Below are 144,179 nucleotides of genomic sequence, written 5' to 3' on the forward strand. Positions count from 1 at the left end.
TATACATTCTTGTCCACAGTGCTTTTTGGGAGCTGATTGAAGAGGCCTGTTCCCTGACAGTCCTGGGACATAGTCTTGGAGAAATCTGATTAGAAGTCCAGAACAGGGCCATGACTAAGACCTCCCTGATACTTTCATTTGTGAATACTCCAGGACAAGACACAGCTGACCATAAGCTGGAGTGAGATGTCAAGATTTGACAGAGTCTCTGGTCATGAGCAGAACTACAGACATCTACCTAATTTCACAGACATCTACCTAATTTCACAGGGTAGGTCTATGCAGATGCTTAAGAGCATATGGAGAGTTGTATTTCTTGGACACCCTCAGAATTCAAGCACTATTTTTCAGATTGTAGGACTTGTGAAGTTAGGAATCTGAGGCACTGCCAAAATTATCATATTATCTCCTTTAGTGCAACTTGGTATGTTTACCATGCAGTACATTCGTTTTTTTATTTAAAGATAAATAAGAGCTGACAAAGATCCACAAGTATCTGAACATTTGTGACATTTTCCCAAGTGACCTACTTATTGAAGGGATGCTGTACTTTGACTTTGAAATGTACTGAAAGAAAGTTGACACTGGCAGCCCACCAAATTAAACAACAAAAGCAAACCTTGATGTTGGCAATGCTTGAATGATAAGTCCCAGACATGCAGATCTATATGCAAATAAAGATATTTTATTTTCATTAAGTGACAGATAAAATATTTTACTTTACTGACATGATAATGATTCATGTTGGGAAAAATCCTGATGGCTTTCTCAAATGTTTCTGGTATTTTAAACGTGCTGATAATTTCTATTTGAAGTATGAACCACCACCAGCACTTTTGACAGCTGCAGTATCTTTTATAATCATATTTATTCTTCATCAAAGGTTAGGGAGAGTCAACACACCCCAAGCTTTTAACATTTTGTTACTAAACAGCTATGTTTTATGGATTCCAGTGGGGGCCATACAACATTTCTGTGTTACAGCTGTAGCAATCAAACTTCTGAGCAGCAGTTTTGGAGTTTGAAGCATATTTGTTGAACACAATGGGCCTTTTATGATCTGTGTTCTTAACTGGTGACATTGACAACATGCCTGCCATCTTCAGCCACACACCTCATGAACAACTACAGGCACCAGGGGATGCTGGGAGACACCCAGCTGGAAAGCAGCTTGGCAAGAGAGGAGCAGGGACCCTGGTGGACACCAGGCTGAATGGGAGACAGCAGGGAATTCTCAATGCAAAGGGGGCCGGTGGCATCCTAGGCTGTGCTGGGCAAAGTACTGACACCATGGTAAGGGGGGTGACCAGTCTTTCCCCTCTGCTCAGCACCAGTGTGGCCTCACCTGCAGTGCTGTGTTCAGTGCTGGGCTCCTCAGAGCAAAACAGCCTGGAGGGAGTCCAACCAAGGGCCACAAGAATGAAGGGAGTGGAGCATCTCTTCCATGAGAAAAGACTGAAAGAGCTGGGACTGTTTAGCTAGGAGAAGGCTCAGACAGATCCCATCAGTGTCTTCAAATAACTTAAGGAAAGTTGCAAAGAGGATGGAGCCAAGCACTCTTAAGTAACATTTAGTGCCAGGACCAGAGGCGATAGGCACAAACTGAAGCATAGCAGACTTTCTCTGCATATCAGGAAACACTTTTCTGATGTGAGGGTCACCAGGCACTGGCACAGGCTCTCCAGAGGCACTGCGGAGTCTCTTTTGTGAAAATATTTAAAAGCTGCCTGGATAGATACACGTGACCATGCTTTGCCAGGGTGGTGGGACCAAATAATTTTCAAAGATCCCTTCTAATCTCAGCCATCCTGTGATTCTAGGAAATACAATGGAAATCAACATCTGGACCTCCTTCCAAATTTTTTTCACAGCAAAGAAAGGCGAGCATTGTATGAAACTTCATATCAAGATATTACACAACAGTTTTGGTTTTTTTGTATTCAATATACATCAAACCAAGTCCTTCTAAAAGCTTAAGTCTTCTTCTATCAACTGCAATTTTTGAAAGGAGCATTAGGACACTGAGTTTTTAACCACAGTTTAAGATGTTCAGTGCTTAATTTTTGTACCAAGAGAAAGAAGGAAAAGAACAACCCTTGGGAATGGGATGTTACAGACCAGCATACGGATCATAAGGAACTACTGTGAAAGGAAGCTCACATGTGTAACTATGGAAATGAGAAGAGATAAAGAGATACATACATGTTTTCAGATTGCATAATCATAGACTCATAGAATGGTTTGGGTTGGAAGGGACCTCAAAGTTCCAACCTGGCATGAAGCTGTGTCAGGGGAGGTTAGGTTGGATATTAGGAAAGGGTTCTTCACCCAGATGATGGTTGGGCACTGAAACAGGTTCTCCAGGGAAGTGGTCACAGCAACAGCTGGACAGAATTCAAGGAGCATTTGGATAATGCTCTCAGGCACAGGGCGTGACTCTTGGGGTGTCCTCTGCAGAGCCAGGAGCTGGACTTGATGATCCTGACCGGTCCCTTCCATCACAGAATATTCTATGATTCTGTGAACTCCCCTGCCTGTGCAGGAAGTCATTCATTGGACCAGATTGCTCAAAAACCCCATCCCAACTCTCCCTGAATGCTACCAAGGATGGGGCATCCACAGTTTCTCTGGGCAGTCTGTTCCAGTGCCTTATCACCCTGCCAGTAAAGAATTTCTTCTGTATATCTAGCCTAAACATCCCTCTTTCAGTTTGATCCCACGATGTTCAGTGTAAATTAACAGGAGGTATTGTTTTTCGATACACAGGTGAGCAATTTGCTGTCCAGGATCTCATGCAATGTAGATTGCATATTGATATTCAAGGTGATTTTGAAATGTGCTCTTAGATATAAAGCAGTGATATAAATCTTAGAGGAATGTCAATCATTTGCCAATCAGATAGAATTATAGTCTACAGACAAATGGATGGCAACATAATTGAGGCCTACCAATGGCTCATTAAAATATCATGCAGAGTAATCACCTTGCAAGGTAGTACCTGAGAAAAAGTTAAAATACAAATTATTACAAAAAGCAGGAGTGAAAACCCCTCAGACGTAAACAGAAGGGTTTTAGTGGCTTTGTATGGCTGCAGGTCTGGTGTCCACAACTGCAGCTGAACATGGGAGATCCAGAACTCACAGAAGAAGGGAACAGAAATTAAGAAAAGATGACATGGAATGGCATCTCTATGAAGGGAGATTTAAATAAATTAGGACTCTTCAGCCTGGAAAAGAGACAGGAGAGAGTATGACAGTGATCTGTCAAGAATGACTTAGACAAGGTAAATGCAATAATTATTTTTATGTTGCAAGACTAGAGATTATCATGTAGCAGGCTCAAAAGGCACATTTTTGGTACCATGCATGAGCAAATTATGGGAATCACTGCCAATGGAGGGTCTGGAAGCCAAATATATAGCATCAAAAAGGAAGACTCCATGAAGAAACAGAAGTCCCTCAAGACGTGGGCAGTCCCAAAGCTAAAGCCAGCCGGCATCTGTGTAGATGGATTGTATATTGAAACAATATTTCTGTATATTTAATTAGTTCTTGTATTTTTTTCCCTAAAAATGTGTGGAAATTTAGCTAGAGTATAATTTGTGTTCAGATAGACCTAGCAGAGCATCTGTTCTAACAAGGGGGATTTAAGCAGACCAAAAAAAATTTACTGAAAATGGCCCTTAAAGATTTCAGGGTTAGCTATTAATTAAAAAAATTAAAAATGGAAGAAGCTGGGTACTGAACTCCATTTGGCCTTGCTCTGAACAAACAGAAATAACATGAGTTGAATTCATGATTTCTAAGAGAGATGCTGTAAATGCTATTCAGAAAAGGAAGCTTATGGTAAACAAGTGTTTGGTGTCTGCAATATTCTCATCATAAAGTAATTTTGCTTTGATGGATGGATGTCTAGAATTTAACCAGATGCACGCATCAAAGCAAATCCTTCTATTCTTACCAAAGAGAAACAAAATGCAGATTACAAAACCACTAATTTCTATCACATTACAGTATCTCCCATGTATTTTTGAATATTCATTGGTCACCACTGGTTACTCACATGCTAGATATAACTTTTGGAGCATATTAGAAAAATCTCTCTTAGCACATAACAAACCTATTCCCAGAAGAAAGAATTTTTATGCAAGTAGCAGCAAGTAGTAGAAACAAAGTTTTCCATTGGGTAGGTTGTGAAATAAAGATGTATAATGTCCTTAACATTTCTTCAATGTCTACACAGGATTTGGTGAGTCAAGTCCTGAGATGCAATGACAAGGTAGAAGGAATGAACACTCAACTCAATACAACTTTAAAGATCTGTTAATTATATATTTTCTTGAACAAAGTTTGGCATTGTTATAAACAAAGTAGAATATTGCATAAATGCTTGACACAAATATTGTAATTAGTGAGTCAGTTCCTTAAATCAATAACCTGCAGTCATGGATAGCCTACTGGGAACCCTTTTCTAAAATAAATTTGATGATAATAGCTCCTGCACATGGCTAATTTTTTTAATGAAACTTTGGAGGAGTATTTGGAATACACATACATTTGACAATTGAAAATGGATGCTTTCCTCATTGGAAATTTTTCATAGTAGATAAATTAATTAATGATGTATGTCTAAGATGACTGGAGTTTATGAGAAGTTTCAGAAGACTGCATTTCTCTTGTGTAGAAAAAAAATCAAATTACTTTATCCTCTATTCTCCATGAAAAAGAAAGAAGTTGTTGTAGGAAAGCAGCAGCTGGAAACGCTATTACTTAAGTCAAATCAGCCATAGATATAGGTAGTGAAGAAATACTGGCAGGAAAGAAGAAATACTGCAGAGCAACTAGCATAACAGGTAGGTTAAGGTGGGGAGGTTAGTGGTTAATCTCCAAGCGTTCCAGCCGTCCAGCTCGGCTGAACTCTTCACACTCATCCCTGTTTGTCGCCTTTGCCGATTAATTATGGCTCGAAGCTTGCAGTGCCCCATCCAAAGCCGGGCTCCCCAGCCCTGCCGAGGAGCACCGTTTTATGGGGCCAGCACGGCTGGGTCGCAGCAAACCCGAAGTGCATCCCTAAGGATGGCAATGATGTCACGGTTAGGGAGTGTCTGGACAGTGCTCCTAGTCACACGGCTTGGCTTTAGATGCTCCTACATGGAGCAGGGCGTTGAAGACCCTGATGGGTCCCTCCCAAGTTGAGATACTCCACGATTCTAGGGGCGGGTGCTGCCGCGGAGCAGCAGCCGGCGGACCGGCACCAGGAGCGGCACCGCCTCCCTCAGCCCGCGCAGGGCCCGCCTGCCCGCCCGCCGCCCTCGATGGGTCGCTCCCGCCGCGCGCATGCGCCGCGCCGGCCGGCTCCACATCGGCGGAAGGGCGAGCGGAGCCCGGTGGGGCGATGGCCGGCGCGGGCAGGGAGGAGCTGGGTGAGGCGACCCGAGCCGTGCTGCCCGGCGGCGGCGGGAGGGCGGCTGGCTGCGGGGCGGGGAGGAGGGGGCGTGAGCGCCGGGACCGGCCGGCCGGTCCCTACCCCCCTCCGCTTCGGGAGAGATGGTTCGGCCCACCGGGGATGCGCTGCGGCGCTCGGCGCACCGAGGCGGGCGGGATGAACCATCTCACCTGGAGTGGGGGTGGGCGCTGCGCTGCGGTGTCTCCGCCTCGCCGGGGCCGCGGAGGCGGCGGTGCGGGCTGAGTTGCCGGGGCCGGACCGGCGGGACCGGGACCAGGGCCGGGCGGGCTGAGGGCAGGGCAGCCCTCAGGGGCTCTGTGGGGCGGCGGGGGCCGCTCCCCGGGCGTCAGTCGCGCTTGACTGGTGCTCGGTTTCTTGGTGAAGTCACGGCCTCCGTAGAAGTTCATGGAAACACGTTCTCTTTGCATCGGTGATGCATTTATCTGCCCTGCAAGGCTGGGTTGGGGTTTCCCGGGGCATATGTGTGTTTATGTGTTAGCGGTATTGTACTTATTGTATTTACAGTATATTACTCTTACCACCTTTAAATCTAATTGATGGAGGACACCTAGATGTTAATCTCTCAGTTTTTTCTGCCCGTGGGTGGACAAGGTAGCTCGTAGTAGGTTTAGTTATAAAGTATAGCTGTGGCTAGGCTGGACACATGGAAGATCTCATCTCAGAGCTGTGTTTCCAGAATCACAGAATAGGTCAGGTTGGAAGGGACCATAGTGGGTTCATGTGATCTGACCTACCTGCTCAAGCAGGGCCATTCTACAGCTTATGGCACAGGATTGCATCCAAATGGTTTTTGAGTATTCCCAGAGAGGGACAATCCACAGCCTCTCTGGGTTACCTGTTCCAGTGCACGGTCACCCACGCTGTAAATAAGCTCTTCCTCGTGTTCAGGGGGATCTTCCTGTGCATCAGTTTCTGCCCATTGCCTCTGTCCTAGAGGTTGGCACCGCTGAGCAGAGCCTGGCTCCATCCTCCTGGCACCTTTCTTTAAATACTTTATATATATTGGTGAGGTCTCCTCTAAGCTGCTTCTTCTTGAGGCTGAACAAGCCCAGCTCCCTCAGCCTTTCTTCATAAGAGAGATGCTTCAGTCCCCCAGTCATCCTCGTTCCCCCTGCTGGGAATCTGAGGATTACAGTTCCACTGTAACCTGGAGATTTTGTCCTGTCCCGTGGCAATGATAGGACTTGGAAGACATGCTTCAAATTTTGTTGTCCCCAGGGCTGATCCGTCTTGCATTGAGAGATTGTCACTTTGGAGGAAAGGTGGCTGAAAGAAATTTTAGGGCTTTTTTCTTTTTTACCCCCAGAAGTTCACATATAGGACAGTTTTTCCTGTCAGAAGCACTAAAAACTGGATTTTCTATGTTATTAACTATTTTAAAATGCAGTTCCACACCTGATAAGAATTCCAAAATCTTTTGCATGGTTCAGTGCTATTGAATACTTAATAAAACTGAAGTCTTGCCAATGTGTTGTCACTTAAGAGCGTGTTAATTGTAGAAATGTGTGACTTGGTCTAGACAGGATAGTGGATTATTTAAGACTGGTGTCTGTCTGAATAAATGATCCATTGTGGGTTGGGGTAAAATTGCTCCTCGGTAAGTGTGCAATAGCTATGCTGACCTGTGTGCACTTTGGTTTAATAACTGCAAGTGTGCCCATTTTATGAGCCTTCTGGATCCAACAGTTATGATGCAAAAGCAAACACTTCCTCCTGCTTATTGTGAGGCGTTATTGACTTTCAGCATTTGCTTAGAAATAACCATTCTCAAGATTAATACAGTCTACCACAAAGCTGAATAAATCTACTTTATTAAGTTACAGTGTGTAATGGAGAGAAATAAATGATCCGAGATTTATTTTCCAAAGAGAAATAAAAGAGGTGCAAATAATTGCATGAGGCATAGCTTGGAGTTCTTGACAAACACAACAAAAGCTGATGCTCACTTTTACTATTTTGGAAAATGTAATTATTAGTATTTAATAGTAATTTTTAAACCAGATGAGATTTTCCTTTTCAGTTTTCAAACTGAATAATATATTTTATTTTGAGCATTTTGTTTGTTTGTTTTTATGTCTCTTATATACAGGAGTAGCTGTAGTGGAAAATAAAAAGGGAGCTGGCTTTTCTATGGTTTAATGGTGTTATCTGTTACTTCCCCCTCGAGCTAGGAAAATTTACAAAGGTTTATCCATGTGGGCCAGCATGCCTCTAGCAGTACCATTCATGTCACTTTGTCTTGCTCTGTAATTTCTTTGGAGGTGGTAGAGGCGTGTGACTTAGCTGATCATGTGTGCTTTGTGGACAAAGCTGTTACTGTGCAGTGAGATGTCTTCTGGAGAAGTGCTGGGAGGGTTATTTGTAGGCTAAAGTACCTAAATACCTAAACAGCTATTTCCTTCTGTGGTTGAGGGAGTAACTGAGCATTACTTTGAAAATAATTAGTCACAATGTTTTCTTTGTAATTAAATTTGTCTTGAGAGCCCTGGTTCTGAATGCTGAATTGAAAAGTCTCTCCGCAGGACAGAGGTAATACACGGATCAACTGGCAACTGAATGCACTTGCTGGGAACACTGAGCCTCTCCTGTTGTCACAGGTGTGGCTGCTGCCAGATATAAATGTTTATTCTCTGTTAACACTGCAGTGAAGACTCCTTGAATGTATCTGCTTGTTCATAATTCAGTCACTAACTTTGTCCCATAAGAGCAGCCAGCCCTGGTTGGTGACAGAAACTGGGTATGCCCCCAGGATCATGAATATGACTTTTCATAGCCTGTGGGAAAATATTAGCATAAACCTGCATTTTAGGCTAGTGTAAAGATGATGTGGTGCTGATTTTCTCTTTTATGGAGCATGCTGGCCCAGTCAAAATAGCTGCTTGCTAAATTGAATTTTATCTCAATTACAGAGACACTGGGTCACCCTCTATTTAATAAACACAGTTCACAGTTTGTGAATCTTGGGCAGTGTTTCTGGCCCTATGGGCATGTTCTTGTGTAGAAGCTGACTGAGCAGTGAAGTGTGTGCAGGACCTCCTTTGCCTACTGCTTTTTGCTGAGCACTTAATATACGTGTGAAGTGTTGCTCCAACAAGACCTGCATGTTTCCTCTCCCATAAATGAGTAAAACCAGCTGACACAAACAATGTTATGCTGCATCCTGTCCCCCAGATCTTTATATGCTTGTATGTCAAATCCAGTTCTGACACTGACTTCAAAAACCTGAAGGGACAAAAATCCCAAGCAAATGAAAACCAGACCATATTGCTAAATTGGATTTGGAAAAGGGGTTTTAGACATGAATTTGTCTGGGGCGTGACCTTCTCCAAAGGAACATTAGAGGATCAAACTTGGCTTTTATTTTTAATATCTCCTTTAGCTTGCTATGCCTGCCTGGCAAACCCCTTTATTCTTTTGTCACTGTTTCTTCCATAAAATGAAAATTATGGCGATGAGTTTCATCTCCTGTGGTGCTGAATGGTTCAGTTAAATTTGGAAGTGTTAATTGCTTGAGTAATATAGTAAAATTAACTAAAGTTCTTGGTGAAAATTAATTTCTTTGGTGAACTTTTGAACTAGAGGGTTTCTTCAGTGTGCTCGAAAATCTTGAGAATTAAGTAAATTTAGTGATAGTTCAAAGGTTTCTTTGGCAGTATGTCCATAAGTGTTGGCAAGATGCTGGCAAATTCTAGGGGATAGAAAAGTACGTATGAAGACACAAAATTGGGAGTAATAGTTATAACAGTTTTAACACTATGGATTTAATCTCTCTGTGTTACTGGGGGCTGATTAATGATTGAAATTTGGGTCTTTGAGGATACAGTGCTGACATTTATGCATGATTATAGTGTGATGTGCAGCTGTAATGAATCAGAGATTTATCTCTCCAGTGGCTTAAGGAATTAGTTTCAACATTGCTGAGTTGAACAGTGATAAGGCTGGCAGAAGATGAAATGCACTTTGTGTTGCCTTGGTTGATAGCAGTAGATGCAGAGCTTTTTGGCACCCTGCTTGCGTGGATGTTCACAGAAGAAAGCAGAAACATGTCAGTTTAATTAACTGTTAAAGACAATCAGAAGACAGCATTTGATCTGAAAAGATATTTGTGGTGGAACAAGGAGGAAAGAAATTCATATTGGGTGATGGAAGGACAGGGCTGAAAATTGTCTGGTTCTTCATCTAAGTGAAAACAAAAGGGTGTGCAGAAATGAATTTCCTTATTTTTAGTTGTGCTGAATGATGATAATGCAAAATTTTCAGTGGCTTCTGTGGCTGATCACTGGGTTGGATTATTCATAGTGTGTTTGGGTACGGCCAGGACAGTTTGGTGGAGCATGGATCTAATGTTGGCTGAGGTGTGCTCTGTACCATGTGCTCTGTGAGAACAGCAAGACAACTTCATCTCTGATTCAGGTATGACATGCATGTGCTGTTCTTGTGGTGCAGTTTGAGATTGTGTTTAAATTGCACATATTGGACCTTTGTAGGAAGGAATCAAAGTAAATGTGGGGGTATTCAGTGCCAGTTTTCTGGCAATGACTGTGGATGTTCCAGAATAATTCATTTCAGGCTAGGTCCAAGTATGGAAAGCTGAAGCTTTTTTGTCTCATGTGCTTTAGAGTACAAGTTTGGACCCATTCAGTGTGGATGTTACACAAACCTGGATGTCACTGTGGGTATGGACTGTGGGACACAACCACACTATTCCAACAGTAGAGATCTATTATCAAATGAAAACCCATGCTTAGAAAGTTGCATGATCCACACCTCCCATTTATGTCTCAGTACCATTATTGTTAACGAGTTTACATTTTTAGGCCAAAACCATAGAGCAGTCATGGGATGAAGGAGGAGTGCTGAGGAAAAGAAGCAACTCAAGAGCATTTTTATGGCTAGGATAGAGACCAGATAGCATTCTTGGAATGTTTTGTATAATGCAGTATTTCAGAGGAACCTGTACTAAGTCATAACCTGTATAGTTATGACAGTGTGAGTTGATGATGTTGCTGTAGCCTGTGTTTTAAAACTTCTAATGGAATATATTCTCAAATGCATTGTTACATTAGAATAGGAACAGCGAACTCCAAGCCTTAGTGTGCATATTGGAAATGGATATTCTCGGGTCTAATTTAAGCCATTTCTGAGAAGGTGGGTGAATGGGGTAGTGGGACAGTGATAACAATAACCCTGAGATGACTAGATGGCTTTAAGCATGGGAACATGACTTTTCAGAAGAAAAATAGCTTGTGTTAGGAAAAAATTAATTACTTGAAAGATGAGGGGAATGCTTGAATATATCTAAATCTATTCTTAAAGGACTACACAAAGGTGATCAGAAGATGGGTCAGGAAGTTGGGAGAAAGTAAAATGGGATGTCTAAATAAAGTTCAGAGTCTTCTATGTGTCATCTGGCTGCATGGTAAACAGTGTAGATGTATGTATATACCAAGCATTCCAGTCTCAGGTTGCAATGAAAGAAGAAAATTTTACTTTTCTCCCTTAACTGAGCAGTTGCTGGTACTCACTAAAGCTGTTGGTCCTGTGGGTCATGCTGGTCCTCTACTAGTGCTAAATAAGAGCCTTACTTGCTGTGTGTTGTCATTATTGTTAAGCATTATGAAGAGCATCCCACAAAATGTGATGAAGACAAAACTGGAAAATTAATTTAAGTATTATTTCTTTTTATATGTTGTCGAATTTCATGTGATCACAGACTTGCATGCTTGTAGTTTGGCTTGTTCCTTTAGATTGTTAGTTTAGAATCAATACTTTAAAGAATGAAAACAGCCTAATCAGTTGCTCACTGGGTGAAACTTCCTGCCCCTTCTGATCCCTGAGGAGGCAAACTTTTACTCCAGAACTAGAGTATGCAGGTCTTTGTGAGCGTCAAATGTGCCCAGCAGGGACTCAGAGCTGAGGGGGAAGGATGGTCATGGCATCCTCAAGAACTAGTCAGCACAATGCTGTGGGAGCAGAGGGAGGGAACTCTGGTGATCCTTCTTTTGATCCATTCATAGGCTATGTGCCATGTACAGAAATGTGGTGAACTCCACCCTGACTTGTATAATTGGAATATCTCTGAGTATAAATTTGCTTTACAGTGTATTTTCTTGTTGAGTCTCTGACCTCTGATTTTTGCTCTTGACTGGGCATCTTTGCTTCTGTCAAATGCTTTCATTACTGACTTTCAGCTTTTCAGACACGAAATTTTGACAACCCTTTGGTGTTTTCAGGAGAGTTTGAGCAATATGATTTAATGTTCATGACTTGGATAAGCTGCTTTCTGCTTTGTGGGGTTTTTACAGTTGTTCTACAGTTTTTCTTTAGAAGTTGTTAGCACTGGCTTCAGTGCTCTGCTAGTGGGTTAAATATCTCCAAGACTTCATATAAACCTTAATGATTTGTTTAATGGCTATGGTGGGTTGACCCTGGCTGGATTCTGGGTGTCCACGAAAGCTACTCTATCACTCCCCTCCTTAGCTGGAGAAAATACAGCAAAATGCTTGTGTGTGGGTTGAGAAAAGGACAGGGAGAGATCACTCGCCAATTACAGTCATGGGCAAAACAGACTCGACTTGGGTAAAATAGTTAAACTTCTTATCAGTCAAATCAGAGCAGGGTAATAATAAATAAGAATAAATCTTAAAAAACTTTCTACCCTGTTGCAGACATCTCTTTATGAAAAATCTTTTCTTTAGGATTTTTCCTTCTGAGAAGCTGTGGCCTCAGAAACAGAAGTAAACAATGGTTATCTGCTGCTGTGGAATGCAACAGGTCTGTCTGGATTGGGCCATCTTGGATATTTATAATTAATGGCCAATCCAGAACTGAGCTCGCTCGGACAGAATCCGAGAGAGCTGCCTTTGTTATCATTCTATTCTTGTCTATTCTTAGCTTAACCAGCTTCTGGAAACCTTCCTTTCTTTTTCCTTTTAGTATAGTTATAATGTAATATATATATATCATAAAATAATAAATCAAGCCTTCTGAACATGGAGTCAACATTCTCGTCTCTTCCCCAGTCCAAGAACCCTTGTGACCACTGTCACACTACCCATCTCTCCATTCTTCCCAGGTTCAACTTTGCTCAGAATTCCTCTACTTCCTCCCCTCCAGTGGTGCAGGGAGAGGGTGCATGGGGACTGTGGTCGGTTCACCACATTGTTTCTTCTGCTTCTTTCTCCTCAGTGGGAGGACTCCTCACACTTTTTCCATGTTCCAGTGTGGAACATGTTTCCATGTTCCTCTCCCATGGGAGAAAGTCTTCTGGAAAATGCTCCAGTGTGGGTCCCCATGGGGTCACAAACTGCCATGCCAGCAAACCCGCTCCAGACTTAAGACTCTTCTCTCCATGGAGCCACAGGTCCTCTGCCAGGAAGTCTGCTCCAGTGTGGGCTTCCCTTGAGGTCACAGCCTTCTTTGGACATCCACCTGCTCCACTGTGGGGTCCTCCAGGAGCTGCAGGTGGATCTCTTCTTCCCCATGGTCCTCCACGGGCTGCAGGGGCACAGCTGCCTCACCATGGGCTGCACCAGGGGCTGCAGGGGCATCTCAGCTCCGCTGCCTGAAGCACCTCCTGCCCCTCCTTCTGTGCTGACCTTGGTGTTTGCAGGACTGTTCCTCTCACATATCCTCAGTCCGCTCTCCAGCTGTAGCTACTTGGCAGTTTTTTTTTTCCTTTCTTAACTCTGTTATTGCAGAGGTGCTGCCACCATCACTGATGGGCTTGGACACGTCCCACAGCAGATCTGTCCTGGAAGCAGCTGGCATTGCCTCTGTTAACATGGGAGATGCTTCCTACAGCTTCTCACAGAAGCCACTCCTGTAGCCCCATTACCACCAAAACCCTGACACACAATGCCTGCTTTGTAACGTAAATGTAGTGTGGTTTGTTTGATTGGGTTTTTTTTTAATACAAAATGTCAACATTACAGGGAACTTGAGACTTAGTCAACATATTTTATGAACGGATACTGTGGTAGGCAAGTGTAGGGTAAATAATCTTTTTGCTCTTGGCAGGATTTGCTTTGCTTAACTATAGTAATTTAAAATGGTTATAATTTCCTCAACATTAAACTGGCATAAGATGTTAGTGCTGCCTGAAAGGCAATTTTGCTCACTACTGACTGCTTGCTATTACTTGGTGCTGTTACTTAGCTGGAATTTTATGCCACTTTAAAAGGTTCAGGAAACTGCAACTTTCAAAGCATGCAACCTGATTCCTATATTTTGGTTCTTTCTTCAGTGAATGGAGATACTTTCTGTGGTATCTGTCTTGCCTCTCTGAGTGCAAACTTAGTGTTTAATTCGGAAGTAGCTACCAGTGTTTAAGACAAATCTCACCCTTTTGTAATGATGGATGACTTTTCTGTTATGCTTTATGTTGCATTAGCTTGCAAAGTGATTTAAACCAGTGACATTTTCATGATAGAAATTTGCTTTTCTTAATGAAAAACTGTAGTCTTTGGCCATAATAGTAATAATAATAATAATAATGAGATGGTGTGCCACTTAAAGGGAGAGACTATCCTGTGCAAACTTGTGCTCTATATATCTGCTTAAATCTTCTTTGTATTTAGGCACATGTTAAAACCTCATTGTATGGGAAGTTTGAATCAGGTCTTACTTCTGAACTGTAAACTTGTTTCTAATGCTAATGTAGTGTTACCTCTGTTGTACAGGCATGGAAGTAATGAAGCCTTTAATTGATGAAGAAGACTCAGATGGTATCTCAGATGAAGAGCATGAAAATGCTTTCCTGCCAGTTAAGACGCACTACCAGGTTGATAATGAAGACGGCATTACGTATGTGTTAGTCTTAAGCTTGTTCAGATTTCTTGCCTCTGTCTTGTTTCTTATGAGCAGTTTTCTGAACTCTGAAAGGGTCTTCTTGGACCTGCAGAACAGTTTTGTGGTATGCTTAAGGACTTTGCATAATTCTCCCAAAAAACAGCCCATTTTGAGTAGGTTCTCACTTCTTTTGAAGCTAACAATGTACTGACTGTAAAATATTTCAAGGTTCCTAGTTGTAAAGTGATTAGAACTATGAAAAGAACTATGAAATGGCTGAGAAATTAACATCTCACAAGCTGGAGTAAAGAACTGAAGATCAGACTTGTGTGTTCTGTTTGAGGGTGCTCACATGTAAGGATGAATAACAACATTATTTGAATGTGTTGCACTTCCTTTTAAATTAGCTGGACCACTGTAAATTTTAAGTTGAAACTAGAAATTTATCACTTTATTATAGAGAAAGGGTGAGGTTTTGTTTTTGCCCTCTACCCCATCCATGTGTACCTCTAATGTGACATTTTATCCTCAGGTTTATACAAACACTGACTCACCTCCTCAAGGGAAACATTGGAACTGGACTTCTTGGTCTTCCGCTTGCAATAAAAAATGCTGGCATTGTGGTAAGAATTCTTTTTTCATAGACTAGAAAAATCATCTAGAAAGATTTTCAGATATATGTCCTGAAAAACTAAAATCTCAATGCTGCTTATTTGTCACTGCCATATTGATAGAGTTGTGTCATTTCTTCTCTATAATTTGGAGAAATCAATACTGAAGATTTAAGATTTTTTTGTTTTCTAGGAAGTTACTGCTTCACCCTGAAGACTTTGTTACATGAGTTGCATTTTTGCTTAGCCAAAGTATTTTTCTGGTCCAAACAAAAAGTTTGTCAGAAAAAAGAAGTATTTTGATTCACTCAAACTCCTGTGATGTCTCATGGGAATTGTTTCTATGGGGTTGTCTTATCTTTGTACAGACTTCTCTAGAGACGGATTGTATGTCTTAGGATGAAGTGTCAGTTTGTTAAATCAATCTAGTGTTTCTGCAAAAATGGGGTATAGCCAAGCTTCTTTATACCTGGTACCAAACAATGCATTTCCTAGGTCAGGGTAAATTTAATCAAATGAAATTTTCACTTTATGACTAAATAATCCTGTAATTCCATAGTACAGGTTGTTCAGTTTGAGAGTGAAAATTACATGGGTGTAAGGCAAGTTCCTTCTGTGAAAACTTATGGTCAAGCTTCTATTCTGAAGCAATTATTTAATTTCATAGTTGTCTGGAGCTTGTAACTTTTGCTGTCATTGCCATTCAAGTGGTTCAAACTACTGAATTGTGCAGTCTGTGCAGTCTTCTTTCTTGAAAAACTTTTTTGGCAAGTGAAACAGAGGAGTGAAGTACTCATTTGGTACTTATGGCTTGATGACCCCTGACTAACCTTCTCTTAAGTAGTGAACTGAAAATAAGGGATGACATGAAACATCAGCAGCAGCACCCTGCTGAGGGTGAAAAATTTTTAATTATTACTTTGTTTGCTACAATGTGAAATTTTTTCATGTAAAGATTTTTCCCCAGCATACTTCCATGAAAGTGTCTGTATTTCCTGTGTCATCCCTTTTTTTTTCCCCATACCAGGTTGGACCAATCAGCCTTGTGTTCATAGGAGTTATATCTGTTCACTGTATGCGCATCTTGGTACGTTGCAGCCACTCTCTATGTCAGAGGTAAATGTGGAGCTATTCATTCAGTTGCTGAGTTTGAAGTAATTTTTTTAATTCCTCTTTTCTTTTTGTGATTTTTGGTCTACAAAATACTCTGGTACTGTAGCAGTTTCTGCTGTCAGTTTAGAATCTTCTCAAATTCTTAGTGTGCACCTAGTAATGATAGCTATGCTTTGTGCAACACATTAAAAAAAACATATTTGTTTTCTGTTCAAACACAAAATGAGGTTGGTTTAACTTGTTTTTCCCAGTACCTTCTTCCCTGCTGGCAAATAATCAAGTTTTTCTCTTGACAGTTTTAATTGCTTATTTTAAGTCCTTCTTTATATTCATAGAGCTTCTGAGTCTTCATAGCTTTGAAAAATGTAAATAATCTATGAATACCCAGTTTATAAGTATTTTATAGGAGTAAAAGATAAAGTAAGAAATACTGGTAATGTCTTTCAAGATTATATGTGAGCTCTGTCTCTGAATTGTGGCAACTTGATTCTTTGAATATGTAGTGCTGAAGGAAAGTGTTAAAATGATACTATTGAGCAGATAAGTATTAAATATTCCTCCAAGTGACATGTGCAGTACTGTGGGCAAGCAGTTACTCAGGTTTGACTGACAGAGAATTTTGATTAATAGTGACTTTCATTAAATATTTTTATTGTACTGTCAAGTGTTAAAGAGAAGCAGTGGGAGGGTCTCATGTTTCAGAGTGCAGTGAACTTCTGAACTGAGTAGAATCACAAAACTATTAATGTCCCTGTAGCTGGAAAATCTATTTTACCAGATTTATATGATATTGTACTGTGAACAGACCCTGTCATTCCTGATTTTTTCCTGTGTAGTTTTGAATGGTCTTTAAAGTTGATGACTGAAATAAGATCATTGAATCAATTGTGATTAACTGCTTGTGCATCAAGAGTTGAATTCTGTTTAAGTTCTTTGTAGCTTTTAGATTTCAGATTAATTTCTTAAGGTCATATGACAAGAACATGATTTTGGAGTAGTTTATCAAAAAAAACCCTTGTTTTGTAAGAAACTCATTTAGTACTGTTGAACTGGGGGGAAGCAGCTCTGTGTTTCATATGCTTGCAGAGAGCTAAATAGCCCTTGCTGGGGTAAAGAAGCCCAAACCATACCTCTGAAATTCAGCAGCAGAGTGTTGTCACAGGTAACAACCTGGTATAGTCGTGGAAGACAACAGCATTTTCAAAGTAGGATTCTGGGTCGCCATAGTTTCTGGTAACTCTGTTTTTTCTACACTTTTTGATATCAGGATGAAGAAGTCCTCCCTGGGATATAGTGATACAGTCAGCTGTGCCATGGAAGTGGGGCCCCTGACTGCTCTTCAGAAACGAGCTTCTTGGGGCCGGTAAGCTCGAACTAGAATTTAATTGAGTAAATTTCATTTTTAAAAGTTAATGGCTACACTTGGAATGATTAGGAGATTTCTATTTTACTAAGATTTTACCTTCCTTAAAAATGCTCTTATACAGTGTTATTTCTTCCTGCCAGCTGGTAGTGGTGAAATGGGAAGATATCTGACTTTATTAGCTATATCAATTTTCAGTTCTACAAGAGCTCTGAAGAAAATGAATTCTGTTTAGTAATATAGGAAGAGATGTGTTGTAACCAGAAATGCATTCTGTGTTGTCTAATGCAATGAAGTAGTTTAAGTTTTCATTCTCTTTTCCCAACATTTCTCTGCATTGCAGGTTTACCCTGCAAATGTTAATTACTTTGATGTATGTATTCTGAGACAAAGCAAAACAATTCTTTGGTTCCTGTTTAAATACAACATACAAATAATGGAGAAATATTTACTGTTTTTGCAATAATGACACGAAGATATAAATGGCTTGTTGTGTCTGTTAAATATTGTATCTCTCTTTTACCAAAAAACCACATTATTTTTTCTTTGCCATCTGTTGCTGTTTGTAGAGTTTATGGTATGACTGCACAGTAGTGAAATTGAGAATCTGAAACAGACACATTGCTCAGTGTTAATTTAAAATGGTTTTTACCTCACTTGGGGAAGAATTTTTAAAATTCCTGTTACTTTCAAGGATGCAGCATCTTGCTAGTGAGCTAGTGTTTTAAGGTATGTTGTGATGACTTCATAGGGATGAAGTAGAACTCAATTAGAAGGAAAATTGGTTTGTTCTGATACATAATTCTGATGGATTTTTTAATATTCTGATACATAATTTTCTATTGCACCAAAGAGGTACAAGCCTCAAATGGGCACTGGGGTCTCCAGAGACCTGTGCTGCAGCAAATCCATTCTCTGGGACAGATCTCTGCTCTGTGCTTGACTCTAGCAGAGTTTCACTGCAGTCTGTCTTCAGGCCACCATTGTGCATCACTTTTTTCTAAAGCGGTCTGAGCCACAGTGTTCTTGCAATGATCACCACCCTGTTTTGACAGGGGAGGAACCTGCACTGCACTGCTTATGAGATTAATGTGGCATTTGAGTCTAGCATTTTGACTACTCTAAAAAGGAGCAGTAATTGCATATTAGGTAGCAATGGGATAATTGTTTGGATCTTAAGTATAATGTATGTTTGTTTTTTCTTCCTCAGGTATATTGTGGACTTTTTCCTAGTGATAACACAGCTGGGATTTTGTGGTGTTTATGTTGTGTTCTTGGCAGAAAATGTGAAACAAGTGAGTAATGCTGCCATATGAAAGCAGTTATGGGTTTAGATTCATTTTCCCTCACTTTTATTTGCTATAAAGCTTTTGGTTAAAAGGGGCGCAGTGGGCAAGGTGAACTAAATTCAGCTCTTGTGAAGGTGTATGTTTCCTTGTAACTTGTTTGTTGAGTTTAAAAATTAATTGTGGAAATGATGGAAGATAAGGCATAAAATGGTGTAGGAGCCAGTTGTCCCAGAAATATTTTTTTTGCTAGACTTTCTGCTGACTTCCTTTTTTCTCGCCAAACTCCTGGGCATATTTTATCCTTTTCACATAACTGGAATTTTTTTTAGGTTCTTGTTTAGTCCCTTCTATTCACAGAATCCACTGTATCTAAATGAATCCTGATTTTTGTTCCAAAAAATGCCTGACATTGACATTTCTACAGCTTCCTCAGTAGTCAGTTCCAATGCTTTCTTTATCTGTTAGACAGCTGCTTCTTTATAGAAGCCTCAGATTTCTTACTGATATTGTAAGTTCTTTTTTTTCATGTTCTAGCTATAAGTAATTTATTCTTTTCTATTTGTGGACATCTTTTATATTTTTGAATATTTTTGTGCTGTCTCCCCTCTATCTAATAGAGGGGAGACATGATATAATCTTAAAATTGTTCTTGCTCTTCTGTGAATACTTTGCATTTGGTCACATCTCTTTCTTTCAAGTTTTATGCCTGAAGTTGCTGAAGTTGACTAAACATTGCAAATGGATCCCCACAACCACAAACCCCTTTACACATTGCAAACAACCCCAAACCTTTCAATAAAACCCAGCTGCCCCTTTTCTTCCCTGCTGCCATCCATCACTGACAAAAGCAAACAAAACCATGCCTGGCACTTTTGTGACGCTGCTTCTGCTTTCATGTGCCTGCTTTGTCTCTTGCTCTCCAGTCCTTCCAAGCTCTTTCTCACAGTGGGATTCTGTTGATGGGATCCTGGTGGGTGTTAGTCCTTCCTCAGGGCACAGTTGGCAGTTGCAGTCAGCAGTTTGTGTGTCTGAGCACGTGGTCCATGGAGGGTCAGCCCGCACAGGATGGATGCTCAAACAGGCACGTTGAGCTTGTGGTGCCCTATCTTCTTTTCACAATTCCAGGACACTACCAATGTGCTCTGCTGTGTTTTCTGCTCAGGGGGCAGTGGTTAGTCAGTTGTCAGAAAGCTTGATGAGTCTGAATCTCATTGGGCCTGTATCCACACAAGCGCTGGTGAGGCAGCACCTCGAGTTCTGCGTCCAGGTCTGGGCCCCTCACTTCAAGAAAGACACTGAGATGCTGGAGTGAGTCCTGGCAAGGGCAGTGAAGCTGGGGAAGAGACTAGAGAGGAAGTGATATGAGGAGTGACTGAGGGAGCTGGGAGTGTTAAACATGGAGAAAAGGAGGCTCATGAATGACCTCATCACTCACTGCAACTGCCTGACAGGAGGCTGTAGCCAGGTGGGGGTTGTTGTTTTCTCTCAGTCAGCCAGTGACAGGATGAAAGGACATAGTCTGAACTTGTGCCAGGGAAGGTCCAGGTTGGACATCAGGAAGAATTTCTTCATGGGAAGGTTTGTTAAGCACTGGAACAGACTGTGTGGGGAGGTGGTGAAGTCCTGGAGGTGTTCAAGAAACAACTGGATGAGGCACACAGTGCAATGGTGTAGTTGACAAGGTGGTGATTGATCAAAGGTTGGACTTGGTGATCCTGAGGATCTTTTCCAACCCAAACATTTCTGTGACTCTTTGATTCTGTGTATGCTCCTGTGAGTAGTGAAGTGAGGAATAAGGTGTGGTACGTTGCTGAGCATTAATTATCCATATGGATTCTTACTCTCTCCATAAGGTGGGCAACAGGTGTCTTGGCATAGCTTACCTTAATTTAATTGGGAAGAAGAGTTCCCCCTTGGGCAGTTAGCACATAGAAGATACTTTGGGTTTTTCATCCCCTTGTGGATGAGTATTTATATAGTGTTTAAGAAGTGTTCCAATTTATGTGGATGAAGATCTGTCAGAATTAGGCAAATCTGTGTATTTGGAAGCTGGGTACTCTGTAATTTGTATGTTGTGAGGGGAAGAAAAAAAGCCTTTAAAACTGCACTCCTACCTTCAGAATCTGTCTCTGAAGCTAAAAATACCATCTGATGTCATTTTGCTGGCCTTCTGAAATGAGATCTTTAATGCATGCCTTGTAATGCAAGTTTAAATTAAAGCCTTTCTTATCAAGTGCTTATCTGATCAGCTGGTTATGTATATGCGGTGGCCTTAGGCAAAAGATGAGACTGAACATTTACTGACCTTGGCTTTTGTAGATTGGGGGGAAAAAAAACCCTAAAATGTTTTTCAGGAAACTTTTTGCTTTCTTGAGGAAACATTGAAAGCTCTTACAGGAAGGCAACTGCTGCAAAAGCAGTAGCTGCAGAGACCTACAACATAGACCCAGTGGATGGGTGGATTAAAGTCATTGACAATTCAGAAGTTCCACTTCCAAATGTACTTGATTTGGACTGCCCTGTGCTTGCTCTTCTCTGAGGGAGAACTCTGGTTTGTTTCATCCTGGCAACTTTTATTTGCAGAAATCAGTCCCGTAGAGGGCACCAAAGAACAAAAATTGGTACAGCCTAAATCTCTAATGAATTGGGGTAGTGAAAGGATGGGGAAGGTGGACAGAGGGAGTGGGGGGGCAGGAAGGGGAGAACTGAAATAAAGGAAAAGCACAGTAAAACTATTACTGATAGCACACCTTGAGTGATACATCTGCATTATAATCTGTACTTTGCTGATCATATTTGCGTGTTGGTGTGTGCAAATTAAACCTATTGAAACTGGTGGAAACTTATACTGAGATTTTTCTGCATTACATTACGGCTTCCCAGACACTGTGATGCAAGATCCCATCTTCAGTTATGTTGAATAGCAAGTCAAGCTTTTCCTAAGGAAAAATATTTTCCAGGAGCACCAAAGAAACTTAGACTGGTGACAAAAGTTCTGGTTAACTCTGTCAGGATGTAATACGAGACTTATGGGTGAAAGTCTTTCAGACTGGAGAAGACCAGTAAAGCTGGAACAAAAATCTTGAGGGGCGACTGCAGCAAGGCTAGGGAAGGAACGCACCGGGTTAGAAAAAAGAACCCTGTGCTCAAAAAAACATGGTTCCCTTTCATGCCATAGTTGCTTTGCATTCCCTGCTTGGACAGCAGAGGACCTGTCAAGAGTCCTGGCATTTCATAGAATCATGAAATTGTGAAGGTTGGTTTTGCAAAGATTTTTATCAAGATCAACCAATACTGCCATGTTCATCAATAAACCATGATCCCAATTGCCACATCCACACATTTCTTGAACACATAAAAGGGTGGTGATTCCAAGACTTTCCTGGACAACTTCTTCCAATGCCTGACCACCTTTTTTAGTGAGGGAAAATTTATCAGCTTTCTCATGAATATTTGCTGAGTTCTCTGCAAAAGTGTCCTCTTTCATTGTTTGCTGATAAAGCTGAGAAGTTCAGCTTTTTGAGAGCATTTTTTAAGATCTTTAGCACCCTGAAGATGACACATCAGTAACATACCATGTAGTGGAATTCTGATTTTTTTTTTTCAAATTTTTAGGGAAAAACCTCACAAAACTTTGGGAATTGTGCTTAGTCATAAAACTGGATGTGTTAAAAATGCTGCAAAGTACAGTATTAAGTTGCAGGGAAGTGCCAGAACTAAATGAGCTGTGAAACATTTATTTGGCCTCTTCATGCAAAATTACAGGGTTATAATATAGTCTTTATCTCTCTCTAATAACATACTGATTTCATCCCAGATCTGGCCTTGTGTGTTGAACTGGCTGTTGCTCTGAGCTAAGTAAGGAAGAAATTAGGAGGAACCAGTGAGTTCAAGGACTGCTGTTTTGAGGTCACTAAATGTTGAAAAGTCCATAAAATTGCATGACAGAAAGAGTGTGGTTTGGGATACAGGCAAGGAAACAGTGGACTCAGTTGAAGAGACTAAGGACATGGAATAATTTCTTGGTTCTGAGATAGTTCCTGTAAAAAGGAAGTGTTTCATTGGTTGAACTGAATTTTTTGCAGCCTAATTGTGCATTAGTTTTCTGAGTGAAGGAACTTGATAACTAGATTTGCACAATGTTTGATCTTCTTGTATTCAGCTGAATGCTATGCTTGGGTTGTGTAAATGAGTGAAAAACTTTTTCAGACATCACACTAGCATGGTAAATTAATGCTTGAGTAACTGAAGTAACTCCTGATGAAATCTTTTGTCTGGGGGCATCACTATGCTTAGGGACTTCAGGGACTTCAGTGTCTATGTGCTTCCTTTCTAAAACCATAATGATATTTCCTCATGTGTTTTGGGGAAATGTTTGACCCCAAATTATGTTGCTTTGTTCAGGACAAAGACAGTTACATGGAGTGTTGGCTGTTCTTGGCTCAGCATGACTGCCATATGCAGTAATTCACTAGCAGAGAGCAGCAGAGGATTGAAAGTGATTATTGTCCACAATAGAAATCTGAGGTAATATTAATTCTAGTATTTAGGAGACTAGATTAGATAGAATGTGCATCATAGTCCATCCTAAAACAGTCAGCAGTAGATTTGCACAGAACTAAACAGCGCATGAAAATGTTTAAAAATCCAAAATTCTTCCTGCTGTTTTGTATTTTGGTACTTTTGGAACAGTTTTAAGTATTCTCTGATCAATTTTTCAAGGAAAATATAGGAAAACACTTCCAAAGTCATGATGATGTTAGCCTAAAAAGTCATTATAATCTCATCTTCATTGGAGTTTTCCTTTGCTACTCTGCTGTCAGATCTCCCACAGCCATTGTTTCATTTTAAGAGAGAGAGTAGTGATCCTTACTTTCTATAATTTTTGCATTTTACTTTCAAACTCAGCTTTCTTCTACCTGTCAGTAAGTCGTGCCTGTTTGTTTAGTTCTCCCACAAGATTAACCCTTGCTGGATCTTATCTGATGTGCCTCTTCTGGGTTAATCTATAGGATCCCATTTTTGTCACATCTCAAAATCCATCTTTCCAGGATATTTTCTCTGGTCTTGCCTAAGCCTGTAAGTGGTACTGCTCTGACTGGTGGTGTTAAAGCTGCTCTCTTGATACAAAGTTGATTTAAAGGTGTATATATATCCACAAAAGAGAGTAAACAGTGTCCTCCTGTGCATTTTTATCAGTATAACTGTGTCCATAAGTCTGAATTTGTACATGATGAGAAAGCACTAGATGCCACTTTGAATTTAGGAAGTTTTTCCATGCTGTCACTGACAATAAATATCCTTGTATCCAACTAATGTTGTTATGGGATGGACAGATGGATGAATGGACAACTAGCTAAAGAGGGGGAGGTAAAGCTGTTTGTGTCATCAGATTCAGAGGGTAGTGGTCATGATCAAGAGCCAGCAATGTTCCCTGAAAACAGCAGCATCCTGGGTTGTATGAACAGAAGAATTGCTGGTAGATGGAGAGAAGTGATTGTCATCCTTACTACCCATTTGTTAGACCATATCTGCTGAGTTCTGATATCCTCAATACTGGAATGCCATTGACAGACTGAAGTGAGTTTAGGGGAGCCTGCTGAAATGATTGAGGCTGAGGCTCCTGTCCTTTGAGGGCTGCAGAAACTGGGCATTTTCAACTTGGAGAAGTGGCTTTTGGAGGACTTAAAAGCAGCCAGGACTCAAAGGGTTTAGAAAATAAGGTTTTGTACTTGGTGAGGTCAAATGGGAGGACAAGGTAAAGTTGTAAAAAAACATACAAGTAGGTACCATTCCTATCTCAGACTAAAGACAGCTGTGACTGCAAATCTGGTTAATGCAGAATAGTAATCTGAACGGAGCTGGTTAAGAATTTCATCATTTCATCATTATATTTTTTATTTTTTTCCCCTTCCAGCTAGAATATCTTTGATGCCCTGACTTCTTTCTTTAAGTGGGAGGGGGGGCTGCTACAGGCTCCTGCGAGCCATGAAGTTTTTGAGAATCTGGTTGGCCTCCATTTCTTTCTCCAGAGAATTCTGGAGCAGGGAACAGTGTAGGGAGAAGGGTTACCACACTTACTGTATTGTAAAGCAGGTTATAGTGTTGTGATTTATTGCAGGAATATAACTCATTCTGAAGGTGCAAATGGGAGGTGGGAAGGTGGGACCAGGGAGGCACTGTCTGAGAATTTTAGTCAGCTGTGTTTTGCTGATTGTACATCAGTATCCATTCACCTGATGAAGGTTGTGGAGAGTTTGTGTGTAGCTGTAGTATGTTCTTTCTCTGTGCTTCCCTTAGTACTCTTGTGAAAAAGTAAAAGGCAGATAATTATAAAGGCTATTTTGTATGACCACACTTACCTAACACAGTGTGGAGATGTGATCTTATCACACCCATCATCAGGGCAGTTGATCACAGTAGGCCAAAATTTGGGTATGATTTTATAGACTATTGTATACTGCATTTTCCAACTGTAGTAGCCAGTAAACTCCAGTTGAATGGAATTTGTAGTGGTAATAGGAAAAATATTTCTGACTTCAGGCATTTTCTAATGAGGTTTATGTGTACTAAGGGAATGCCTCTGTCTTTAAGAGAAGACTGAAGTGTTTGAATACTTGAAATTATTTGAGTAGAAGCTGCTTTATACTGTGGTATTGTAAAAATGTATTTTAGAACCTGAACTGTATCTTGCCTGCTAGTTTTTTGTTTGGTTTGGGTTTTTTAAGGAATGAATGTTTTATTTATTTTTTTCTAATAGCTCATTAGGCTACAGATATTTGTATAAATTGAAGACATGCTGGGCTAAATATTTATTGTAACAGAGAGTTTCCGTGCTCAAATTACTTTGTGATTCTTAGAAACTCTTTTACATGTCCTTGTGTGCAGAGCAGCTCTGGCTACCTGCAAGTGCATACAAGCAAGTAAACACACAAGACCTGTTAAAGTGAAAGGCCTAAAGTGCTTGTTCTGCATTTCTGTTTTAAGTGTAGTGGGAAAGCAAGAAGCTTCCGCAGAGAGCTTTACTTCATGTGGCATTAGGGAAGTTGTTTGCTTAAGTGTTTGACTTACAGCTTGGCAAAGTCAAGTTATTGTAGCTGTGTGAATTCAATTCTAAATGTAATTAGAGCTTCTTTGTAGCTTTCTAAAAGCAGTATCTTATAAAAACTACCAGATGTTAAATGTCCTGCAAGTGACGCTTTAGATTCTTGCAAGGTAGAAACCATCAGTGTTTCCATAATGACCAGTGATGTTTTCATATAAAGTGAGATTTCTGGAAAACATGCAATTGCAGAATTGTATCATGTAGCTTTTCCTTTTTTATTGTGGAAAAAAGAGTACAGTGCTTTTGGTTACAGAAAGAATAGTTTTAAGTTAATTCTCTATTTCTGAATTTGTGGATTGTTCGAAACAATGGAAGTCAAGCAAGTTATTTCAGTTATAAATCAGTTTAGCATTTTTGTTCGTCTCTGTGCTATAAGGATTTTTTTTTTTCACTGTCTAGGTATGTTTTTGTAGCCATCAAGCCAAAGGCTTTATGCAGCATGAGCAGATTAAGTACAGTCATAGGCTAATTTGTAAGATGCTGAATGCAATGGTAGAGACGAAAAGGATACCTAAGGGAAACAGCATGGGGAGATCTAAAACAAATAAAACTGTTCTTGTTTTGCAGCAAGCAGAATAACCACCAGCTCTGGATGTTTTGATTGTGGTGTGCACAGCACAGATGGCTGTGTAAATTTCCACAAAACAAATTTTTGGCAGTTGCAGCCACACTGACTTTTTCCCGAAAGAAGCAGTGAGAGTCATGAATAGTTCCAAACTGAATCTTCTGATTTGCACTACATGCAGCTATTGTAATGTTATGTACAAAAAAACCTCATGCACTTTCACTTGCACATACTTTTACCTAATGCACATTCACTGTGTACTACTTTCAATTTATAGGCATTAATTTGTATCAGTTTATTAGATACAGAACTCTCCATTCTGTCATGGTTTTTAAAGTTGTGTTAATGTTTATTAATAAAAAAGTGAAGAGTGAAAAAAATTCATTTGAATTAAATGAAAGACAGACATGTTCATATTCTAGCATTATTTTGTATGTATGCTGCTATGATGTGCATGGTGAAGGCATAAGGTTGTTAGGCACTCAACTCAAGTGCAATAGCATTTTATTATCTAACCCACTTACTCTCCCTAGGAAAATTCAAACTCCTAAGATTTAGGCCCAGGTCTGTCTGTCTTGCTTCCAGTTTACCAAACTCTCCCTTTCTGAAAGGACTCTGATCTAAACTGCATGTGTGAATTTCCTCTTTAGTCAGTGGTGGGATAATGATGCTTTCAAGCCCTGTTCTCATCATTTGGCTGAAGTATGAAACACTTGCTGGAAGTGCCTTGTCTTCCCCTCTGCGCTGAGTTCACGTACAGGGATCTCAAAATTCCTGTCCCTCACCAGGTGGAACGGAGAGACAAACTTCCCTGCAGGAAAACAGCAGTGTGACCACATATGTGACCACATACTCACTGCTACCACTGTTTAACATGTTGGTTTTGTTTGTTTGTTTTAATAAAGGTCCACGAAGGATTCTTGGAAAGTAAGATTGCTCCCATGAATGTTAGTGCCACTGGCAGCTCCTCTGAGAAAAGGAATACTGATTTACGAATATACATGCTGTGCTTCCTGCCATTCCTGGTCCTCCTGGTCTTCATTCGTGACCTTAAGAGCCTGTCCTTGCTTTCATTGCTTGCCAATCTGTCCATGGCTGTCAGCCTGGTGATTATTTACCAGTATATTGTTAGAGTGAGTATAAAAAAGTTTATTATCTGTTCTTTTCAGTGTGGCAAGTTACGTTTGTTGAATGTGGCAGTTTCTGGTAGATATATACAGACTGACAATTTCTGAAATTTATCTCATATTTGAGGCATCTTAATTTAAGATAATGAAAATATGTATTTTGATGTGTGGGAAGTGGAGCATGGGGAGAAAGGCAACGAGAGATATAGACTGGGCAAGGAGGCAGGAGAAATGATAAAAAAAAATGGGTAAGATAGTAATTAATCATTCTGCAGAACTTTGGCTTATATTAAAGAGATGTTCTTTAGTGTCCCTTATGGTTACGAAGAATATCTGTGCAGTATGAAAGCAGGTTAGAAAGAGCAGTAAACTAAGAAGTTTGCAGAAGATAAGACTTGAGATTGCACTTTCCCTTCTGTTTTAATTGATGCTCTCTGATGCACACAAATGTGAAACTTTAAATGTGAAAATTTCTAGTGACAGTGATGGAACCTAGAATAAATAGCTCTGCAAGTTTCTGTGTGGGAAGGTGACTATAAATGTGTATAGAGGACTAGGTTTGGGAGGAAAACCAGGGATTGTAAATAGCAACGTATACACCACTGTCAACGTGTACTGAGTTTTCTTTTGTATAACATAATGCATCAGTCAAAATTGTAGGGAGAGCTAATGCACTGTTTTACTTTGTTTTCTTCAGGATCTAGGTGATCCTCGAAAACTGCCACCTGTGGTTGGCTGGAGAAAAATACCCACTGTTTTTTGGGACTGCAGTATTTGCTTTTGAAGGAATTGGTGTGGTAAGTGCTTTTCTCTGACTCTTCAAAATCACTGGTTTTGTGCTGGGGATACAGGCAGTTTTACTCCTGTTGTTATTTTTTTTGGTTTTGTGAAGCACTAATCTCGTGTGTTGGTATGAAAGGGATTAATTTGTCTGGTCAAATAAGGTGAAAGTTGTGGACACAATATCCCCATGGCTTGGATGCTTAACTCTGTCCCAAACTGCAAAAATGCATTTAGTTCCAAATAGTTAGTGTCCGGAAAATCCACAAACACCTGATGTTTATGTCCAAAAAGGACACAGAGGAGTCCTGCAACTTTATTTAAACAAAGGCAGAGAGTCCTCTGGGGCCCACACCTGTGGGGTTTTCTCTCTTGAGGTTTCAGAGAGTGCAGCCTCCTTTTATCCCAAACTCCCTGCTACATGTTCCCCTCTTCCTTTCCCCATTGCTGAGGTGCTTGGGAGGTACAGCCTTCCTGAACTGCCTACCACATATTCCCCCCTTGAACCTAGTATTTTACCCCAAAGTTTAGAAGTTCAGGATTGTGCAGGCCCACTTGGCTGTTTCAGGAGTCAAACTGTTGGGGCTCTGTAAGGAACCTGCTGCCCAAAGCCAGTGGAGACATTAAGACTAATTTCAAAGATGTTAACACCCATACTTTCATCCATCAAATTATTTGCAAAGACATTAGCTTTCGTCTCATTAGTTAACCACTTTTGTTCCATGTGGTATATTTTAAAAGGTAGCTAAAGAGGCCTCTGGGAATGGTAGGTCATAAATTGTTGGGGAAATTAGTGTATATACTTTATTTGTTCTATATTTACATATTAAGCAAGTATTATGCTTAAAGTGTATGTTTAAAATTAAAAAACAGCCAACCAACCCCTCCTTCTGTCTCTACCCCATCCCCCCAAAAAATTCCGAACAAACCCAAACTAAAAGAACTCCAAAGCAGCATACAGTTAATCTGAAATGATTGTCTGTCACTCATATAACACAGAAGATTTTCAAGTCTGTTTTCTATTTTAGATTTGTCAATTCTGACTTAAACCAGATTATTTTACCTTGCTGCTGTGTTATCAGTGGCAGAAGAGCTGAATAGGAAAACCTTTTAACTTATGTTACAAAAGTATGTTTTCAAACTATTTTCCATTGTTTCTTACTTGTGAACCGATTGATCCAGAGGTTTAGCTACCATATATCTGAGTATATCTGAACTTCTTTCCTTTTGTCATCTGGAAATTTCATTATAGGAAATCAGCTGTTCGTCTGAGATTATTTGATACCTACAGGTCTTGAGCAAAAAAACCTCCCCAGGCTCAGAGAATCAGACTGGACTACACTAAGCTTTTTGGTTATATGGTCTGCCTGGGACAGACAACACTTGCTGTGTGTGTCATGCACGGTACATCTGATGCATGTCCCAGTTTTATCAAGTTTGCTCATGTACTGCATAGCACGCAGGTATTTGTAGCCAGGGAATCCCAAGTGAGAGCTCTCTAAGCCTTGGGAAGGTGGTGAAGGCTTATCATTTGGTAGCAGTAGTTTATTGAATTATAGGTAGGGAATTGGTTTATGGTAATTATTTTCTGGCACATTAGATCCCAAATTAGACAGCTCCTTAAATTTACATCAGTAGTGGCAGCATTGACTTCTGATGTAAACCTCTTAAAAGAACTGCCCAGAGCATTTGCTTGTTTGACTCACTGGGTGTTACTAAGGTCATTTTCAAGAATACCAAGTTTTTTTCTCTCTTTTATTCAAGAGCTTAATGATGTAGGGTTTATTCTGTGTGTACCTTTAAAATGTAAAAATGCTACTTTATATTATTAGATATTAGTGTTATGTATGTATTGAATGTATTTCTGCATAGGCTGTCTCTAATTTTTACTTGGTCGTAATTTACTCCCACTTCAAAGCAAATGGAAAGCATGGTTAAGTTTTCACCTTGTTATTAGTGTTTTCAAACTAATTAAATCTTTATGTTTATTATGGTTCAGTACACTTTGTGTATGTGCTTACATTACACAAAACCATTAATATAACATGGCTACCTTTATAAACTGAAATGAAAGTGAAAATCTACAGCTTAATGTCTCTTCATTATATGCAGCATGATATTAAGATGTCCCTGCCTCTCAGGGGTATTTTGGGCATGCAGCATGTTTGCTGTGCATGCTTATGCTGTATTTGCATTCACTATAGAGAAGATCTGAAGAAAAGATTATTTCATATATTTGAATAATCAGAACTAAACAAAGTTGTTGAAGCATGAAATAAAAAAAAGATAAGTAAAGCAAAGCAAAACAAGACATTTCCTCTTTACATAATTAGTATTTCATGTAATTCTTGGTGAATGATTTAATTGATAACTAGTTATTATAGCTCAGAAAGTTACCATCACAAACCTGTTGTGTAGCTTATGCGTGGTAACTTTGATACCCCCTGTCTTACTGTCGTTTGTCGTTCCTAGATCCTTGTGGTTGAGTTGTTCTGGTAAGGAAAAAAAAAGCTCCATTTAATTCAATTGACTCCTTAGTCTGCTCTTGTCTGACTGCAGGCACATAAAATGGATTTATGTAATCTTGGTCTTGTTTTTAGAGACTTGATTTTAGGTTCTGTTCTGGAATGTCTTGCAAATATCTAATATTACTGTGAAACTGTCTGAACATGGCATTATAAACAGACGCCTGAAGGTCTTAATTCTCTGAAAAGTTGATTTTGATTGCTTAATTTTATACAATAAGTTGGCATAACAGTTATGATATGTTATGACGTCTCATTTTTCCTTTTCCTTGAATCTGACTGTGTTATGCCAATTCTCATCTTGAGAGCTGCCAGATTACTGGTGTTATGAAAAGGGGCAATGAAATTCTGAGGTTTTGGGCTGGTGAAGTCATCTTAAGCAGAACCTGACAAGAGAGGAAAACTGCCCTCAGTATGTTTGCTTGGGTTTTTTCATCCCATTGTTCCAAAATACATATATCTTAGTTTTTTTTCTTTTGGTTTAACACTTGTCATCACTTAAGATATGACTATAGTTTATTAGTAACTAATAAAAATTAGTGACACTAATAAAACAGAGGACTTGTTCACTAAATGGAGCATGTTTCAGAGAGCTGCAGTGATTCAGCAGATTCCTACTAGAATTTTCCTCTTGATCTTGAGAGATCATGTTTGTCTTACAGATGATGAGTGTATGAACATGGGTTTTGGTTAAAATCTATTGTTAGCTTAGGACTGATTAGCTGTCATAGTATTGTAAGAAAATTAGCAGTATGGATTTTGGAATATTGTTGCTTTGGCTATAGTTGATCCCTAAATAAATATACTTGAAGGACTTCAATTTTACTGACTTGAGTCTATAATAACTAAAAGGTGGACTATTTATAATTGAAATATAGGATCTCAAAGAAGCCAAGGTAGTGCCTAGAAAGTAGCATTTGGGTGGTACTAAGAGCTAGTTTAAACATTTCATCAGCCAGTATTATAAAACTATTTTGAGATATATTTCATTAAAATAAAAACAATTAATATGATGAATTGATGATATTAATGTGATGAATTGAGCTGTTCATATTTGCCTGTGAGATCCATCTAGACTCTTACTAGATGGCAGGTTTGAGCAATTTTGGCAATTTTCTAAAGTCTAGGCAAGTTGTTTTCTTGTTGCTACAATTGCTGTATCAGGAATAAGGTTAGTGCTATTGAAGAGCTGATTAATGTTAATTCATGCTACACTCTGAGTGATGCTTGTAACAGGATTAAGAAGTGCTGCAGTCAGTTGCTTGTGGTGTTCATTTAGTTGCTGCCACTAAGAGATGTCTGTAAAAATGGGGTTACTCCAGATTGGTCTAAGGTTGCTGCTGCAAATGGTGGCTGTCTTGACAGCTGGGTGGGGATCATTACTGTGTGGGAACAGGAGAAGTTGGCAGCAGGAGCACCCAGTGACCCCGAGGTAGCAAACAGCAGCTGAGAGCTCAGTACTGTCAGTCTCAGGGTTACCATTTATAGTGTTGAGAGTTGCTTTGGGATTTCATCACTTGTGAGTTTAGACTTTTACATAGTTGGGGTGACTTTGTGAAAATCCTACTGACTGGTGACATCAGTTCAGTTTGTGGAACAGCAGTGGCAACAGAAATGCAGTACTCCTAAGTGGATGTGTTCAGAAACTTAATCCACAAACACTTGAGGTTTATGTCCAAAAAGGAGACAGAGGAGTCCTTTCTGGCTTTATTCGAATAAAGGGAGAGGCCATGGGGCATTCTGGGATCTCTCAAAGTTTTGGAGGACGCAGCCTCCTTTTTATCCTAATTTCCCAGCTGCATTTCCCTTCTCTCTTTCCCCATTGGCTGAGGTACTTGAGAGGTACAGACTCCCCAATACACCTGATACCAAAGATTTCCCTCTAATGTATAACCCTCCCTTTTAATTTTTAATTGATAGGGAATTTAGGGGTATTTCTTCCCCATTGTTTCTTTCATCTCTCAATGTCTAATTTCGTTTATCAGCAAACCTGAAGTTTATTTGTAAAAGTAAATATCTTTTTCCATTCATCAATCAGTGGAATCCTTCCCATTGTTTCTTTTATCTCCCAGTGCTAGTTTTATCTACCAGCAGACCCACAGCTTGTTTGTAAAGACAAATCCGCTATTCCTCTCAGATGCAACAAACCACATAAGATACTTGGTTTTGTTTAAGCCTTCAAGGGAAGATTTTGGTTCAGGGGGCAGAATGTTGATTTCAAAGTGGAGAAAATGTATCTTCAGCCCTCAGTGAACCTTTTTGGATACAGGACTGTGCTGGGGCTGGGAGATTCAGCAGCTGCTGCTTTCCCTCTGTAGTTTGGTTCTCTCTGGCTGTGGGTTCCCTGTGCCAGATGATGCTGCCTGGCAGATCACGGGGCTAGTGTTTGGGCCACAGAACAGAAGAGAGAACCAATGCTACTCCTTGAATACAGGAGCTGTGGGTGATGTAGAGTGAAGATGTCTTTCACAGAACATGGAACGTTACTTTGTAAGAACCATGTTGAGTGCCTCTTTCATATTCCAGAGGTGAGTAGGCCTGATTTTAAAATTAATGGGAGATTTTGTTGCTGAATTAAAAGTTACTTCAGACTAAGTTTGTCCAGAATGAAATAAAGAGTCTTGAATGCCCTTTTTAGAAGGGTGTAAACCAGCGCCTTCAGGCTTGGCTCTGTCTGCAGCATTGCCATGTGCAGGTAACAGCTTTGCATAATGTTGTTTATGTAATAGCAGTTACACTTAATATGAATATTTTGAGTCAAAAGTCTGCTTGGGTTTCTTGTTCTAGATTTAAAAAACCAAATCCAAATGTGAAAGTGATATTTTATAATAAGCTTCAGGAGGAAGAAGGATGCAATAGAATCATAATATTTAAACAAGAAATATAATTTTCCTTCTCTGTTACATATAAATTTGCTAAATTAACTGCAGTTTTTACAATTGAGTGTGATTTTTCCCTCCTGTTGAGTGCTGTAGACAGATTAGCTTAGTGAAGAGAAAAACATTACTTTCCAACATTAATTTCAGGTTTGGAAAATAAGACTTCTTATATTTTGGCCTATTACTTGAAGATGTCTATTCAAACTGCTTTTGAACTTGGATATCACAGCTTTGCAGCCGAAGCTAGGGTGGTATTTGTATACCAGAAGACAGGCTCTGGAATCACATTAGGCAGCGGCTAACCAATTCCAGAAGATTTAAAAAGAGAAAACTAAGTGGATTATAATTTTAAAATGTCATTATTTGGATTTGGAAAGTAATGCAGATGAGTTTGTTAGGCCTGTGGCTTTGAGATAAAAGCCTCTCATTGTCAAAAACTCTTTTGACAGATTAGTATTGTCCTGAAAAAAAAAAAAAAAAACCCAGTGGCATGCTTCCCTTGTCCTTAAGACCAGACTGTATTTATCAGAAGCAGACATTTAACAAGTAACCTGACATCATCTAAATCTACTTGAAGCATCAGCTCTTTGGACCAAGGTATATCAATTCCATTGGTATTTTTGATGATGCAAAGGCCTGTATCCTCAAAATGTGAAAGGCGAGAATTCTCTGAGGATGTTTTGTGTTCGGACAAGCATGTTTTTGTATTTGGACTGGGTTTGATGGCTGTGGACATGACCTACTATTAAATGTACATGGTAAATGTGGACTTCAGATGTTGTGTCAGCAACAGCAAGAAGTGTGTTGTAGCTACTGTGCAAAATGAGGAAACGATGAGCAAAGTGTGTTAGAAACAGAGAATGTTGTTAGGTGCAGCAGATAGAAAGATGTTGTATCAGGAACTGTTAAAGATATACATCTGCCCAATTCAGATGAATGTTGATATCACCTCTTTATCAAGTTAAATATTCCTTACCAGTAATCTGCACTTCCTGAGAATGGAGAAACTTGCTTTCACCCTGGAGAACCATTGTTTTTTACTTGCATTCACCCTGGAGAACCATTGTTTTTTACATATTGTACTTTTATTACTTCTTTTTTTAAAGACAATTCTTAATAACACAAAGAGAAAGTCCCTAAGATAACATTCTTTCAGGCAGCATCCCACACACATGCTTGCAGCATTCAAATGTTTATTTTTCTTTAGAAAACCCAAGATACACATGCATTTATGCAATCGTAGAACAAAGGCATTTTAAGTTTACTGCTTACTTGCCTGAAACTTTTCTTAATCATTATGTGGTTGGTGACTTTGAAGAAGGGGGCAAAGAACAAGTGACAGAGTGCCAAGTTGTCATGCTCTGCCTTGCCAGCTTATGGCAGGTGGGTTTTGGGGTCTGAGACACAGCTTCAGTGAGGTACAAAAGCTAATTTTCCTTTTAGAGTTGACCCTGTCTTAGATGGAAGACGTGTCTGCCTTAATTATACATGCAGTAGAGGCAGAGTGATGCACATACTACTTATGCTGATGTTATATATGATTAAGAAACATAGTTAAATAATTTCTGGCAGGAATATCCAAATTATTTTGCTTTTTTGGAGACAGATTTTTTGTTCCCCTGGCCCATCATTCTGTAAGTCCTCAAAACTGCAGCTTTTTTCAACTTAGTTGTGACGGTTGGAAAAGATTTCCTTCCTGTTATGTTCTGAGTGTATGGAATTCTCCAAGTTGTATTTAAATGTAAGTCTTCATGATGTGAGAAAGATCTTGAATATAACCCTGAAGATGCAGCAATGTTAATAACTTTTCCTGGAGAGAGCAGCTAGCTAGAACAAATACTTGCATCCTTGGTTTTACACTTTCATGTCTGTCATTTAATCAGCAGCATCTTAACTTTACCATCTATAATAGGCTCTGTGCAGGCTTTTCATTGATGAAAGTAGCATTGCAGTGTGTGCACATGCTCGTGTCTATATGTAACAATAAATAAAGTTTAAGTTCTAGTTTGCCTCTTAAATATTTTGACAACATGTTTATTTTTTAAGTTAAATCTATTGTAAATCATGAATCATTTACATTTATTGAATAAGGGATGATGGAGACAGCAGCTGGAAAAAAGTTATTATATGGCTGAAAATACTAGGTATTAATAAACCTATCATTTTGTCAAAGGAATTTTTAACTCAGTAATGTTCTTGAATGTTCACTGAAGAATACCTTTCCTAAACCTAAATTTTTTTATTAATACATGTTCTCCCAGAGTTGAGAGCCCTAGTAATGTACTGCTGAACACTTGTGCAGGCGTCAGTAATGTCTTCCTAATAAACATTGTGCTTGAAAAATTATACTGATTTCTCAGGAGCAGCAGAAGAAAGAATCCTAAAAGAAATGGGAGAGGTGGAAAGGGAAAATATTGTAATGGGGAAGATATTTGGAGTGAGGAGATTATTGGAGCAGGAAGTGATGTGGTGTATGTTCTTCAACTTGTCTTGTTGTATTCTTTGCCTTGTGCTTGAGCTGTGTGAGTGTTTCATAGGAAAGGTGATGAGTAGTGCAGCTGTCAAGGTGGTGTGCTCTCAGGGCAAGCTGAATTGCATGGAACTGTTCTAAGGAAAGTAAAATTGTCAGTGTCTTCTCTTCCTTCTGTTTGATTGGTTGGGGTTTCTTTTCAGAATTGGGTGGTTATTTCTTTCAATGATGGCCTTGGAAAATGTAAGATGTGACATGCAAAACACTTTCCGTGTTGGGGTCCTGTTGTTTTTTAACTGTTGATCCAGGAGTGTATATGTCTGTATTTTCAAGGCTCCTTATCCCAGGACAGAGAAATTTCTGTATTTAAAGTTATAAAATTTTGTAGGTCTCTAATCCCATTTATTTCCTGTCATACTCATTAATCCTCAGTGGAAACCACTGTAATTTATTTTTTCACTTCTGCAGTAATGAAATTTGCACAGCCCCATGCGGGACCTTGCAATATGTGTATACTTTGTTCTGTGTCCCCTTAGAAACAAAAGTGACGTATGTGTGGAGGAACATTTCAGGTAGAACATAAAAAACCTTTTGGGAAGACATTTTATTTTAAACCATTTGCGTTGAAACAGATTGAAGTTTGTAAATTTTTTGTCTCTTGCCTACAAAGAAACAGGTAGGGATAGGTGAGAACTTAGTAATCATTATAACTTATTTTGAGGGGACTTAAATTCAATGTGGGTTTGATCATTGGCTGGCATAAAAATTTAAGTGCCGTTGCAGCTTTGGGAAATTTTGTTTTTACCTCCTGAACCAGAAAGAGTCCAGAAATACACAATCATATACTACATCTTTATGTATTATTGCAGTAGATTGAAATATACCCTTCAGCAACACTTGCATTTCTAAGTAGTTTTTTCTTTTATCACTTACCTTGTGGAAATTTTGAGAGTAGCATAACTTATGCAGAACGTGTTAGACCATGGTACTGTATAGTCTGTAGGCTGCAGTCCAAGTGGCTGGGGGCTGGAACTGTCTGATAAATTAGAAACATAATTTTCTATTAGCATTTATCTTTTGCTGGATAAAACTACATACTATTGTAAAGGCCAGCAAAGCATATAACACTTCAGTGATTTTGACAGGACAGATATTTAAAAATATTTTAAGATATTGATGACTGAACTAAAATGCTGCTTTATAATTTTCAGTTTTCATTGGAGAGAAATTTTTTGGATTTGGTTTACAAAGTCACATAGGACATGATAATACACAAACTTGCAGAACTTCTGTTAAATTTCAGAGCAAGGTTAAGATTAAATAAATATAATAATAAAGTGATAAATAAACTCTTGAACATAATAAAAGAAAAAAAGAACCCCTGGAGTTTGGATGGCAAGCTAGGCAAGATTTACACAATTCCTTCAAGCATTGTTAAATCAAGGCCATCAGAATAGGGTGGTAGATTGGGTTTGGTTTTTTTGTGTAGGCGAGTAATTCTTTTTCCTGGTGAAACAAGTGGAAAGGGGCTTTACTGGAGTCTGAAGAGATTGGTTTTTGGAGTGATTGGAATTGCTCAGCAGGTTTCAGAAGGTAGCGTGTTCTGTAGTGAGAACTTGTCTTCTGGGTTTATTTATTTCATATAAAACTTTTACTATAAGAATTGATGTACAGTCACCATTTGGCTTGCATTTTTCCTTGGGTAATAGTAGCTGTCCTTTTGTTTGCAGTCATGAGGGATCTGTTAAGGAAAATTGGATTGTTTAATGTATGTGTTCTAAATAGTGATGTTCTGTAGCTTAGTAAAGAGAGTGAGCTTTAAAATTGTACCTAAAAGTGATGGAATAGAAGTCTGTTGCTCAAAATATTGCATGGCCTTTTTCTGTGCAGTGCAAGAGGAGATGCACTAGGACAGGAAAGCAAACATGGTAATATAATAATGATGTATGTTGTTACTATTATTTTATTTGAGGTAACTGTACTTTTTCTGCAGACAGCTAGCCCATGGACTGTGTGGTTGTAAATCTACCTTTCAGTGAGCAGATGAATTCATTGGTACCTTCTGCAGACAAGAAGGAATGGGCCAGGCTTGCGCTGCATTTGTCTGCTGAGGATTTAATATTTGTCTTTGGAGGTTAGGTAGTAGAATTTAGGTTTACATATCTTGAATACCTTTGATACCAGTTTTTTTTTTCCTTTGAACAGGGCTTTATTTTGCTGCTGTAGAGCATGATGAGAGAGATTTTTTTTCCCCTGAGTAAATGGATAAATATATTGGTTTTAATTTTCCAAAATTCTTGAGTTGTCTCTAGCTTAAGCCAGTCAAAACTTCTGTATAGCTGTCTACCTGATATACTTTAAACGTGCAGGGGATAAAGGATGGCCGTTTTAGTGGGATTTCCTGAGAAATGGAAAGGTGACTTTATGTATTTTAAATATTAAGCACATCTGCTCTTGAGCTATCCATTCCAAGATTAGCTTTCAGTGTCTATGAAAATTAAATAAAGGTTTTTCTGATTGTCTGCAGGTTGAATTCTCGTTTTTTTTTTTAGTGCAGTTATATGAAAAGTACAATAGAGAATTCTGATTAAAATTAGGCAATCTCCTGCAGCTTATTTGCAGGGAGACTGTGAGTGTAGCAGGATATTCAAGGCAAGGGATGAGGAGGCAATGGTATTACTGGGAATATTTATACCTACTTCAAGCAGCTTGAAATGAAGGGGGAAGCACTTTGCATAATGGATGATACCAGATTAGCCAGGTTATTTCAAATATTCAGTTATGATTCTTTGCCAGTTAATTATGGCTAGTTTTGAATTTATTTGGTGGATGAAAACAAGATGTACTGTGCTTGTTTTAAAATTTTAAGAAGCTAAACGTTGATTGTAACTAAAAGAACCTAGTATTAAGTTTCAAGGAGTATTATAGTAGTGATGTGTGCAAATGTCTCAAAAATTGTTGGAAAACTCTGTGAAGCAGCTGACAGAGAAAAATGATAAAGAGTTTACTCAGTGAGGAGGAAAAAAGGGATGGAAATTGAGAAATTATGAAAAGAGTAAGCTTAGTCTAAAATATCTGATTTGATAGGTGTTTAAGGCTATGACAAGGACTAGTGTGAAGTGAAGGGGAAAGAACTTGAAGGAAGCACAGCATGGAAATCAGAAGCACAGAAGAGAGTCATTAAATAAAAAGGTTAAAAAATGTATATTTGAAACTGAATCTTAACTCATCTCACTTCCTGGTTCCAGAAAGAAAGCAGTAAAACCAGAACTAAGAAGTATTTGTGAAAAGAGCCTTGTCTCTTGCATTCAGATGAAATGTTAGGTTTTCTGAAGTCATTGCAAGAGGAGCTGTGCAGGGACTGGAAAGAAATTTTACAGTGAAGATCTATCCAGTAGCTGCCCACCAGTGACTCAGTGTCAGAACAAGCACTGGCTCACATCATATCTCCTGGCAGCCTCTGTCTCCTTGTGGATGCTCCAATGATCTTTTGGATCCTAATGGGCTTCAACAGCTTAGGGAGCTGGGTGATTTTGTTAATAAACATGTAATTGGTTTTTACTCAGTGTCATGCTAATCCCATGAGTTACGGAACTTTTTACCTTGTCTGGAGTGGGTGATATTGGATACTCTATAAAACCTGGCTCAAGTTCTTTGCATGATTTCTTTGGGGATCAGTTTTACTGAGGGAAGCATCTCCTGCAGTGACAATTGTCTTGATATTGCTGTTGCTCAGAGAGAGTACTTGAACCTAGGAAGGCTCGTGCTGAGCTGGGCAGGGACACTCTCACCTGGATTGAGTGATGCACAAAAGGCTGCATTAGCATTCTCATCTGTTCTGCATGGAGGCGTATGTAGTCCTGATACTAACTCAAGGATAAGCTGGGAGGAATTAGCATTTTTAAATATAATTTCAAGGTCTACATATGTTAATGTGTCTCTCACCACCAGTCTTATTGTCCTGTATTGCTTTTAGTGTTTCATTTCCTTACACTCAGCAAAAATGAAAGTTGTAACATTAAAGAGGGGATGATGATATGAGAACATGAGTTTAAATGGGTATGTTTTATTCTGATTTACCCATAAGTATACAGGAAATTATATCATTATATCATTAATGAGTAAACTTGGTTTTGTGGATAGTTAAAAAGCAGAGTATGTATGCTTAAGAGCATTGTCCTATAATGGTTTTAAATTGCTTGTAATTTTTTTAAAGTTTTTGTTTTCTTGGAGAAACCTGGGTCTTCTAGTTTAAATGCTAAACTGGTTGGGTTTAAATGCTAAAGATAAAAAAAATTCTGTATAGTGAGAAATTAAAAAAGAAAATTTCAATGCTTCCTTTGGACTCAAGAACATTGAGCATAGTGTGTGCACTAGTCCTTTACTTCATTTATGAGCTAATTTTCAGATAGACAATTCTATGATAATCTAGTCTGCCTGTGAAAAGAACTATGTTAAAATATAAAAGTATTTAAAAGGCAGATATCCTGGTCAGAGTCTGTTACAGACCATGTCTCTTTTAGTATTCTTCCTGCTGCTCAACACTCATTTAAAAATTGATTTAATTTTTGAGGCAGATCAAGTTACAGTCCAAGTTCAGGTTCTTTTCTGGAGTAACAACATCAGCAGTGGAGGCTCTGAAATATATAAAGAAGTTAACAGGTATAATGCATTTTAATTGAATAGGAATAAAGATTACCTCTAAATGTGTACCTTTTTAGGGACGTTTCGGTTCCCAAGTGTAAAATTACTTTTTGGGATTTGAAATATAGGAGAAATAGGGCCATGTGGTATAGACTGGCAGTGGTGTTATGCTACTACAAGTAAGGAAGTAAATTTCAGTGGGTGACTAGGAGGAAAGGAGTAATTACCATATAGAAAATAATAAATTCAGATATATCAATTTCTTAGTTAATTAGTGGATGAAATCTGTTTTTTTCATAACTCATATTGCTTAAATGGTAAATATTCAGTCAATTAAAAAGCAATTTTGTATGATGAACACTAGCTTTTACAGGGCAACCTTATTGCACTGGGACTGTTTGTCTGTATTAGATACGACATAAGTGCTAACTAGGGATGACAAGCTTCTTTAATTAACTGTGCCATCATCAAATATAACCTGCATGTCTACTGAAAGATAAGCTGAACTGTGAACTTTATTCCACTGTCTGTATTGCCTAGATCTTCATTACCTAATTTCATCCTAGTGATGCCTTTTTGGGACTACCTAAAAACAAAGACCAGAAAAAATTAAGAGAATAAAAAGTGGTTATATTTATTAAAGGGCCTTCAGGTAAATTTAGGGCAGATGAAGCCCCCCACAGGGGCTGCATCCAAAAATGGATGATGGGGCCTGGATTTCCATACTTTTATAAGTTTGATCCATTTGCCAATTGGGGATTAATCTTCCAATTACAGCTTCAGGTAATGAAGTCATTTTACCCCAAGTTTGCTGCCCCCCAGATCACTTTTGTTTACATCTCTTGGGGCTGAGACAGTAAGATGTCCTTGATTCCCAGGCCTAGAGAGGAATTGTTTTGTCTGACCAAAATAGGAAAACAGTAGCTAACACTAGCTACTAGCTATGGAGTTTAGAGTTATACACTAAAGAATTGCAGGATTACAAATATATGAAAAATAGAAAAGCTAAAATCCTAAGGCATCAATAGAGCTTGGATGTTTCACTTAGATGTAGACATAGAGTATTATGTGTCTTAATCTTGGACTATATCCCATATTCAGTATTTGAGATGATTGTACAGTTCTCCTGAAAGAGGTGGGGAAAGTGTGTTTGTCTAGGAGTATCCATGTACCTTCAGCTGATGTTTTAATGATCTGTTTTGTTGACGAAATTGAAAGTGGGAAGAGCAATACGTGAGCTTGTCACTTGGTTTTACTGTCTTGCCTGGAAATTTTGTCTGGGTGTCTAAAAACTGAAATTGGAACGTACTGAGAGTATTTTTCTGAACACTGTAGAGTAAAAGTAAAAGGCAATTCCCAGCAAACTTCCTGCAGTAATGGTTGAAACGCCTGTGTTTTCACTACAAAGTGATGGCAGGCCCAGTGAGATGGCTTGACTGTGTGAGGCTCAAAGCACTATGGTTAGAAAAAGCAGGGCTTGGTGTGCCTGGCCCTGTTTCTGTCAGAGAGATGAAAAAGAGCACGGGACTGCATTCTGGCAGTCATGGACTCCAGGTTCCTTGCTGGGAGGTCTGAGGCTGTGTGCTGAGGCTGAGCTTGTGTGTCAGTAGGTTTGTCTGTGATGGAGGCTGACAGTGTAGGCGTACCTGACAGGAATAGGAGAAATATCCTTGAATTCTGAAAAATTTTGTTGCCAAAAAAAAATTCATGTTACTCTCATTGCTTATGTATTTTCATCTCCACACCATAAGTTTCTCTTGGCAATTTTTCTAACCTATAAATATTGCTTTATGATTCTACACTGATGTTTTTTTCCAACCAAAATATGTGCTTTTCAATAACCAAATTTTTCTGTTGGGTACAGGAAACATTGTGACCATCCAGGCAGTAAAACATTATTGTAGAATAATCTTACTTATTTATCAAATAACCTGAATTTTGTAAGTTGGCATTGAAAGAGGGGAGACAAGTAGTTTTACTCTGAGAACATCAGATGTGATTGTTTCTCCCTGTATTTCCAGGTGCTGCCGTTGGAAAACAGAATGAAGGACAGCACACGTTTCCCCCAGGCACTGAACATTGGGATGGCAATAGTCATGGCACTGTACATCTCACTGGCCACCCTGGGGTATATGCGCTTTGGGGATGAAGTCAAAGGCAGCATAACTTTAAACCTGCCACAGGATAAGTGGTAAGTGCCTCTGTGATTGAAAGGCAGTAACCTAGAAGGCAGAAATGTTAGAAAGGTTGTCCCATGCCTCAGTGCCACCTGGGTGCTCAGACTTTTAATGTATCCACAATAGAGCTGTGGTCCTAGCCAGTCATTTCTTCCATATTAAAAGGACTTGCATAGGGAGGGTGATTAATGATATTATAAATGCTGATCAATGATATTATAAATCATTCCATCTCTAGAAGGAGCTAGTTCCAGGACTGTTGAGGCAGGGAATACACAGTTTGCAAGAAGCTGTCATGCAGTTCTGAAATGAGCAACTTTTACCTTGGATATCCTGATAATGTAGTGCCCTTTTTTAGTGTAATCACTGAGTTTAGCAAGTGGGCAAATGGAATAGAAGACATCAAAGATGAATAGGTTTGTAGTTCAAGTGCAAGTCCATGGATAGTGTATATGATGACTTCCTATCAGGAGAATGAAACTTATGTTTGCTAGTGTCTCGAGGATACTACGATTTTTTATTTAGCTAATTTTTTTAATGTTATGAATGTCACATGCTGAAGATGCACTGAAGATGATTTCAACTGCTGTATAGTTAGTTTTGTATCTATCTGTGGATGGATATACTCTAACTATTCTCTAATATAATTTATTTTTTTAATACTTTTGTCTAATAGGCCTAAAATTAGGTATATCAGCAGTGCAAAAGTGGTAAAACTAAAAAGTATTTTAATGTTTTCATTCTGATCAAGTAATATTTTACAGGTTGTATACTTGCATCTACTTCAATTGTCTGTTGTAGTAGTTTATTAACGTAGCAAAATCTCAACTGGCAAAAAACCCTCTGCTTAGATGAAATGAATGCTGACTTTTTTTTTTTTAAGAGGAGAACACATGTAAAGAATGTTCTCAATTTTTAAGTGTTACTTTTTCACTTTCTTTTCTTCCTTTTCATTCTTTGCAGTCAATATGAACTATGCATTTTTAATATTCTTAAGAAGTTTTGTTTAATTGCCAGACTGATTCCAATGTTTAATACATGAGAGTATAAAAAATGTGTCTTGAAGGATGAATGATTTTTCATTGCTAGAACCTTCATCTATTTCTTACTGCTTGTTTACTTGCTTTGTTTTTATACTGCTGCTGTAACAACTGAGATTTTGGCCTTCCCTTCCCTTCCCTTCCCTTCCCTTCCCTTTCCCTTCCCTTCCCTTCCCTTCCCTTCCCTTCCCTTCCCTTCCCTTCCCTTCCCTTCCCTTCCCTTCCCTTCCCTTCCCTTCCCTTCCCTTCCCTTCCCTTCCCTTCCCTTCCCTTCCCATCCCATCCCCTTAAGTTAAAGGAAGGCAGGTTTCAATTACAAATAAGGAAAAAATTCTGTAGGGTAGTGAGGCACTGGAACAGGTTGCCCAGAGAGGTTGTGGACTCCCCATTCCTGGAAGTGTTAAAGACCAAGCTGAATGGGGTTTTGAGTAACCTGATCTAGTGAAAGGTACTACCCATGGCAGGAGAGTTGGAACTGGATGATCTTTGAGGTTCCTTTAAACCCAAACCATTCTGTGATTGTCTGACATAAAAAAAAAAAAAAACAAACCACAAAAAACCAGAAATCCGTAAATGTTTACTGTATCTTTTCTGTGTGATGCAGCTGAAAAGAAAAATACTTCTATTTCTAATAAACCATGGCAGTCCTTGTTGTTTATAAGATTAGTGAAAAGCTTGTTTTAAATGGTAGCTTTGGGTTTATTTGTGCCTTAAGAGAGGTGTTATTAAAAAACAGGGAGTGAGAGGAATGTGGAATAAGCTAAGGTTGCTACTCACTGTTGTTTTTTATTGTGCTCATGCAAGCAACAGAATGAACTTTATTCTGCATCCCTGCTGTCTAACAGATCTGTTCACATTGGAGTTTTCAAATAGCTCTTGGCTACAGTGCAGATGTGATGATGATGATATTTGTGCTGATGGCTTTGCAGGCCTAATGCAAGGAAACAGATAATAAAAGAGATGGAAACTGGTGCTCTATAGGGTTGGAAATTGGCATTGTAAGTGTAATAACCTCAAAGCTACTCAGGGCACATATCCACAGTTAACAAAGTCATCTGTTTTTGTCTTACCCTGGAGAGTACCCCAGAGCACCAAACAAAATTAGGAGAAGCAGCTCAGTGGTGCGCTCATGGATTGTGATGTACAATGCCAATGCTGTGCAGGACTGTGGGTCTGCCTGATACAGTACTGAGGGACAAATGGTTGCAATTAACTGGACTAGCAAAACAAATTTCCAGTGAACCGTAGGACACTATTTTGCTATTTGGTCCTCACATAAAAAGCCATTAAGTTGCCAGTTTGAACCAGAGAAATTGCAAGGAGCAGAGGAATTTTTTCATAAGAAGACAGAAAGGCGAAAGACCTGGAGTGTATCTAAGCAGTGAGACTTGGCTTATGTGTTTAATTCCAGCTGGACAACCTCTGTCTTAAAAATAAGCTTTTCCTGATAAAGAAAATTAAATTTAAATTCTGAGTTTTATTTGATGTTCTCACAGATGAATTGACTGGAAGGCATACACAGGCCCTAGACTATTTAAGTTCTTAAGTTTAAATTAAATAGAGGACTACTTGTATTAAAAATATCCTGCTAGATTGGTGCTTTTGGATAAATGGCTTGATGCTGTTCTATTTAGATGGTGTTTGGGAGTACATATTGTCATTCAGCGTAATATATTACTTAGAATATGTTGAAAATTGACTTAAAGAGTAGTTTTCAGTATTTGCAGATGTAAATTACAAAAAATTCTGCTTTAGTATTTGTTAGTGTCTTTGGTTTGGGTCTTGTTGATTCATAAAATGGTTTCAGTTGCAGAGGACCTTTAAAGATCATCTGTTCTGATCCCTGTGCCATGAGCATAAGACCAGGTTGCTCCAAATTACATCCAACCTGGCTGTGACCACTTCCAGGGATGGGGCATCCACAGCTTCACTATCCTCATTGTCAAAAATTTCTTCTTTGTTCTTGTTTGGGTTCTTGTCTTCTTGAGGCTGAATATGAAGATTCTTTTCACCACCTGTTCTTTGTTAAGATATAAGTGAGTCTTTGTGCAACAGTTCCCTTACTGTGGATCCCAAAAGTTAATGACCACACAAACATTGATGTATTGAAGTTCGACAAGACTTCACATGCAACTTAGTTCAAGTGAAAGCTTCACATAATTATTGCTCTGTTTGGTCTAGCTGTGTTGTTCTGCAAGTTTTGTTGCACTGCTTGCCAATGTTTCTACTCTTCAGATGGGTATAATGAAATCTAAAATGATGAATTGAAAAGCAGTTTAGCACATATGAATGATTTAGATTTTTATTAAAAGGTAGCCTAAGGAGTCTGATTGGAATATAATATTAAATTACTAGTAAAATCACCTCAGTAATATAAAAATTATTTTTTTAATTTGGAAAGTTTTAATCATCGTAGAACTGTAGAAAAAATAGTGTAATGGAGATGCTTAAAAATCCTGTTTTTGAATATATTTTAGAAATTACTTTTGTAAAGGCTTGGGGTACTCTGAAGCCTGAGGAGTAGAGGTGAATTCTTGGTATCTGGTCAGCTTAAATTTAACCAGCTAAAATCTATCTATATCTTAATCTAAAATCTAATCTATGTCTTCTGGAATAAGGACAGTCTTGCAGAACTCTTGTTCCCTCTAAATTTCTAAAAGCTACTCAGCAGTCAAAAAGATGTGTGTCACAAAAGCAGCAGCTTCTAAACTAGCTATACCATTATGTCAGCATGTAAATTGATACAATAACTTTTCTGTCCATTTGAATGTGCCTTTGGAGATTCCTTGACCCTGTGTACAGTGATGGCCAAACCTTTGATACAGATAATTTCAACCCTATTAGTCAAAATCTAATTTTAGTTGAAGCTATTTTTCTTTTCTTCCTCATATCATAGAATCATAGAAAGTATGGTGGAAAAGAGCTGAGGTGTACAGATAAAAGTTTTGCCATGCCATGCCATTTGGCCACAGGATAAAGGGCCAAAAGCAGTCCTGGCTGGATTTTATTTACTAATGCAGATACAGACTGTGATACTCAAAGAGAGAATGTTCAAGTGACTCCTGCCAGGCTTTGAGAGATACAGAGATCAAGGTCCTATTTGTTCTTTCCTTACTCTTGCTGGTGTTTTTTATTTTCTTACTTATGCATTCACAGAATCACTAGGCTGGAAGAGACCTTCAAGATCACCAAGTTTGACCCATGCCCTAACACCTCAACTAAACCATGGCACTCAGTGCCCCATCCAGTCTTAAACACATCCAGGGATGGTGACTCTACCACCTCCCCAGGCAAACCATTCCAGAACTTCATCACCCTTTCCATAAAAAACTTTTTCCTAATATCCAACCTCTATTTCCCTTGACACAGTTTGAGGCTGTGTCCTCTGGTTCTGTCAGTTGCTGCCTGGAGAAAGAGACCAGCCCCACCTGGCTACAGCCACCTTTCAGGGAGTTGTAGAGGGTGATAAGGTCACCCCTGAGTCTCCTTTTCTCCAGGCTGAGCACCCCCATCTCCCTCAGTCGTTCCTTACAGGGTTTGTGTTCCCAGCCCCTCACCAGCCTCATTGCCTCCTCTGGATGTGCTCGAGTGTCTCAAGGTCCTTCCCAAACTGAGGGGCCAGAGCTGGACACAGCACTCAAGGTGTGGCCTCACCAGTGCCGAGTACAGGGGAAGGGTGACCTCCCTGCTCCTGCTGGCCACACTGTTCCTGAACAGGCCAGGATGCCCTTGGCCCTCTTGGCCACCAGGGCACACTGCTGGCTCATGTTCAGCTGGCTGTCAACCAGCACCCCTAGATCCCTTTCTGCCTGGGCACTGTCCAGCCACACTGTCCCCAGCCTGTAGCACTGCAGGGGGTTATTGTGGCCAAAATGCAGGACTTGGCACTTGGACTTATTAAACTTCATCTTGTTAGACTCTGCGCATCCATCCAACCGTTCCAGGTCTGTCTGCAGAGCCCTCCTACCTTCCAACAGATCAACACATGCTCCCAGCTTAGTGTTGTCTGCAAATTTGCTAATGAAGGACCCAATCCCCCACCCATGTCATCAATAAGGATGTTGGCTTTGCTCAGATGAACATCTTTTTGAGGACTGAAGCAATGAACCAAGCCCTCACCCAAGATTTTTATAATGTCCATAAAAAGAAAATCATACAAAGACTCAATTTCTGTCAGTTCAGTGCAAGTAATGACAAATGCTTGTAATGAATGCAGCACAAATTAAAAATATATGTAAATTTAAACCTGTTGGAGGCATGGATAGCTCTTTGTCATTTGTTTACTCAGCTACAAGTAACAGTGGTAAGGATGTCTTCCCTTTCTTGGAAGATTTACTCTAGTTGGCTTATCTTCTGCAATTTCTTAGGCAGTTAAAATATATTCATGTTTACTGGGGGAAAAAAAAATCATATATACATATATATGTATCTCCTTATATACATATATATGTATCTCAAGCAAATTTTTTATGAAGAATTTGCAATTTACATACTTACATGACTGTAAATATTTTCAACAGGTTGTATCAGTCTGTAAAAATTCTGTACTCCTTTGGAATTTTTGTGACATACTCGATTCAGTTCTACGTGCCTGCAGAGATTCTGACTCCAGTTGTCACCTCCAGAGTGAGGCAGAAGTGGAAGTTACTCAGTGAGCTTGTGGTGAGAGCACTATTAGTCTGCTCAACCTGTAAGTATGTACAGAACATCCATTTAAAAACTTGCTATTACATTTTTGGGACCTGCTTATTTAAATATATGTTTTGTTGTTTATTTTTCTGGAGGCTAGCAAACCTGACATTTCGACTTTTACGAACAAATGAAACTAATGTTGGATTTGTATTTTAACCACATTTGTTTTAGTAGGTGTGACCAATTATTTGACAACAATATATTTTGGTGGCAATACCCTAAAGCTGCCAACTGGAAAATAAACCTTTCTCAAATAAAACTTTTTAAGTGAGATACACATTGGTGAGATTTGTCAGCATTTATCTATGTGATCTTCAGTACATGCTTGTCATGGAGAAATCGTTTCTGTTTTGTTGATCTAACGATTAAGCCTAAAGATATGCTGGGTCTATAGCCAAAAAGTGGCATTGGCAAACATGGATGCCTGGTCATGGAGTTCATGAAGTGCCACTTATTTTAGAATAATGCTCCAAAGTAGTTTTTGGAGGTAGCCATCTCTACCTTCACTGCCTGTTACTCCTGTTGTTTTTCTTGCTTGTCCCCTAATCTTCCCTCCTGCTGTGTCCCTGCTTTCTCACAGCTGCTTGAGATGTGCTAGTAGGAGTCAGCAGAGCTGACATTGAATGGTGGGTGTGGTCTCATCCAGGAATCAATACTCCTGAAGATAATGAACTGTGGGGGAAGTTCAGCTATGCCTTTACAGCTCCCAGCCAAAGTGCTCAAAAACATAGCAACCTTTTCTCAAAGACATTATTAAAAAATTGTTTCTAGTACAAAGCTGGCTTCTTGACTTGACCATTTGTATTGAAATAAGCTGTTAATATCTTAAAAGCAATCAAAACTGATAAATAAGCAAAAAAATGCTAAATCTTGTGTTTTAGGGGAAAGTATTGATGAAAGAGAAGATATTAAGTTTATTGTCTCCATTCTCTTGATGAATGCAGTAGCTAATGTACTGGATGACACCTAAGGATTGTTGTAAAAGAAAACTTTGACATCCAGTGAGACCTTCTTAAGGTCAAGCCTGTTGAGAAAAACAGTTTAATGCCAGTGCAATTTAATTACTACAGCAAACAAAGGGAAATACCATCAATCTAATAACTTGCAGCTCTGAAAATACATCTGCATGGTGAAACTAACAAAATAAAAAAAACAACCAAATTTTTCTTGAATGATGAAGTACTTGTCTCCTGAAGCATCATAAAGCCTGTGTTCTATTTCAGGTGATCAAGGCATTAAGATTTTAAGATTGAGGATAGATTAATAGCTCTTGTAATACTTGAGAGACATCTAGATCAAAAAGCTTCAAGGTTCAAAACACTTCTTAGTATCTCTCCAGGACACTAAAAGGTCACTAGTTAGATCTCCAGTCCTAACCACACCTTGCTGTCATGACACCCTTGACTTCTTCTCAATCTCTGTTGCCCTTTATGTGCTCCTTATCACCTGCCCTGGTAATGATATAACAATAGATTTGAAAAGCTAAAAATCTTGTATATCTAAACTGCTGATACAGCCAAAGGCTTCAAGGATTTATAGGTGAAAGATAGTTCAATGTCTGTGTCTGATAAGAAGACCCAGTGGTGAACAGTCTTAAAGGCACATTTCCCTAATTGACTTGGGAAAATTATAAATTACTTCATAATATTCAGCCATAGGTTTTTTCCTTAATTTTATCATTAACTTTTGTAATTTCTGGGTAGTCTGAAAAGGGAAAACTACGAAATAATGTCCAAGAAAAGAAAGTAACAAAAGAAAGGAGATTAGCTATATATATGTAAAGATACATAGATACAAAAGATATAGCTATATATATAAAGATGTAGCATTAGAATGCTCTGCCCTTATGTCTTTGAAAAAAATATGTATAGTAAAATTGTACCTAGTGTATACCATTGCAACTTACCTGTGATATGAATCTCTGAAATGGAGCTGCTGAAGTGTTATGGTGTTACTGGGATATTTGAGGATAATAATTGTTTGCTGCAAGGCATAAAAAAAGTAACATTAAAAGTTTGCTCTTAAAAGGCTTGATATTTGCCAAGCTGTTGTGTGATGTGTTGTGTTAACCTAATGGCATTTGAGGTTTTTCCCAAGTGGTTTCTACAACTTGCACGCATGCTGTAGCTGTAATACTTTTTCACCAACAATTGTGTAAGCTCCCATGCTTCCATTCATCTTCATTTTTCATTGAAGCACTGGTTTTAAACAGAATTAATTTAAATAGCGTCTCTTTTCAATTAGTTGCACTTTGTCTAACTGCCTGCAGAACATGGTTCCTAAAATTATTCAGAAAGTGCTTCTTTAATAGAAAGTAAAAATCCAAAACCTTTTAAATTGAATTTTAGAAATTAAATGGTTTTGATATCAGTGACAGAGTATGTTGTAATGTCTGGACCATTCAGAGGTCATACACTGATTAAAGGGAATCTGCTTGCTTGAAAGTAGCTCTTGAGAAGAGGAACTTCAGCTGTGGTGCTAGTAGCACATTAGCTTTTTAAGAGAAGACATGAAATATCACTTATTACTAATTCTTGGGGCTTTTGCAGTACTCAAAAATGATGTCATTGTTTCATTGTTGGAGTATATGAGAAACTTTTTTTGGAAGAAGCAGATCAGGAGTCTGGTTTTTTGTCATTTCTTTCTGGTCTGATAAGGTTTGTTTTAAGTAAGGATTTGGCAACTGACTGGGGATGTAACACACACCCCAGAGCCATCTGTGTTGCTTAGGGTTTTTCATTACTTACTTGCTCACTTTTGGACACTTAGCATTGCAGGAGAATGATCACAAGAATCTTCTGCATTTTTAGATTTCCCTGTTCTTCTTCAGCTTTTTTCTATTTTGTTTGCAAGAGACAAGCATCTCTTCATCTTTGCTTGGATTTCACTGTAGATGGTGTAGCAAGTTGGAAGATCCCACCATACTTCATAAATCCTGACATAAACCATTATTTTACAAACTAGGTGAGCACCTGGTGCACTGAGTGGAGGGGTGAGCTAAGCTTGTGCTAAAAGTCCAGCCTAGAGCTGGAGCCTGGGTTTGGTGGGTGCTGAAAGCAGGTGGGAGCTGGATGTCTAGCTAGCTAGGCAGAAATAGGATTGAAAGTTGGACTAAGCATCATTGTGGTGGCCTAAGTTAGAAATTAGGAACACAGGAAAATAGAAGGAATAGGACAAGAGTCCCCATGGGATTTGGAAAATGCTAGAAGAAATATGCAGGTGCAATTTTGTGTGGGTACAGCTTTGGTATTTGGGGTATTTGAATGTCAGATAACCTCAGTGCTTTGAAATATTTGTCAGGGTGGAATTTTTATAAAGTTGAAAGTACTTACCCTGATTTTGCATATTTAAAACACATGTCACAAATATAGTTAGGATCTGTGTTTGCAGCATCTACTTGGGTGAAGATTGGGCATCATGCCCAAGGTTCAGCTCTTAGCCAAGCCTGTTACATGATGGGATTGTATGTCCAGCACATTGGGATTACCTGTTAAAGTGTGCACCTTTCTTAGTTTGCTTCTGAAGGACCTGGACCACCCTGGATTAATTTTTAAAAGATAATTTAGTATTTTTATGTAGAAAACTGTAAGTTTTATCTTTCCAGAGGTCAGCTTGTCTCAGAGAGCAAGAAAAAGCCCCTTTTTACACAAATCAGTTCTGTTATGCCCATTGCTGGAAATAAACTGCTGTTACATCATGAGCAAGAGAGTTCTTTACTCTCTTTTGCTCACTTGTACTGAGATCATGGTGATTCTGGGAGGGGAAAATTTGGAGAGGTTTTGTTCAGCTTAAGCAATTAATTCCTCCTGTATTAAAAGCTTCAAAGTATGCTGAGAACTTGGAGGTTGAGAGACGATCTGCTAAGCTTTAGTCAGTGTTGATGCTAAATGGCATCAGACATATTCACTTCTGATGCCTCACAGTAGGAATTGTGGTAGAAAATTTAGGATGGGGCAAGACTGTAAGTTTCCTCCAGAATGAAAATGTAAATATCTCACTGTGTAGCAAAGCCTCCTCATGTCTTCTGACTGAAGGACACTGAAATTAATTCTGCTTGCTGGATGTGTTGGAAGAAGTGTGGGGGAAAAAAAGCAGTATTGAGAAAATATTTCATCTGAAAAGGTGGCAGCAAATCCATGAAGTAAGGGAATAAAATAGAAAGGAGCAATTCTAGCATTACTTTCATTTTTAAAGAATAAGTTATGTTTGATTTATTAAAGATAGTAGTGAAAGAATATTTTTTTGTGAATTGGTAGCTGCTGAAGAATATCAGCAAGTATAATGGAGAAAACTGGAGTTGAGCATTAATAGTATCTTTCATCCACACAAGAAGTTTAGAATATTATTCTTTTAATAGCTTAATTTAGGGCTGTCTTCCTGCAGCCACGGTTTTCCTGTTAAAAGGTAAATTAAGAAATACTGCATTTGCATGTGGATGTGGAGATATCACTTGAATTGTCAGCTGTTTTGATTATTACCTTGAAATGAAAGAAATTTAATTGAAGGGCTGATCCAGCTGAGCATGAACGGAGCTGTTACTGAGCTGCTTGCCATTAAGTCTGAGCTTAGTGTGTAATTTTACCAAGAGGAGAATAAATGCATTACTCAGTTGAGCTTATCAGTTACATTTTCTAAATATTTCCCTATTTGAACTGTACCTGATTTTAGGAAAGAACAGTTCTTCATGCTGAACAATTAGACACAAGATAAAATTATGTTTACCAGATGTCTTACACTGTTTATTGACATTATGCCAATAAAATACTTGCTTAGAGTAGCTGCAGGAGAGGTAACATGAAGGAGTTTTAAGGTCTAATAATGCAATACTCTTAGGATAAATTAATAATCATTTATATAGAAGAGGCTTATGTATCACTTAGTAGACACAGATTTTTTTAATCAGAGTTTGTTAATTTCAGAGAGTAATATTAATGACAGAAAAGTGGAATAGTTAAATTAATGATTTAGGAAAATTCCAGATGGGATATAAAATATTTGTGTGGACTGCTAACAGGTCCATCAGAGTGGGCTTTAACACAAAATAATTGTTTATGAATTGTCAAAGGAATAAAATCAAATATTTGATTAATTCAGGTAATTTTTCCCCTCTGTGTATTGGGGTTTTACCTGGGGCTTTTTTGGATATGAGGAGCTGTGAGCATAATTCTTGCTTCCAAGTAGAAGATCCTGTGCTGTGGTTTTAAGTTGAGAGATGATCATTGGGTGTTTCTTTGACGTGTGCTTGGGCATGAGAAATAGATATATGTAATCAGATTTTTTCAACCTTTTTGAGTATCTTTGCAAGAAGAATAAAGTTCTTAATTTCAAGGTTAATATATCCTGATTATGAGTCCTTTCTATTTGTGTGATGTTACAAATTGTCTTATGAGTTGCTGTTGGTGTAAGCATCAATTTATGGATGTACAGTAACTTAACGTTCTTTTTAACAGTGCAAACATTAAAATCTTTTTTACCCAGCTTTAATATATGGATACTATATATCTGTGGTTTATGACTAATGGTTAAATGTTATGGTTTATTTGAATAAACCACAGAAGTGTTTCTTACTGCTCGTTGTTCTAGAGACATTAATGTGTGAATACATTTTCCAAATAAAGCCGTAGAGACTAGCAGAATGGTCTAATGTTAGTATTCATCATTGCAAAATTTTGTGTTTTGAAAGCTGTATATAGAAAGTTCAGTTTGTAAAGTAAATTCCTGAAAAGCTAAAACAAGTCCTGCTTTATTTGTTTGGGGTTTTTTTAAATTACTTTGGTGTATGTTGGATTTCTTCTGTTCAGGTGTTAGTTAGGTTTCTGAATGAATTTTGATTTTGTGCTTCAGATTTTGGAGTACAGTTCTTTTCCGAAAATATTTTGTGGGAAAGAAAGAAAAGTATGAGTTTAAATATTGGGCAATCAATATATTCAAGAACTGTCTGGACACAATGCTGTGCCATGTGCTCTGGGGTGGCCCTGCTTGAGCAGGGAAGTTGGATCAGATGACCCACTGTGGTCCTTTCCAGCCTTATTCATTCTGGGACTCTGATTCTGTGATTTGTGATTGAGGTTAAAAATGGACAATTTTGAAAGATTTGTAATTAGAAAATTAAAAAGTAATTTAGGGCTTGTAATGAAATTTGTTTGATTTTTGTTCTGCAACATTTGTTCCATAATTTACAAAACAAATGAAGAACAAGTAGTTTTGCAATTCATTCATGTATTCTGAAGTACTTGATCATATTCTGGAGCAGTAATTATTTTAATTCCTAAGTTATTTGCATTAACTTTTTAATTATTAATAGTTTTAAAAACAATTTATGATTCCTTTTTGAAGACTCCTTTGTAAATTGTATTCACTTATGGTGAAGTGCAAGTAGAAGATTCCTAATACTATTTACAATGTAAACCGACCTGTCAGTCACTGCTCTGGAGATTTGAGGTCACACCTGGCATAAATTGCAAAGTGCTCTATGTTTTAAGACTTGTCCAATTTAGCATGGAGAACTCTGTTGTCTGCACCTCTACAGCTGCAGTGGTTATCATGGCTAGACTCTCTGGAAGCAAGAGAGAGGAACTGATGCTTGGAAGGGCACAATTTGCCTGATCTGGTTTACATATTTGCTTCTGGACAAGTTGAACTGGACCACAGAAGTGCTTATTCCCTTCCTTGGCGTGTTTGAAGGAATATAGGTGAGAAATATGTCCAGCATTTGGTATGATGAATTCTTCTCAGGAGGAGTGAGAAGTGATGCTGAATATCATGCTCAGTTGCCTGCAGTTAAATCCCATTTTCCCTTTCTAACAATAATTTTAAAACTAATCAAGCCTGCTTTTATTTTTTAGTTCCACTCTATTTTCCATCTGTGTGCTTACAAATATGCTGAAGTGGTGATGTGAAAATTCTTTGTCCAAATAGCAAAAAAAATTCTCTAGCTCATAGAAAGTGAACTTTATTTGTAATATTTCAATAATTCATGAATTTGTGTTTCTCCATTATTTTAGCCCATTATATTTCTATGCATGAACTGACTTAGAAGAGAAGGTCATTTATCAGGTTTCTTCTTAAATGTCATACACGAGCCAGTGATTTTCTGTCATGCTTATTGAGTGGAGCAGCTATTTTTGTATGTACCCCTTATGCATTTTACATCTATTCAGTGCTTCATAGACTTGAAATTTCCTTTAAGATCCAGAGGATCCTGAGGGGAAAGTAAAGGATTCAGCAGATGGAAAAACATCACTTTCTTAGTGCAGAGTTAAGAGGAACTAGATAACAGTGCTTGGCATTTTAAAAATCTTCCCATTTTTTTCCAGGACACTGGCATATGTCTTCCTTCCAACACAGAATTGAAAAGTATTTTGAGTTCATGGACATACCAAAAGTAATAGCATGTCGTGCTTTGCTTAGTTGGTTAATCTGAGTTGAGTAGTGTTGAATATTAATCTGTACGTTTTCACTTGGTAAGGTCCCTCAGTGTAGAAGTTGTGATTATAAGCAACATTAATTTACTGCTGCAGAAAGTCTAAGGAACCTGTGGCACAAATGACATCCCAGTCACTTTTTAATCCTTTTGTTTTCAACCTCATGTTCAAAGATTCAGTAGTTTGTTCCTTCCTGTTCTATCCTGCAAACCTTATTCTATCTAGATTTTTTTTTTTTAAACCTGGAAGTTTTCCTAGAGCAGACTTGCAATGTCAGGCACAAACAGAAAAGCTGTTTTCTAGAGTTTAGGGGATGGGGACAGAAAGACGAATACTTCTATGATATATTTTTATGATATGTGAGTCAAATTAACATCTTACTCCTTACAAATGTAGAATATCTTCTCTCTTGTCTTTGGTTTTCTTTATCCCACCACAGCACATAATTCCATATTCTTGATCATGCTAGCTCTAGCATTCAGTCAGAAGGCTTCACTGATCAGCACAACCCCCCTGTACTCTGTTCAACTATTTTGTGTATTTTTTCCTTCAGTCATAAATGAAACATACTGTGTTTTGACTTACAGTAATGATCACTGATAAAACTCTTCTATTGTCATAATAATGTTGTTTTGATGTCAAAATTTCTATGTCTTGTTCTTTGAGGTTGAATGATGTTCTTATTGCACATGTGGTGTTGTGGTAAGGTTATCTCAACTATAGTTCTTCCTTCAGTAAAAGATACCTTGGATCATGTTACTGTCCTACTAAACTGGTGTGAACCTCCATACTGAAGATTCCTTCATTCAAAGTCAGATCTCCAAAGGAATTATGTGTTTACAATTATTCAATCAACATCCCTCCCTACAGGTGTCTTCGTCTTTGCTGGAATAAGATCAGATGCCATATTTTTGTTCTTATTGTTTTTTTATTCCCCTCACTGGTACCTCACCATGATCTTGCTGGTTGCATCTTCTGTGACCTTTCAGATTTCAACCTCCCATTTCTGCTCTTCTTGTAAAGCCTCTCACTCTCGTGTTCTGTGTTTATTCACTACTTATTCAGTAACCATAAACTTTATATTTTATAACTTTGCTGCATTTATTTTTCCATTTTTATTTCTATGCCTTTCCCTTTATCTTTTAATTATTGGACATAATTAATCTGTGATATCAGACAAGAAGCCAGAGGATTGTTAGTATAAATGCATCAAAAGAGCCATTACTATTATGTGACAAGTAATCAACTTGAGACAATGTATTCCAGATCTAAAGTATAAGTGGTGAAGGAAGCTTTTATGTGGTTTATGCAGTTATGTGGTTTATGTTTACTTTAATTATCCCTATTTCATAGCTGCACACTATATTTCTTGCTGGAAGGCAAAATTATTGTGAATGCTTGCTGCAAAGTATACCACTGAGAATATGGCAGGAGTTTAATTTTAAGACCTGGTACTTAAGCATATGGACTAGGCTAGAAGAATTTACTGTTCAGTTAAATGTACATTCTAAGTGTATGTGGAGTGTGATTTAACATTTTGATCCTTTTTCAAGGTGGCCATTTAGAAGTTACTTACTTTGTGGAAGTGTCCAGTAGAATTAGCATGCAGCTCAGAGACATGAATAACTTTTGATTACAGAAGCATAGATTCTAGATTTATTACTTTTAGAAAAAATAGATAGTAATTTTGGACTTCACTGCATTAATTAAAGTCCTGTCTGTTCAGTTAGCTAATTTTTAACAAATTCAAGTCAAAATAATGTTTAATGAGCTAGAAAAAAATTGCAAGACAGCTAGCTGAGGTTAAGGAAAGGTTAAAGTATCATGAATGAAAACTAAAATTATTCATTTTTGTGGCTCTGTTGAGCTGGATATCTAAGATATAATTCCTATCCATCTTTGTGCCAAATGAAACTGTGGAGTAGTAATAAATTAACCTGCCTTTCGAGGATATGAGAGTCTGCTGTGGAATTAGGAGAAACTATGAATTATTTGGCAGTGTTAACATTTATTCCGTAGGAGAAAAGTAACCAGAGTCCTTTATGTTTTGGGTTATCCCAGGTACATTTCCATGTGTCACTGTTTTAGAAATGACTTTATATCTTTTTTTAATTGCTGAAAGGAACGACTGTCTCGTGTAGCTCTGGTGGTTCTACTTCAAAGCAGAGAAGAGTACCTGAAGTGTTGGGCATATCCTTCTTGATTGTAAAGATGAATCCAGCAAGTTACTATCCTTGCTCTTTTATCTGTGTATTTAAAATTTGCTTTTTTCTGTCTTGCATTTATCAAGCTGGAGCTTTTAGGTGCCATTCTTTTGTCTGTTAGTTTTAGGGATCCTTTCCTACACATATTTTATTCCGCCTGTTAGTACAAGCAGGCCATAATAAACTTGCAGTTGGTGTACTCTTTCATAAACTGGAAAGACTGATGTTAGGAGGCATTTTCCAATACTTCATGTTTAAGGTAATTTTTTTATACCTAGCATAAAAGAATGTTAGCATTCATATAATCTCTTTCACATCTGTTTAGGTTGGAAGGGACCTTAAGGATCATTCAGTTCCAACCTCCCTGCAATGAGCAGGGATACCTTACACTAGACCAGGTTTCTGAAAGCCATGTCTTGCCTGACCTCGACCACTTCCAGAGATGGGGCATTCACAACTTCTCTGGGCAACTTCTTCTAGTGCTTCTCTACACTCTTGAAGAAATTCTTCCTAATATCTAATCTAAATCTACCTTGTTTTAGTTGAAAACCATTGCCACTTGTTCTGTCACTCCAGACACTTGAGCAAAGTCCCTGTCCAGCTTTCTTGTAAGCCCCTTCTAGGTACTGGAAGGTGCTATGTCTCTCTTCTCTTATCCATCAAGGGGAAAGTACTTAAAATTGTGCTTACAATAGTGCTGGGCTTAGAAGTACACATTAAAATTTGGGAAGGTATCTTGGAGTCATTGTCCAGAGATTTCTGAAGCCATCAACTCAGTATCCACTGGCAACCAAAAGGACAGTGAAATTGTCAGAAAGCAAGGACATCATTCTGCTGCCATGTAAATCTTGGCTTTCTATGGTTTAAGTGTCAGTGCTGTTCTGGACTCTATTTTGACAAGGACATACTTGGGTGAGAGTACATGGAGAAAAAGAAGTGTTCTTTGACTTCAGCCCACATTCAGCTCTGGGGGAGTCAATTTCTTATTAACACATGCTGGTAAATATATATGTCTTTAAAAGCCATTCCTTGCCAAAAGAAAAAAATATATATCCAATAGTTCTGTGCAAAAATAAATAATACAGTAGCTATTTTCCCATGTTACTCTTACAATTTTCATTGGCAATTAGCAGAGGAGTAAGAAGATAACTTATTATTTTAATTTACTTTTTCATTCTATGCATAGTTGTTGTGTTGTGTTTTTTCATCTGTAGTTGGTTGAACCCCAAGGAAAAGAGCAGCTTAGTTACTAAATGGTGCATATGCATAATGTAGAGTGCTCTGCTCTTGCCATGAGGGAGCTGGAATGACAATAATCACAACAAAAATAAACACACATATTATTGTGAGCAATTGTTTTAGCTCAAATAACTGTCATTCTATATTACATTAAATTACAGGGGATAAGCATAATAGAAATAATGGCTATGATTAAATACAAAAAAAAGTGCTTGATAGCAAAATATAAGGCAAGAATATGGTATTACTGATTCGGTTACCAAAGTGCAGGGTAACATTTTAAATTCACCAGAGATAATCAGTCTTCAACTAGTTTGGAACAAAGGACTGTGTATAATAAAAACCATGAGAAGTTTTCTCAAAAGGATCTTGGATCCTGTGGTTCTTGATTTTCGAACTTAAATCTAAAAGCCATGAATGTAGAGCAAGTTCATGGAGCAAGTTCAAAATCAATTCTCAGTGCTGAATATTACCCCTCTCACTTGCCAGCACATGGGACATAATAACAAGTCCTTAGGCAGTCAAGATTTCATTTCTGCTTGTTATTGAAGGTTCTTTCTTCGATAAAAGGGAACAAAGAGAAGTTATGGCTAACTTGTTTTGTAACTTATTTATTCAGCTCTGTCACTTGGAAGAGCTACACTTTGCAAATGAAGATCCTAGAAAAACTGATATGGTTACTTTCAGAATAGTTCATCAAAAGCTGGTTTTCTGTGTGTTGTGTTTGCAAACACTAGACATGCTGAACGTCCTTTGAAGATTTAGAGAAGACTGGAGAAGGAGTTTTGATGTAGGATGTCATTAATATTTGCTCTTCTGTGTTTTGGAAAGGGTTAGCATTTCCATAAAGCTGCCTGCTGGTTTATGTACAGCTATAAAGTTATCCCACAAGTTGAGAATCAAAATAATTTTCTCTAATAATATCACAGAAAAAACATTGCAAAATGCATTATGCAACAAAATGGACTGTTATGTATATTTGGATATATGTCTGTGTTTTTCTTATGCAGACCACAAAACATTACAGAGAAAATTTATGAGGCAGACCCTGACCATTCTGGTATAAAGTCAGGTTCATTGAGTCTCTCACAGCAGTAGAGAGTAGGTAAGCATTCCTTATACTATAGGCTACAATGTATGGAGTAAGACTAGAAATTACCAAAATAATAGCTGGGATCAAAAAAACATGTATAATAGCTAAAATCCTAGTTAGCCTTTTTCCCTGAGTGGTGGTAAATCATACAGCAGCTTTTCAGGCACTAAAACACCCAGGCACTTTCTGCATTTCTCTTCCAGTAAATTGTTTCTAGTATTTCTCCTACCTGCACACTACTTTCCTCTGACCTGTGTAAAATATCTGTTGTATTTATGTTAATAACATTTCAAGAAAACCACTTGCTAGGTGCCTCTAATAATATTTTTATCTGACATTGGAGAATTTGGATGGTGTGTGTACTAGTATTATGTATGTATAAAAGAGAAAAATTTGAAGTTAGATAATAGGGAGTAAAGACATCAAACATATTTGAAATCATGAACAAAACCCCATGTAATTTCAGTTTTGTCACTGTCATCTGAAGGAATGACCCATAGCTTTTCTTTTTTCAACCAAAGGCAGTTCAGCATACTTCTCTCCTTCCACAAATTTCTTGTATTTGAAAATGGTACAGCATGAATGGATATTGGGCAGTGGGTACTGGACTGGATAGTATAAGTTAAAGAAAAAATTGTAAGTAGTAAAATACTGGCACAAATAAGTTAATACTGTACTTTACTAACTGAGGGGGTTATAGCTAAGTCAGTTCATTGAGAAATTCCTAGCTATTGGGCATGTAGATGATGCAGGAAATATTTTGGGGAAAATCAACTGAGAAGTTTATGTTCTGCTTCTTTAGTCTTCACAATTCGGAGTGCAGCTCTGCTGCAAGCCAGTGGCTAGTGACAGAGCTTCTGCAAAGGTGGTATATAAAGTTAAAGTGAAATTCTAAAATTGACTTTAAAAAATCTGCAAGTAACAGAGTCCTGATACTTATGCTTATGGAGAGAGTCCATAAAATACATCCCTTGCTGGTGTCAATTCCTTGGCCGAATCAGGAAAGTCATGATACCGTCTTTCTCACTGATGCACTTCGGGTAACTATGAAATTAGAGGAACTTGAAGAGACTTTATAGAAGCCAGTGGTTGACAGTATTACCAAAGAGGGATATGCATATTTTAGAGTTGGATAATGCGCAAGGTGTCAGTAATTGCTTCAAGAATCACTTAACTCTTCTTTGTGAAAGCATAAATCCTGCATGGGATACTGAACATTAGGAAAGTATTACCTGGGTTTTGATGCAATTCACTGGACCACAGGAAATGAAAAGATAAGATCTATCTATTGCTGAAAACACCTGCTCTTTTAGAAAAACTTTTATACTTCAGCTGTCCTCTATTTGGAACTCATACTGTGATCTTCAGTGTTGCCTGGTCTATTTAAAATTTCAGCTGGCTACTTGTAAGTGTTGAGAGGGCCTGAGAGAGATTGTGCTTGTATGTCCTTTCAAAGTCTCTTTTTATTACTAACTTCTCAGTTTCTTTTGCCATTTTCTCATCACGAAGTTCATTTGTTTGGAATCCCTACACTGTGCAGCAGTATTAAATATTTAATTTCTTTCATGTGCATAGAACCATGGAAAATTGGAGTTTCATAGAAATTAAATAGTTTCCTAAGGTAAAATTTCAGTTTCCTAATATAAAAAAATCAATGTTTTTGAAAATACTCTGTCATAAATACTTTTAAAATAAAGCATAGGAAAAAGTAATTTTGAAGGAGAAAGACTTTAATATTTATAAGGATTTCACTTGCAGTAATATTAACTGAATTATTGGTAATAATAATGCATTTTGAGAGCATAAGAATTTATAAAATCGGACATAATTTTCAGCTTCTTTCAGTTCTTCCAACTTTAGTACCAGTAGGTTTACAAAACAAAACTTAACTATTTTTTGCTTTTCTCCATTTTGGTAGAAGTTCTTCTGTGCTGATTTACTCCTGCATTGGATTACTTTTGAGCATGGTGTAGTGTTTAAATTTTCGAGCAAAGGAATTGAATAGAATGTTTAAGCTTTTATTTATAGATGAACGTGAACTTTTTGAAGTTGATAATTTCATTATCTAGTTAGTTTTTGAACCCCAAAGTTGCACTAGAATCTTGAGACTTGTTCAAAGACCAGTGAGTTATTTAAAATGTAATTTAGTTTGACCTTAAATTGATCTAGTATGTACAACAAAGTAATTTACTACAGCTCGTGATTTAGAATTGAGTTTCTTAAATGGCAGCTTTTTAAAATAACAGTATTGAATAATTGAGTATATGATTCCAGTTCCCTTAATTTCATAATTCCATAGCCTTTTCAGAAGGTTGCAATTTGATTTTCATCACAGCTTTTTTAATCAGTGTGGAACTGTGATGGTGCAAACTGTGATGCAAAGGAGCAAGATATTATTTGTTCTCCAGTGCTGGGTGCTGGTGTTGGCTGCAGCACCACTGCAGAGAGCTGCAGAGCTAACTCAGTGGGGAGGGATGATGGCAAAGCTTAAAACAATCCACTGGGGATATGGGAGGTGCTGGAGCTCATGCAGGGAAGGCATGTTTTGCAGGGAAAGGTTACACAAAGTAGGGCCAAACATCTGAATGGCAGGAGAAAGACGATACCATCATTTTTTCTGGGAGACCCACTGCCTCCAGGAATGAGAGTGCGCTGATGGTGCTGGAAATGTTTCTTTTTGATCCCAAGGAAGTTCCAATCAACAACATTTACACAGATGGAGAGACTAGAGCAGTTTGATATAGCTGTTAGTAGTTTATTTGCTAAGCTGGTCAATGCATGCACTGATTATCTCAGATGGATTTAGCTTCTTTCTTTACAGGTTCAAATCTTTTGTTTTTCTGAACAAAAATTGATTTTTGTGTGTGCTTCTACATTCCAAATTTTAATTGCATTGTCTCCTATGTTTATTTGGAAATTAAGAGACAAATTGCACAATCTGTTTCAATGTTGTACTTGTGCTTTTGGGAACAAACAAATTCAGACCTTTAATTTTACAACTGTATATCTCATTTAGAAGTGTAGCAGTCAGGATCTGAGATTTCCATAAGTAGGAAACAAATATTCTACAGCAGTGTAAATGGTGGATAAACTTCTGTGATCTTTTCCAATAACTTGTTTTACAGATACAGGCAATAGCTTCTCATCCTTCTAAGAGGCAGCAGAGAATTCAAAACCAAGCAAAACTTTTCCCTTTAACAGGAATTTGAAGTGATTTTTCAATTGTTCATGTTGGGAATGTGATTGGATTTCCTTTCCAAAGCATTGAAAGCAGAGGCTTTCTGCTACCAGAGCCATCAAGTCCCATCCATTCCAGGATTTTCATGGGGTATGTATGGTGGTTTTCAACCTGGATTTTGAAATGTCAGTCACTGCTGCAGTGTTGTACTAAAGACACTCCATGTATTTCTAGGGAATGACTCCCAGCTGTTATGGTCCTCCACAGTATTGTTTGCATCTCCATCTTCTTAGTGTGGGGATTTGCTTTCTCCTGAAGTTTGTCTGTAAGTGGTGGGGTACTCCTACAGTCCAGAACATGGGAGAATACTTTTTTAAATGATAAGGAGGTATTTTTTGGTAAAAAGTATATTTCCATATATAAAATGCAGAGTCCTGTTAAAGACAGTGCCTTCACAGCACAGAAAGAAGACAGAGACCCTAGTCAATACCAGGCTAACACTGCACATTGCTGAGAGTGGCAGACGTGCTGCAGCATCTCAATTAAGTCTAGTTTAATTACTCTGCTATATAACCAGGTAGTAATTATGTCTTATGGATCAAATTGCAATTATTTATCCATTTCCATTTTATTCCAGTGACCTTCATGTGAGAAAGCTGAAAACTATAATGTAATTGTAGGAATTTTTTTGTTCTATAAATGCTGATGCTTATCAGTCAATATGTAGTAAAGAGCCTCCTTAAATAACTGAAAATTTTAATTAGATGTTTAGTAAAAAAAAAATAATCTTCCTAGCTATTGACCTGATCTCAAGCCAGTGAACTGAGTGAAGTGTTTGGGACTGAGCATTCAAGTGTGTGGTTTTTATAGATCCTGAAGGATAAGATGTATGAACAAATCTGGGATCTGTAGCAGTTTCCTGAAAATGAATGGGAAAAGATGAATCCTTGCTTTAAAGAAGTGAAAGACATTCATGGTTGTGAAGGGAAAAGAGACTTAGTGTAGGTGAGATGGTGTGTCAAGAAGAAAAATGTTTAACAGCTACAAGAAAAGGTGTGGAAGTGGATTAGTGCAAAGGACAAAATGCTGTGGATGAGTATCAAGTAATCAGATGGTTTCTTCTGAAACGGGTAGTATGACAGTATTGTAACTTTGTTAAAGAAACAGGGTATTAAATATAAACAGTGTATTAAGACTGAAGTTCTATGTTCAACATCTTCTTTATTGTGATACAGGAATCGAGCACATAAGAATAGATATGTTTGGCTAAAATCTCAATTAGAACTTTTTCCTAAGTTTGTTGTTTGGGGTTTTTTTACACAGAATTTTGCTATGGGCAAGTCAGAACACAATACACAGATGCAAGGTTTTATTAGTAAAGCCTAATACTATGTGAGTATAATTCAAGTACAATGCAGTTGTTAGTAGTCCGGTTACAATGACACTAACACTTATAGCCCAAGTTAATTATGAGAGAAAAGCTATATGCAATGTGAATTTGCTGTACAAAATAGAAGGTTGCTCAGTGGGTACATGAATTTAATGCATTGTTAAGAGGTCCCTTAATCTCAGAACTAAGTCAGTTTGACTGTTTGAGGGCCAAAGAGTTGGTCTCACAGTTAAAACAAGCTAAAATCAGATCAGGATAATACAGGTCCGGACAAATCCAGAGACCCTGCCTGTGGACTTTTTCTGATTGCAGCAAAATAATACTTAATGGCTTATATGTTTAATTAAGTTGCATTTTAAAATATTGCTATGGATGCTGACAAATTGCATGCATAACTGATGGAAAAGTTTACTTGAAGCATATCAGATATTTTAAAGACTACATACTTTATTTACCATGCAATTCTGTACCAACTTTTTGTAGCAACAGAATCTTCCCTTTGCTTGGATAAGAAACCTTCATTCTGTCAGTTCCCAAGTTGTAAAATGTACTCCCATGTCCTCATATTACCATGCTCTTGGGAAATTATGTATTAATGGAAGAACTGAATATTACATTCTACTGTTAGAAACCGGATGTTAAATTTGAGGCTTCATCAGCGTTAAATCTCACTGTTTTTTTTTTTTCAATGTGGACAAAGAATTATTTCTGTTTTTCTTGATCTATGTCAACAGCATCTTTTCTGCCTGAAATAGCAATGCTAGTTTGTATGTTTTTGTCTTGTGGAGCTGTAAAACATGGTACTTATACTGTCTGCATTGTGCCTTATCTTCCCTGTAGAGGATGGCCACTGAGCTTGTGATGCATATACATACTAGGATAATTAGATGTTCCTTTGTTACCATCTTGTATTCTTGCCACCTACTTGCTTGTCCAAGTGCTCTCAAGAGATGTCCTAATCATTAGGTACTTTGGAGTTCTGGAGAATTGGTGCCATTTAGCACATGTGTGACTCATTGCAAATACTTTGGTTTTGTGTGGGGTTCTCAGAAGGCAGTTAATGACCTTGGAAGGTTCAGGCTCCAGGGAAAAAGAAACACTCTTGGGTCATTTACAAAGAATCTCAGTATCGAGATAATTAGTCACAGGGTATCTAGGACAGTATAAAATACAGACTTCTGTGCTGTAAAAAATGCTGATATTCACAGTGCCTGTCTTTGAGAATTGCACATAATTTTAAGTCATACAAGCTTGGAAAGTCTTCTAGTTCTTCTTGTGTGGTGTAAAATCCATTACATTAATGGATTAAGTTGTTTCACTCGGTTTATTTTATAAATATACAAAAATCAGATTAGTGAAAATATGCAGTCCCTTAAACCTTCATTAGCTATAATGTCACACTGAAAAAGGTAAATGCTTTTATTACCAAGTTCATGCAAGTACTTACTCAGTTTAGACTTTATGAAGTCAACCTTTATTCTGTCTTACTTTATGCTCAGTATTGCCATTTAAATTAGTCATGTTCTTGTAATCCGTGCGTGCAGCTCTATGTCCTTTATGTGGTCAAATGTTATTTATTTATACAGTTTATCAGCTTCAAATAAAAACACATAAAACATATTTGTGTTTTTATTTGGAGCTGATGTGGGTTTTTCTTACTTTTGAAAAATACTGAACTTTTGAATTGTTCATATATCTATTTGTGTGTACAGTATGTGTGTTACTTTATTCACCTTTCCAGGCATTACTTCCAATAACAACAAAAAAAAAAAGAAAAAAAACAACTGGAAAAAATTAGATAGATAGTACTTGTATATAAGCAATTCTATTATACAAATAAACAACAAAACAATCTTTTCATGAAGACATGAAAGCAAATCTAGAGTCATAGGACAGTAGAGGTAGGAAGGAGGGCACCCTGGAGGAGCTTGTGAGTCCTGTTGTCCTGCTCAGGTGGTTTTTGAGTGCCTCCAAGGATGGAGACTGCACAGCCCCTCTGGGTGACTAGCTCTGGTGTTGACTACTGTCACAGCGATGTTGTTTCTCATGTTCAGGAAGAAATTCTTGTATTTCAGTTTGTGCCTGCTGCCTCTTGTCCTCTGACTGGGCAGCACTGTGAAGATTCTGACTGTATTCTTTGCTTAGTCCCATGAGGCAAGTGTACACATTGACTAGGTCTTCCTGAGACATCTCTTCTCCAGGCTGAACTGTCCCTGCTCTCTCAGCTCTCTCATGAATAATACTCAATCCCTGAGTCATCTTTGTGGCTCTTAGTCAAACATGCACCAACCAGTATGTTTGTGAGCTATGCAGGTGTACATCCTTTGAGTCTAAAAATACAATTTTAAAATGCATTTAAGCATTTCTAGCAAACTTTCTTTAGATCTCAGTTCTCCTTGTTCTTAAAGCTAATGCAATACTTTAAAAAATCAGCCTAACTCTTGGAGACATTTGAAATAAAGAAGAGGATATGTTCAGAAGAGTAAATATGAGATTTAGTTGAAAAAGCAGTACATTTTAAAATCCCAGTATTTCCTGTATAAGATTATGAGTCACAATTCAGTGGAACATTTGATAGATAGAGCAACGTAGAAGCCCTTAAGACATCTTTATTAGTGAAAGAGCTGTAGGACACAAGATAGCCAGTTCCTTAAAACTCCTCATATAAACATAAAAGGTTTTTATATTTATGGCCAGTCAAATAGTAAGGTATATATGGTAGAATGTGACTAAATTATAAATTCTCCTTACTTATTTGTAAGGTTTGTAAGATGACAGCATTTTAAGGAATGAAAGCCTGCAATTGATGTAGCCTAGATCTAGACATTTATCTCATTTTCTGAAGTGCTGAGCCACACAACAAATGTAACTGAAGAAAAGTGGTGATTGCAAGTGGTGATTGACATTTCTGACATCCAGTAGATGTTTGAATATTGTTTTCACAGTTTAGTTCCTGATACCTGTCAGTGAGGAGCATTACCAGTGTGAGGTTATTCAGCAAATTTGGAGCACCCACCCATAGCTAACAAGATAGATTTGATCCTTCAGCTTTGCAGTAATTTGGAAATGTTTTCAAAATCAATACATGACTGAACAGCAGAGATAATAAAAGGATTTAGCTCTCACAGAGTGTTTGCAGGTGTTGGATCATGTCTATCATGCTTTACAAGTGCTTGTAGTTTCTGAGTGGTTCCTGCTAGTGAAGAGTGGTTACACACTGCTTGTATGTTCCTGTGCCATTAGATCTGGAGCTCCATAGCACTGGTCTGCTCTAGGCTGCTCTTGCTCTTTCTCCCAGCCTCTTAAAGAGGGTAGTGCTTTGCTTTTTCCACAGCATATTTTTCTTTTAACTCCTAGTTCCTGTTGCCTTGAGACCTCCATAGGCAAAAATGAGTTCTGGAGCTGAATCCATTAGTTGCTATTTATGTAGGCAGTAGAGATGCTGTTGCAAGAGTGAACTAGGAATATTTTGCTACCAGAAAATGTTACAGCTTCCTGATGAGTTGCTTGTTATCTCTCAGAAAAGACTCAAAATTGCATACATAAAAACTTTTAAAATTTGCTGTTTCGGTATATGTTAGAACTCCATAGCATTTTAGCTTAATTTTTTCTGAGTCACACAGATCTACCCTATCTAGCTCAAATCACAAGACCAGACTCATTCAGTTCAACACTAGGTACTTCCCTGTTATGCTAAAATTAGGAGCATCTCTGCCATCAGCATCCTTTGGAGGGGACAAATGCAATTTCAAATCTTCTTTGAGGGGTGTGACCTCTCACACAGGCAAAGCAGTGGTTACAGCAGAAAGTTGGAGAAACAAGATAATAAGTACCAAACTGAAATACATGACTGCAGATAGAAAAATACACAAACATTTCATTTTAAAAATACACCTAAAACATGCTCAAGGTTGTTTTGTTTACGTAAGCATATTTCATGAAATATCTGATGATGACGCAAATGGTATGTAGAGGTGCCTCTTGTGAGTGAATCAGTTTTCCAAATTCAGCCCACTTAAACTTGGTACAGGAATGTACTCTCAGGCATAGGAAAACTCCTTTCATTTTCTAGTGGTGTAACTAGATCTTAATGTGGTCTGCTTTTCATTGCATGAAGAGTCAATACTGCTATTTTTGCTTTTCTGGTAAAGTGTCCGGATTTTAGTTCTTTTGACAGTTACTGGGTTTTGTCAGATGGTCATGACAAACAACAAGAAGATAGTTTGTCTTGTTAAAATGGGGAGGGTTGAAGTGCCTCAGTCACAGATTACTGAGTTCTCTCTACTTTTGCAATACTGTGATGAAATTACATTACAATTGCAATTTTCCAAAGGCAATTCCAGTGCGGAAAATTGATACTTGTACTTCACATGCATTATGATTGTAGAGCACCTTGCAAACACAAATGAGATAACCATCACTTTTATAATAGATAAAAGATTTGTAAAATACTATTGGGTTTGCAAATTAGCCTGCTCTCAGAAATAGCAGCAACAAATCTCTTTAACCCAAAATAATTTACAGTACATTGTGTAGTAGTTAGGAGAACAAAATGTGATGCAAGAATCTAAGGATGGTGATGATTTACATCTGATTGCTCAATTTGTAGGAACACGAAGAGGTGAAGAAACCACAGAAGCGAGGTGTCCCATAGCTGAAGCAGAACTGTATTGTGAGTTTTAGGAGCAGAATGAATTATCAATAGAAGTTCTCTGGGGAGAGATTTTCAGCAATTCTGTGAAACTGTTCGTTTCAAACCCCTGTTCTCCAAATGGTTTTGTAGTATTTCATACTGTGATTTTTTTTAATGTTGTGAAAGTCTTCATTGGCATCACTTATGCCATAAACAAGTTAGAAAAGACATTATTAGAGATTATTTGTGAGATCTTTCATTTCACTCAAGTTAGGAATTATTATGCTGCAAGAAACAAACATACTATGTACTGACATCTATGGCATCATTACTGCATTTTTTAATTCAGCCTTTTTAAAACCAATAAATGAAACTGAAAATCTTCCCAGGGATTTCTTACTCATAATCAATCATGATTTCTAAGCATATCTTGTTTAGCTAATAAAGGACACCTTGGTCATTGAAATAATCATGGACAGATCTTTCCTGCACAAAAAGAAATTAAATATAATCAAAACAAAATAATTTTCCTACCTTATCCTATTCCAGAGAAGCTGAAAAACTGATTCTGTCAAGTTCTGTGTCTTGGTAGATGAAATAAGCAAATAAAGGGATGAGAGAGAAACAGGCGATATGTATCTACCCCAGTCCTTACTAACTATAATGCTTCTAAAAGCAGAGACGTTTCTTGAGTTGCTTTGGTAAAAAAAATTAGTAATAAACAGAAATAGATTTAGTATTTAGTATCCATCACATTCCTGTTGAGAGAAAGCCCCAGAACTGTGGCATCCTGAGGGAACAGGTATGTATCATTGCGTATTAATTATCACTGCATTGATTTAAATTGAGTTATTTGGGACGCTTCCATTTACATTGGTGGAACATGTGGTGGAACAGGTGGTGGAAACTTCATTCTTCTTATGCTCAGATGGGAAGGAAATCCATGATTGCCTGTAGCACTGGCTTTTTAAGGTACCTATGGAAGGCAGAAATTACTGCAAATACCTGTGGAGGACTAAACTTTCTAAGGTTGATAAGGAAGTTATTTAAAGCTAGTGTAAGAGTAGTGTGATGATTGGAGCTGTCAGTATTGATGCTTACTCAAGTTGGAAATGGGGCACTGGATTTTAGTGTTTTTTAATTGAAGGAAAGGGGAAGGAAAATGATAAATATGCTACACTTCAGTGTTTTACATTTTAATCAAATCCTGCAGCTAGAAAACGAGCATTTACCAAATCGCTCTCAAATAAAACTTAGGAATCATGATTTTTCTTAGTGTTTCTTCCAGCCTTTTATTCTTGTTGATTAAATGCATTTTTGTCAGTATGCTAGTGTGAATGCTGAAAAATTGCATGGATTTTGACCTGGAAAATTTGGTATTATTTGGAAACAGTCAAGCACATTCAAAATGCAGCATGCAGTTTTGTATTCAAGTCTGGTCTCATATTGTGTTATTTTGTATTCTGTAGTTTTGCTGTGAAGCTTTGACATGAAATAATGAAACCAAGATTGTCTGTACAGTCTTGATCCTTCCTGTTATCAAAAGAGCAAATGATATTCTGTATATACAAATATATACATTGCCTGCATACTCTTCTGGTTGTCAAAGATTTGTGAAAAGCACTTACATTAAAGATTTAGCATAAGAGCTCCCACTCTCACAAATAGACCACTAAGGCAGTGAAAAGCATGAGTTTGTCCATATCATGATTTCAAGACCAGGTCTTTTAACATTCATCTATACAATAAGGATGCATAATGCATTCCTTGCTTCATTTTGAACTTCTGCAGTTTCAAGTCCTTTTATCTGTCCCTGGTACAGCTAACATAGGAAGGGGGGGTTTGTCTTCCTATAAAAGTATTGCACATTTATTGAAATACCTTTCATGGAATGGGACTAATACCTTAACCCAAGTCAAAATCACAAAAGTCTATTGGAGTAAGAAGCAATATTCTTTCATTTTAAGCAAATGCTTATGAGCCAAAATAAATAGGCTTATCAAGCTTTATTTTTCATTTCCTGCCCAATTCTGTCAGGATTTTAGTCATTGAACTTTTGAAACATCATCCTTCAGAAAATCTAACTGTATTTCTACATTTTCTTTTCTCCCAGTGCAGACTAATCACTTTTCATAATGTTCTCATCACCTGTCTGATCTGCATGTTAATTAACTCCGTTGTTTAAATGTTCACTATCGCTACTTCAGCATTTCAAGTTTTGACTTCATTACTGCTGAATGAAATGTGTTCCAGTTCCTTCATTTGTCTACTCAGCCAACTCTCTAGAATTGGGAAAATATTCCTTTGAGTTTGATCTCCCTAAGTAGGCCAAATATAAAAATTTCAAATATTAAACATACAATTGAGAAAATTTAGATGTGTATGAGGCAGGGTTTTTTCCTAGTGCTTTTCTCTTGCTATCCTTGGATATTGCAGATCTTGGAGGATTTATTTTTGTTCTTCAAGTCACGCTGCTGTGTGTCTGACACTTATGTTAAATGCTGTCATTCAGACACTTGTCGTGAATTATCCTTGTGCTGATACATGTAAGTCATCTTTAATTTCAGTTTATCCATAGGAAGCACTTTAGGGTTTGATGAGGTGCCTAAGGAGTAGTATTTAGCTTTGACTGTATGAAAACATAGGGATGTTCAGATTTACACAGCCTGATACTTCGGTGCAGCATGCCAGTGAGGCTTATCTCATTAGTTTGTCCTATACAACTGCGGGTGGTCAGGCTGTGAGGAAAGAAGTCAGATTATTTAGATGCCATAACGCAATACTGGGGAGGTTTAATACTGACTATTTTTGAAGACCTGTGTTGGAAAAATTTGGCCACAGCAAATTGGTTGGATAAAATTATTTTGCACTGATTTCAGTCTTTCTGTAGTTGAGGATACATCTGGGCCAACTGTGAAGTAACTTTAATCCAATTTCTTTGGAAGTTCCTAGAATTTCAAATTTTTTTATTTAAATGATCTGTTAAAACAATTCTCAGTGCAACCTGCTGTGCTCGAAGGTCATACTATAATGCTTTTGATTTTGTCTCAACCTCTGGGGTTTTTTGTTAGCAAAACTGAGTAAGGTCAACCATAAATATTCCAATCTGTACAGTAATGTGGTAACATGAAACTAGGTAAGGTTCAGACTATTTAATATCCAGTACCATAAAGTATTTAGTTAATTACAGAACATCCATAGAGCATAATGAATAGACATGATTATTAAGTGCCATGGCCTCTAAGTTTATTTTAATTATTTTTATTTGTTTATTTGAAATAGGTGAAAGTATTTGATAAAAACAGCTACAAAGCTTTTATAACTTTTGAATATGAACCTGTTGAGAAAACAAATGAATTGTGTCTCTTAATATGCAGAAAGATTTCTCTGTTGGATGTGTGTGACAGCATTAGGGCTATTGGCAGTTGCGCTTCGGCAGACTTCTTTTAAGGTACAGACTAGATAGTTACTTGAGTTGAAATTTAGCGTGATCTATAAGGGAACAGAAAAAGCAGGATCAGTCTCATCCCTAAAGTAATTCTCAAGCTGATACCTAAACATTGAATTGGATTTTGGAAGAAAATTAAACAACCTAATTAAGCTTTACCTTTTTTTCTGTCTTTAACACGGTAAAAGCTTGAAAGATGACCAGAACTTCCAAGTTCTATTTGACTAGTTTTATAAAGAGTTACTGTGTCAACACTTAGGATGTAAGAAGTGTGTTTATTTGGAGAGTGTTTGACTGTGAGAGTTCTGCAGCTGCTACATCACACATTGCATAGTCAAGCCTCAACTAAGCAGTTCTAAAGTTGATTGCAGCTTGTCAAGCATTGCAGGCTGCTCCTCTGTACTTATTGAAGTAGATATTTTCTAAAAGTATGGGTTTCCAGCAACATCACTAGATTTCAGAAGTTTCTATTTTATACAGTTTTAAACTGTATTATTATACAGGAAAAGCCTTTCTTTAAATTGAATTTTGTTTTCTTGAATGGAGAAGTGAAATAATTTTGGATCCTTTTCAACATAATTTCTGAAAGGCCTCATTTTTAGTGTACAATTTTACAGGCAGTTGAACAGTAATGTATAGTAGGCTGCCTTTTTATTTCTGACACTATATTTTGTTAGACTTGTACTATAAAAACAGTTCATGTTGAAGTAGGCAGCCATTTTTGCCCTGATGTGCAACTACTGCCTCTTATATGGTGCTTTTTGTTTGATTATAAATTCTGCATGGCAGAGACTTCTAGATATAAAGGAACCTGTGCAAATAACACAATTCTGCATAAATTTTCTTACATGGTAGAATTAAAAATAAAATAATGTCCTCCTCACAGTATTTCCATATTTCTCTGTTGATACCTATTTACAACAAAATTATCTGAAGTCAAAAGTGAGATTTTTTTTTCACTGAAGACACGAGAAATTTTCTGTAAGGAAATAGACCTGTGTGAAATAAAATTGAAAGGTTTTTTTTTTTGCATTTATCACAGTGAACTCTTTCCACAGCTATAATATAGATGTCCAAATATTTATCATCACAGTATCTTACTTTATTACATTTATCATCACTCTGGCATTTTCCTTCCTTGAGAATCATTACTTTTCCTTTTGTTTCATCTCTTTCCATCTCCATTTCTTTTAGTGTAGCTAATTCAGGGTTTTCAGAAGAACATTAGTATGGCAACAACTGAATCAACTGATGTGCTGTTTTCAACTACTCATCCTGATGCAGCTTTGTAAATGCTTGACACTCATTGAATTGAAAGTGACAAGCCTGCCAGTAATAAAAGTGTTTGTTGAGATCGAAAAGTGAGCTATGTTTCTCTCAGGAAGCCATTTAAACTGCAGTAGGACTACATGATCCAGTGCTCTTGATGGCCTCCATCTGGGTACACACACTTGAATGGTTTAGGTTGGAAGGGACCTTAAAGACCATCTAGTTCCAATCCCCTACCATGGGCAGGGACGCTTTCCACTAGAACAGGTTGCTCAGAGCCCCATCCAGTCTGGCCTTGAATGCTTCAGGGGTGGAACCTGTGCCAGTCTCACCACCCTCACAATAAAGAATTTATTCTTAGTATCTAATGTAAGCCCACCCTCATTCCATTTAAAACCATTACTCCTTGTTCTTGTCCTTGTTCACTACATGCCGTTGTGAAAAGTCCCTCTCCAGCTCTTTTGTAAGCCCCTTTTAGATAGTGGAAGGTGCTAGAAGGTCTCCTCAGAGCCTTCTCTTCTCCAGGCTGAACAACCCCAACTCTCTCACCAGTGTCTCAGCTTTTCATCGTAGGAGAGGTGTTCCATCCTTCTGATCATCTCTGTGGCCTTTTCTTGGACTTGTTCAAATAGGCCCACATCCTTCTTGTGTTGGGGGTTCCAGAGCTGGACACAGCACTGCAGGTGGGGTCTCAGCAGAGCAGAGCAGAGGGGCAGAATCCCCTCCCTGGCCCTGCTGCCCACTCTGCTTTGGATGCAGCCCAGGACACGTGTGGCTTTCTGGGCTGGGAGTGCCCATGGCTGGGTCATGTCCACCCTCTCACCCACCAGCACACCCAAGTTCTTCTGGGCAGGGCTGCTCTGATCTGTTCATCCCCCAGCCTGTGTTGGTACCAGGGATTGCCCCAACCCAGGTGCAGCACCCTTAACAAGACCTCCTAAGGTTCCCATGGACCCATTTCTTGAGCTTTTCCAGATCCCTTGGGTGGCATCCCATCCTTCAGGAGCATCAGCTGTACCACTCAGCTTGGTGTCACCTGTAGACTTCCTGAGCATGTGTTCAATCTCTTTGTCAATGTCGTCATCAATTAAAGAAAACATCTTAAACATTGTAGCAAATATTAAAGCTATTCAGGGACAAAACCTTTTTTGTGGTGTTTAGCAGAGCTAAAGCACAAAGCTCAGAAATAAGTTGTGCTGAAGTGATTTTGGTATGGAAGTTAAAGATGAAAAAACTTCAGTTTTCTGATGGAGAGGTTTTGATGCAAATTGAACTAACATGTTTGAACTAGAATTAAGGATAAAATGACCATAACAACAGAGGTAAAACCTATGAAAGAATAAAAGAACTGTTTTCTAAAGATAAAGCTATCATATTTGTAGTATAATTTGCAAAGTGATCTTTTAGTGGTCTCTTACTGGAGCAGCCAGCTGAAATTATTGCTTCTATCATGGCCAAAGCCCTCCTGTAGGTTGGGTTTGGGTTTGCATTGTTACTAATTCTCAGTGTATTGGTATTCCATTGTCCTTTCAGTGGTAGGCTGCAGCTTGCACTTCAGAAAGTCTTTAAAAATCATTTACTCTTCCTGATCTCTTACTTTTCTAGCTTAATCCTAGCCTACGCAGCCCAGGATAAACTCTAATCAACAGTGAATTAGTAACATAAAAATGAAACTGAACTACTTTCAGGGCAGGGGTGAGTCAGCAAAGAGAAAACAAACTTCTGAAAGTGTTGTGCAGACAGCGTCTGATGGCCTAGGGAAATGAAGTCTCCCTAACATTTGAAAACCAGATTAGATGGCTTCTGTGAAGAGCAGGAAGTTGGGACTCGGTGATCCATATGGATCCTTTGCAACTTGACATATTTTGTGATTCTGTAACTCAAAACACATTTTCACAGAATGTGCCAGTCTTTTTGTGGAAGCCACTTTACAGCAAAAGAACAAATGGGTCCATTTCCCAGGGGATGACTTCTCTGGTTTGCAGCACTGAATAAATAAGCTTACTTATGTGAGCATTAAAGAAGACATACAGTTCTGAAGTTTATATTTATTTCTGTATCTTTCTCTGCACAGCATAAAATGAAGTCTGAAGCATTTACTCAATAAAATCTTGGGAATTTTAGGCATTAGAACTCTGTCTCAGGCTGTTGTATCTTGTAATCTTTACTCTGTCCCATGGTTGTGTTGCTGAATTGATCTTTATTTCTTACAAGTACAGGTTAAAGAAAGGCATTATATATAGGCAAGTTTTCATACAACTGCCTAATTTTATTGTTTAGCACAAATTGTTTTCCCTTTCTTATAAAACTCTATCTGTATCTTTAGTGGCATCAATCCACCCAGAGTGATGTGAGTGTTTGGTCAAGTGGTCTTCCCTGTGGCTGTGGCTTAAAAGAAGAATGGGATAGTCAGTTAATCCCTTTATTGATTTTGCTTTTTGCAGACAGGATATCTATGTTGTCAGTAAAGATAAGCAGGCTCATTAGTAAGTTGGGAGATGCTGAACACTGTCCTCTCCAGAGGAGCCAGCTCAGTAAATATTTTAGTTAGGGAGTGGTGCAGCTTTGAGGAAAAATAGATACAAAAATGTTGAGCAAAACCAGTTAAGCACTATTTACTCAATGATATTCCTCTGACTGATTGACAGTGAAGTCTGAGTACTTAATGGGGAGACTTAAAATCTTACTTAGAATACTTTTGAAAGTCATTTAGATACAATTCCAAGCCATTTTCAGATACACATTATAATTAAGACCTATCAAACATTCTACTGAGCAAGGGAGTGAATATGACTGGGGAGCTAGGTAATTCTATGAGAAAAGGAAGATGAAAGTTATTGTCAAATTCCCTTCAGGAACATATGTAAAATATGGAGCAAAATGCTAAGAGATGTTGTTACCAGTCAGGTTGTTACCAGTCTTTGCAACTTAGACGCAGAAGGTATTTCTCCCTTGGAGTATGACTTCCTAACTCAAACTAGAAAACAAGACAAGAAGAGAACCCTGGCTCAGCTGTGGCCTTTGGGATTTAATTTCTCTTTGGAAATGCTGTGCTCACAATAAGCTGGTAGAAGAAAATGGTCTAACTAGTTCAGCTAATTGATCAGGGACCTGTTTAAAGCAATGATGTGCACACTTTCATGTTTTAGCCACAAATGCAGGACACAGAAAGATTTGACTGCTGAGCAAGAAGGAAATAATTCATCTAAACATCTCCAGGTACGTTTTACATTTACACATTGCAGACATTTTGTTTTGATTTTCTTGTGGTAATTATTTTTAATGCCTCTAAGTAGACCAGCAACATACTGGCTCTAGTCACAAACTGTGGTCCAGCAAATTCCTTGCTAAGGACTCTGTCCGTGTGGAGAATTCACTGGAGAACTGACACGTACTTCTGTGTGCTGTGTTTGTGGCATTCTGGAGATCACTCAACTGACAGAGTGCATTTAGGTAGGATTTTATGTAAATTTAAGAGTGACAGGAAGTCTGATTATGTTTCTGTAGCAGCGCTTGTTGAAGAGCAACCTCTGCTTTCTCAGGGGAGGCAGGGGAAGTGCAGTCAACATCACACAAAAGGTATGAGCTCATGTAAAAGATGAGAAAACTGATCTGAGCCTTTTGCATTTCTAGGTTAGGATGAGAGAGTATTTAAAATTTGAATAGCTAAATACCATATTTAATGTTCACTGAGTGAAAAAGAAAATCAAAAATTGATCGTAAGTCTCTTAAAATGAGATCCAGCAGAACACTGCTGCAAAGTTGGGTTGCAACTTACTTTCAAAATACTTTCCTAATTTACTGATGAGGAAATGCATTTTTCCTCAAGCATAGATGGATTGCTGTGCAGAGAGCCAAATGTACCGAGTTTTTCAAGATACCACAAATGATAAGCAGGTTGCAAGTAAGCGTTTTGAAAATTGCAAAGTAGCAAAAGTATTCCTTGAAAATGTTTGAGAGGTTTCCACTGCATATTGAAAACAGAAATAAATCAAATACTCAGGGCCATCAAAGTATAACTTTTGTGCTGGCTTGTATACCTGCATCCTAGTGCCTCTTTTTCTTTTCAATAAGGGTGAAACATTGCTTTGCTTTCAATTGTCTCTTAAAAATTACTTCATAGCTGGAATTAGTCACTCCAGGCATTTTCTTTGCTAGTGCTTCAAATAAGCATAAAAGCTAGAATATTAATGATGCCTGAGTGTTACTCATGATTCGTGGCTTGATAAGCTGATCTCACAAAGGTTTTCAAATTTCTGCCTTGGTTTCTGAGTGGTAGCAGCTTGTTGTTCTTTCTGAGCTGCATTAAGTCAAAATTAGCAATTTTTAAATCTTTGTTTTGTTTCATCCACCCTTACCATGTGTAATAAGCAGCAAACTCTTTAGTCTTGAGAAACCAATGGAACTATATGAGAATTAAGTCCTCTGTGGATTGATTATAATGACTGCACCAGACTGCAGAGCTAGTACTTCAAAGATTGCTTGTCATAATAAAGGCAGCTTTAAAGTGTTAGAGCAAAAATAAGGAAAAATTTATAGCACATTTAAATTAATTAAATCCTTGTAGTGTTATGGTTTTGGCATTATTGCTTTATTTTGGTTTTTTATGTGTTTTTCCTTCCCCTGGCTTACTGAAATACTGCAACTCACTCCAAAGAGGAGGATGCTTAGAAATGGCTGTATGACCTGCTTGTAGGATATACTTGTAAACTCATGCCATGAAAAGGAGGGGTGGATAAAACCTTGTCATTTTCTCTTTCTTCTTGTGGAAGGACTTTCTTTTTTACGCTGTAATTATTGAGTGATTTGTGTCATCCAAAAAGAATCCCTTTTCTTGACAGTGTATGAAATACCTGGTGATGACAAAGGCAAGGGATAAATTCAGAATGTTCCTTAGCACAAAAACTGTATTTCATTTGTAATAGATCCTTCAAGGTCTTTGGGAAGGGATCTCATAGACCTGTTCCTAATCTGTCAACATTTGGTGCTGTTAAATACAGAATTTCTTCCTTTACCTTTTGGTTTTTCATACAGTATCTGAAGTATTACTTTTATAATGAACTGTAATCAATACTATGTAATGCATGCAAATTACATAGCCACATTTTATAAAATTAAACTGTTAAAAATTATTTTGCTAATTAAGTATAATTACCCAGTAACCATACTGAGTATTTCCATCCATGGGGTAAAACACTAAACTTGCATTAAAACAAATATAGAGCATTACCACCAAGGTATGGATATTTGTTCATGACACTGATAGCAGAATTTTGACCTGCTGTGTTGTCTGACCATGTTAACAGTTCTCCAAATTCTCCATGGTGTTCAGCTGTGCCTAACCTATAAAATAGAGTTGCTTTCTGTGACTTGATGTTTACATTCAGGACGATCCAGCCATCAGTTTTTGTTTATGCCCAGAAACCAACAGTCAATACTGATCTATCTTAACATAAGCCCCCTTTTACTTAAATGCAGATCTGATATACTTTTTCATCCTTTTATTTATGTTGGAAATCCTCCCAGTCCATTCTGATACCATTTGATGATACCATTCTCTTGTGAGTATTTTCATTGTTCCCTTTTCTTGTTTCTTTCATCACTTTTTTTTCCAGAGGGAAACTAATTAAATTCTTGCTCATCTGATTTATAAACAGCATTATTATCTCTTCTAATTGAAAAAACTCATGACAATTTTGTGTTTCACTTGTTTTCTAAATTGATTCTTACACTGAAAATGGGTAGATCAATATTCTAATTCCATGGTTATAATCACATCCTTAAATCAATATTTACAAAGCTCTTAACAATGAATAAAGTGGTTTAGGTTCAGGTCTGTTTAGGTTGAGAGTAAAATATTGCTCCAACATTCAGATCAGTGTTTTGGGAACACCAAAGTAATGTAAAATCTTGCCTATACTTAACCCTCAAGGTGAATTTTGTTTTACGAAATTACTCTAGATTAATATTACTTTATGAATAACAGTGTGGTCCAGAGCTAACAATGAAATCATTATAGGAATTTTTTGGACAGTAAAAAGTTAGGGGTTTGATGAATTTCAAACATACTGGAATTTATTTTTTTTCTTTGCTAGTTTACAAGTAATTTTTTTATACTGGTTTGCGACTAATTGCAGATAATTTTTTAGTAATATGAGGACCACAGACACCAAATATACATAATAATTTCCACAAGAATGTTCCAATAAATTTTAATTTTAATTAAGGCCAGTATTTGTATCAAAGTATGGAGGTAGTATTACATACTGTGATTGGTTTTTTTGGTTGGCTTTATTAGTTGATACAGTGGCTGTAATGTCTGCTAGTTAAAAAATTACATTATTACAAAGTAATATCTTATGCTTGATATTTAGTATTGCCTTTTATTCTGCAGGAGTTCATACTGCTTTATAAAGTATATTCACGTATATAATGCTCCACTTAAAAGCATTACCAAAGATAGAGTTGGTGTGGGAAAAAAAACACCCCTAAGACAGAATGCAAAGCATTTGAGGATAGCCAGAAAAAAAGTTGCTGCTCACACAAGACAAGCCCAGTTCCTTATTTAGAAAAAAACAATTGAATGGTAATTTTGTAGGTGAAAACCCAGTATTTGGAACTTGAGCCTCAGTCCTTCGAGGAGCATGTCCAACCTGAGTTCCCCTATTCCTGTGTAACTGCTGTAAGCACTAGGCCATTTTTTCTTTGCCATCAAGGTGAAAAGATGATAGTGACCTCTTTGAAAATTACAGATAAAGGATAATATGTGTTATGTTATCAGGCTTCTGATATGCAGTCACATATTTTTGTTGGGTATTGATTTACTTGGGTCACAAAAAACTAAGAAAGAATGCCTAGGAGGGTGCCTCTTCCTTTGGGCATGCCTAGCATGCAGTGAGTGTTCCCAGACATGTGGCAAAGTGTGATCCCTCCTTGGCTGATGGGATGCTGGGAGAGGACAGGAGCTGTGCCTGAATTTCCCTGTGCTGAGCCGGAGGTGATTTCACCCATGTGATGAAGCAAGCTGCTCTCTTTGAACTTCATTTTGTGAGGTGAAATACCAACAAATTAAGACTAAAAACATCTGCAGATGACTGCATTTTTTGATGGATTTGGACTGCAGGCCATAATTCAGTACTGTCAACACAGGGAGCTGAACCTCAACCACATGATCCTCCCAGGGAAGCCAAGGCTCTTGGCAGCTTCTTGTTTCTGTATCATCAATCACCACAGCAGGCTTTAACTAGCCCGTGCCTCTGACACCAGCTGTTGCAAAGCATTGTTTTGGAAATGCACTGGTCATCCCACGGCAGTCTGGTTGTTAGTGATTATCATCTTTCTAAGGGAATTATTTTTTAATTTACTTTTGATACGTTGCAGCAAGCTCACAAGTTATTTATTACTATGTCAGTAATAATAGAGTACATGCCATATGCTATAGCTACTAATCATACCCAATACCTCTGTTTTTCACAGCCCAAAATAAGTAGCCAATTCAGATACTTAAAAACAACATGAGAATCCATGTATTTGCTTTTTATTAAAAACTTTTAACATTGTGTGAAATCAGAGTGTGGCTTCTCATTTGAAAATGGCTAAAATTTCTCTGTGGAATAAACCATTTTGTGTAGTAAAGTACTTAGCACTGCTGTTACTTAAATAATGTGATGTGTAATCTGAAGTTATCAATAAGCAGGAATTAATATGTTTTTAAGCAATTTTTATAAAAGTACTGTGAAATATTACTGTTAAAATATCAAATTTGATCCAGTTTTGAATCAGGATTAAAAATCAGTGATGTAAAGTAATGTAAATTAATCGCTTAAATGTGATGTCAGCTCACTTTCAACACTGGTACTTTGTGATAGAGGGACATATTTACATATTAGTGATGTGGTGAGCGCATTATCATTTTCTAGATTTAAAGAACATAATTCATGTCATCTTAAGTGATCATTCAGTGTTTTTATAAGTTACAGGAAGCTTTTACTTTCCTTACTAGCAGGATTTCTACCAGTCTCCAGGTAAAGGATAACCCATTAACAGCTATTATTTGATCCATTAAGGTTCTTTGCTTCTCTGTTTTCCCTCCATTCAGACACAAGAATGTTGTGGCAGACAGTGTCAAAAGATCTTCCTCAAATTGAGGTAAATAACATCTACTGCTCTCCTCTCATCCATAAATCCAGACATTGAAGGCTATCAGGATGGTCAGACGTGATTTCTCCTACATAAATCCATTAATCTTCTGTTCCCAGATACCCTTTTCTCCTTCATGAGCCCTGCAATATGCTCCAAGATGACTTTGCTCCATGATTTTTCCAAGGACCAAAGTAAATATGACTTGCCTGTATTTCCCTCTGTTATTTTTTTGGCCTTTCTTGACAACATTTAATTTCCCTTGTCACCAGGGATTTCCCCCAAATTCTATGGCTTGTAAAAGACAATACAGAGTGATGTTAGAAGGACATTGGCCAGTTCTCTTCAACATTCTTGAATTCAACTCTTCATGTTCTGTATATTGTTACGGTTTGAGTTGTCTCAAATAATCTCTGATTCAATCTTCATCTCCCAAAGGAAATTCTTCTTATTGAGGTCTTGCACTGACACCAGGGACTGGGAGGCTGACTGAGGCCAAGGCAGCACTGGATACCTCAGCCTTTGCTGGGTGTGCTGTCCCTAAGTCCCACACTCCATCGAGGAGCAGGCTCACTTTCCTCCTTCCAGTCTTTTGTTGTCAGTGTGGTTGTAAAAGCTTTTCTTATTGCCTGTAGCATCCCTTAAATGTGTCTGTTTATAGAATTGTCTGAACATCCAGACTTCTCCATGTGATATTTCTAAATTTCTCTTTTATGGTATGTCCTCGCTTAAATCTCCTCTTTGTGGTTTTTCTTAGTACAGAGCTCTGTGATGAATCCTCTGATTAATCAAACTGGTCTGGTACACTTCCTTCTTTGGAAATTCTGCAAATTAATATGTTCCTGCTGGTGGAAGCTGTAGCACATACAAACAATCCCTGCTCCCCAAAAACATGGGTTAGAGACGTAGAAGTTTCTTAAAGGCTATTTAGAGCATAATCTCCTTGTTATGTTGATTTTTTTAATACTTGGTGAGAGAGAGAGGGCTAACTTACTCTATTACTTAATATATTGTTTAGTCCTTAGATGGTGATTAGAGAAGATAATTTACCTGACATGATTGTTACAATTTATGGCACCCTGATGGACTCTATTACTTCAAAAGGATTCCAAAATAACGGATGCTTCTTGTCATCTTAATCATCTGTTTCTTCAATTATCTTTATTAAAGAAATGTAAGATTTTATTATGAAACAGGAAAAGAAGCCTGAAGGATAAAGATAAGTAATTTTTACTATTCCTGAAGGTGTCTTTGGTGATGTTTCTCCTTCATATTTATGTGTTTATGGAGCAAAGTATATTAGCTTGAGATTAAAGCTAAGTATGTTCAATTTCATCTTCACCACATTATTTCTTGCTTTATGTAGTAATCAAAAGGCATATAATGAAAATTTTATTTTCAAGGGTAATGGCAAGACAAACTTTTTAATATAAAATTTTAATACAAAATTATTTGAATTTATTTTCGCTTTTGTTATGAAACTACAAAGTAGCAGCCATGTATCCCTGCTTACTTTCCTGTGGGATAACTTGATATAACTTGATAACAAGAGAAAGATTGGGGAGTATTGAGTGGTGATGGTGAATATTGGAAAATACCATTCTTTAGCATCATTGGAAGCAGTATGGCTGGCTCTTCAAGGCTTAGCCACTCCTCCTGACTCTTTTCTTCACCTCTACTCTCTGTAGCAAAAGCAGTCTTGTCCTTGGATAAGAAAACATTAAGTTTTGCTTGTGTGGTTCAAAACCTTTCTGTCGGAGACATCTTTTGTGAAAAATCTTCTTCTAGGATTTTTCCTGCTGAAGCTGAGAAGTTCAGCAACAAGATGTAAACAATAGGTTATCTGCCGCTGTGGAATGCAACAGGTCTGTCTGGATTGGCCCAGTTTGGATGTTTATGGGTGGTGGCCAATCCGGGGAAGGAACTCTCTCAGACAGAGTCGAAGAGAGTTGCCTAGTTATCATTCTTTACTATTCTATTCTTAGCTTAGCAAGCTTCTGAAAAGCTCTCCTGCTTTTTCTTTTGGTATAGTTTTAATAGATGTATATATCATAAAATAATAAATCAAGCCTTCTGATCATGGAGTCAAGGATCTCGTCCCTTCCTTCACCCAAAAACCCTTGTGACCACCATCACACCTTTCAGCTGTATCAGAGCCACAAATTATTTTGAGAGTGAGACAAAGAGGACAAAAGTTCAATTGTGGACTCATTTCTGGTGAGCCCGTAGAATCAGAAGGAGACTGCCAGTGGGAAGTGCCAGTACTTTTATGGTCTAGGATCATCCATTTGGCGCTTAGTATTACTGAGTTTTGCTGTATGCTTCGCATTCATTCCTTGAATCCAGAATTTCATGTTAACAGCTGGCTGCATTATTTCACTGGAGAATGTCTTAAAAATTTTTTAATGATGACGTATCAGCAGCAAAGCTCAAATAAATTTGCTGCAGAGACAAATGAATAAATAAATAAATGTTCAGATCTGACTGCCTGAACACAGGTGCCATTTCTGACCACATGGATTGTAGTTAACTAAATGGTCAAATACATTTACACCTAATCGGTGTGTGCAGTGCCAAGCACGTCTGCTTGCTGGTTTTGTGAAGACCACTTGGTAATGCAGCTCTGGACAAACTGCAGCGTGAGGACATTCCTTGGCCTCTCACAGCCTGGTTTTCTTGGTATGTTGCCATCTAAGGGGGGTGCTTAGTAAAAATACGTTAATTCTGAAGATCTGATGGGGACAGGCAGAACAAGATGAAGAGGCCAAGCTACCATTGACTACCACTTGGACATTTGGCTCAGAGAGAGAGTCTTCTCTGTCTGGATTGTCCCAAGGAGGAGAGTAGGGGGAACAGTTGCATTGTAGCTGTGTCACTGCTGCTTCATCCCTGTCCTGTAAAGCCACACCTGCTCACACAGCCTCCTCCTGCACTGGATTGTTGTGACATTGGATTTTGCTTAAAATGGGTGCAGGTTGTGGAAGCTGAAATCTGAACTAACTGCACTGCCTGAATTTTGGGGTTATCTAGAACACAGACAGCTTAAGGGGAGTGATTTTATTAGTGGAACAGGGGAATGCTGCATTGAAACAGGTGTCTCATAGCAGTGGTGTGTGCCAGTCCTTTGCCCTGGCTGTAGGTATTTTAAGTAGCTGGTAAGAAGACTGGACTCAATGCTGCTGTTAAATTGCTCTTTGGTCTGGTGTCATTCTTCATGTGTCTTTCTGCTTAAGGAATAAAAATAATAAAAACCCTTCTGATAACAGTTTTGACATCTTGGATGCAAAGTGGTGTAAAACCTGAATTTATTTACATGTTTGAGAAAAGTGGGAGGCTCTGGGGAAGGGATGGATCTGCCCATTCCCTTCTGTGTGTCAGGGCAGTGTCCTGTGTCACCTCTCCTTGTGAAAGATTAGGATATTGGAATCGTCTTCTCCTGTGTGAGTCTGGTCTTTCCTACTAGCACAGGACAAGGCAATCAAAAATGTGGTGGTGTAGTGTGAGGGCAAGTGATGTGAAGTACTTTATGTTTCTGTCTCTCATACTGTGTGTTGCAGGAAGATAATGATGAAGGAGTTTTTCATTCCAAAGGGAACAAAGCCAAACTAGATGATGTGTGTGGTTGTCCTGTGTGCAAGCTGTCCCTCTTTCTCTCCAATGTGCAAGTAGAATTTGTCACCTCATATATAACTGCAACATGTCTTCTGCTTTGTTCCTTTTCACATTTAGTTTTGGTTTTGAGATTGAGCAAATTTAAAAGTATACTTTTTAGAAAATTGGATTAAGAAAATTACTTTTTGTGAAGACAATCTAAATAGATTTTAAAAAAATTATCTTCTATATGTATCTTACAGTCTTAATGTCTCAATAGCTGAGACAAACACCACCTAAAACCCTATGTTAATTATCATTTTTAGCAAAAAATAAAGTAAAATTATACCAGAATCTTTAACTAAAATCCTTTTTTTAAACTGCAGGTATCAACATGTAAATTATTCACAAATGTTCTTAAGTTATTATTTGCATTGGTTTATCTGCAGATAGATAACAGTTTCTACTTGGTCTCATATTCCTTTGTACATATGTATCGAAATAGTTTGATGTCCACTGTGGAAGGCATTCTTTTTTATTAATTTACATGAGCAACTTCTCATGGAAACATTAGGTTTTGTTAGGTTTTGACATTTATTTTTAAAGGGTGAATAGTTTTAATTGTGAGGTAGGACTCAAGAAGATGATGTTATCTTGGCTTGCCAGTTGTCCAGCCTGCACGTGTATGCTCCTTACAGCCAAACTGGCTGAGCCTTCTGGGGCAGTCCATATCAGAGAAATGTTCCTCCATTCTCACAAGAAATAAAGGAAAAAAACCTTGGGCAGTGTGGAGGGAAGTGTTGCAGAAAAGGAGGAGGGAGTTGGAAGGAAATATGCAGATGCTGCATTAAGGAAGGGGATCCAGGAAACACTGCAGTAAAGGGGAGGGAAGAAAAGGATGCCAGATTGAGTGGCTGAGCACTGCTGCAGTAAAGAAAGATGGACAGAGAGGGCAGCCTGGGATATTAGATAGGAAAGAGCATTCAGGCTGAAATTTTGAATTGCTGTTTTACCTACAGGCAGAATTCTTGGCAGTTTTAACTCCTGGAAGGGATCCTTTCCTTACCATATCATAGACATCTGTATGCTAAGAACACAGTTTTGTTTTGTGCTTTTGGAAGGTCATATGGATGTCAGACACCCATCTTTAACACATCAATGTCGTAGTCTGCTCTCTGGTCCTGGAAAAGTGGTACAAATAGAAAGTTTGGTGTATGCTGTCTTCCTGCAGGACAGGGGCCTCCTCAGCACTGTCACTGCCTTTGAAGAGAACTGGTTGTATGTCACTTGAGACAATTACTTTGCTTTTCAATTGTGTGAAGTTACCACTCCCTAGTAATATCCAACACTTTTTGTACTTAAGAAGCACCCAATCTTTTTGACTATGCCTATTTATAAAACCTGCTGTTAGGACAATTTTTTTGGGCCATACTACTGATCTGGAAGTGTATGTATTAGTTCTTTTTTTTCAGATGCAACATTTGAATAGCACTGACCTGGTTTTCTTTGTCAGAATTATGTTTGAATACCTAGATAAAATCTAAAATCTGGTATTATCAGAAAAATAATTTCTTTTAATAGTTTTAGTGAAGAAGTATTAAATAGCTTTATTATAGAGGAAAAGGAAAATATAGCAGAAATTATTATTATTAGCATTTTAAATTTCAAAATTGGTTTCTGGCTTCCTAAAGATGCTTACAAATTAATTAAGTCCTACTAGAAGTATGGGAATAAAGGCTTTTAAAGTGAGTTCTGTGGTTAAAGTGTCCCGATGAAATCATAATATACTTTGCTTTTGAACTATCTATGGATAGGACCAACGTTATATTCAATCTTTATTTACATCCATGGATCCTGATTACAGCTGTGCCCATCCTGCTTAAGGATTTAGCATGGCATATGCATTACTTTCTGATATAAATAAGGTAGCTCAATATTTGATTACTGGAGGAAGTATTGGAATATGGTAATCACCTATTTGACTTCATCAGCAGGTATAATGCATTTAGGTTGGGTGGAAATGGCAAAACTTAGTTACTCCCCAGCAATCTCACTTGAATTGCCTCTCAAGAAGCAAGTCTGGCAACTAATGCGCTGATTCTGTAACAAAAAGTTATAAAACAAGCAGCACTACAAAATAAAGATAATAAAATTAAGAGTATCATCCCACTGGGGTGTTATGTCCCTTAAGAAAATCTAAACATTATACTATAGCATTCCTTCCCTCAAAAAGTCTCAGCTGACCCAGATGTGGAACTACATAGCTGAGAGAGGTAGAGAAACCATGAGTTGTAGTTTTTGAGGTTAGACTGCAGAGTTTAAGGTAGAAGCAATATGATTATACCACTTGTTATCTCTGCAGGATGTTTTGTTCATATGGCCCACACTCTTTTATTCTAGCCTAAAGACAATTTAACTGTTGACCAAAATAAAAGTGTCTTATTACCAACACAGAACTTACTTCTTCAGCTGAGCTTCCAAATCAGAAGATTTTGTGGCTGCTGATAAAGGATCAGAATGTCTTCTTTACATTGTATTTTTGAAACCTACAAATGGCTGGGAAAATTAGGGTTCCTACCTGTAGGAATGTCTCTTATTTGCTTCTGGAAAAAGGAGCCCTTTCTTAATTCTTGAATACATTCTTTGGTAGGTAATAAACATGCATTGTATTTCTCTTGGCTTGTTAGGGAATAAATAAGACACTAATTAAAACCTTGAAACACTTTTCCAAACCTCCTCCCACAGCAATATCCAGATTCATACAAATTTGTATGAGTCAGACAAACGTTTGATGAGATTTAAATCAACACAGTGCATTTTGTTTTTCTGTGACTTGAAGCAATTACAAACTAGAGTTGGATTTTTTCCCAATTAAAAAATATGAAACATAGTCTCATTATTTTAATAAGTGTTGGAATCAAAACTATGAACTATAAATTAATGAGTGTCTTCTAAACTCTGGACACATGTGGAACTGAAAGAGGTCTATTACAGAAGTTGAAAATCTATGTTTAATGAATACACCCACTACATCTATTGAATTGGCAAGATAATAAGTGTGCAGCCATCTCTTTTACTTTAGAACAACACATTCAACATAGTCATTAGCTGGGAGTTTTACCAGACACTGCAATACACTTCAGCTGAACTTTTCAGTTACTTTTGGACTCTGTATGGCTGTGTAAGTATCACACATAGCAATCCAGTCTTAATGCTCATCTTGTATTGTTTGTACATTAGTGGTGCATACTCTTGTGGCTTGAACATTTATGGCTGCAGAAGTTACAGTGGTGGCTATTTAGTGACTTTCATTAACTTTGGCATAATTCCTTTTGCACTTCATTCAGCTTTATCCTGGATAATGCATAAACATGTGACATTTCCAGTCTTCAAATGTCACATCATGTAACAGAAGAAACTGTTTGGCATTGAGTAGGTCCATCCTAACAGTGGGATAAAAAAACCTGTCTTACCTATTTTTGAGTGCCAGGATGTTTCTAAGGTTTCCACTTCTGTCACTGCCCAGTTTTTCTTTGGCCAAACAGTGCCTCTCATATCTCTGTAGAATTCCAAAGTGTTAATAAACTATAGTAATCTCAAGCAGGAACAAGTTAATCGATTTTTTTTTCTGGCAGATCTGTGCATGATATGTTATTTTCAAGTAGGATGAGCTAGTGAATCCACTCTCCCTCTGCAGTTTTATACATTTTAGTCTTAGTTCCTTTTATGTGAGAACTCTATAGTTACAAGTTTCATGAAGATGTGTAGCAAACAGTTGCCAGGCAGCAGTGGACAACTGTTGTGTTCCATAAGTGAATTTTGAGTGTATTTTCCAGTGCAGTTTTCCCAAAGTTATTCTCAATGGAGAACATCAACAGGAACATCATTTGAGTATGCTGCCTTTCATAATCACAGTGTGTCAGAATTGATGCAGCTGGTGCCATTCAGCCCACAGCAAAGACACTCTGCAAATAGAAAGCACAACTTCATAGTTATGCATTATAAAGCTAATACACACCTTTTGGTTTTCATCCTCACATATTTTGTGGAGATCTCCTTCCTGCTTGTTCCATTTGTTCATTACCATAAACACTGAATAACATATGGTCAGTGAAATTGCTCTAAAACCAAACAGGCTTTTATTTTGGCTTCAGAGTGAAGAAGGGAGTTAGGGAAAAACCAAAACATATTACATGGTATTTTTGTGTGTGCTGGTTGCATTTACACCTCTTTTCCCCTTCCCCTTTCTTTATGATTGCTCCTTTGTCTTGATGAGATGTGGTGGAAGGGTGCAAACAGTCTGATGCTGTTTACACTAATGTCTGATAGTTAAAAGGCAGTATATTCATGGAAGGGAAAAAAAGATTTCTACCACATACAGGGGTTGTATAGAGGTTTTTGAAAGCTGTTTTTTAATCCAGGACTGAAAACAGGACACAACTGATATATCTGAGTTAATGCTAGGGGACCTTACCAGTCAAAGCAGTTAAAACCAGAAGTGTTTCTGGTCCAACATGATGGATTCTCTTTCTGTAACTGTTGTAGTTTCAGGAGGTGACACTGGCCAAGCTTAAAGGCTTACTGGGCCTTGTGTTCGGACTCCTCTTGGCAGGGCCAAGTTCTCATTTAGTTAACCAGGCAACTATTACAGTGACATTTTACAGACTGAAAGCAGTTGTACAAACCAAGATTGTTCAAGTTTATAGGTAAAGGTCACTTAAATGACTGTGTGACTGCCAAGCCACACAGGTTTGTTCATCAACAGGTTTGTTAATTTTGAATAATTTTATGTGATTTTTAGATTATTAATTATACTAATTAATAGACAGTAATATATTTTTGCCCTCTGTCTCCTGAGCAGCATGCAGCAGCCCCTTCTACTTTTCCCCAGCTTTTACTCTTTCATCCTAAAAATCTACCAACAACCAAAAAAGTAAAACATTTCCTTGCAATTTCATATCATTCATTTCTCTGTGATTTGCTGGCCAAATCTCTTTACCCTGTAAGTACAAGAATACTTTAACTTGATGCTCTGCCAGCTCATGCAGAAATTCAGATTGGAAGCTGGGTCTCTCAGATGATCATGAAGATGTGGGTTACTGACAAGTACGTGCATTCATCTGTATAGTGCACACCACATGGAGCTGGAGAAGTACTGAATGATGGAGCTTTCTAAAAAGCCTCAACCACTCAATTATGTGTTGCAGTTTTGTTTCTCATGAGGATATTGAATCTGAAGCCACCATTTCTCCTGTTGTGCTTTAGGTGCTGTAGCAGTTCTGATCCCTCGCCTAGACCTGGTGATTTCTTTCGTTGGAGCCGTCAGCAGCAGCACTCTGGGACTGATTCTGCCACCTCTGGTTGAAATCCTCACTTTCTACAAGGAAAACCTAGGTTTATTGACAATATTTAAAGATGTTTTTATAGCTGTGGTTGGATTTGTTGGATTTTTAACAGGGACATACGTGACGGTTGAAGAAATCATTTATCCAGCATCCACAGTTCTTGCTAATGCAACAGGGAGCTTTCCTGCAGATGTTAATGCTACAGACTTGGTGGTTGGGTTAAAGTAATTAACCAGGCACTGTGAACTATTTCGTTCCTTAACAAGAAATTCTTGACTCAGGACCTGCTTTCAACTACTGGTACTGTGTAAAGAGGTACAGTTTGTAAAATGTAGGATATACATGTGAAAATACATTATTTTTTTAGAAAGTAATTATATATCTCTTCTGGACTTTGAATGAAAAGATTTTGTTTTACAAGATTTTGTTTTGTTTATCAAAGCAATATTACTTCCATGCAAAAACATTTAATATCACACATGATAAGCAGTTTATTTTTGTACATTTTGGTAACTGTTACCCTGACCCATTTTTTACATAATTTCTTTATCCTTGATTTCAACTATACAAAAGTATGAAATGCTGTATTTTTTATTGCCTGTGGCTTGAAGTCTGTAGACTACATATCTATATTTCTATTGGAACATATAATAATTATTTTTGCATTTTTATGTTTTGCCTTAAGTAGTATCTAACATGCTCTTTACGTATTTTTGCTTCTTTTGTCTTTTTTGGAAAAAAAATAGTAAGTTCATAAGTTGGTATCTGGGTAGAAATTAGTTTTGTTTAGTAAGCCTGCTGGCTGAGTTCCTATGAACAATCCTGATTTTCAGGGTCTCACACTTCATAGATGACTTTCACTCCAAATGTTGAAGCACTATTTTTGGTCTTGTTTTCTAAAAACCCTATGGTTTGTGCAATAACATAACTATTTATCATACTCATTCCCATTATGAAGAAACAAATTTTTCTACAGAATATTTTTAATCATAACATTCCCCCAAGAAATATGTTATGCCAAAACCTCTCCACTGTAGTCATACAAATTAAGATAGAAATATATGTAATATTTTGCTTGCCTTCAGTATATTCCTCAGAAATTTACCATTTGGTAATCTACCATTTGGCATTACAGTGCTAGAGTAATGTACTACTAAATATATCTATATTTGTATTTTCTCTTAAGAATATTTCTACTGTCATCTACCAGCTGGTGACTGTAATGTGCACTTTTTATCTCCATGTGGATGAGGGCATTTCTGATAGGGATTTGTTACAGCATGTAGTTTAAACTGCATGTATTTGTTCAAGCAATAGTTCTGAGTAATCCTCTAATTTTGATTTTAGCATGGACAAAATTAGATACTTGGCAGGCACTTGGAAGGGATAAGTCTGCCTGTGTAATGCCACAGACTAACCTTTCTTATGGAAGTGCCACAGTGGAGCAAAAGCAGGTAGTTTAGCAGAGAAGAAAAAAGTAACTTCAGCTTTTCCTCTTGAAGGATTTTTAGTCTTTAAGCTGTTTTAAAAGACATTAAATCTCAGTGTTTCCATCTGTTTCATAGTGAATATGTTACTTACCTAACCCATACACCTATAGAATATATTTCTGTGCAGCATATTTTGACGTGAAATACTTCTGCAAGAAACATCTTTAGTAGGACTGAGAGGATTTAAATGCAAATTATTTTTCCTCTTGGTTTTTCATCTTTCTACTTGTGTATTGGGAGAATAAAGGGCTTTGAAGTCCATTCATATCTGTACTGCTTCAGTTGTGTCCTGGTGAGCAGCTCTGAGAAGGTGCTTCTACCAGGGTGCAGAAGGACTGGTCCAGTTCAGAGTTTGGTGATTTTGTGAGGTGCAAGTGAATACTGCCACGCTTCTATCAATGAATATTTGCTGAGCTGGATACTTAGAGCCTACAGAGGTGGCCCTGGTACCCAGTGAATGTAACATATCCTTGTGAAAGTCAGATAACTTGTTCAGAAGCTTGATAGGTTTGAGGGTTCTGATCTTAGCCATCAAACCTTGGAAAGGCTGGCCCAAAGACAAAGCCATGCACATCTTCCTGCTCTGACTGCAGTGCAGCCTGTCAAGGCACAGGTTTCCAGAGCAGTGAATGGCCACTGACTGACCAGGTATGAAGTAGTGCTTTTATGCAGTTGGCCAGTGTAGCCAAGTCTAACAATGTTACATCTTTTGAATCTTTAAAATGTTTATTAATGTATTTTGCACAATGTCAATTTTCTCCTACAGTGTAGGATTTTTATAATTTTAACACTCATACGTTTGCATGGCCTGCTCTTTCAGACAGAAGGAGTCAGGAATCAGAATGTCCTGCTTTGGATAAGATTAAAATGTCATGTGGTAAAAAACTAAGTCTGACTAATGAGAGCATCCTGTAAAGCATTGCCAAAGATTTAAGAGAGAGGAAATTCTGACAGAAACCTCTTCTGAATAAGAGTGTTCATTCAGCTTTTAAAGTGCTGTAATATTAGTTGCAAGTTAAGAGGCGGGAAATGAAACTGAGAGATTTCATAGGTATGGTTTACATTAAGGTATATATTTAAGATGGAAATGTACTTTAGCACAAGCTAAATTAAACTGCAAAATGTGTGATTAGCTTATGTTCCTGACAAGGAGCAGAAAGCCTTTGTATCTATATATTGTATATGAACTTATATTTTACAATATAATATTGTTAACAGTTTTAATGTAATTTAATCATTAGCTGCACTACAGGTAACTGGATAATTTTCTTGTCTGTAACTGTTCATCCTCAAGTATTGGGCAAATAAGAGGATGGGTTTGCCTGATGTTCTGTAAAACTTTAATCTTCTGTATCAATAAAACAACAAATTACCCTGCAAAACTCAGTGTTATCCTGCCTGTCTCCACTACTGCATCACTAGAAGAAATAGCTGTCCTACTGCAGAATTTACCTTTGAAGTTGTCCAAGGAATGGTGACTGACATGAGACTCACATGCAAGCTCTAGAACTGATTTTTCATTGGCAACAAATCTCATTTTATAGTCACATAGGCAGTCATGAAAAATCCCACCCTCACTCCAAGGGCTTTTATGAGGGCACAGTTAAATTTAGGCTTCTGCATCTTTTTAGAGGTGCTGTAGGAAGTTAATTTTTAAATGTAAAAAGAGATGCAAGTGTTCCCACTGAAATTCCAGTTCCTGTTTAGAAAACCACAAAGAAAAATCCAGCAATTTTAAAATTGGACAAGCCTACATAGATTTGCTGTGGACTTGGCCTTATCTGTAAGGATGGAGTGCTGTCTCAACATGTTGACAGAGAAGGAAAAGTGTTAACTTGGAAAACTCTTGACTAGAAGTGAGGAATGAGATTAGTTGATGGACAGCCTAAGAGATTGCGCTCAGTTCATCTCAGGGAAAGTAAAAGGCAAGAGGGACATAATAGAAAAGTGATTATTTTATTAATTCTATATTAAAATGTTTCCTGATGAAGGACTAGAGGAGCTGTATACATCACTCACTACCATTCTATAATTGCTGGAATGTATTATGAGCCTTGTTAGACCTCCCATTCTTCTGCTTTAATTTATTTGGTTCTGTAAGGATTAATCAGTATTTCTGCTGCTGATTTATCAAGTGACAAAGTGTTGTGTAGTAGAAAACAAGCAATACAGCTAACACCAGTTGAAGTTCATTTTTCACATGCTGTCCATGGGAGAAACGACTGCAACATCTTGGTGGAGTTCCAGGAAGGGAGGAGAACCTTTTCCCTGGTTTTGTGTGTTATCTACAGATGTTTTGGTCATCCTGGACCTTCTTAACATGACATGAGAAGTCTGAATCTTGCTCACAGTTAGCTGAGTTATCCTCCAGACTCCCACATAGTTCTGATTAGTGTAATGTAGGTCTGTGAGCTGACTACATGCCTGGACGTACATACCGACACTGGTCTAAATACTAGTTTGTACTCAGTAGCTCAGTGGTTTCATCTCCAAGTTCTAGAATGCTTGGATGAGTAGCATCTGATTGCAGTAAATTTTTTTACTCTTGGTTTAATTTGTTTTTTCTTAAAATGCTTTTATTAACAAGTACGAATTGATCTCAATTTACAGTTCCATAGATTCACTCCAGGCAGGCAGTAGCCGGGGTGTAGAAAGCAGCATCTAAGCAGACATTCAGTTTGAGTTGAGCAAAAGTTTCTCTGCATCCAAAAGGAGGTGCCTCCTAAATTACAGAAAAAGAATCTGCAAGGTTATGCGGCAAAGCAGTCATGTCCACAAACACAAAGGAGCCCAGAGGCTCAACTGTGAGTAGAAGAACCCCACTTCAAATAAATTCACCTTGTTTCCTGTTCTTACAGAGTAAGGGTTAATTTCAAAGGAGCAAGTTTCACAGGTTGCACCAAATGATCAGGAACCTGTCTTGTAGCACAGCAAAGAACGGGAAGAGGGGCCGCTGATGTGCCTAAAGACCAATCTCTGTCAATGCACAGAAATGTAGGAACCAAAATAGCCTCATCAGGGAAATGGAGCCCTAACTTGGCTTCTTCTAGGGTTTTCACAGCACAGCAATCAGTCCATGGTCCAGGAGAGAAAATCACCAAAAAGGGTTGTCTGGGGAGCATCTCTCAGGATAACTCTATAAACTGAGAGTGTTACTGCTTAAAGGGGTGAGGAAACACCCTGTAGGACCTATGGGAAGTGTGTTTTGGGCATATACAGGACTTATAAGGGAAATTTGGAGTAGCAACCAAAAGTGGGAGAAGTGATGAATCAAAGTGTATTGGGAAAAACGGAATTATATGATTCTGTGAATGTAGAGATAAAAGGATCCAGTCAATTCCATGTGAACAGGGAATGGTCAATACAGATGTCAGTCTGTCCATGCCCTGTGTCTGACCAGTGCAGTCTCTCTTGCCTTCTCACTAAACTAGGACTGAATCCAGCTGTGCCTGGGCTCCTCTCTCTGAAAAGGAGTTTGGAAAGCAAGGGTGTCCTTTCTGCACTTTGTGACTCAATGGTAGGGCTTCTTTAGTAAACTTTTTCTGAATCTTCCGCTCCCACCCATGACAATGTCCCAATACCTCCCCTGGAGGGCAGTTTCCACCCCTGAGCCAGTTGTGTAAGGGAGAACATTGACATGGTAAAAAGCTTTATCCTGCCTTGCAGGTTCCATTTTTTGTTGGCCTCTTCCCTTACCTGGCTCAAACCCTGCTTGGGGTGTGTGTACACATGGTGCTTATCAGGAATATGTGCTCAGCGTCACTGTGTGCTGGACATGGAGCTGTGGGAACCTCACTTCCTTCCTGCTACCAGCTTTGGCAGCTCCAACACACCCCCCCTCATATTTCCTGGGAAAACTGGTTTCTCTGGGGCTCAGCAGCATTGCCTCGTACTGCTGAGCTTTGGGCTTTCTGTCATCTTACAGGTAAAAGGTACAAGTGCCCCCCCAGCACTCCTTTTCCTTAGGTAATAGTTTCTTTAGTGGTTTTTAAACAGCTCAATTGCTTCTTAGAATTTGTGGATGTGGCATTTTGTGAGGTGTTTTTCATGATGTCTCTGGACAACTTATGCTGTACAGTATTTGTCTCTTGACCTGATGGATTTATTTGACTTTGAATGAGTGAGCTCAAACTACTGAAGCCAGTGAAGACCTTTCAGTTTTGTTGTTACATGTGCACTCAGAAACAAAATTTTACTTTGGGAGCATTTCTATTTGTATCTTACTTAGGGAGAATTGATTGTTCTATATTTTTGTTTTCAGCAACTTTCCAAAATTTAAATAACCTTTAATGTATCCAACCCTCTAAATGTTGACATATAAATGCCATTGGAAGTTTTAGAGTTTATTGATTTTTTGGACCATCTTCATATCTAATATAATCTCTTTGTAGAACACAACATTTTTTTCTTGGTTTCAGTTGCCAGCCCAGAGACCAAAGTCCTGGGAAACCAAGCCCAGTGCTCTTTTTTCATACTTCCCCAAGGTTAATAAAATCATTGTGAGGATTTGTTAGTCTTTCAGCATAATTTGTGCTACAGCATCTCCTCCAAAGCCTATGACATTGTTACTGTTAATGGATTCATATTGAATAATAAATTATTGGAGCAATTCTTGCCCACAAGATAGAGAATCCATTTGTTCCTACTGCTGGGTAGGCTCCAGAGGGTGTCAGCCTAAGGCTCAGCAAACTTATTATTACTAAATATGACCCAACTATATACAGGAATAAGTCTGTCAATGAGAACTTAACTCTTTTACCTGGTCAGCCTTACAAGCTACCCTTCAAAGAGTACACAGCTTTTACAACACAGGTACTACTTTAATCTCCAAAACTTTGCTGAGACTATTTGCATGGATAGTTGAATCAGATTCATCTCCTTGCTTTCCCCTCACTTGGCAACTCATGCTGTTTCAACTCTGTCACTGGGGGATTCCTTACTTTTCTATTTTTTAGTGAATTTTCTGCCAGTTTAAGTTCTATATTTCTATTTTAATTGCTGAACTCGTGTCAACTTGGTTGAAAGGATCTTTTTATATATAAAAATAAATCCATTTCATATACATGTTTATTAAAATTACCCATTCTCTTCCTACCTAAGCCATTTTTGTGGAAGTCACTGCTATGCCTTGCATCCAATGATCTTTCCTGGCTCAGAATGCAAGGCTAGCCCTGTCCCTGGCTCTCAGTTTTAGACAAAGTCATGCTACTCATCATCGTGCTGTGAGCTGTTTATGCTCTGCCTTTTTCATTCAAAGCATCTGTATATCATAAATGCATATCTGAATTATATTTATATATTTATATATATATCTGAATCTCAAATTTCTGCTTGTTTTATTGAACCCAGGTGTCACAGCTGATTTTAAAAGGCGAGAATATGGGAAGTTCAAGAATTCAGTTGACAATGATTCTAATAAGCAAATTTGCCTGTGTCCAGTGGAGTTATCCAAGAAACAAATTGAGGTATATTCAATTCAATTCAACTCCATGAAAGAAGCCTCTCAGGCCTGCCCTTGATAAAATCTCCTTAAAATAGCCATGGTCTTGTGACTGCAGCACAGACCCTCAGGTAAGCTCCAGAGGTTGTTCACGGGGCACTCGGGCTGTATCTCAAATATCTGGAGGTGCCCTCCAGTCTCCAGCCCCTCAGTTCAAAGACCTGGCCAGACCATTTGGGCTGTGGTGGTGGGATGAGAGCAGCACTGGTGAGGACCATGTCCGAGCAGAAATGCAGCTGAAAAACTGAGATGAGGATCCAGGCTGGAAGCTGGGGCACCCTTCTGGATATAGTCCATGTGCATTGGGGACAACCTAGGGAGATGGTAGCTAACAAGACCTGATCCACTGTTGAGAAAACCACCAGCAGCAAGCAGTGGCCTCAGCTCTTTCCTCAGGCCTTTATAGGTGACTTCGGGACTCACCATCAGTCCTGCCTATCTTCTACAGCCTCAGACTACACACTGAAGGTGTGCTTTGTTCACAAAAGTCTGCTCCAGTCAAGCTTTGTTCTTCCAGATATTTCCTTCCCCCTCTATTCGTCAGACAGTTTCTGTTTCCATCAGATGCAGCCAGCTCAGCTGATCATCTCTCCTCTTTGCAATCACATTTCTGCCATGTTACATTTTATTTCAGTAACACGCCTCGCCTAGCACTGTCACATGCAGTGCCAGTTGTTATCACAGTTTCTGTGGTTTTGTCCTGTAAATGTTGGCATCTTCTTCTGGAGGAAAGCTAGGGTTCGTAAGAAGGTTGTCAAACATTTTATAAGAGAACTTTTTTCCTTTGTTAAATCATAAGTGCTACATTTCTTAATTAAAATGGAGCAGAGTGACCCTTCTCAATGTCCTAAAGTATAATGCTCTCTTTTTATATAGAACAGGGCTATGGATCTTGTGACTGCCAGAGGCCAGGTTGGCATCACAATTCTCCTACAACAGTCATGTTGTTCAATTCGATGACAGATGATCCCTTACAGACACTGCAATGCCAGCAAAATTTGCTGCAACAATGTTATTTTCCCAGTGTAGTTTGTTTCTTTTGGGGCTTAGGGGAAGAAATGTGCAGTTTGTCCTGCAGTGAGTTCTGCTACCCTGTGGCAGCAAACAAATCTCTGGCTTGCCTAGAGACTTCACTTTAAACTGTGTAACTTCTGGCTTTGCAGTGGTTGTTGACTGCCAGTGGTTGTTCAGCCCTTACTCTCACATCTCTGTATTTGTGAGAGAAATTGGGGGGGTTTAATTTTTTTTTTTGTTGGGACTGTATGGTTTATCTCTCCGTTTCCATGTTGTTTTAGAATTAGCTGAAGTGATATGGCAAGAGCAGTAGTGATGTTCAACAAAAAAAGTATGAATCAAAAGAGAGAAATGCATAAAGCATCACAGTATTCTGAAATCAAACAGAAAGTAAAGTTCTTACTAGCACTGAAGACAGGGTGCTGGGCTTGACAAGCAAAGATAGCAAATAAATCTGTTTCCCTCAAGAATGTACCTGCCATAAAGTCTGCAGTGTTCTCACTTTTGGACAGCTCTAGCTCACTGTGAATTGCCTCGGAAGCGTCTCTGTAAAATAATCTCCAGGGTGCTGTGCTTTGAGGAAACCAGTCAGATTTGTATCAGCATCAGCAAGGGTTTAGCTCACCATGGTAGTTAAGCAGGTGAGAATAACTGATACCTGTTTTCCTGTTTTCTTCCTTCCTTACCTTCTTCTTTGCTGCTGAAGGATGACACTTGATGAGCAATAATACAATGCATTCCTGTCAAAAGATCAAAACTGGAGGGGCAGTTGTCCAGAACTGTCTGCAATACATGTTATTTTTTTGCAATATCTCAAGTCAGGCATGCAGGTGAGATTCCCATGTCTGATAGCTACTTCAGAGAATCTTGGCTTATATAATTCATACTCAGAAAGGCACCATCCATCAGGGAGTTATGGCAGATGTTCAGTGCTCTGCACAGAACACAGATATGGATATGGGTGGCTCACTTTGGGAAATGTTTGCTGAAAGTTACAGGTATTTATTAGCTGCTGCCTTACCCATGTAACACATGCTCCCCTATAGAATAGTATATAAGAAGTTATGAGGGTGTTGTCATCTCATGTTCAATTACCTCCATCAAAGTTTGGCACAAAACAGGATTTTCTTTTTGATTGATCCATGTCATGAGCAAATGTCTTTTCTCTGCATTATGAAGCACCTCTCTCTAGCATTTATTTTTATCTTCCTCTTTAGTTGTTTGGGGATTTTGTTTGTTTATTTTGGTTTGGTTTTTGTTTTGGTTTCTTTGTTTATTTTGGTTTGGCTCTTTTATTAGAAAATTACAAAGTCATAGAAGCTTTTGTTAAGACTCTCCTAATTTTTTCCTAAACTCTGTTACTAATATGGGGTCACTCTGCCATTAGGAGTCTGGAAGATTTATAACTAGCAAAGAACAGTGTGCATCTCAAACCTCTCTGTCTTTTTCTATATCATCTCCAAGTGTAGTTTCACTCTTCCTTTGCTTAATTAATGAAGAATTCCTACTCCCTGCAGCCATGTGAGGAGCTCTGGGATTAACTGATTTGAGATTTCTAAGAATGCTTCAACTTGTGCAGCAAAACCAGTGCCATGCAACAAAAAGGGCTCCATGCACAGCCCTCAGCTCTGTTGGACAAACACCTACAGCTCTTGTCCTGTCATCTCCTCTTTCTTCCTTGCCAAAATAACATGGCAGGCACATATACATGCATTAGGAAATCAGTCTTTCTGCCAGAGCATCTCAAGGAGCCGTCACCTCATGCTTGCTTGTCTCAAACATCCCATTCCAATGGCTCTATTGCTTTTTATAACCCAGCTATGAGTCTCAGAGTTTTTGTTCTTGTTTTATTGCACTGAATGGAGATAATAGAAGAAGGCATCTATTTGTTTCTGGCTATGGGTAGATGGATATGTAGGTACCATCTTTATATGACACAGGCTTCAAAACAATTTAAAAGAATTTCTTCTTTCACACATTGCAGGACACTCCAGACTCTGATGTACTAGCCAAATGCTGAAACACTTTAAAATGCAGACTTTGTAATGTCTCATTTCTTGGTCTTTCTGTTCTGGAGAGATATGGGGATAAGACTCTGAAACTGAAAGGTGAGATCTAATGATAGAAAAGACTAAATTTCACAGTCAGTAGTAGTGTCTATTCAACACGCAAAGGAACAAATTATGACTTCTACCTGACTTTTTTCTATTTTCTTCCTCCTTTCTCATAAATATTTATGGTTTTCTTGGCTATTAATTTTGAGGAAGGTAAATTTATTACCTTGGGGTGAGTTTAATTTTCATTTATTTTGCAGTTATCTATGAGTAATACCTGTGTAAATGCACTCACCAGGTTCTCAAAGGCTGGCTTTCCATGAGGTTGCCCCTTTCAAGCCACAAACACCTTTACATTTTTCTCTACATCCTCAAGTGCCTCCAACAAGATCTTCACAGCTGTGCTCCTGAGGTACTGGATCCACAGCCTCTCTGGGCAGCCTGTGCCACCAGTGCCTCACCACCCTCATAGTGAACAGTGCCCTGTTTCTGGTTGAAGCCACCCCCCCTTGTTCTATCACTAGACACCCTGCTAAAAAAAGTTTGTCCCCATCCTATAAGTCCCTTTTAGGTACTGGAAGGTGCTATGAGGTCTCCCTGGAGCCTTCTCTTCTCCAGGCTTGGGAGCTGTTATCCAGTCCAGTACCTTTTTCTGCCAGCAGATCCTGATTAAGGGTGGTTAATTGTTCATTGGGAATGTATTTCTCTTTTGAGCTGAACTTTCTTTGCCCCTTCTTGTCTTGTGAATGTCCTGCAGCTTCACTGAACACTGCAGTTATCACGTGCCTTTTAAATGGTGTTTTAATTGGACTCTGATAAAGGTAAATGAGTTCCAACTTTCCTGTAATGACTGCATTGCCTAAAGCTCACAAATCTGAGAATTTAATTTTTTTTTCCTATTCAATCGATTTTTATTGGACCTATAATATATATAGGGACAAAATAAATATCTACAAGAAATCATGCCATTTGGGATAATGAGATGCTACTGAAAAGCCTCACAGGCAACAGAAGAAGAAACTAGCAGAATATATTTTGCAAAATGCTGTATAAATACGCAAAAAAATACTTCTACATTGTTGGTTTCACTTCAGACTTCACAGTGCTAAACTAGCATTTGGAAAAAAAATATGAAAACATGTATAGCCCAGGAGTATAAGGCTGGGACTTAAGCCTTCTTCAGCTTCCTCTCCTCTCCCAGCTGTTGGAACAGAAATGGATATGTATTAATAAAACATGGACTGATTCTAGTTAGGCTAGGCAAAAGATTTTATATTCCTTCTCAATTTGGCTAGAAACTGAAACAAAAAAAGGAACAGCTGTGGAAGTGCAAAGTCAATATTTACATATATTCATAGATTTTACAAATGAAAAAGAGCATCAGGAGATCACCAAACCTGAGTCAAATGCATTACAGACAGTTACTTTGCATCCAGAATCTCAGCCCTGACACAAAAAGTCATCAGGTCATTATGCAACATCAAGAGGCTGAAAATCCAACATTTTCTCTGGTGTTTTGCTCAGGAGTTTAGTCTCTCTTACTGCTGGAATTTTGTCTGTAGTTTCCAATTTAAATTTCCTTTTTGCTTCTAGACATCTTGTTAAATTTTTTGTTTTATTCCCCACCAGATTAGAGCCCCATTCAAGACATAGGACACTGTGTTTTCTCCCATAAAAGTATTCCAGCATTTGAATGACATAATTGGATACCTTTGAAAACTAATTCAACTCAATTCTCTCACTGAAAAATAATCTTTTGTCATCTTTTTCTAGTCTTTCCTGACAGCTCTCCAGTATGTGCTCACTGCCCAAGATAACCCTTATTTTACTGTTGATAAAATCCCTTGATGCATAAATATTGGATTTCTTTTCCCCAGGAATATGAATTTTCACTTATTTCGATGAAATACTTTCCTCAACACCAGCCAGCTCTTAATAATGTTTGTCTCTGGTACTGTTTTTCTCTCCACTCTTTTTTACATCATCAGCTCTACAAAACTTATGCAGTGATTTTATATTTACTCCTAGTTCATTGATGAAAACGTTAAACAGTGTCAGGTCTTGTATTTATTTCATTGGTCTCAGCTCCAACAGCTAAAACATTTTCAAGCTGACAAGGCAGTGAGCTCTGAAGGTCCAGGCCAGGAGATTTTTGGGGTGCATGTGAAGAGCATGCTGGTGGGAAACAGCCTGGGGCAGTGTTACCTGGCAATACTGCTACCAGAAAAGTATCTTTCTAACAGTACTTATTAGTGTTTCACAGCTTATTTAGGGACTTCACCTTCTCAGCACCTCATCTACTCTGATTGCTGCATCAGTTCCTGGCTTTAAGTTGCTCCTCACCTCTTAAAAACTGCATTTTGTTTCCAGTCTTATAGACCTGAATTTAGTCTACAATTTTTGTGCCTTTTTATGGCGTTTCTCTATTACAGAGGGAATCCTTTTCAGCCACTCCTCAAAGAGGTGTGAAACAATCATACCTGAATTATCACTTCATTTTCTCTTTGGTAGAAAAACATGTCAAGTTTCTGTTCTCTCCCTGCAAAGCAGATTGCATATGGATCTCACTGTTTTCTCCTTGGCAATATTTTGTTCTGGGAAATTTGAGATTTTTAGCCTGATATGCCAAGGCAGTGAATTATGTAGTTGCATATTAGGATCTTTGTCTGTCATATCACCTTTTAATGACTTTGACACATTCAGGGCTATTCACCAGTCTGGCAGAGGGCATAGATATCACCTTGAAAATGTTGTCAAAGATACTCTATAAAGTTTTCTCAAAACTGTGACTTGAGGAAATGCATTCAGATGAACCCTGTGGAGCTGTCAGCTCCTCTGATTATCACACTTGCTCATGGAGCTGCTGCTCCAGCAGCAGCACTCCCAACCCTTCTGAGAGGCCACAGCTTGCTCCAGCTTTTAGCCCTTCAGTTCCTGGGAGATGGATGGGGAGTTTTGCTACAGAAGGAAAGGAAACAAGAGGCTCTAAGCATCATTAAGTACAGATCTGTGTGATTCATTAGATTTATTCTTCATGGAGGAACGTGTTTACACAGGGGACACGCTGTATTTTATTTGATTTGAGTTTGGAAGACTTTGTAGTTTTGAAGTCTAAGAGCCATTCACAATTGAGGAGGAGGATTCAGAAGAACTGTGATGGCTGGTTAAAATGGAAGAAAAAGTACCAGATATGATATCAACTTCTGATCCCATTGAGTATAAACTAACAATCACAGCTATTACTGGGTACATTTTGCCCTTCTACATGACCTACATGGCACCAAAGTGTATTTCATGTTTTGGGTCAGGTTTGTATTGCAGAAACTTGATCTTCTCATGTTCCTTATTTCAGTGATTTCCCCTGGGACAACAACTCATCCTGAGTCTGTGAAGGACAAGGTACAGAAGGATAAAAAATGCTATTTTGTGTGTTAGACAAGTAATATAACCACAGCTGAAGTGTAGAACTTTTCAATAATGTAAGGAGAAGGAAGAAAAAATTAGTTCATGTCTATGGAGCTGTTTACCTGTATTTGCTTCAGTATTTGCTGTTTTCCTTATTTGCTCACAGTATCTGAGATCTTAAGTTACAGGGACATATTTTTCCTCATAATATGCCTGCAAGATAGAGAAACTATCTCTTGCATTTCATGGACAGTGGGAATGGAGAAATGTTAGTGGTTTTAAGTTTGCTGATACTTCTGGGTGTCTAACAAACAAAGGTGTCTGTGTGCTTTCAAATGAGATCCAAGAAGTCTCAAAATGAGCAGGCAGCTCCAAACCAAGAAAAAGTCTATATGATCTTTTTGAAAATTTTAGTTAAGGTCAGTATCCAGAACTCTTTGCCTCTAAAGAAGAGAAATAAACTCTGATAAAATGCCTAGTGTGAAGCTGGCATAATGTTATTTACTTTTATGGAGTTTTTCCAGCTTAGCAGAGAGATAGATAACCAGCCTACTGGTGAAAAGGATTTGGTCCTCAGAAGCATGAGGAAAAGAAATTACTATGTCTATACAGTCTTGCCAGATTTTTTTTCATAGAATAGCTAAGACAGTCACTGAAAGCAAAGCAGTTGATCTAGTTTATTATGCTTTTGGATTAGAACACATAATTTCCTTAAGCAGTGAGCAGGAACTGCAGTGGTTGAAAAACTCACACTCAGAAAGAATTCAGATGAGCCTGAATACAAGCTCTCCTGGGACTGCAAATGAAATTAAGAACATATAAGGTTAGCACTAAGGGTAATATTTTTGGCAGTGTGAGGTGGGAAACCAGGGATCTTCGTAATTACTGTTGTCAAGTATCTCCTTCAGTAATGCAAAAGAAAAAGAAGATTCTGTGTTAATGCAGTTGAATGCCCTACTCTGAGAGGAGTCAGGCAAAGACAGAGATGTGGGGGGTGGGAGTAGAGCAGAAGGAAAACTAGGGACATATTGTGGAGGAAGAGGAAAGGGAGAAAAAGTAACCCTGGAAATAAAACCCACTCAATGTTAAAGATCCAGTATGGGTCCCTGACATCCAAATCTAACTGCTAAAATATAAAGAAACATAAAAAATGGAACTAGAGAGACTAAAAGAGCAAATATTTGGCTTAAATTTGCTAGCTACAGAGGTCATCTGCCAGTCTGGAGAAGCTCTTGGTTATCCTTGAGGCATAAAGTAGCAAGTTTTGGTGTTTTGGGAAAATCCATTTGGAAAATAAGGATTTAGGAATACTGGATTAAATTATCTGGAATTTACAGGCAAGAAGTATCCAGTAGAAATCCAGGTATTAACAGGAGGTATCTCAAAAGGAGAACTCTAGTGAAGATATGTAATGATACAGTGTAAAACTTTAAAACTGGTGCTCATAATTCACAGATAATTTTATAGTAGGAACATAAAAAAAAAAATTAAGTCTCAAATCAAATTACAACTGAAGTATCTAGTAAATTTTGAATCTTTCCCATTTGCTCTCAATATTTGTGAGGTATTTTTTTAATAGATCTAAATAAAATTAATGTTTACATAAGGGAATTTTAAATATTTTAAATATGAGCTCTTATCTGCGTGAATTCTGATCTGTCATCTCTGAATGTGCCAGTGATCTGTGATCTGAATACAGGAAAAAAGAAACAGGGCGCCATGACGTGTACCAGTACTGTGAGATCCTGAAAAGGAATACAAAATATCCACTCCCAAAACTGCAGAGAGCCTTCTGGAGGGATAAAAGAGTGTGAGGAGTCCTGCCTGTGGGGAGGAAGGAGCAGCAAAGACAGTGTGTGACGAACTGACTGCAGCCACCATTCCCCATCCCCCTGTGCCACTGTGGGAGGTGAGGCAGAGAAATCACCAGAGAAGCAGAGCCCAAGAAGGGAGGAACATGTGTTTTTAGTTTTGTTCTTATTTCTCATTATCACACTCTGATTTGATTTGCAATAAATTAAACTATTTTCCCCAAGGCAAGCCTGTTTTGCCCACGATGATAACTGGTGAGTGATCTCTCTTTGCCTTTATCTCAACCCACGAGCCTTTTGCTATATTTTCTCTCCCCTGGCCAGCTGAGGGGAGTGATAGAGCAGCTTTGGTGGGCATCTGGCATGCAGTCAGGGCAAGGCCCTGATATATACATGCACAAGTTCCCCAGTCTGCCCTCTACCATTTTGCAAAAGAACAGAGTTCTCCTAAAAACCCACAAAGGCTGTTATAAGCATTCCCTCTTTCTTTTTCCTAATTTCTTTTTTTTCTCTTGTTTTTCTAGACCCTTAAAATTTGAAGTTTATCACTGACAGAATTTTCTCTCATAGTTTCAAGGCATCAAGTTCTTCAAGAGAAGGGCAATTGCTTAGAGAAAGGGCTCCTAATTTGCTTGTTTCGTGTGGACCTGATTCTTATACCACTTTCTGATGCAGGTGGGAAACTTGGTTACACTGCCTTTATGGAGTGAAATGCCCCTTGAAGTCTTTCAAAAATAACACAGATTTGGATCCTCCCATCCTACTGGGCATAAGTACAGCTCTTTAATAAATGTAGCTATACATAGATCTTGGAATAGTAGCTAGTTATTAAAAACAAAACAAAGCAAAACAAACAACAACAACAACATTTTAAAAAGCAGTAACAAAAATAATATCTTGCTACATTAGATACATAAAGCACCTTCCATGACCATTTCTGAATTTGGATTATTCTAAATCCAGTTCCAATGGTTTCACAGCAAAACCGCCCTTTTGCAGTGGTGTGCAAATGTTTGGTGCATTTCCTAGTCCTTTCTGACATCCTTTCTTGAAGAATTACTTTCAGTGGACTGCATTCTTGTTCAGATGCTGTAGAGGTGTAATTTCTCATTAGCTAAGAAAAAGTAATTCTTTATTACCTGGGGGCTTGTGGCCAAGTAATATTGTTTCTTTTAACTAAAATAATTAGTTATTTCCTGTCCCTCCTCTTTAGATACCTTCTAGCTGGAGTCTTTTGGTCTCACTCTCAAGTTTGATATTCACTGCAGCAGGGAGAAACGAGAAGCTGATCAGACCCACTCCTTCCAGTACTGCCTACACCTTTCTCCTCCCTGAAACCTTCTTGTCATTGCAAAGGTATTTGTGCATAAAATATCTTCAGTGTTATCCTGCATGAAATACTGCATACTTGGTATTGACACCTCAGCAAATCTCTCCAGACCTGTCAGAAGGCGTCGAGAAGTACAGTGAGGTGTGTGGGGCTTTCAAGGGGCAGTCAGCGGCAGAATCTGAGGAGTCACAATCTTGAGCCTAAATTGAGAACAACTTCCTCACAGGCAGCATGTGTTCCTGTGACAGAGCAAAGATTCCATCTGTGTCCCAAAGCACAGCCTGGGATGTGGTACTTTGATACAGCCCTAGAGGCAGTGGGAAAAGAGTAAGAGCAGAGAAAAATTCAAAAGAAATAGATGACTTGGCAGCAGGTCAGGGAGTTGGAGTGAGCTGGTCATACTGACCTCTGTAGTGTAAGTGAAGTGAATGAAGGGCACACGTTATCAGCTGGAGAGTGTAAAGGGTTTGTGAGTAATATTTCCCCCATTAAACTCCTCCCAATATTTGTGCAAAGGATTTGGATGTCCTTTGGGTTGCTGCAGTGAAATGGTGCAATGATCTGCTGTGGAATTACTGTGCTGAGCAGGAGGGGAATTCAGGAGGGGAAACAAGATGCGTGAACGTAGTTCTTGCCTTGTGATGGAGGCACCCAGGCTGGGGCTTCCCTCAGCACTGCTCTTGGAGATCCAGCCCGGTGCCAAGGGAAATGGGCCTGGGGTGCCCTAGCTGTTTTACATACCTGAATTGCAGCATAGGCATGGGTTATGTACCCCAAAGCTGCTTAACACTGAGAAAACAGGACAATTTCGGGATTTTTTCCCCCCTTAGATATGCCACATGCCTGTTTTGTGCCCCACAAATGGAAAAGAGATAGTGAAAGGTTTCATGGGATTATAAATTTTACAACATGCCACCTCATTTTGTATATGGACTCAGACTGGCTGCTAGGAAAGGTTTCAGCAAGGAATGGTGGAGGAGTTATTATGAAGAAGCTCTGAGGGTCCAGATCATTGCCCTCTCTGCTGGGAACAGCTCTTTGGATGCCAGGAAGTGTCAGAGATATTGGCAGCACAAAGGGGAAACAAACTGCACATGAAAACTACAGTGTACCTGTAAGTCATGTCACTTTTTGTGTCTGGGTTAAGCCTTTAATTTTGACTTCTGTGGCACAATATTAAATGTATTTTTTTGTCTGACTTTGACATGAGTATCTTTGTTTTCCAATCTCTGCTTATGGAATAAAAGGTCTCCCTAGGCAGAGGAAAAGGAAGATGTCATCCTGAAAAAAAGCAGAGTGACGCATGCAGTGTTTCTTGTTATAAACTTGCATAAAAATCCAATGTGACAGTCAAACCTGTGTAATATGCAGATTATAATGATTAGTTAGTTCTAATTTGACATGACATAACCTGTTATCCCTGAAGTAGACATTGTTTCACAGCATTCCTTAGTCCTGTTTCAAAGAGTAATCTTGATAATATGATGGTGGACATTGGAACAAAAGAAGAAACATGACTAAAATTAACTGCAATTTTAACAGATAAGCCATGTTTTCACTAAATGTTTGTCACCCTGTTCTCAAGAAAACCTGCAGTCTTTTTGTGTTCACTTATTTTCAGCCTTAGACAATCATGCTGTGCCCTGCTAATAATGAGAGTTTGGCTCCAGTTGTGCAACTGTGCACTAATTGCCTGCAAATCAGAATTAGATATGAAGATGCCAATGAGTTTCCTTCTAGAAAAAAAAAAAAGTAATGAGAGTCATTCTCTTTCCCCCAAAATTACTGTCATTCAATTTGACTGAAATAATCCCTCCTCCACCATGCATTATGCCCAACCAAGCAGGAGTTAATAGCATTCCACTGATATAGCAAATTACTTTTTACTGGAGATGACACAGCATGCTTAAAAAATTTTGCCCCCACTTTCATTTTTTTCCTATTCTTCCAACATGATTCACCCTCCTACACCTTTCTTTCCATTGCCTCATGAGTAATTTCTCTTTATCTGCATCAAGCAAATGTAATGCTGTATAAAAGCTGGAAACAGCTGCTTTTGTACTGTAGTTACTATTAATAAGTCTCTGGTGTTAACAGTTCTCTGATCAACGCATCCTGATTCTTCCTTTGTGAAATGTAACGTTCAATTTGTAAAAAAAATGGAAAAAAGATACACATCAGACCTTAATACTTGAGCAGGATCTCAGATATGTGATTTCCCTTAGTCCATCATTAGTAAAAGTAGGTTGCAAATGCCCACCCTTTTCAAGGCAAACATCATTCCTGCTCTTAAGTGACATTGCCCATGTAGTAGAAGCAGTGTGAGAAAACCTACCAGCTGACACAGAGTGTATATTGTCAGCTTTCTCCACAGTTCAGGACATGAAAGGGATGGTCCATGGAACAAGGAGGTGCAGAAGACTGGGATGATCACAAGGAAAAGACATTTGAGGTGTGTTCAATGAAGGCTGGCAATGGGGTAGCTGTGGCCAAGGAAAGGGAAGCCTCTCATGAGCTATTTTCACTTCATATAATGGCAGACATAGAAAAATAAATCAGTGATCTCCCTTTGTTGTCAGTGTTGTCAAAGTAAATAATGAAACCCATGGGTAAGACCAGCCGTGGAGCCACTTTTCTCCCTTCAGGGTGGACAACTGTGGGAATATGCACAAAGTTAGACAAAAGGAATTTCATTTTGCACTGTACTAAAGTGAGAAACATCTGTGGGAATTTCTAGACCACAGTCCTGACAGAGAGTAGATAGTTTATGTAAATGCTCTACCTTTGCTCGGCTAACTGGATGAATTTGTGTGCTTCAGGGAAACTTCTGAGGGGAGCACTGTCCCCCTGAAGTTTCCCTGGTAACCAATGCTGATGGGAGACAGGGAAATCTGGGAAGTATATGCAGCTCACACCACAAAGCTTTTTATGTGATAGGCAAATGCTTTGAGTGATACAGATGTACATGCCTTGGACTGAAGGCCTTCATGATGAGTTGGAAAGGAACATTTAATTACTCTCTATAAAAATGAATAATTAAGTGCATTTAAATTTGTGATTCCAAGACCTTTGTACTGAGATAACAATGTGGAAGGGCGGTCAAATCAGAAGAGCAAGTGAACAGTTTCCATTCCCTGTTATCACCATGCCCTTTACTAAGCTATTCCTCCAGAAGTCTTCTACCACTTGTTTATTTGGCAAGCAGGGGAGGTAAACAGGTGCTGCATGCATGTTTTAGGCTGTTTTCACTGACTTAAAGATGACTATCTTCAGAAACAGCTCAATGTTTCCTCTCTGGAATAGAGGACTAGTCCAGTGGGAGGCAGCAGTCTTTCAAAGTCAGCAATGACTTTGTGGAGCCACACCAGTCACACCAGCACCCAGGAACACACATTGCAGGCATGGGAGAGAAGAGTAGCTCCAGCATGCTTCAAATTCAGGTCCTTTGCAGCAGTTGGAAAATGGTTCTGATGCTCCTAGAAAAGCCTTGCAAGCAATTATGAAGTTGCAGAAGATTTCTACCTTGTTATTGAATATAAAAACAACCGGAGGATTGTAAATGTCATAAGATTGGGTTATTAGGAGGGATTAAACTTCTTTATGAGCCTTAGATTTTTTCTGATCCAGACTTAGCCGGCTTATTGAAGAAACTGCAGAAAGATCAAAGGTCCACCAAGTAACTCTGAAGATGTGGAAGGGCCATCTGCTGCTGGAAGTCCCAGATACTCCTTCCAAATTATAGCAGTGGGGATTGCAAGCAGAAACCCTTTTATTTATTGCTCTGGAAAGTTTTCAGAAGAAGCCAGGTTGTGGCTGCCAGACTCAGTAAGGGATGTATGAAATCACCTCTGTGCCACTATGCTACTTCTGCTACATATAAAATCATAAAATTGTTAGGGTTGGAAGGGACCTTAAAGATCATCTAGTTACAACCCCCTGCCATGGACAGGGACACTTTCCACAGGTTGCTACAAACCCTGTCCATCTTGGCCTTCAACACTTCCAGAGATGGAGCATTCACAGCTTCTCTGTTACAGGTTACAGGCTAACCTGTTCCTATGCCTCACTGCACTCCTGGTAAAGAATTTCTTCCTCACATCTAATCTAATCTAACCCTGTCCTCTTTCAGTTAAAAGCCATTCATCCTTGTACCATCACTACACACCCTTGTAAAAAGACCTCTCCAGCTTTGTTGTAGGACCCTTTAGGCACTAGAATGCTTCCCCAGAGCTTTCTCATCTCCAGGCTGAACAGCTCCAGCTCTCTCAGCCTGTCTTCACATTAGTGCAAAGGAAAGAGCCAGAGGGCTGGTTAGAGAGAGCTGAGCTGGCACTGAGTGAGCTCCTGTATCTTCATGGAAAAACCCAGTGTGCGCATTTCTCTCAGAAGCAGAAGAGTTCTGCTGACTTGTTCACACACTTTCCTGAAATTTGCTTAGGGGTCTTCTGCAGTGTAGGATGTGGAGAGCTCTCCAGCATCCTAATGTCCCAGTCCCTAGCTTTAGTTAGCCAGGAGCAATTTTGTCCTGCATTCTATACTGCATACAGAAACCTAAGCATTGCTTTTAACCCCGCTGGAGATGAAATATATTTCCAAATTTTACAGTCTTGCAGCTGGTTTGCAAGCATAGATAAGAGGTAAGCAACAATTAACATGCCAGATGGACTTGTATTGATTGTATTTAGGGCTGATATGAATGGTTCTGAAGATTGAAAAGCAATTTTTGATGCTGCTTCTTCAGCTGGATTCCTGTTCCTTTTGCAGGATAGAGACTAAACAAGGTGGGCGTGATTTCTAAGAGTTTTGAGTGACTGAGCTGAGCTGTATCACAAAAATAATTGAGGAAAGTGTGAACATGACTAAGGAAATAAAAGTTAAGTGATAGAAGTGATACAGGATAATAATTTATTATCCCATAAATGTGTGTAGTCTTTGGAAAGATTTTACATTTACACGAAAATAGTCTGAATGTAAATTTTTTTCTTTTGTTTTTACATTCATGTATTACACTATTTAGAAATACAACATGTATTAACACACTAAAGAGATGTTTTGCAGAAGCAGCAGAATGGAATTTATTTCCTCTTCACAAGTTTTTGGAAAGTATAAGTGTAAGAAGTGTATTGAAGAGATGATTTGTTGATAACAACCAATAAATAATGACATTATATAAAAGCAGTAAAAAGGAAAAGCAGAATACAGGATGGCAAGGAAGATAAGACTGAAAAATGTAGAGGAAAACAGAGAAAGATGATGAGGAGGTGAAGTGAAATGAGAAAAAACAAAAGAGAAGTGAAAGTTCAGGAAAAATATAACATGTAGAAACTAGCAGTGTATTTTATACTATTGTAGGGAGTATAACAAGGAGGAAATGTCTTCCTGTGGCCTGACTACAGGACACTGCTTGTTTCAAGGATGACACACTGTGATGCAATGTGTACTTTCAGGAGTGAATTTTCCAAAATTGTTTAACCTCACCAGAATGCATTGCTGACCTCTCAGCCAGAACCCACTGAGCCAATGCAAAGACTAAGAGTGGAACACATTGACCACATCTGGCTGGTCACAGGACAGTGCCTCTGTGTGCCACAGACAGGAATGGGTCCTGCCTGTTGGAGCCATGCATCTTGAGCTAGAGCAGATGACCAAAATAGGCTTGAGGAATCATGATATAAAAGACATCTGACTGGAAATCTAGATATATGTAAGGTGAACTTCATCACCCTGACTTCAGCAGACCCTGGCACAGTTTGAAGGAAAAGCTGTGTGTGACATTTTGTTAAAGCATTTCTAGTCACCACTGCCTTCTGCCAGGGCTAGTGTAAATGAGCTACTACTGCATATAATCAAACCACAATTAAGCCTTTGGGGAGCATGCATCTGTAAAGAAATGATGAATGGCTTACATTCTCTGTCTCTTTTCTTCTCATATGCCCAGTATAAGCATTGCAATCAATTTCTGTAATAGATTTTTTTGATGGAAATGCACTTGTTCAGTCAAAATGGCTTTTCCATTAAGTGCAAAGCTCAGTTTCACTGACTTGTCTTAAGAGGACCACTGGCACTTCATAGGAGATGTTGGGTAACATTCAGGAGAGACACAGTCCACATTGGCAAATGTTGGGGAAGAGGGAGTTTCTTTCCCCCATTTTTGCTTTTCTGTAATTCTTTAGTGAGATCAAGTTGTTGGCTTCTTTTCTTTGTTCTTTCTTGTAAATCTGGAGATAGATCTGCTGGAGGCAGATGGACCTCTGACAGGTTCAGAAGCTCCTTGGCCACTTCCAAAGAATGTCAGCAAGCCAGAGGCTGCAAGCAGACTCCCTCAGTTGATCCGTGCTGACTATGAAGCTGGTAGTGTGGGCAAGCCTGTGTTACTAAAACTCTGACTTATGAGGATGATAAATTGATGTGGGGATGAGAACAAGGGGTTACCAACTCCAGCACAGCACAGGGCTAACTCTGCTTTGCTCTGTGTTTTCGTGGTCCTGTGTGCCTGCTGACTTGCAACTTTCCTAGGTTAGCTATCCCTATCACTTTGCTTTTCAGACGGTGCACAAAACCCTTAGGCGTAACTTGAGGCAACCATCAAACTGTCCAGTCTCTGTCAAACCATGTTGGGTGGGCACTGCATTTTGCATCTGAAGTTACATTAATCATTTATTACCTGACTTCAAACAAAGAAAACACAGACAGGTGGTGAAGACTGTTGAAGACAAATGAAAATCTCTGGGTAAGGAGTACTGTCCTGTGAAAAAGCAATAGGTATTTCAGCTCGTCTTCAGCAGCTCATGTCTGTCAGCAGCTGCTGGCTGCTGGCAATGTGGCATCAGTGAGGAGACCTGCAGTGATCCAAGTTTCAGGAACAGGGGGCGATTAGCAAACCTTTTAAAAACACCTTCTCATGCAATCAGTACAGTTAATGGTCACTGATTTTTGAATAGCCAGCTGAAGGCATGCTGCTACTATTTGCAGCTTCCTCCTAAGACTTAATTTAAAATGTGTCTGATGCCAGAGTTGTGCCCCAGTAACCATTGCTAAATTCAACAGTAACTGATGAACCTGGATCATTCTGAGAGCCAGGCTGTGCCCAAGCACAGGTGGGAAGCCATGTTTTACCTAGAGAACAGAGAAGATTTAAAGCAAAATCAACATATACTACCCTAAAATGAAAGTAGTTTAGCCTATGCTCTCTTATGTTGAATAGCTCCCTACCCTGGTAGAAAAGTAACTTTGAAACCTCTATCAGAGTTTCAGAGACTGATCTGCAGTGTTTTCTAACCACTGAGCATTTCTGGCTCTGGGGTGAATTTACAGAGCTGAGGGACAGACAATGCAGAGAAGAAAAATGTGTTTGCAATCCCACTTACACCCCGAACATCAGGTTTCTTGAATGTATCAGTGTATTTCAGGGACACTGAATGTATCCTGTAATGTTTCTAGGTCTAAGCAACCACCAACCTTTTAATTATGCATAGTACACCATCTCCTCCCTTTCAGGAAGGTGAGGGCAGTATTTGCACTATCAACATTTTATGTAATATCTTAGTGAGTAAAACAAAACCAGACATGGGGTATTTTTACTTAATAACACCTGGTCCTGGCAAACCCCCATTTTATAATGGATAAACTATTCCCTGGAGGGTGGAAGAAGGAAAAAGAAATAGGAATGAAAATCATGTTGGCCTATCTCTGGTAATTTGAGCCAAATTACTGTTTTTTTATTAATCTGCTCATTAGAGTGTCACAGATTTTCAAACAACATAGGTTTTGTCCCAAAACTTATCTCACATTTATTTGCAAGTATCACATTAATGCATTAAGGCACTGTTTCATTTTGTGCTCGCATGGTGAAAAAATAACAGATTTGTAATTCCCTCTGCAGTCCTTTATAATGAGAAATACTTCAGGAATAGGCAATTTTAAAGAACTTTAATTGCTTCTCCCTCTAGCAAAAAACCTGCAATCACTGATGAAAGGGCCCTCCTTTACTGTTAATGAACAGTCAGCAGTGCAAGCTTCTCTAGCCATCCGGTGTAGAGGCCATTGACTCATGCCAATATTCTGGTACTCTTACCTACCTTTTGAGAGAGGAACAACCTCCAGAAACAGCCACTGTCTCCATTCCTGAAACTTTGAATTATTCCAAATCAGATTTCTCACATTGGTCCCTTGTAGTGGGTTTGCTTGGCAAGCTTTAGGTAGCAGGGGATCTACAGGGGTGGCTTCTCTGAGAAGCTGCTGGAAGCTTCCCCCACGTGCAACAGAGCCAATGTCAGTGGGGTCTCAGCCAAGGTCAAGGCCAAGCCCAAGGGAAACAGTGGTAGTGCTTCTGGGATATTGAATTCAAGAAGAGGGGAAAAATAAATTATGCAGAAGTGATTGTGGTCAGAGACAGAAAGAGCCAGAAACAGCCAAAGGAGAAGAGTGAGAACATGTGCCAAGGACAGCCCTGCAGACACCAAGAGCAGGGCAGAAGGAGGGGCAGGAGGTGCTCCAGGCACTGGAACTGAGATTCCCCTGCAGCCCCTGGTGCAGCCCATGGTGAGGCAGCTGTGCCCCTGCAGCCCGTGGTGTAGTCCATGGTCCAGCAGAGATCCACCTGCAGAGGATCCCACTCCAGAGCAAGGGGATGCCCAAAGGAAGGTGTGACTCCATGGAAAGCCCACACTGGAGCAACTTCCTGGCAGGTCCTGTGGGACTTGTGCAGAGGAGCTCATGCTGGGGCAGGTTTGCTGGCAGGACTTGTGACCCCATGGGGAATCCATGCTGGAGCAGCCTGTTCCTGAAGGACTGCAGCCCATGAAGGGACCCACACTGGAGCAGTTTGTGAAGAGCTGCAGCCCCTGGGAAAGACTCACGTTGGAGAAGTTTGTTGAAGACTGTTGCCAATGGGAGGGACCCACACTGGAGCAGGGGAAGGACTTTTCTCCATGAGGAGGAAGCAGTGGCAGAAACAAGGTGTGATGAACTGACCAGAGCCCCCATTTCCAGTCCCCTGCACCACTGTCAGGGAGGAGGTAGAGAATAGGGATACAAGTTAAGCATGGGAAGGAGGAAGAGATGGGGGAAAGGTGTTTTCAAGATTTGTTTTTGTCTGTCCTTATCTCAGCCCATGAACCTTTCACTGTATTTTCTCTCCCCTGTCCAGCTGAGGAGGGCAGTGACAGAGTGGCTTTGGTGGACACCTGGTGTACAGTCAGGGTCAACCCACCACACTCATCTTCACCAGGGGAAACTCCTTCTGCCAGAGGAGATGACATTGCAGTCTGTCAGCCAGATGCTGGGGCAAGTTTTAAATTTTATACATGGGAATGTGAAACAGGAGCGATCTTCCTGTTGGAGAGGAACAAGAATTACCAGCCTAAATACACTCTGCAACAAGGATGTGGTACCTCTGCTTTGATTTTATATTGCGTTACTTTATGTTGCTTCTTAAAGGGATAAGGGAAGGAAAAATTTATAGGAAATTATCACAGAAGGTTTTTTGCTCATTATAGCTGAGTCATACTGGGTACGGCACGAGACATGAATCAATCATCCCCTGAAAAGAGATGTCAAAAAATACATCCAAAGTCCTTCCCACCCTTCCTCATACAGCTCTTAGACCCATGCTGACAATATTTGCAAATAAGGATTTTTTAGAGGAAAAGTTATAAGAATTCATGTGTTTTCTTTACGAGAAAGAGGTGCTGGATCCTTAATTTTATTATCAACCTTTCTGAGCTACCAAGAATTCCCTGCATTATGTTTGCAGACTTTTTTCTTCAGCTATTTCAATTCTGTAGCCCAGTGGAATAGGCTGCCTCACTGTTATAAATTATCTTTCACTGTACTCCAACCTTTTTATGAAATTTACATCCCTCTGAGCAGTGTTCAGTTGCCAACCTGTTATCTCCTTTCTCTGGCCCAATTAATTTAGAGGCAATCAATTTAATCCTTGAATAGTTTGAACAGATGCTTGTCTCCCTCCAGCTCCTGTCCATCGTTCTCTGAAAGATTTTCTGTTGGTGATACATGCTGTGTGCCAGACCACGTTGCACATTCAGGGGCAGCATTTTGGAAGAATGGAAGTTCATGTACTGGAAGAAGAATTCGTGACAGCATCTCAGATAGCAAATAAGAGTTGTCTTCATTTATGCAAACTTAAGCCAGGGTTAAATTCAACCTGTCCCATAGGATTGACACAGGACTTGTACAAAACCAATGCAGTAGGATTCATTTTGCTTAAATAATTTTGTTTACAGAATGGCTTTTCACACATCTTGCTACGTGTTTGTGTGGCTGAATCATTGAGGAGAGAGGAAAGGAGCCAAGACAGTTTTTTTCCTTGAGTCATTAAAAAAAACCTATGAGGCATTCCATCAAGGGAAGATGTGAGTTCCTGTGCTCTGCAGCAATACTTCTGAAAATATGAACCTACTGTCAGTACTTAAATGAAGTGTTCTCAAGCTGAACCTTTCAAAAGGAATTTTAAAGAAGGAATTGGTCCAGAGCCAGAAGGAAAGCAGAAAAAAGGAAAAGAGCTACAGAGTAAAAAAGCAGCATGAGGCTCTGCAATGGGTAGTATTGTGGGTAGCACTGGAACTGGTGACATTTATACAGCAATTGCATTTAAAGGATGTAGTCAAAGGAAAGGGCACCTTACCCTGTCCTTGTGGGTGTGTGAGGAGCTGAGTGGCTGACAGGGGCTGATAGAGGAGTGCAGAGGGGTGCACATGGAGCAGGAAGGACATCAGTATCAGTATCAGCTGGACTATCTGGTCATAGCCCACCTCACCTTGGCCCTCCCATGATCAGAACACAGGTGTAAATTGTGAAACAAAGCATCAGCGCTCCCAAAGCAGTGACAGTCATAGCAGCTGGTTTAGTACTTGGCTGGTTACTACTGGTTACCATCCCTGTGTCCTATGATTGGATCCCATCTTCTAAAATCCTGTCCATTCATAGAATCACTGTTAAAGATATGGACAGGAAGATGACTCCTCCACTAGCATTGCATCCAAAATAGACTGGACATGGGAAAATTAGTTTAATTATTGCTAGTCAGTAAAAGAGAAGGATAATGGGAAAAAAGAGGTTTAAAAACCTTCCCTCTATCTCTCCATTCTTCCCAGGGTCAACTTCACTCCTGATTTCTCTACTTCCTCCCCCAGAGTGGCACAGGGAGATGGGGAATGGGGGCTGCAGCCAGTTCATCACACTCTTCTTCATCATCATGTCTCTGCCATTCCTTTCTCTTCAGGGACAGGATTCCTCACACCTTTCTCCTGCTCGGGTGTGGAGTCCCTCTCATGGGAGGCAGTCCTCCACAAACTTTTCCAACTTGAGTCTTTCCCATGAGACACAGTTCTTCATGAACTGCTCCAGTGTGGGTCCCTGCTTCAGCATGAACTTCCCATGGAGTCAGAGCCTCCTTCAGGCATCTCCCTGCTCAGGCATGGGATCCTCCAGTGGCTGCAGGTGGATCTCTGCTCCCCCATGGACCTCCATGGGCTGCAGGGGCACAGCTGCCTCACCATGGGCTGCACCAGGGGCTGCAGAGGGATCTCAGCTCTGGTGCATGGAGCACCTCCTGCCCCTCCTTCTGCACTGACCTTGGTGTCTGTGGGGCTGTTCCTGGCCCATATTCTCACTCCTCTCCTCTGGCTGCTGTTCAGCATTTATTCATTTTGCTTTGGCATTTTATCCCCACCATTGCTCAGCTTGCTCAGTGGCAGGTCACTCTGGGAGCCAGCTGGCATTGGCTCTGTCTGACATGGGGGAAGGTTCTGGCAGATTCTCACAAAAACCACCTCTGTAGATCCTCTGCTACCAAAAGCTTGCCATGCAAACCCAGTACATCCACAGAGACACAGATATGTGCATGCCTCTTTGATTAGTGTCTGGGAAAGTTCCTTGGACTGTCTTTGTTCTCACCTCTGATTTTGCTTCAGGACTCTCTTTTGGGTAATTGCATCTTCATTTTTAGTAGTTACACTCACTCACTTGTACACTTACCCTAAGTATGTGACAGGTGCTGTGTTCACTGGCCTCTACAAATTTCAATACAAAAAATGCAATTATTTTCTATTCGTGTTGCTTTTAGGCCTAATAGCACAAAGCCTGGGTCTGATAAAGTCAGGTGCTGGAAAAATGTTTAATACTGTTCTTGCATCCTAATAAGGTCCAATACCAAAAAACTCCAAACTATAATTTGAAGAGATGAACCACTTAAAGTGTGGGAATCAAAAGAGTTGAGAAAGATACAGCAGTAGAGGGCAGAGAGATTAATGGCTAAATTTTCCAAGATTGTAAATCCTCTCTTTGGGACCTAAAGGAAGTGGCAGGGCTATTTAAACCTATTGAGAACCAACTGGCTTAAAAATTAGGTTTTAAGTGACAGACTAACATCTATCCAGAAATCAATAATCTACTGAGGAGCTGAATCCAGATTCCCTGACTCCTAGATAAATACCAAACCATAAATCCTCTGGCCAGAATCTAAGCCCCAGTCAAAATTCCTATTATCTTCAATGGGAAAGTTTCCATCCTCAATTTTTCCTCATATCTCACACAATACACCACAAATATCCCAGGTATAATGTATACAAGATAGGAAAGAAAATCTTTCTTGGAAGTCATCCTGTGCCTTAGAGTGCAAAATCCCTCACAGTGAGAGCACTGTTCTGGTGAACCACTCCCATTCATATTAACACAATATGAACTTTAAAGGTGTTTTCTTGCCTCCTTGCCTGTGTTTCTGTGCATCCATCAGGAAGCCACAGAAAGCATACAGGTGACATCCTCAACAAAAGCAAGATACCAAATTATTTAATCTTACAGCTTTGGCTTACCTCTGTGGGGGAATATGGTTTGTCCTGGATAGTGCACAATAGTTTTGTTGTTTGTCAAAAAGCTGAGAAATTTCTTTAGATAAAGAATCACTGGCAAAAAGCAGCTTTACTTCTTCAGCCCAGAAAACTTCAAAATGTCATATTTTGCTGAGAGAAGAACATGACAAAGAGGAAAACGGAATAAAAAACAAATATAGGACATCTTTGTCATGAAGATTAGAAAGAAGAAGAACTTTCCTCAAAGGAAAAGCAGGAAGACAAGAAAGAACCTTCACCTTTCTTCCCCAAATGCATCTAACATTTCGGAATGTGCTGAGCACAGGTTGGATAAAACAGTTTCTTGATAGTTTTTAATAGACTTTTAAAACATATTTTTCTGGTGTGGGGAATATTCTTATCATCCAATGCTCGCAGTCAAGACTTTGCTGGTCTTGTCCAGCCTCCCATTACCTTAAAACAAAATGTTGCACACCCTCCCATCCCAGGTTAGGCATTGCACATGCTCCAAAACAACCTCTCAGCACCTTTGGACTTTACCCTTTTCTTTGCCTCAAATTACCACTGCTGCCAAAATTTGTTTTGATTTCATCTAAAGACACCAGCTAAATGATGAAGACTGATGGGATTGAGTGAACTGAGTGTACTAATTTAAACTCATGGTCCATAAAATTTTAGCTGTCCTTGTGGACAGCTTTCTTCCTGATGAAGGCATTCTGCACTGGCCAGCACAGCCTCATCATCATCATCATCATCATCATCATCATCCCAGTCAGTAATAAGAAAAGTTTGAACATCATTATTTTATTGACCTCTAGTATCTTATGTTTTATTTTGAGGAGTTTATTGATGTCTTCAAGTTGCAGTCATTTCTCCTAGGTAATTCCAGCTTTCAAATTAAATGGTACTATATTCATAGCAAAGCGATAATCACAGTATTTTTAGTCATCATTGGATAGGAAATCTTACGCTGTTATGATAATCTTATGTTAAGTCAAATAAATATTCCTCTGATAAATTATTCTTAAATTTCAAATAAATTAATGCATAATAAGAATGAATTTAACTGCACCTAAAATTGAAAAGAAGGATATAATATAGAGGGAGTAATAATAATTTTTTAAAAAGCAGCGGCTATCCATTTAACTGTATTGGTTTTATATCTCATTGGTGATGATATGATCTTCACTCTTTCTTGAAACATCTCAGATCTGACTTGCACATTCTCAGAGATTTTTCTCTTATGAAGTAAGTAACTGGAGAAATTGCCAGCGGGGAGATTCAAGTACTGTCTGTATGGAATTCTGTTCAAATGAGCTGCACCTTTGTGTTTCCACTGTGATTATTTGAGGTGATGTCCCAGAGGATCTGCACCACCTTGGGCATCCTTAGGCTGTCCTTGGGGCAGGGACCAAGCTCACTTGAGGAGGACAAACACAAATGGACATGAGACATTGTTCCGTACTGTGAATTGGGAGTTGCAAGAAGTGGTTGTTTGAGTTTCTACCCACTCTTTGAGCCTCGAGCTCCTTTTTGTAGGATACCTGACACTGTAGGTTTTGCCCATGGAAGAACCAGGGCTGTAGCTGCCACTCCAGCATGACCTGGCAACTGGAGGTGCTGGAACACTCCAGTTTCAGTGGGTGGGACACACTGCTGTGCTGTCTGGGACACACTGCTGTGCTGTTTGGTGCCAGTGCACATAATGCTGACTACTCTGTTCTTTCACCAGCATCCTGCCTTTGCTGTGCGTTTTCTCCACTTTGCTGCTTCCTTTTTTGCTCTGTCCCTCTTTTTGCAGCAGGGCTCCAATTCAGCTACCACTGCAGAAGTTGTCAAGAGACACTTAAGCTCATGAAAGCTCAAGAGTCTCCAGTAAATTCTTGTTGCCTTTCATAGCATGCACATAATTATCCATGATGATATACATAATGATTTATTTACACCTTATCAAATCAATTTGCCACATAAACCTGAACTCTTAAATAGGAAAAATATTTTAAAGGGGATTCCAGGACAAATAAACAAAATAAAGATCCCCAACCACACAGAAGGGTGCAATGTATGTCACTGATTTTCTCTTATGGGCAGAGCAGATATCTATACTTAAGCTGTCACCTTAGACATGATTATTTATTGATGTTGTTTTGAACCATGCTAAGTAGATTCATGACTCCCCATAATACACAGAGAAAATGTGTGTATCATTACAGAAGAGACAAAGTTAGTGGCTAATTCACTGATGATTTCTTTCTAGAAATCTGGGTTCAAATACTACATTTTCATAGAGGAGGCAAAGGATGTATATTATGAAACCCATGTGTCTGCTTAGCATGGTGACAAATGCCTGGCATGTGTTTAAAGAGGAGATAGGGAAGATGATTCAGTGGTCAGAAAAGTGAACTGCAATGAGATTTAACAGTTCTATACTGAGAATTCCTAAGGGATGTTTTAAACCTAAATGCCATCTCCATATCTGCAGTGAAGGGGACATCCCTGAAAACTGGGCATTAATCATTTGATTCCACTACGGTTACTGGGCAGCCATAAGTGTTGCCATGAAAGTGAAAAATGGATAAGCAAATAAATTTAACTTTTAATTGCATTTTCTCAAGGCACTTACATTTACTTCACTATTATTAATAACATTGCTGAAAATGTGTATGTCCTGCAATATCTTTTCATGTGAGGATGGTGAACCTAATGTATGCTTCTCCTCTCTAAATTCTCCCCTGCACTGCAATCAACAGCAGGGGTTATATTTACATTTTTCATTTTCAAATCTTGCTCACTTAGCAACTTAGTCAATTAGTGCATGTCATTGTACACCAAGGCCAAGGAGATGCTTTTTCAAAATGGAACATAGAAAATCATTAACCTCCTTTCTTTCTTGTTACAGTTTAAAATTTCACATATTTTCATTCCACATTCAATTAGACAACAGTAAATTTCTCAAGGAAAAGTTTAGCTATGGCACATTGCCAAGCTAATTGTTTGGCCAAATACAGGAACAAGATGAACAAGCCAAGTAATCATCCTAGAACACAGTGGTCCCAAAGAAAGCTCTGTGTTTACAGGGACCTGCATCTTCCAAAGGTAATTTGGAAAGGTTTCCTACTGAGTATTTCAATAGAAAACAAAATGCAGTTTCTAATTTACTTTCCCTGAATAAGAGTTTTAAAATGTTGACAAGTGCTGTAAATGTCATCTGCTTGGGATGTGTCCTGTATACAGCAATAACCTGGGAAATTTATTGCAGAAAATTAAAAAAAAAAACTTAAACATTAGTCCAAAATCAATGGAGTTCCCTCTGCAGAACTGGGTGGTTTGAGGTTTTTTTTCTCCACCCAAAATATGCTATTGTGTAAACTTTTTTGCTAATTAAACAATACTGGAAAGAAGACAAGTAGCAAGAAGATTGGCACACACCTGAGTGTGAGCAGAGCAGGGATTCCATTTACTACCCTCCCCATCACACTTAGGGCTTAGCAAATAACTCATTGTTTCCTAACAAGTTTACATTTTTTATTTTATGGAGATCTCAGCTGTGGAAAATCTGCATGAAAATTCAATAACATTATATTGCTAAGCATCTGGAAAATAGAGAATTCTTCTACACCAATTTCTCTTACAGATAAGGCTGGGCTCATAGCTTGGTACACCGAATGATGCGCCAAACTTGGCAGCCTCCTTAAATATGTCTGACTCTTCCTATTCTTTTAAAACTTCTTCACTCATAAAACCAAAAATCTTCTTGCAACCATCTTCCCTCCCTGACAAGCACTCCAAAACCCTGGTGCACACACCTCTGTTTTCTGTGGTGATTTTGCTGTGTTTCTCTTTGTCACTGTGCTTATTCCACATATTTATAGCATTCTGCTTCCAGCTTCAGGTAGCTTTCATTCTGCAGAATATAGATTTATATATCTACATAAATGTAGATATATAAAGTATATTTTCCTCCATTATCTCTAATTATGTCCTTTTTAGACACAAAAAAATGGGTCACAGCTTCAGGGTTATGACATTTACTTGAAACTGGGCCAAGCACTGTTCTAGACAGACAGAGCTCAACTTTTGTCACTGGTAGGCTTCTTTTGCTTTTTCTTAAAGATTTTGCAGGTGTAAAAGAGGTCTCAATTTTAATAGTAATCCTGAAGAGATTTGGGTTAAAATGTGATGGGTTCAGATATGAGGGCAGAACTTGGTCTGCTGTCTTCAGTGGCCTTAAGGAAAGAAAGAATTTGGTGCCTACTGCTCAGATTGGCACTTAACAGAGTAAGAAACACTGCCAATGAGACATTTGGCCTGAGGACATAACAGTTCTTCGGAAACACGGATAATTAGTCTCATGGTACTCTTCCGTGTATTTGGTGCAAGCTTTTTTTATGCTTATTTTACAAAATACAGTGAAATGCAGAGGGTTAACCTGTCACTCCAAGAGCCTTCAAATCAGAAGGCAGAAATGGAAATGGTGTTGCCCTGACCCTTCCCTAATGTCAGGGCCCATTGCAGGAAGGAAATTTTGAGATTTTGAGTGATTCAGAGTATGAGTGTGGCAGTGTCATCATTCTAAAGGTCCTGCTGAAAACAAAGGGAACACCAAGAATGGACTGTCTACAGGTGTCTCGCCAAAATCAGCAAGGAACCAGTCTAATGCCATCTGATTCTTTTTCCCTGAGAAGCCCATGTTCTGTTTCCTGTGAAGCCTGAGCAAGATTTTTTAAAAAAACATTCAGTGCAGGTCAGCACTGTATTATTTATTAATGTTCTCACCATATGAAAGGATGAAGTCAAAGCAGTAAGAGTATTCTCTAGGTTTGACCCAGAAATTCCCCTTTCAAAAAACCAAACCAAAACAAAAAAAGCATCCCCAAAATAAATTAAAAGAACATAAAGCAAGAGCAGTAAGGTACTCTAGGGAAAGTTTTATAAGTCCATTACTATACACGCTTCAAGGCCTTAAGGGGAAAAAGGCCTTGTTGATGTGCTTGGAATAGCTATGGAAAATATGCCCACTTGTGCTTTACTGAGTAATTAAATGCTCTATAAATTACTGATGTACCATGATGGCACAAGAGAGAATACAAAAAAAAGAGTATTACATGGAACAATTGCTTCAAACCAGTTGTCTCCTTCCTCAGATTAGCTTATGTTTTCACCTCCTGAAAGGAAGCTAAATGATGTATGAATGAGGGAAGGAACAGACAGCCAAAAGCATTACAGTTAGGATTTTGCTGCCGTGTTTTTTAAAGCATAAAATTGCCATGGATAGTGCAGCTTGGGGGGAAAAGTTTATTGTCTAAACTCAGTCTCAGTGAGAGGATATTTTGAAGTTTAAGATGTCACAGTCTTATCCTGAATTTTATTTTTTTGCTTCTCTCCTTCTTCTGGAAATCATTTGACTTCTGAAAAGTACAGGGATGGACAAGAAAGTGTCGCAGGCATTTGTGCTCAGAAAACTTTCATCATAAAGGATTTGCTAGAACATATCTTGCTGACTTCCACAGGATACAATCCTGTCCACTTGTTATCCATGGCCTCTGATATAAATAGTCAAGAGATTCAGATCACCATGTTATTTATTTTCCTGAAGTTTGTAATAAAAAAACTTAAATTTTTATATAATTTTTTTTCAAAAGGAAATAAAAATAAATTTCTTTTCAGATTGCTTTTAGCTAAAATGTCCTTCTAATGGCTAAAAATAGTCGTATTGTTTTCTGGAGCATTGACTTTTGAATCAGAGGCAATGGATTGCATTTCTCTGTAGCACATTTCCTCTGGGTATCTCTGTTACCAGGGATCTGTTTTGTTTACTTCTGCATATGGGTCCCTGGAGACTCACAGATAATGTGTTGATTATTGTCTCTCTATGAGGTTTTTCAAGGACACTGGGGATATTTTGACAGTAGTCCAGAGAATCTGGTCAGGCAAGGCAATGAAGACAGATGAACTGCTTATGCATTGCAATAGCTAAAAGAACAGTGTTATTAAAATTGGAAAGACTTATAACAATCATTCTATCAATGATTTACCTGTGCCCTATGAAACAAACAAATACGTACGTGCCAATGCTGTGAATTTCATAATTTTTTATTTTGATGATGCACCTCCAAATAAAAAGTCAACATTTCCAAATGCATTCAGTGAGAAACAAAAAAACCCTAACACTCTCACACACAAACACACAAAAAAAAAACTGATGAAAAAAGAGAGGGTAACTTTGTCTTGTTTCTATAAACCACATGTGGAAATGACAGAATTTCCCTAAACTGTTCAGATCTTTCTGTGTTTTACTCCTCTCTGTAACAGATGCTGACTGTACACATCGCAGGGGACAGGCACTTGGCTTTCAGCACTGAATGCATGGGGACCTATCCTGGTCTCACAAACACTTTTGAATACTCACCATGCTTGCTGTGGCCATCTGTCAGTGATACCCACAGTATTCTTTCTGTTCAGGCATTTTTAAAAATCTCATCCTTTTCTGAAAATAAATAATCATCTGCATTTGTTTTTGGACAAAAACTAAATGGACAAAATATATTGCATAGTGAAAAATGGAGGGTCCTTCTAGATGACAGCCTGTAAGAATTTCATTTCAGGGACAGAAAGGAAAATTGAAATTACAAATTAAAAAAAAAGCCCAACATTTACTTATTGTAATCGTAACATCCCCCCCTTTGTTATTTTAACAGTGATTTGGGAGAAAGAGGGGTGATTCATGTTCTTCAGGTAAGTTGGCAATAAGATCACTGCAGTACCAAATGTTCAAAGCCCAAGGAGAGGAGGGAGTGAGGACTGCAGCAGTGCTGAGCAGCCAGAGGGTTTCATGGATCAGTGGTTCATTCAGCACAAAGGAGCACGAAGAAGATAAGCAGAGATGAAACTGAGATAATAGCGGTTTTTCACATGTATGTCACAAGGAAAATGAATTATCCTGGAGACATTTTGGTGGATGGGGGGACAAAGCAGTGGAGATAACATCCTGACTGGAGTTTGATCTCATGAGTGCAGAGCTGAAAGAGGGCAGAGCCTTAGTTTCTGAATTCAGGAGGCTGCAGGCAGCAAAACTGAGATGAACTTTCAGTAATACCCATGCAGGCTTTGAATTGTCCGAAGCTAAAACAGTGACCTGCTCTTGATTAGGAGAGCTGAGGAATTTTACAGCATCAAGTCATACACAACCTCATGGAAGAAATGGATGGGCTTTTCCTTGCGTTAATTCATAGTAAATATTTCGGTAGTATTTTAAACATTCTTATTCTGTGTAAAGGAGTCATCACATCATTTCATGCCATGAGTAGTAAAAACATCCTTTGGATATGACAAAATCCATTTGAGGGCAATTTCTTGTGCACAATTTTTCCCAACTTCATAGTTTGCAAAGGAAGGTTGTTGTGAATTGATTCACCAATAGTTTCACAATGTCATTGTCTTCCACAATGTCATTGGCAGGACAACCAGGTGTGGGTCAAGAATTATAAAGTGGTGTTGAGTTCGTGTAGTTTCATTAGTAGTAAGCTGAAAGTAAGTCCAAAAGAGTAGATCAACAGTTTCTGGAATGTCAACTCTGCCAAAAACTTTACTGGATGCTTAAATGGATGAAAATACAAGTTTAGGTGATGTCTTGCCAATAGAAAGTCTGAAGATTAGTAACTAACTTAAAACTCAGCAAACAGCAAATTATTTATTATAGCAAGAGTTATTTTTCCCCATCTCTTTGCTGATTCTTGCCTTTGGCTGCCTAGTAGGGTTTTCTGGGTAAGAGATGAAAACTAAGTGAAATAACTCACTCCTAATGAGCTACAGGTAATTGCAGAAATAAGTCACTACAATGAGATCACTTCTACTGGAGAAGTACAGAATTTTGTCCGTCTCAACAGGTTAGAAGACTGAAGTCAATCCAAAATAGCTTTCAGATGCCTAAACTTTCACTGACTTCACTCTAAGTATGTGTGGGAGAGCTGAAATTAGATGACAAACACTTATTCAGTTCCTGAATTAACAGTTTAAAGGAATTATTTCACTTCTTGTTTGGAGAAGGTGATTTTATAGAGACCTCTCTATTATGGCCTTCACCACACTGTCAGAAGCAGGTCCCATATAAGAAGGTACTTGTTCCTAAAACAAAGAGGCAAAGCCCAGATTAAACCTAGGAATTTTGTGTAAAGGAGTGATATGCCAAACCATGTCTCCTTGTCATAGAAAACCCTCATGCCCAGAGCTGTTCAGGTGATCTTGGATATGTTCCACAGTCCTGACAGTTTTAGGGTGTCTTGTATTCTCTGTACAGCTGCTCCTGACCACAAGATGAGTTTAATCCCTTGCCTGCTCTGTGCCTGCATCCTTATCGGCTCCCAGGGTGGATGCTCTGGAAAAATTGCCAGAATAACTCACCTTTGGCAGAGCCATGGTGAAAAAAACAGCAGACATAGTGATAAGGGGAGATGAATTGCCTTGATGGGCTCAGGTATTCCCAGGATGTGGCAGGATGCTGTTTTTAAAGCATACATATGAAGAGCAGTTTGGATTTTCTTTTTTCTAGGGCCATGGATAATTTTGCTATGAGATTGAGCTGGGGTCAGATGAAGAATTTGCACTAATCCAGCACACCCTCTGTCTTGAGCAGTACTTGGGTTGCTCAGAACCATAAAGTGCTGGTGAGCCATAGAAAACACAACTAACACTGAGAGACAGAAACAAAACACATTTATAAAAACATATGACTTTGACAAATGATTACTTGCTCTGGTTCTGAAAATCCAACACCTACCCTTAAAAAATGCTTTAAATGCCCAATTCCTAAACTTTGCCAATATAGAAGTTATTAAAAAGGAAAGAGAAGACAAAATTGGGGTTGAGGGTTTAGGATTGTATTTTTTCCAGAAAATGTAATCCCAGACTGAGGATGAAAATGTTCTAAATATTACAGAAGGAAGAAATTAATGCCTTAAGCTGTAGGAAATTTGGACATAAATATCTTGGCTTGTGTGTAGCATTCATCTGCATTGGATCCAGGTTTCTGTAGCCTCAACTGGAAATGGAACACTACAGAGATGTGAAGCTTCAGCATGACCGTATGCTTTGGGATAATCACTGGCATCATGTGCAAGGCTGCAGCCTTCGTTAGTCCAGAATAAACCAAAAGCTCAGGATAAGACTGATTTAGAGCATAAAGAGCTATAAAATGTTTGCTTGTCCTGTGGTGACTGTGGTTATAAGACTTTAATTGATTAAGACCTCTTTAATTGCTGAATAAGCAAAGAACAAAAATATTATCTCTTCCCAGAGGAGTGCACAGCTGTTGCCTGCATACCTTTAATTCTTTACTTATTGTGAGGTAGATGTTTTTAAAAATTACTCTGCACAGGTATTTCAGACGTCTCTTAAATTTTCTGCTTAAATGATTAATCTATTGCAAATCATCTCATACATTAGTTTATCTTGGTAGATTTCCTACACCCTTCAGCTTTCCTTTCTGGGAACATGCATCAAGAAAAATAGTACTGAATATCTGAATATTTGGGCTAGAATTAGCTTGTATGATATACTGCAGAAATATGCTTTAAATAAGGGAAAAATATTTAAGAATTAATTCTGTGTTTCTGTATATGTGGTACTTACTCTCCATCCTGCCCTAAGCACTGAGGTATGAAAACTCAAAGAATGGTAATTTTTAAGAAAGTCTACATTGAAAATACAATTTTCATTTCAATCACTGTCCTGCTGCAGATATAATCAGCTTTAAAATTCTTGTTTCCTGGAATGTGCCTGGTTTTATAGTTAAAATAATCAGGAAAATTCATATATATAATAACAAGGAATAAATAAGAGTAGGGAAAAACCGCTGCTGCTGTACTGCTGTCAGGACATAGCCATAAAAATTTCACAGGTAGTTATTATTGCATTTTACATTCTGTTGGAATGAGATAGTTTTGAAATTATAATGACGCTCAGATAGTAAAACTGTGCATAGCTCCAGCTTTTTTAAAGCAGGTAGTAATCTTCCCTTCACTCTGATGGAGTTTGCAAAGCTGATCAACCCTCCCAGAACAAATCACTGGAAAAAAACCTGTCTTTCACATTGGTTCATTTTCAGTGTGGCCACTACTCTGGATGGTGCAATGGGAGGAGCAAAGGATAAAGAAGGGAGAGGGAGTGCGTAGGACAGAGGAAATTTATATAAAACAAGAATTTATTGCTGGTGTGATTGAAATATTAAGAGTCTAATCCAAGAAGCCAATAATAGCTCAGACCAAATAATTACATAAGAAAGAAAATGCTTCAATGCAGAAAAACTTCAATAATAATAATGATAACTATACAATTACAATTATTAGTCTCACCCTGTTTAGTTTCTAGACCCCTTCTGCCTCACTCTTTCCCTGCTCCTCTGAGTCCTCAGGTTGATGGTTTTGTTTTGGTGGTTGGTGGTGAAGGGGGAGCTTTAGTCCACTACCAGCATCTGGAAGTGCAGGATTTTCATGGTGGTGTTTTCCTCTCCCCCATTTCAAGACACACATGGGGCCACATTTATGTATTTGCTAACGTATATCTGCACCCTACTCTTTTTTTGATTGCTCTGCAGCTCCACATTACATGTGAATATGCAATATATGATGCATTTTACATGTCTCCATTACCCCTAAAGCCAGATTTGGCTGGCTTCTGCTTGTCTACCTTGTGCAGGTTGTACAGGTCAAGGGAAGCTTGTCTAGGGCAAGCCCTTCCTCTGAGGCTTAAAGAGCTCAGTTCAAAGCTTTGGCTTTCTTAGTGACAATGGCAATACTGTATTACAGGTTTGCTTGGTAATAACCTGTCCATTTTCTACAGTCCATTTCCCTTGTGCAGCATTCAGTTGTTGAATTAGGGATGTTTGAAGGCACATCCTGCCCACCCTTTTTGTATCTTCCTGTGGGTCTGTTGTGAATTTCCTTTGTAAGAAACCTTTATATCAGACATAATTCTAGGGAAGAAAAAAGGTCATTCAGAGAAAGTGGACTTAAACCAGTGTTTATCTTTGTTCTTTAAATCTCCCAAATTAACTGTGTGCTCTGTCTCTTAAGGACCAACTGGAAAAAAAGGAAGAAAGGGAATTCACTGTGCATGTCACATATGACAAAATCCATAGAAAGGACAATCTTCTTAAATGTCTGTAGGAGACCAAGCAAATGAAGGTGCTCGTGTAGTTGGAACCTTATCCAAACTAGTTGGCAGGGGAACACTCATAAATCAGATTAGACAGGTAAGCCTACTGTTCCTGTCATTTTAAATTAAATTAGCTTTCTTTCTGTCTGTTGAAGATATTTCAAGGTGTCCAGTGGTGAGTCACTTTATCTCAACCACCCACCCAAAGAAGAGGAAAGACAAAATGCAGATGAAAGGGATCACAACTCACAAAGGACCTACGAGTATTGAGCAGGGTTTATGTGATAAACCCTCATAAACATAACTTTATTGCAGAATGTTTCTCATAGAATAGTTTAGTTTGGAAAAAAATAATTATCAAGTTTAACTGTAAAATTATGCTGAGTTTTATTATTTCATTATGCCTGTGGTCCTCTGTCAGGCAAGCCTATGCCAATTCCAGCCCTGGAATCTTGCTCCTGCACTACCAGCAGAGCTGGGCTTCTCCTGGCAGCATGAGCTCTGGGGCTGGCCCTGCACACACACACACACATGGGGCAGGGGGCATTGCCCACCCACTCACTGCCCCTGTGCTCCCATCACTTCCCCACCTGGATGTTGGGAGCCAGCCAGGCATTCCTCTGGTGTCCTGCAACAGCTCAGTACTACCAGTTTTACCTAAATAACTTGTGTCCCAACTTTTCCTGAGTGCTTTCTTAAAGATGATTTAAAAAAACAGCACAGGGTTGTCCATAGGAAGAAAGGGATCCAAATCCAAAGGGATCCAAATCCGAAGGGAAGTATCTAGTAGTAGTGACACTTCCTCTCCAAAATGTCTTTTTCTTGTACACCGGTGGAAGGAAAGTGTTATGAGACTGTGACCTGGCCCTGAGGAGGTTTGTAATCTCCCTCTCTGCCAGCTTCTGTGAGCTTTTCTTCTTGGGACTGTTTCTGGCTGAAAGGCAATTGCAGTATTTATCCCAGCAGCAATGTTAGGGTGCTAATGTTCTTTAAGCTTCAAACCATGGAGGTAAGCAAGGGCACGATGGAAGTTCCTTCATAAACAGAAGTTGTTGGAGGAGACAAGATGTAGTTAGCAGCTAAAGAGTTGCCTAAAGGAGTATGCAACAGGCTGTGTCCTGAGAGCAGGCATCTCCCAATGGCTGTGCATTTCAGGGAGGCCTGGAATAGAGGGATCCCAGCCTGCACAGTTATTATGATCAGATAATTCAAAAGCCTGAGAAGAAATGTGAATAAAGAGGGCAGATAAAAACACCAAAGGGTTAACACACAAGAACCGATAACACTATTGGTATGCAAGTGATGAAAAACACTATACAGCCATTTTAGTTTTGTCTACAATGAAGAAAAAATATCAAAGCTGATATGGTGCTGTCTTTACAAGCTTGGTACTCTGTGGATGGTCCCAGTAGAACTTTGGGTACAAATTTCAGATGAAAATGCATTTATGGAATGAGGTGAAAAAGGATTATGAGGGATAAAAGGGCAAAAAATCATAGAATTGATTACTTCTGATGCTCTGAGAATAATAAGTAAATTCTCTGAGCAAAAGTGTAGAGTAATTCCAATACACAGAACTAATCTGTTCATCAAGAAGGATGAAATCTAACAATCACTAAGAGATTCAGGTGATGACTGAGAGCAAACCCTGCTGCTTTCTTTCAGCTAGACCAGTGAATGGTGGCTGGCAAACATTGGTGATGGGATGCATTGTTAGAATCAGGGAACCTTACACACAGCAGGTTTGTGAGAGCAGGGTTTTTTTCGCCACATGCTAAATATGAAAGCTCCTATGTTCTTACACAGTACCCAGTGACTATGCTGGAGGTCTGATAGCAGTATCCTGTTACTTGCACAGCTAAATGATTTCAAGTCATGGTAATGAGCAGTGTGCCAACAGTCAGGTAGAATAGCCTGTGCCACTTCAGGTGTCTATTTCCCTGCAAGAAACCAATTACTTGCAGCAGAGAACCACCATGTGACTCACAGAAATCATGAGGAGGCATTACAAATTAATTGAGGTTTTCACTCATTATTTCAGTTAGCCTGCTTAATTCTGAATGCTGGGTGGACAGTGTGCTGGGATAGAATCAAACACAACATCTGCAAAGGCTGTGTGAGTGAAATGCAAGATTGAATGAATGGAATTGCCTCCAGTCTGGATAATTATTGCAGCAGTGTCAATGGCATTCAGTGAAACAAGGTTATATTTGGGTGGCACTTTGGCTCTGGCAGGGTATCTCTAGGGAACACAGAATAACAGCCATTGCAGTGGGGGGGTGGGCTGGGGTATTTCTCTATACTGCTTGCTGATACAATCACCAAGAGTAATTCTATCACATCCACCAGAACAACTTCTACTGGTGTAACTGGTTACACCATGCAAGGGTTAATCCATGCAAGGAAAAGACTCTGTGGTCTTGCTCTTCAAGTTTTTGAGAAGCTAGCATCCAAAGTCCATGCCCTCTTTTGAGGCTCAAAAAAATACTTCACTGTTAAGGCTCTGACTTTTATCTAGGTGGTCAAAATCTGGCTCCTGATTATTTGTGAATGTAAATTGTTCATTGATGGTAAGTTTCTAGGGGATTCTTTTATGAACAGCTAGTGGCCTAACTCATTCCTGTCCCTCAATGGAGGCCCTTGCATTTGGCTGTGGTGAATTTTTACCATATAATTTGAAAATCAGGCATAAATGGTTTAGAAAAAGCAGTGAGACATATTTTCCCTACTAACAGGATTTACCAGTTAGGTATTAAAGCAATCAAGACTTTAATCTTTCATTTATATTATTATAATCGTTACAATTACCTTTTAGGTGGAAAAAAAAGAAAAGAAAACAGTGTATATGTTGGGTATTAGCATTCCCCTAAAGAGTTATTTTCTGTCCTTGCAGTTTTCTTCCACCTGCCATCCACTGTTTTTTCTAATAGATAGAAGAGGAAATGCAAAATCATTCCATAAAATGTCTTTTTCTTCAGGAAATAATTTGTTTTCTCTTTGTGCATATGTAGTGAACAGTCCCCCTCCTGCTCATGATAGAGGGGTCAGAGTTTTTGCCTCTGAAGTGTATTTTAATGCCAGGAGAATAGGTGGATTTTAAAAAAAGCAGGGAATTTTGGGTGTTGAATTCCCTTGAAAATCGGACTTTAGTGTTTTTATAAAAGTGTTTATGGCCTCAGTTGAGACTCAGCTTATTTTTTGAGTTCTTGCCAACTGCTAGAATGGAGTAATTGAAAATTCATTTTCTAAATTACCCCTTTTAAAGACTGCCCAAACCACCGGGAATTTTGTCTCAGTTATTGATTTATTCAAAATGAACTTAATGAGTCTAACTCTGGTGTTCAAAGGTAGTCATTAATTAGCTAATGCTTTAACATAAAATGATCAATGGATTGAAGAGGATAGAAATACATTTTAACTATTGATCCCTGGGATTAGGAGATGGTAAACCATGGGAGACTTCCTGCCTGCCTCCTGCTCAAAAGCCTGCCCTTGGCTTAGAGGAAGCTTGAACAGATTATTTCCAGAAGGCTGTCTGCCAAGGGGAAAACACAGTCTCCTGGGAACCAGCACTATGTCAGTTCTGTTATTTATTTTTTTTTCATCTGGGCTAACATCCTTCATTATTATAGCTCATACTTCTTCATGATCTATAATGAGTGTATATGACCACTTCTTCTCTCTCAAGAAGAGGCGGTCTCAGGCTGACTGAAACGCTGTGATTCCGACACTACAGGCCGTGCTATCCCAGCTCCCGCCTTCCCCGCCGAGCCGGCCGTGCCCGGGGCGGGCGTGTCCCGTGTGTGACGCCGGGGCGCGTTCCACGGTCGCTGTCCCCGCCGGCCGCTGTCCAGGCCCCAGTGCCGGCTCCCAGGGTCTCTGTCCCTGCCGGGCTCTGTCCAGGCCCCAGTGCCGGCTCCCAGGGTCTCTGTCCCTGCCAGGCTCTGTCCAGGCCCCAGTGCCGGCTCCCAGGGTCTCTGTCCCCGCCGGGCTCTGTCCAGGCCCCAGTGCCGGCTCCCAGGGTCTCTGCCCCTGCCAGGCTCTGTCCAGCTCCCAGTGCCGGCTCCCAGGGTCTCTGTCCCCGCCGGGCTCTGTCCAGGCCCCAGTGCCGGCTCCCAGGGTCTCTGTCCCCGCCGGGCTCTGTCCAGCTCCCAGTGCCGGCTCCCAGGGTCTCTGCCCCTGCCAGGCTCTGTCCAGCTCCCAGTGCCGGCTCCCAGGGTCTCTGCCCCTGCCAGGCTCTGTCCAGCTCCCAGTGCCGGCTCCCAGGGTCTCTGTCCCCGCCGGGCTCTGTCCAGCTCCCAGTGCCGGCTCCCAGGGTCTCTGTCCCCGCCGGGCTCTGTCCAGCTCCCAGTGCCGGCTCCGTGCCGGCGGCACGGGCAGCGCCGGGGCTGCCAGCCGCCGCTCCGACGTCGCCTTTCGGATCCGCGATTCCCGTCCCCACGGCCGCTTCCCCTCCCGGCCCGGGGCTCGGCAGAGGCGACCGGGCCCCCGCTGCGTGTGCTGAGCCCAGCCCGGGCCCCCGAGCCCCGAGCCATGCTGCTGGTGGACCTGCACAGCGCGGCCGCCAGCGCCGACCTGGCCCGGCTGCGGCAGCACTGGTGGCTGAACAAGCGCCGCATCAATGGCTACAACCAGGCCAAGCAGTAAGGATGAGCAGCAGGCCTTCTGCCTGTTCAAAATGCGAAATTTGTCAAAATTATGAGTCGGGGTGGGTTTTTCTATGGATGTATTTTGCTTGCTTTCTAGCCTAAGCAGCAAGAAAGGAGACAATCAGGGGAACAGCAGCAGCTAGCATCCCTTAGCCAAGGACATCCTAAAACTTACAAGCGTTGAGGATGTAGTAAATCAAGATATTGTTGTTTCAATAGAACAGACAGCAGAAGCATCCCTTAGTGAAGGACATCTGTAAAGGTTGTTATAAATCAAGATGTTGATGTATTTCTATGTATATACATTGCCAGTTTGGCAAAAGACTCAAGGTCCATGTATAGTCTAGCTGTATTTTCTTCATTATAATACTGAAAATCACACCTGCAGATTAAAAAGACCCCTGCCCAGGTGAAGACCCCGCCCCTAAGCATGCATAGAAGTTAGCTGTGGTTACATAACTTGTATGGAAACTATTAGCCAGTCATAGTAGAGGAGCTGTACTTGGGAAGCTGTTAATTCTGAACTTCTATGTATAAATAATAGCATGGAAAGTCCAGTGGGGTGTGCTTTATCTATGAAACACCATTGAACACCCAAGCACATGTAACTCTGAAACACACAATCCGTGCCTCTCACAAGTGCGTAATTATTGGCTTGCTGCGCACCAGGTGACAAACCCAGTTTTGCAGAGAGCACACCCACCCTGTCTGGAAGAGCCAGCAAAGCCCAGAATTGTGCCTGGCAGCAGGCTGGCCCCAGAGCACCAGCCTTACAGGAGCCCTGCCTGAGCTGTAAAGGAGACAGTGAAAGCTCCACTCTGCTCTGGCTTGCCCTGCCCTGCTCTGGAGCCTGGGCCCTGTACTCGATCTTCTTTTTGTCCCATCCCTGTTCATCCAAGTAATCAGGCTGGATGGGGCTCTGAGCAACTTGGTCCAGTGGAAGGTGTCCCTGCCCATGGCAGGGATTGGAATTAGATGGTCTTTAAAGTCCCTTCCAACCCAAACCATATTAAGATTTGATGATTCTATGCAGCTCATCAGCCCTTCATTCAAGCAGACACAGCTCCTTTCCAGGTGCCAGCCTGAGCAGCTTGGTTTATCAGGGCATGGATTTGCAGAAAGTCAGCACAGCCTTCCTAGTGCTGTCAGAATCCCATCCCATCAGTCTCTGGGACAAAACTGATGCAGGGCTAATGTGGGGGAGGGGGAGTTCTCAGGGGCTCACATACTTGTTCTGCACTCTCTGTAGATTTACACAGCCTCCATTGCTAAGCAGTGTTTACCCTAAGTCAAGGACATTTTCAGTGTCTCATGCTCTGCCAGTGAGAAAGTACACAAAAAGCTGGAGGGAGCTTAGTCAGGTCAACATTCTGAAATGGGATTTGGCATCAGTCAGTGGGTTGTGGGCCAATGTATTGTACATCACAGTTTTTTCTTGGGACTTTTTATTTGTTATTATTATTATAAAATTTATTTAATTTCCTTTTTCATTTATCAATCTGTTATAGTTTAATTGTGATTTAAAGTTTTAATTTTGATTCTCCTCCCTGTTCCACTGGGGTGGGGAGGGAGAGGGTGTGAGCAAGTGGCTGCATGGTGCTTATTTGCCATCTGGACTTCAACCAGGACAACTGCATATGTTTAATTTCTAGGACTCCTCTGCATCTTGCTTGCATAAATGGCCATGCAGATGTTGTTCAGTTTCTGGTAGAAAATAAGTGCAAGCTAAACCCTTGTGACAAATTGGATAAATCACCACTAATGAAGGTATGCAGAAGGGGCATATGTTCTCTGATCTTTGATAATGCTCATACTTTCCAGTGTTGGGAAGGTGCGGGAGTTCTGACAGTGAGAAACATAGATGTTGGAAGTTATTCCTCCTTTGTGTCTTGTTTCCAGGCAGTAGAGCACCAGCACAGGGACTGTGCAGCTATTCTGCTGGAACATGGTGCCAACCACGACCACAGAGGTGTAAATGGTAACACCGCCCTTCACTTTGCTGTCATGGTTTCTAGCAAACCTCTAGTGGAGCTGTTACTTGACTATGGTGCAGATATTGATGCTAAGAATAAAGTAAGCTTGAACTTTGGGTAAAGCTGCTCTTCCCATGTCTACTTGCTCAACTTCTCTCTGTTATTCTGAGATGATTTCTCCTTTCAGTGGGGATACACTCCGCTTACTCTTGCAGTCACTGAAAACCGTGAAGAAATGGTCAAGTTCCTTCTTCAAAAAGGAGCTGACGTGAATGCTCAGGATAAAGTTTTTAGGTAATGAGTTTGCCAAAAGTGCATGTGGGGCTCCTTAGCACTGTTTGAGTTGGATTGATAGGAGGCATAAGAATGAGCTTTGAAAAAGGTCCAGGAGTCGCCCAGAAGGATCTCCCGTGTGACTTGTGAAAGCAGACCTGGGCTTGGGTGTTGCTTTCTCCAGGCGGTGATTTCCATGCTGAGGACTGCAAGAAAGCACTGTTTGCCATGCAAAACATCCACATGTGCATGCACATGCAGGCACACAGGCCCTGAGTCTGCTCTGGGCAGGTGGTTGTCCAGGAGGCCTCCTGAGGTCCCACATGCCTGAATTCTCCAACATTTGTAGGCGTTTGGCTGTGCCTTCACTCTGCCTGTAGGAGAGGGGAAATGAATTGTTTAAGGAGCCAGGAGGAATTAAAGTATTGGCTAGGCAATGTTTTCAAAAGCTAATGTATTTATTCTAATCTCTTGGATGCCCTAGGACCCCTCTTACAGTGGCTACTTTTTGTGGAAATGAGAAAATAATACAACTTCTTCTTCAACATGGTGCTGTTTTTCCTGAGTCAGACAAGGAACTCAACCCATGCCAACCTTTCACCAAAATGGTTCAAGATGATGTGTAAGTCTTTTACATTATTGTTAGAACAACTGCATTCTCCTAATATCTGCACTGATGTACCACCCTTTTTGGTAATGTGGAGAGTAGGGTTTAATGAGGTGCTGAGAGCTTTGTAGAAGCTAAGCTTAGTGATGTCTTCTGATGTATCTCTTTCCATGTCAAGAGTAGAATTAGAAGTTGAGGAAAACTTTGTCCCGTCGCCCCAGTTTTCTCTGAGAATTTACCTATGTGGTTCCAAGTTACATTGCATTGGCAGTAACTACTTGCCTTTTGTTTCAGAGGGGACCTAACTGATATCCCCTGTGTGCTTTACTAGACTGAGGAAAAAAGCTCTCTTCCACAGTCATGGTAACCAAGGGGTGGGTGAATGTAGTGCATTATTCCTATAAACATGCCTTTTCTAGCTATAAACAATTGCCCATGAACTCATGCCACTGGATCTTGACTTTGTTTCTTCTACCTCTGCCCCTTCTGGCAACCTGTATTGATTGAAAGCAAGAGAGAAGGGAGCTTGTGTAAACTGTGGTGTAAAAACCCCTCTAGGAATAAAGCGTGTTTGAAGATTGCTCTTACAATATGTGGTGCTCATTCCTTCCCTCCAGGCTTCTGGCACAGTATAAATGTTGTGATAATGCACCACTCTGCACAGCAGCCTTGATCTGGAGAACGTGTTTAATTTCTTTTCTTGTCTCATATTTTTGGGGATTTTTTTTGTTTGTTTTCCTGCTTATTAAACAAACCCAAGCCCCAGTCAACTCAGGGTTGTTAGAAGACAACACAGGTCTTAGAATGCAAGTACAATATTTGTTGGTTTCTTGAAAACCCACTTGAGAGCTCTCTAAACTCTAAGGTCCTCAGGCTGACCATGGGAATTTCTGAAGCCCTTCAAAGTAAGGACCAGGACTGAAGACACTTTAAACCATCTTGATGTGGAGAGTAGCTGCACCATTAGCATAACATCAAGCTGAAGTAGAGGCTTTGGTGATGGCAGTCTGCCAGGAGGCTGGTTAAATGCATTGGCCCTTGAAATGGAGAAGGGATTTATCAGATGAGGCTGTAGCCAGACTGTAGCAGGAGTGAGTTACTCCACAGATAAGACTAGGCACATGTACTCTCAGCATGCCTGTAATGAGGATTTCAGTCTCCATTTCCCTGGGACTGCAGTAAGTTGTGTGTGTGACCCTTTAGCGGCTGTCTATGAATATGGATAGAATGGAGCATGCATGGCTTTTGCTCTTCCTGCAGAGTGCATGGAAATCTGGGGGGATTTTACCTAATGCATCTTTTTCCTTTCTGTATTTAGTATTGCTAATGAAAAAAATGGGAGCTCCTGCTATAAGACAACTCCTGTCATTCCCTTGGAAACACCTGCATTGGCAGAGTCATGTAAGACACTTTGCTTTCAAAGAGCTGATGAGGAAAATCACTGTGGCCTGTAGCAGAATGATACCAAATCAATGGGAAGCTGGTCTGGAGGGATGGGCCAAAGGACTGGAAAATAAATACTCAAGGCAACAACATGCTTCTTATATTATTTCTTAGGTGATGTGCCAAAAGAAGAAGCAGCTAAAAAGAAAGACAATGGTCGTCCAGCTGCAGACCAAAGTAAAGTGTCTGTGCACTCTATTAGAGTGCAGCCCTACAGAGGTAATTTCAGAGGGACTAGATGGTTAACTTTGCGAGCCTCCTTGGAGTGAAGCAGGTGGAGAAAAGCAGAGTGAAATAAGCACTCACAGAAATGGCACACTTCTTGTCTTTTGTTAGGAGACTACAAAGCAGAAGGAGCAGAGGAAAAGGAAGACAAACGCTCCCTCTGCAATCCTGAGGTACGTTCTCTGAGGGAGGCAATGGGGTTTCTCTCACTCCCTAGATTCTGTTTTTTTTTCCTTTGCTGCTTCTGTCACACACTCATAACTTGGACCTTGACATGCTGCTGTTTCAGACAAGCTGTTCAGTAGAGACTGAGACAAAGTGGGGTCCAGCTAATGTCCTGGGCCTCCTGGCAGCTGGCTCTCAAGCAGGATTTCTAGTATAGCACAGAGCACTGAAGTTCACTGTTGGTTACAGTCCTCTGAAAATCGAAAGGCTTGCATTGTGAGGATTGCTGTTTTTCCATTACACAGCTCACTTCCCTAGATACATGCAATATCAGCTGGTTCCCATATGATCTACAGTCTAGAGGTTCATTTCTTCTGCCTAGGTTCTCTCCAGACTGAGCAGGTGGACTTGGTCCTGTTTTGAAAGCAATACACAGCAGTGATCCAAACGCACTGGCTGTGCTTGCCCTTTCTGTCTTTCCATCACCTGATCCCTCTCCTTAGGCCTGCTGGCTGGAGGAGAGGCTTTGAGCAGGGAAGTGGGTGTGGAAGCAGCCTGTGCCAGTTCTCATGTGTGTCTTTTAAATTACACAGACTGATCCTAAAGGTCGAAGGAAAGTGCGGGCCAGTGCGCAGCTTCCTGCTGCAACAAGCGCCAGGCCATGTGCGCGCTCTGCTGCAGCGGAGCGTGGCAAAGGTAATTTCAGAGGGACTAAATGGTTACCTTTGTAAGCCTCTCTGGAGTGAAACAGGTGGAGAAAAGCAGAATGAAATAAGCACTCACAGAAATGACACACCTCTTGTCTTTCTTAGGTGTCTTGCCAGCGTCAGCATCAATAGAAGCTGAAAAGGAAGATGGTGATTCCTCCTGGGGTTCAAAGGTACTTTCTCTGAGGGAGGCAGTGGGGTCCCTCTGGCTCACCTGCTTCTGAACTCCTTCTATTCTGATGCTGCTTCTGCCATACCCTTCTTACTTGGACCTTAACCAGTTGCTGCTTCAGAGAATCTTTTCAGTTAGGACTGGGACAAAGTGAGGTCCAGCTAAAGTCTGGGGCCTCCTTGTGGCTGATCACCAAGCTGGATTTCTAGGACAACGTAACTCCTCCTTCTGCTTACAGTCCTCTGAAGTCCTATAAGGCTGGTATTGTGAGAATTGCTTTTTTCCATCTCACAGCTCTCTTCTGTGGATCCAGTCAATATTAAATGGTTGTGTCTGACCCACAATTTAGGGATTTATTTCTTCTGCCTATGTTCTCTCTAGCTTGGGCAGGGGGACCTTATCCTGGTTTGAAAAATTTGCTCAAGAGAGATGCCAAATGCACTGTCTGTGTTTGACCGTTTTGTTCTTTCCTTTACCTGATCCCTCTCTTATTAGGCCTCTTGGCTGAAGCAGAAGCTTTGTGTGTGGAAGTGTGTGCACAAGGAGCCTGTGCCAGTTCTCACATGTGTCTTTTAAATTACACAGCATCTCAGTAATCTTAGAGACAAAGCGATTAACCCCGTGCAGCGTCCTGCTGGAAAACACAGGAGAGTGGGCCTGCGATCTCTTGCTGAGAAGCGTAGCAAAGGTAATTTCAGAGGCACTAAATGGTTATGTTTGTATGTTTCTCTGAAGTGAAAAAGATTTGGGAGTGAAACAAGCACTCATATCTGTGATGAGCTTCTTATCTGTTCTTAGGGGTCTTGCAATCAGCAGGAGGAGCAGTGAAAAAGGAAGACACGGATTCTCCCAGGGATCCTGAGGTACCTTTTCTGAGGGAGACAGTGGGGTCCCTCTGACTCACTGGCTTCTGGGCTCATTTTCCTTTGCTGCTGCCTCTGCCACACACTTGTAACTTGGACCTTAATCAGGCACTGCTTCAGATAATCTGTTCAGTTAGGACTGGGACAAAGTGAGGTCCAGCTAATGTCTTGAGCCTCCTTGTGGCTGACCTCCAAGCTAGATTTCTAGAATAGCACAAAGCAGTAAAGCTCCTCGGAAACCAGTGAAAGGCTGGCATTGTGAGGATTGCTGTTTTTCCATCACTCAGATTACCCCTTGTCCCATCCTGCTGTAAAAGGGGAGTTGGGGAGGATTCTTTTTGATAGATTTCTCAGATGAAAATAAAACACGAGTGCAGCAATATTATGTCTGAGAACTGTTTATTTATAAAGAAAGATAAGTACTCCTACCGAAGGGGGATAGAAAACAGAGCAAAGAGGGGAAAAGAGAGATGGGGAGAGAAAGAGAAGACAGGGACAGATCATTACCCTGTACCCTGGGCAGCCTGTCGGCACCAGCTCGGCAGACAGAGTGTGAGTGCTGCAAGCTGCGAGGAGTCTGTGTGGCTCCTGTGGCAGCCAGGAGTTATTCTCAAACCACAGCTGGCTGTGTGTCCCTTCCATGGACGAACAGGCTGCCGTGGTATGGGCACACTTGTGGAGCCCCTGCGGGTTCTCTGGGTTGGGGTGGGGCAGCTGTGGGCAGCGGCGGCCGCTCCATCGGGACAAACAGTGGAGTGCTGGCTTTCCATGGCATTGAGCTGCCTTGGGGAACTGCAAAACGGGGCAGGTGTGGACAGGGAAGCAGGACTGCAGGAAAGGAAAAACAAGAGTTGTGGGGCAGCGAGCGAGCTCACCCTCCGGGCGAGCCCCCGCTGCCTCCAAGAAACCCAAAGAAAATGTTGTGGTG

At 39.2% G+C, this 144,179-nt stretch overlaps 1 protein-coding gene across 1 annotated transcript; it reads left to right on the plus strand.

The window, feature by feature from the left end:
- The first annotated feature begins 5,314 nt into the window (after positions 1-5,314).
- SLC36A4 (solute carrier family 36 member 4) lies at positions 5,315-94,657 on the plus strand. Its single transcript, XM_030945207.1, is given in 13 exon segments — positions 5,315-5,336; positions 5,339-5,422; positions 14,148-14,271; positions 14,789-14,879; positions 15,895-15,983; positions 17,248-17,343; positions 18,554-18,638; positions 27,208-27,435; positions 28,127-28,171; positions 28,173-28,226; positions 42,749-42,918; positions 48,465-48,634; positions 91,510-94,657. Coding segments are annotated over 13 exon segments (1,566 nt in total). The 3' UTR covers positions 91,818-94,657.
- Positions 94,658-144,179: the final 49,522 nt, after the last annotated feature.

The sequence above is a fragment of the Camarhynchus parvulus genome, chromosome 1 (assembly GCF_901933205.1).
Source record: "Camarhynchus parvulus chromosome 1, STF_HiC, whole genome shotgun sequence".
NCBI lineage: Eukaryota > Metazoa > Chordata > Aves > Passeriformes > Thraupidae > Camarhynchus > Camarhynchus parvulus.